At 52.2% G+C, this 144179-nt stretch overlaps 2 protein-coding genes, 1 long non-coding RNA gene and 1 other non-coding gene across 5 annotated transcripts in view; 3 read left to right on the forward strand and 1 right to left on the reverse strand.

Moving 5' to 3' along the window:
- LOC140398860 (gelsolin-like) overlaps window positions 1-2345 on the forward strand; it is a 62089-nt gene extending 59744 nt beyond the window's left edge. The window contains 1 exon segment of the mRNA XM_072487801.1: window positions 2175-2345. Within this exon segment, the coding sequence (XP_072343902.1) occupies window positions 2175-2345 (171 nt within the window).
- Window positions 2346-13297: 10952 nt separating this feature from the next.
- On the reverse strand, window positions 13298-16507 carry LOC140399208 (uncharacterized). The gene is made up of 2 exons (XR_011937665.1): window positions 15983-16507; window positions 13298-13826 (listed from the first exon to the last, which is right to left on the reverse strand). It is a non-coding gene; the product is annotated as an uncharacterized lncRNA (long non-coding RNA).
- Window positions 16508-16543: 36 nt separating this feature from the next.
- On the forward strand, window positions 16544-95989 carry LOC140399207 (gelsolin-like). Of its 2 annotated transcripts, XM_072488570.1 has the most exons (18): window positions 16544-16670; window positions 37990-38191; window positions 42675-42829; window positions 43312-43473; window positions 47926-48075; window positions 49239-49328; window positions 54159-54294; window positions 54953-55041; window positions 55523-55738; window positions 57219-57352; window positions 63809-63899; window positions 66650-66679; window positions 81973-82143; window positions 89267-89441; window positions 90099-90220; window positions 92031-92108; window positions 93517-93577; window positions 95604-95989. In XM_072488570.1, exons 2-18 carry the CDS (start codon window positions 37999-38001, stop codon window positions 95774-95776), a joined length of 2226 nt encoding a protein of 741 aa, XP_072344671.1. In that variant the 5' UTR covers window positions 16544-16670; window positions 37990-37998; the 3' UTR covers window positions 95777-95989. The 2 variants fall into 2 exon arrangements, with proteins under 2 accessions (XP_072344671.1, XP_072344672.1); XM_072488571.1 differs by lacking the exon at window positions 66650-66679.
- LOC140399508 (U6 spliceosomal RNA) lies at window positions 21036-21142 on the forward strand. Its single transcript, XR_011937708.1, has one exon. It is a non-coding gene; the product is annotated as a U6 spliceosomal RNA (small nuclear RNA).
- Window positions 95990-144179: the final 48190 nt, after the last annotated feature.

A 144179-nucleotide genomic window follows, 5' to 3' on the forward strand; every position in this document is an offset into this window, starting at 1 on the left:
ATTTATTTTGTCTCCCGAGGCGGGTTTGAACAGGTCGTAGACATTCATCAGTCTTTGCACTGACAGAGGATCTGAGCAGAAGATGGTGACATTGTCCATTGCAGGGACACTTTGTCCTGCGTGCCTCTTCTACTTGGCATTGTCACCCATCTTGTGCCTTTCTGATGGACTTATAAAAAAGTTTGATGCAACACAGGACAGGACAGGGGAGAGAGGACAGACCTGCCTCACTCCATATTTGATCAGAAAGCTTTCTGATTCCCACCATTGACTGAAACTGCACTACTAAGGCTTGTGCAGAATAATTGGATTTGATTGTCGATTCACTTCCAAAACTCCATTTGATGGAGAGCACATCCATCAAATAGGGGTGCAACCCTCTGTCCAAAGCCTGCGCATGGTCAAGGCCGATGAGGCAGGTATCTACCCCCCTGTCTTACACATAGGCAATCATATCCCTGAATAGCACAAGGCTCTCAGAGATTGTCCTGCCGACTGCAGCACAGGTCTTGTCAGAGTGAATCACCAACTCCAGAGCAGATTTAACTCGATTGACAATGACCCTGGACAGAACTTTACAGTCCACCTTAAGCAGTGACATCTGAAACCAATTTCTGATCTCCTCCCTTTCCCTTGTAGATGAGGGTGGTGCTGCCTTTCCTCATGAATTCAGACATGTTGCCGCCCAGAACCATAATCTCGTACTCTCTCCGGAGGTCTGGACCAATCCAGAGTTGAATACAAATGGGATCTTCCGAGTCAGTTGTAACCATTCACTGAGCCATTACGTTCATGAGATTGGTTTTAGTTAGACTGTCCTAAGTAAGGGATTGCTGAGCAAATAATTGAAGCAGTTTCACAATTCCTGTTTATTGTGACTATTGAAAAGGTTGAACTTAGACCTATTTGTTCTATTTTCTTCAACGGTAAGAATTACACTGAGAGAGACATGCATTAGACCTCTTTTTGAGTAAGGTTATTGAATAATAAAAGCAAGGGGACTATGGGAACCACTATTCATAATCATGTCTCCCTTCCAAAAGAGATGAAATAATGAACACATATTCTCAATACTCTAATCTTTTGTTAAATCAGTTTGTAAATCATGGAAAGATATTAAATGTTCTTATCATCTTCTTCCTTTAAAACACATATTGTGGAAACAGTTTGTCTACGTAAGGCTCAGGCATTTTTAGGAGTGTCTTTTTGAAAGGTTTACAGTCAATAAAAGCGTCCTGGTTCCATGTAAACAGCCAGAAGTCTCAATGGCGCCTGTGTTGTGTGTGTGGGCCAGGGTGGGGATTAGTGCAGGGGAAACCAGCTTGTGCAGTGGGGATTTCACCTCAAGGAGTTTGGTCGGAATCCAACCAGGAATATTAGGAGGTGAATGTTCCTTCTTTCTGTTACTTTCAAAAATACCCTGTCATTTGTTTTTCAGCCTGTTGAATAGCTTCGAGTGGGCAATTACTTTTATTATAAAACTGCCTGTAACTTAATAGTAAATTGGCAATCTCACTCAGGGAATCATAGAATCCCTACAGTAAAGAAGGAGGCCATTCGGCCCATCGAGTCAGCTCTGACCCTCCAAAAGAGCACTCTACCTAGGATCACTCCTCTGGCCTATTCCCGCAATCCAACCTAGGCATCTTTGGATACTAAGGGCAAATTAGTGTGGCCAATCCACCCAACCTTCACATCTTTGGACTGCGGGAGGAAACCGGAGCACCCGGAAGAAACCCACGCAGATACGGGGAGAATATGCAGACTCCACACAGACAGTCACCTAAGGCCGAAATTGAACCCGGGTCCCTGGCGCTGTGAGGCAGCAGTGCCCAAGATTTTATTGGATTCAAATTTCACCATCTGCCGCGGTGGGATTCAAACCGGGGTTCCAGAGCATTACCCCTTGTCTCGGGATTACTAGTCCAGTGACAATACCAATACGCCACCTCCTTCCCCAGAGAGATCGCAAATTTTGATGATGTGGGATTGGAAAAATATTGTACTGGCGTGATAGAGCATATACACATCAACTCAGCCATCATCAACCTCGAGATTTCTTCATCAAATAACTTAATCACGTTAATCAAACACCATTTACCGTCGTGCTGGCTTTCACATAGTGACTCTTTTTTTCCAATTGTTAACAAATTTTATCCCAAATTATTTGGTAGGATTTTCCGGACCTTCTCACCTGCGGGATCTTTCGGTCCCGCCTAAGGCAACCTTCCCCAGTGGGTTCCACGGTGGCAGAACGGGCGAGCTACGCAAAACAGCATGGCCATTGGCGGAAGATCCTGCCCATCGTTTCTAACGCTTTCCCCATCACAGGCTCTAAGCTTTAAGGGTCGGAGTTGTTGGATTTATCCCTCATCCTTTTTCATCTATTTCACCCTATCCAGTTATCAATTTCTCTACTATTTCCTCTCTTACCGTGACAATGGCCGCCTCCAGACGCAGAGCATTTATTTGGCAGTCGTGCCCTCTGTCTCCACAAGATTTCCTTTTGGGATCCTAATGCCTCCCCCACCCCCCATTTCTTAGCTTGCAACGTGGAAATATATTGTTAATCCTTTAATGTCACTTAGTCAAAATCCTGGAAATCCCGACCGAGCAGTTTGAGAAGGATCGGAATTACCCCCTCAAGAGCAACTCGCGATGGGTAATGAATGGTATCATTGTTAGAAACACCCACATCTCGAGAATATAAGAAACACAAGAAAGCTTTCTGGTCATGAAGCTCTATTGACCTCAACATGAATGGACAAGAGTCCCTGAACTATAACCATGCTTTACTTTCGAAACTCTTTGAAAATAATACTTCCCATTAGCTTGATTGCATTACACAACAAAGTGATAATGTTTTCTTCATTGATGCCTTATAGATGCATTCAAAGGGAAATGAGATAAATACATAAGGGAGAAAGGAATAGAAGGCTATGCTGCCAGGCTCGATGAAGTAGAGTGGGAGACAGTTCATGTAGAGTAGCATAGACCAGTTGGGCCGAATGGCCTGTTTCTGTGCTGTACAATCTATGTCATTCTTTACTCCATGATAATGACACCAAACTGAAACCAGAGTTGCAATGAACCTCCAAATATCTGCAAGAATGGAATCAAGGGGCAAATGCATCCAGCAACTTACTCACATGTGCTAAAGCACCAAACTCAAAGCACCCAATTTGGCAATATTATTTGACACACTAGCTAAAAGCAACCATTTGATCTGCGAGACCACTTGCAGTATTAGTATTGGAAATGTCCTTCCTCCTTCCAAGAACTTGATTAATCCTGGACTAAATAAAGCTGATACAGACTGGGATCTGAAACAGACAAACCATAACAATTTATCTATTTATCCAGAAAAGAGTTCATGAATTTCACTGACAATTACATTGTTACAAGTGTTACAAATTGATGTAACCTCAGTTAGATGCTTCTTCTGAAGAAATTGAATTTCAGTTGAATTGATAATGCACTTTAATATACATATTATTTCTATATAAAGGGGGAGACGGTGGCATATTGGTAATGTCACTGGACTAGTCAGCTAGTTATCCTGATGTAATGTTCTGGGGACACAGATTCAAACCTGAATTTCAAAGCTAATCTCAGTAATGACGACTACGAAACCATCATTGATTGTTGTAAAAACCCATCTTGTTCACTACTGGCACTTTAGGGAAAGAAATTCTGCCATCCTTACCATACCGACGCACAGCAATCTGGTTGACTCTTAGCTGCGCTCTGGAATGGCCGAGCAAGCCACTCAGTTCAAGGACGATTGGGGACGGTAATGAATGTTGGCCCTGCCAGCAAGGCCCACATACCAGGAAAGAATGTTATTTAAAACGTGGGTTTTTGCAATTCATCCTTCGACCACAAATAACCACCTAGTCACTTTTGTAACATTGGATTCATTCTGAAAAACAACATATAATTTTCTCCAGACAGATTGATGATTAACAAATGAGAGAGTAAATTTGTGTTATAAAAGCTGTGTTGGGAAGTGTGGATGTGATCTATCCCCAAGAATATTCCAGTATCTGTGTCAGCAATTCTGTTTGCTGCTTTACTGTATTTCTTTTTCCTGATTTCCCTGTCCAAGAATTATGACTCTATGCATTAGTGCTTTCACTATCAGTGCCAGGGAATATACTGTGCACTTCCCAGAGAGCCAGACTGAGTCAGCAGTGCTCGTAAAAATAGTCCATGCAATGGATCATGAGAGACATAAATCTTCAGAAATACACCACTGCCGAAACTGTGGAGCGAATATCTTGTGTAAACTCTCCTAGACTCACATAGGAAAAATGGCCACGTGTATGAGAGAATTGAGGGATGCTAATGGAATTATGCCCAGCATTAGTCAATGCCAGCAAGAGAGGAATGCACAAATTGGGGAACGGGGAATATAAATCAATAATCCTTGGGTAATGTTATGGATTTTTAAAAATGGGTAACTACAATCAGTTAGCTTGTAACAATGCCAATGTCTATCGTTACTGATCTCCAACACCAGAAATGTACATGAAATACAATCAGATAATTACTTCCACTTAAGAAGCTCGACCAAACATTCACTCCCTCCACCACCGATGCACAGTGCAGGCAGTGTGCACCATTTACAAGATGCACAGTGCAAGCAGTGTGCACCATTTACAAGATGCACAGTGCAAGCAGTGTGCACCATATACAAGATACACAGTGCAAGCAGTGTGCACCATTTACAAGATGCACAGTGCAAGCAGTGTGCACCATATACAAGATACACAGTGCAAGCAGTGTGCACCATATACAAGATACACAGTGCAAGCAGTGTGCACCATTTACAAGATGCACAGTGCAAGCAGTGTGCACCATATACAAGATACACAGTGCAAGCAGTGTGTACCATATACAAGATGCACTGTGCAAGCAGTGTGCACCATATACAAGATGCACAGTGCAAGCAGTGGGCACCATATACAAGATGCAGGTACAAGCAGTGTGCACCATATACAAGATGCACAGGGCAAGCAGTGTGTACCATATACAAGATGCACTGTGCAAGCAGTGTGCACCATATACAAGATGCACAGTGCAAGCAGTGGGCACCATATACAAGATGCAGGTACAAGCAGTGTGCACCATATACAAGATGCACAGTGCAAGCAGTGGGCACCATATACAAGATACACAGTGCAAGCAGTGTGCACCATATACAAGATGCACTGTGCAAGCAGTGTGTACCATATACAAGATACACAGTGCAGGCAGTGTGCACCATATACAAGATGCACTGTGCAAGCAGTGTGTACCATATACAAGATACACAGTGCAAGCAGTGTGCACCATATACAAGATACACAGTGCAAGCAGTGGGCACCATATACAAGATGCACAGTGCAAGCAGTGTGCACCATATACAAGATGCACAGTGCAAGCAGTGTGCACCATATACAAGATACACAGTGCAAGCAGTGTGCACCATATACAAGATGCACTGTGCAAGCAGTGGGCACCATATACAAGATGCACAGTGCAAGCAGTGTGTACCATATACAAGATGCACAGTGCAAGCAGTGTGTAGCATATACAAGATGCACATTTAAATATGCTTCAAATATTCATTTAAATATGCTCTGCCAGTTTTAAGCTGGATTCTCCCAGCTCCCGGGATTTTCCAACCCTCAGGGGCACTAGGACCTCAGCGAGAATCACTTCTGGTTTCCAAAAATGGAAAGCAGTCAGTTTGGCACTACCAGGGTGGGTGCCAGGATGGCTCTGGCAGGAGGCAGGGCCTGAACATAGAACATAGAACATAGAAAATACAGCACAGAACAGGCCCTTCGGCCCACGATGTTGTGCCGAACCTTTGTCCTAGATTAATCATAGATTATCATTGAATTTACAGTGCAGAAGGAGGCCATTCGGCCCCTTGAGTCTGCACCAGCTCTTGGAAAGAGCACCCTACCCAAACTCAACACCTCCACCCAACACCAAGGGCAATTTGGACATTAAGGGCAATTTATCATTGGCCAATTCACCTAACCTGCACATCTTTGGACTGTGGGAGGAAACCGGAGCACCCGGAGGAAACCCACGCAGACACGGGGAGGACGTGCAGACTCCGCACAGACAATGACCCAAGCTGGAATCGAACCTGGGACCATGGATCTGTGAAGCAATTGTGCTATCCACAATGCTACCGTGCTGCCCTTAAGAACAAATAAATCTACACTATATCATTTTCCCGTAATCCATGTACCTATCCAACAGTTGCTTGAAGGTCCCTAATGTTTCCGACTCAACTACTTCCACAGGCAGTGCATTCCATGCCCCCACTACTCTCTGGGTAAAGAACCTACCTCTGATATCCCTCCTATATCTTCCACCTTTCACCTTAAATTTATGTCCCCTTGTAATGGTGTGTTCCACCTGGGGAAAAAGTCTCTGACTGTCTACTTTATCTATTCCCCTGATCATCTTATAAACCTCTATCAAGTCGCCCCTCATCCTTCTCCGCTCTAATGAGAAAAGGCCTAGCACCCTCAACCTTTCCTCGTAAGACCTACTCTCCATTCCAGGCAACATCCTGGTAAATCTTCTTTGCACCTTTTCCAGAGCTTCCACATCCTTCCTAAAATGAGGCGACCAGAACTGTACACAGTACTCCAAATGTGGCCTTACCAAGGTTTTGTACAGCTGCATCATTACCTCATGGCTCTTAAATTCAATCCCTCTGTTAATGAACGCGAGCACACCATAGGCCTTCTTCACAGCTCTATCCACTTGAGTGGCAACTTTCATAGATGTATGAACATAGACCCCAAGGTCTCTCTGCTCCTCCACAATGCCAAGAACTCTACCGTTAACCCTGTATTCCGCATTCATATTTGTCCTTCCAAAATGGACAACCTCACACTTTTCAGGGTTAAACTCCATCTGCCACTTCTCAGCCCAGCTCTGCATCCTATCTATGTCTCTTTGCAGCCGACAACAGCCCTCCTTACTATCCACAACTCCACCAATCTTCGTATCGTCTGCAAATTTACTGACCCACCCTTCAACTCCCTCATCCAAGTCATTAATGAAAATCACAAACAGCAGAGGACCCAGAACTGATCCCTGCGGTACACCACTGGTAACTGGGATCCAGGCTGAATATTTGCCATCCACCACCACTCTCTGACTTCTATCGGTTAGCCAGTTCGTTATCCAACTGGCCAAATTTCCCACTATCCCATGCCTCCTTACTTTGTGCAGAAGCCTACCATGGGGAACTTTATCAAATGCCTTACTAAAATCCATGTACACTACATCCACTGCTTTACCTTCATCCACATGCTTGGTCACCTCCTCAAAGAATTCAATAAGATTTGTAAGGCAAGACCTACCCCTCACAAATCCGTGCTGACTATCCCTAATCAAGCAGTGTCTTTCCAGATGCTCAGAAATCCTATCCTTCAGTACCCTTTCCATTACTTTGCCTACCACCGAAGTAAGACTAACTGGCCTGTAATTCCCAGGGTTATCCCTAGTTCCTTTTTTGAACAGGGGCACGACATTCGCCACTCTCCAATCCCCTGGTACCACCCCTGTTGACAGTGAGGACGAAAAGATAATTGCCAACGGCTCTGCAATTTCATCTCTTGCTTCCCATAGAATCCTTGGATATATCCCGTCAGGCCCGGGGGACTTGTCTATCCTCAAGTTTTTCAAAATGCCCAACACATCTTCCTTCCTAACAAGTATTTGAAGGGGGTCCCTGAAAGGGGCAGAGCCATTGACCAGGAACTGGATCAGCCATATAAATACTGTGGCTACAAGGGGTCAGAGGCTGGGAATTCCCAAAGTCTGTCCACCAAGTCAGGACTGCGATGCAGCTTCAATAATGCTCAAGACGCTCCATCCAGGACAAAGTATTTTGCTTGATTGGCATCCCAACCACTACCTTAAACATTCTCTCTCTCCACCAGCGTCAGGTTGAGACTCGGGGCACAGCCATTTCCCTGTCTCTGCCTCTCCTGATTTCTCTCTCTTTCCCCAGCCATTTATTTTACTATTTCATCTTGTAATAAATTTCTAAAAAGACACCAATTTGGTATTTTCATTGGGGGTTGGGGGAGGTGTCGGTGGAGGGGTTTCCTTTAGGCAGGGGTTCCCTGTGGAGGGTCACGCTATTACAGGGGGTCCCTGGGGTGGTCACCCTATTACAGGGGTCCCTGGGGATTGTCCCCCATAGGGGACCCTGTGAGGGGGGGGTGCGTCTCGTAGAGGAGGCGTGGGCAAGCAGTGCATTGTTGGGAGGGGTTTGGCCCTCAGATGGACACGGAGAGTCTCTAGCAATGTGACCCTGGAGTAGTGGCCTTCACAATAGGCCAAGGGGGCAACCATTGCCCCCTTGGTCCACCACGGGGTACACCACGTCAGGCTCGCGATTGCTGAGACACAATGTGATTCCGGACCGGAGAATCACAGGAGGCCGGAGCACAGAGCGCCGGGCTTGCTAAAGAGATGCAAGTTTAAGACCCATTTGCATTTATTTACATCCCCTCCACCCCGGTGCCGAGCATCATGGACCTCGTTCGTGCAGCCAGAGCACCATGCTCGCGCCGGCGACCGGCACCAATCCCGAATTTCCACAACGCCCCATTCTCTGTCCCATGGGGGGAGCACATTCCGGGCGTCCCAGGAGGGAGAATCCAGCCCAAGTACTCTGCCCCCCCCCCCAGCTCTCTGCATCAAGGAGTCCCAAAGACTCACAACCCTCTGAGGGAAGAAATTCCTCCTCATCTCAGTCTGAAATTGGCACCCCTGTTGGTAATCCCTCGACCACTGGTGTTTAGAACATAGAACATAGAACAATACAGCGCAGTACAGGCCCTTCGGCCCACGATGTTGCACCGAAACAAAAGCCATCTAACCTACACTATACCATTATCATCCATATGTTTATCCAATAAACTTTTAAATGCCCTCAATGTTGGCGAGTTCACTACTGTTGCAGGTAGGGCATTCCACGGCCTCACTACTCTTTGCATAAAGAACCTACCTCTGACCTCTGTCCTATATCTATTACCCCTCAGTTTAAAGTTATGTCCCCTCGTGCCAGCCATTTCCATCCGCGGGAGAAGGCTCTCACTGTCCACCCTATCCAACCCCCTAATCATTTTGTATGCCTCTATTAAGTCTCCTCTTAACCTTCTTCTCTCCAACGAAAACAACCTCAAGTCCATCAGCCTTTCCTCATAAGATTGTCCCTCCATACCAGGCAACATCCTGGTAAATCTCCTCTGCACCCACTCCAAAGCCTCCACGTCCTTCCTATAATGCGGTGACCAGAACTGTACGCAATACTCCAAATGCGGCCGTACCAGAGTTCTGTACAGCTGCAACATGACCTCCTGACTCCGGAACTCAATCCCTCTACCAATAAAGGCCAACACTCCATAGGCCTTCTTCACCACCCTATCAACCTGGGTGGCAACTTTCAGGGATCTATGTACATGGACACCTAGATCCCTCTGCTCATCCACACTTTCAAGAACTTTTCCATTAGCCAAATATTCCACATTCCTGTTATTCCTTCCAAAGTGAATCACCTCACACTTCTCTACATTAAACTCCATTTGCCACCTCTCAGCCCAGCACTGCAGCTTATCTATATCCCTCTGTAACCTGCTACTTCCTTCCACACTATCGACAACACCACCGACTTTAGTATCGTCTGCAAATTTACTCACCCACCCTTCTGCGCCTTCCTCTAGGTCATTGATAAAAATGACAAACAGCAACGGCCCCAGAACAGATCCTTGTGGTACTCCACTTGTGACTGAACTCCATTCTGAACATTTCCCATCAACCACCACCCTCTGTCTTCTTTCAGCTAGCCAATTTCTGATCCACATCTCTAAATCACCCTCAATCCCCAGCCTCCGTATTTTCTGCAATAGCCTACCGTGGGGAACCTTATCAAACGCTTTGCTGAAATCCATATACACCACATCAACTGCTCTACCCTCGTCTACCTGTTCAGTCACCTTCTCAAAGAACTCAATAAGGTTTGTGAGGCATGACCTACCCTTCACAAAGCCATGCTGACTATCCCTGATCATATTATTCCTATCTAGATGATTATAAATCTTGTCTCTTATAATCCCCTCCAAGACTTTACCCACTACAGACGTGAGGCTCACCGGTCTATAGTTGCCGGGGTTGTCTCTGCTCCCCTTTTTGAACAAAGGGACCACATTTGCTATCCTCCAGTCCTCTGGCACTATTCCTGTAGCCAATGATGACATAAAAATCAAAGCCAATGGTCCAGCAATCTCTTCCCTGGCCTACAGAGAATCCTAGGATAAATCCCATCTGGTCCCGGGGACTTATCTATTTTCAGCCTGTCCAGAATTGCCAACACCTCTTCCCTACGTACCTCAATGCCATCTAATCTATTTACCTGGAGCTCAGCATTCTCCTCCACAACATTATCTTTTTCCTGAGTGTTTGATAGTGTTACTGTGAAACACCTCGCACCTTTTTTGCTGCATTAAAATTGCTCCATAAATGCAAGTTTGGCGCAACATCGAGGGCCGAAGGGCCTGTACTGCGCTGTAATGTTCTATGTTCTAAGTTATTGCTGAGATTCAAGCAGAACTCATGTCACTGTCCCCTTTATGGATGAATATGTATAGCCCCTAGATGGCGCTATGATAGGATGTAAGGTTTGAATGTCCTCCTGCTTCAGGGACCAAACCCTGAGGGCATTGAATAAAGTAAATACTTTAAAATTAGCCTATACATGACTTTATCTTCTGGTATTTGACCATTGACTGTACCAAAATGTACAATTATTTATAATATATATAATAATAGCCAGGAGTGGTCTATTAGCAGGGGGTTATATTTATTTTGTGATAAAGAACAATCTTCTTGCCTGTTGCTTATCACAAAATAATAAATATAAACTTCACTCAAACATCTATGGTTTTAATACAGTTAGGGAATGGGGGGAATCCTGCTGAAGGGAGCTGCAATGTTGTTACATATTTCCAAGGCTTGGGCCTAGAATGTGATTTTCTTTTGCAAAGCCTGAACTCCAATTAGCTGTATTCGCCAGTGTTTTACTTGTAAAGAAATTACACATAGGAGGTGATTCTCCAGAACCGCGACTAAGTGCTCCTGCCAGCGAGAAAAACAAAATGATTCCCACTAGCACTTGGAGCGACCCCGACATGTGGGGGTCAGGAGGGTTTGTGCTGGATTGGAGGGGCTCAGTTTGGAGGGATGGGGCTCATTTGGCTGCTGTCCCCGTCTGCAACCTTTAAACCCGTCAAACCGTCGGTCATTGTGTAAAAATTTAAGTTTGCTCATAATAAAGTGAAAGCGGCATGGTGGCACAGTGGTTAGCACTGCTGCCTCACAGCTCCAGGGACCTGGGTTCCATTCCGGCCTCGGGCGACTGTCTGTGTGGAGTTTGCACTTTCTCCCCGTATCTGCGTGGTTTTCCTCCGGGTGCTCTGGTTTCCTCCCACAGTCCAAAAATGTGCAGGTTAGGTGGATTGGCCATGTTACATTGCCCTTAGTGTCCAAAAAGATTGGGTAGGGTATCTAGGTTATGGGGATAGTGTGGAGGTGTGGGCTAAAGTAGGGTGCTCTTTCAAGGGCTGGTGTAGACTCGATGTGCCAAATGGTCCCCTTCTGCACTGTAAATTCTACTGTTCTACGATCTGTACCCCCAATACCTTTAAAAAGACTGTGAGTGTGCCACGTTAAAAGGTCTGTGAGATTAATGAAAAAGTAATCAATGTAAAGTGGTCAAAACCATTGAAATGGTTTCCACAGATTCAATTTTATTGTCCTTTAAAGTATATGAGTCTATGTGTATGCCTAGAAGGCTGAAAGCTTTGACCTGCAGAGTGTGCATTCAATTTCATGCCCATTGCCTGCTATTAGCTTTCTGATTGAGAGGTTGTGGCAGTTTCAAAGGGAAGATTCAGATTGTTTATTTATATAGCTCTTCAGGGATCCATTAATTCGGGGTAGCAGGTGTTTTCCTAACCACAGTTTTTTTAATGAGTCTGCCTCTTTGTTCTCAAGCACTTCCTAGAAAGTAGAGGGACCGCCAACACAGCTGCACATAAAACTTGGCATATTACATAGATTACATAGAACATACAGTGCAGAAGGAGGCCATTCGGCCCATCGAGTCTGCACCGACCCACATTAATCCCTCACTTCCACCCTATCCCCGCAACCCAATAACCCCTCCCAACCCTTATGGACACTACGGGCAATTTTTAGCATGGCCAATCCACCTAACCTGCACGTCTTTGGACTGTGGGAGGAAACCGGAGCACCCGGAGGAAACCCACGCAGACACGGGGAGAACGTGCAGACTCCGCACAGACAGTGACCCAGCGGGGAATCGAACCTGGGACCCTGGCGCTGTGAAGCCACAGTGCTATCCACTTGTGCTACCGTGCTGCCCACTAATTGGCAGGCTTTGTAGAGGGTATAGGGGTACAGATGAGAACACTGTCACTTTATTATGAGTAACGTGTATGTCTGAGATACTGAGTGACTGTTTAAATGGTAGAGGGGTACAGATGAGAACACTGTCACTTTATTATGGGAAATCGGTATTTTTTACATATTGACTGACTGTTTAAAGGGTTTAAAGGCTGCAGATGGGGAGAGAAGCAAAACGAGCCCCATCCCATGAAGGACACCCGGTCCGAGCCTCTCCAGCCCAGGACAAGCCTCCCTGACCCCCATCTCCCATGAATGAATCCCCCTCGGCACCCTGGAGACAATCGTTGGGAGGGTACATACCCCCTTGCCACCCCTCAGACTACAGGCCGCGAGGTCCACGTTCCTCAATACTTGAACCAAATCGCATCCACATGACTCCCGACTTGGTTGGCGGGGGGGTGGGGGGGGGGGGGGGGGGGGGGGGGTGGTCGGAGGGGGGGGGTCGGAGGGCAGTGCATCACAGGGAGGAGGGGGGGTCGGAGGGCAGTGCATCACAGGGAGGGAGGTGGGGGAGAGGTGAATTGGGCTTCCAGCCCATTAATCACATTTAAAGAATGCTTAGTAGTGCTTTGCATGTTCCCGCTGGCATGGAGCTGGAATCCCATTATGGCTGGCAGGGCGGGTCTGGGGACTCGCGGCGGGTCTGACACCCAGCGCGAATCTCGATTATGGCACTGCCACTGATCGTGAATCCTGCTTCTGCTGGGGCGAGGACCCCGGCCATAGTGCATCCTACATCTTAAGAACATTGTAATTATAAGTATTTACTCTGAAGTATTCCTTTATTGGAGATAACTGTAATATAATAATCTTTATTGTCACAAGTAAGCTTACATTAACACTGCAATGAGGTTACTGTGAAAAGCCCCTAGTCACCACATTCCAGCACTTGTTCGGGTACACAGCGGGAGAATTCAGAATGTCCTCGTCTTCCGACATCTAGAATCTTCTCAATGTTTTACAGAAAGCATGAACTGTCCGGAGTTAAGGATCAAAGAAGGAAAATGGACATTCGCAGGGAATTGGACAGAATGTGAAAGCACAAATAAAACACATCTTTTGTGAGACTAAAAATAGAAAATTGATGTTCCTGGGCCTGACACAAGATGTCAGCCATGGCTCAGTTGACAGCACCTGATTCTCAGTCAAATGGTCGTAGGTTCAAGTCCAACTCCAGGATTCCAGCACAAAATTTGAGGCTGATAGTTGTGTCCGTTTCTGAGGGAGTGCTGCAACATTGGAAGCGTTGTCTTTCAGATGAATTATTAAATCAAGCCTCATCCAGGTGCACTGAGGTTATCACAAAATACCTGAAAGAAATATGACAAAACATTTCAAATTGTCATATCAGGAAAGTGCAATGATAACCACATTCTCTATTAAGAGAAATTAAGACACATTCTAAGGTGCCTCAGTACTGTAATGAGGACATTACAAATATTCATTGAAGAGTACAATGCTGTTCTAATTATATACATCGGTCATATCACACTCAGAGTTAGAATTACTCTGTGGGGGGTCGGTTTAGCTCAGGTGGATAGACAGCTGGTTCATGATGCAGAAAAAGGCCAGGTTATTCATGGAGGCCCCGCCTTCTCAACCTTGCCCCTCGCCTGAGGTGTGGTGATCCCCAGGTTCAATCACCACCATCAGCTCTCTCCCTCAAAGGGGAAAGCAGCCAATGGTTATCTGGGGCTATGGCACCTTCACTTACGATGTACAGTCAGGATTAAGCTTGCAGTTCAAGGGGTTTTACCTGGTCACAGCTCCCTGGCGTACATTGGCAGAAAAACCTTACATCGTGATCTTTCCCCATTGCACCTTGGCAGCAGCTGCCCCAATCTTGAGTGCGCCCCAGAAGATCCCATGAAGAGCAGGGGCATTAATTTTTTTAACATATTCATTCACAGGATGTGAGCGTCGCTACCTCAGCCACTATTTTGGCAGCACGGTAGCACAGTGGTTCGCACTGTTGCTTCACAGCGCCAGGCACCTGGGTTCAATTCCCAGCTTGGGTCACTGTCAGTGCAGAGTCTGCATGTTCTCCCCGTATCTGCGTGGGTTTCCTCCCACAAGTCCCGAAAGACGTGCTTGCTGGGTGAATTGGACATTCTGAATTCTCCCTCCGTGTACTCGAACAGGCGCCGGAATGTGGCGACTAGGGAATTTTCACAGTAACTTCATTGCAGTGTTAATGTAGGTCTACCTTTGACAATAATAAAGATTATTATTATTTATCATCCTTGAGAAGGTGGTGATAGTCAATAGAATTGATAGCCGATTGTAGGGAGAGAAAAGAGCTAACGTTTCGAGCCCAGGTGACCCTTTGTCAAAGCTATAATACAGAGAGAGTATTCCACAGTGTAACTATTTCCCACTTTCTCTGTAGTATAGCTTTGACAAAGGGTCATCTGGACTCAAAACGTTAGCTCTTTTCTCTCCCTACCTGCCAGACCTGCTGAGATTTTCCAGCATTTTCTCTTTGGTTTCAGATTCCAGTATCCGCAGTAATTTACTTTTATGATAGCCAATTGTCTCATTCCCGTTTGAGATCCAGATCAAAGGGCCATCGTTATCCCAGATCCCAAAGCCGCAGCAGGGTTTGTCGTGTTCTAGGAAGACAAGTCGGTCCCTCGCTCCAATGAGGTCCAAGTCTGGATCTCCATTTCGAAGGGCTCATTCCTCTTCAGGAGAGCCCAAGTCCTTGAGAAGGCGATTGAAAATGGAAAGACTTTGTCAATAGCAAATGGTGCCCTCGTCATCTGATTACCCTTTAACTAACCTAGACACCTGAGTGACCTTTTTACATGCATGCATATTATATAATAAAATCTTATAATAATCTTATAATCTTTATTATTGTCACAAGTAGGTTTACATTAACACTGCAATGAAGTTCTGTGAAATGCCCCTAGTCGCCACACTCCGGCGCCTGTTCAGGTACACAGAGGGAGAATTCAGAATGTCCAATTCACCTAACAGCACGTGCTTCGAAACTTGTGGGAGGAAACCGGAGAGCCGGGAGGAAACCCACGCAGACACGGGGAGAACGTGCCGCACAAACAGTGACCCAAGCCGGGAATCGAACCTGGGACCTGGCGCTATCTACAGCACTTAGCACAAAGAAATGTTATTAATTGAATGTTGTGAAACAAACTGTACAGCTTGTCCTGTGGAACCGTCTCATTAGCTGGCAGGGTTCAGTAAAAATGCCTGCGTTTTATTTGTATTAAATTTTACGCGTTTATAACACTTAAAGAAAATAAAATCAAAAAGACTGGCAGCGTTACAACTGGTCTATGTGTTGATCAGACGGCCCAATCCGTTTTGGAGGACTAGGCACATCACCCATGGGGTGGTCACTGCTCCTTCCACCGACCCAATCACCAGCTTCTCATTCGGTCTGCCTACAATTGGAGCAATTTCACTTTGCAAGGCCGTTGGTTTTATTTTTTTACTAAATTACCAGTATGGCTTGCCGATGAGAGATGTCCTGACTGATGTTTGGGAATTGACAGGTCTTGTTCTGGAGGTCGAATAGATTCCGCTTCAAATTGATGATGGCTAACTTAAATTGATTCCCAGGATGACATTCAGCTTCAAGACTGTACTAAACTGCACTTACAATAGGGGTGTCTGAGAAATCCTAGCACCAAAGGGCATCAATCGTTTCATTGTTACAGTATACTCAACGTTTCCAAAGTGCAATCGTAAATATTCATTCAAGCTGATACTGACTACGGAAATTGCAACATTTTTCACGCGTTCTCGCAAATTAGTATAAAACGTCCCATTGCTTCTCCTCGTCTAAATCTTTTACATTTTGCCCCAATTTGTAAATCCAATGGACATTGATTCGTTGCGACCAAGTCACATGAAACGACGAACGCATTTTAACGGATAGGAACATCTTTCTGGGTGTTTGGAGTGAGAAGGTTTTGCCTGAAATCTGACCAGGCTGCGGATGTCGTTGCATTTGCTCCCTGGCGCCGCCTGTTGGATCGATTTATTTATTTATTTCCCTCTTTCTATGACTCTGCAGGGATTTGAGTTGTGGAATTAAAAGGGCGGAACCCTCCCTCCCCCTGTCTAGCCAAATTCGACCGGCACATCTCAGCTCGTTCAGTTGTTTCTGCGCGTCGTGAGACAGTGAGGTAAGGAACACTATTTGGGTTCAGCTTTTGCCTACCCCGGAGTGTAGATTATTTTGAGTGATTTAGGCACCAATGAGGGAGTTATGGTCCCAGCAGTATGAGCATTTAATCATCTTTTCCTCCCCTCAATTTGCGGAATAGGTTTTTTTTTTAAGGGGTTCTCCTGTCACTTTATGGTGTGGGTGAAGTAATTAATAATCCCCCTGTTTAAAGTATGTGGACAGTTTCTGTAGAATTGCTCGCTACTATTTGTGGGAAACTGGAATCTTTTAACCAAATATGGGCGTGTTTGGTTCTCCAGAATCCAGCAGGTCTGTGTTCAGACCTGGCTGGAGTTTATTTTCTGGACGTCTGTCCATGTTTATATATTTGCTGTGTTAATTCCGTAGCCCCGGGTATTCATTCCAGATGAATGATGGTGGGCGTTAACCTGGGCTCACTATTCATTCAAGTCTTTTTTTCCCCCTTTTTTCTTTACATCTTTCCCCTCGAACTGTGGCAATGGCTTTTTAAAAGTGGACATTTCAAATGTTTACGTTGTGCAGTTTAACGAGATGTAGAAGTATTTCGTTTTAAAACTGCTGATTGCTTGCGTGCAAACTTTAGGAAGTTGAGAGGGTTGTTTAATGGTCTGTAGAGAGAATGAGTCATTAGGAGGAATTGTTGATGACTAACCTTCTGATATACAAGGTCATTTTTTTTTCGCCAGGAAAAAAAATCTTCTCGTTTATCTTTTTGTGTTAAATCCCAGAATTTCGCCATCTTTTTGAGGTGTGCCTCTACTTGTGTGGAATTTTAACCTCGCCATTTTTAAAAGCCCTCAATTAGACTGGGAGTTGTTTAGAACTAGGTAACTTTTGGGGTGAGAAATCTTAACGTTAACTTGCAAGAGCGATTCGGCTCTAACTTTTTGAAGATGGTAACCAGATTAGTATTTTTGTAGCTGCGGTAACAAAAGTAACGAGAGGGGGAATAAAGTTGCTGCCACGTCTGAGATGGATTATATTTCACCAATGGCTTCCCAGGTTGATTTGTGAAATTTGGCTGGACGATTATCCCATTGAAAACAATGAAACTTTTTTTTTAGCAAAACCACCTTTTTTGAAGTTTGATAACAGCAGCCACCGATGTAAATGGGTGGGCGAGGATAGTGGTGGAAGTTATTTTGCAAAATTTTCCAAAGTTTAAAAAAAAATACTCCCCTTTCAAAGGTTGCACTGGCATTCACTTTCCGAAGTACCGCGTCTTCCCTGTGCCTTTTCCCAATTGGTCATTCATTCCTGTCCCATCTAGACAGTGTTGGGCTATTCAGCTACAGGTGCTTCACATTGAAAAGTTGTGCTGGCCGTGTGTGTGTGTGTGATTATTTAAAAATAAACTAAAAGCGCCCAGATAATCGCGTTTTGTGTACCCTTCCTCGAGTCTGAAGTCAGTAACCGGCTGCAGTGTCCACTCTAGCAAAAAAAAAAGTTTAACAAAGACCAGAGTTCAGATGTGGAAGGAACATTCCTTATTTGTGACTCCTTGTCACCCAGAATTGTTAGGGGTACTGCCCGATTTTTACATAAGAATGGATGCTGCTGCTTTTGTTGAATTCTGCCCAGTTAGGCATTTGTTTGGTCCTTGATGAGCATTGAGCATGGAAAAATTGGGAAGAGGCAAAATCAGTCATGATGCCCCCCCCCCCCCCCCCCGAGCTGGCATCACGGCGGTGCATCTGGGAGGCCAAAAGCAACATAGTTTGCATGTTTGTAGATGTGGTAACTCTGCAGATTAAGAGGAGATGGAGAGAGGGGAATAGGTGTCCACCAGTAGTCAAGGACTGGGCAGGTAGTACAGAAGTCCCACATCCCAATCAGGTAGTACAGAAGTCCCACATTCCAACCAGTATTCCGTCCTGAGTAACTGTTCATCCGGGGAGTGTAGTCAGTGATAGGGGTGATATGTTACAGGGATCATCAAATGAGGCTAAGGAGCAAAAGAGGGACAGTTTCCACAACTGGAATGCAGTACAGACTCCTGAACAGTCAGGGGTAGATGGAAGTTGCAAATATATCAGCAAATTTGTGAATTTCAGAAACAGAGCGGTAATGGGGTGGGAGTTAATTATTTCAATATTAACTGGGATAGTTTGATTGTGAAGGGAATTAGGATATCCAAATTCTTGCCTTCTGGAATGATCAATATGTAAGCAAGTCCAATAAGAAACTGTGCAGTTCTGGACTTAATTTTAGGAAATTAAGTTGAAATTAAGAAGGGGTGATAGAGAATGTTTTTAGTGGTCATTATCATGTCTCAGTCAGTTTTAATGTAATTATGGAAAAGGACAAAGAACAGAAGTGAGTTCTAAATTGGGGCAAGGACCATTTTACTAAGTTGAGAATTGCGTAGCAAGTGGACTGAAATTAGCTGCTTGAAGGTAAATTGGTGTCCGAGCAGTGGGAGGTATTCAAGAGGCTCAGAAAAATGGGTTCCCACAAAGAAAGAGGCTGGGGTGGCCAATTCTAAGCACCCCCCCCCCCTCCCCTCCCCTCCCCCCCTCCCCCTTGGATGTTGAGAAAGCTTGTGTTAGATATCCAGAACTCTACTACAGCAAGGCAAAAGGATTATAGATAGAGGGGTGAAATCAAAACTGAAATTAGGAAAGCAATGGAAGAATATTGGCAAACAAAAGTGTAGGTCCCATAAAAGACAAAGTAGCCTACATGTACAGGCAGAAGATGTTGCTATTAATGAATATTTCTGTTTGTCTTCTCAAAAAGAGGGGGATGATGTAGATACTGTAGTTGAGGGGTGTAGTATTGGATGTGATAAACATGGGGCAAGAGATGAGTCAATGGGTTTAGCATCCTTGAAAACCGATAATAACCAGGGTCCAATTAAATGTACCCAGGTTAAAAGAAGCCAGGGAGGAAGTAAGAAGTCTTACAACATCAGGTTAAAGTCCAACAGGTTTGTTTCAAACCACTAGCTTTCGGTGCACTGCTCCTTCCTCAGGTGAAGCAGTGGACCTGCTTGCTCACCTGAGGAAGGAGCAGTGCTCCGAAAGCTAGTGTTTGAAACAAACCTGTTGGACTTTAACCTGGTGTTGTAAGACTTCTTACTGTGCTCACCCCAGTCCAACGCTGGCATCTCCACATCAGGGAGGAAGTAGCAGAAAGTCTGACCATTTTCCAAACCTCACTGGATAGAGGTGTGGTAGTGAGGGATTGGAGGTAGGCTAATGTTGTTTGGGGCTGGACCAAGTAGTTACAGGCCAGTCAGTCTAATCTTGGTAATAAGCTAATTATTGGAACTACTTCTGAAATGCAGGATCAGCTGTCACGGACTCTGATTAGTTAGTATAGATTTGTTATGGGAAGGTATGTTGGAATAATTTGTTTACGTAATGAAGACGTTTGAGGGCAGTGGAATTGACATGGGGTACATGGTCGTACCGGGCGGACCATTTAAAAAAAAAAAAAAATGAAACCTATGGAATCCAGGGGAATGTAGCAAGCTGGATCCAAATCTGCTCCGTTTGCAGTACGCAAGTGTTTTCCAAACTTTTTTCACCAGGACCCACTTTATCAACTGGCCGACTTTGCAACCCACGCTGGTCGACCTTGGGCACATCAGGCGCAGGCTTCAGCTAGTTCCTTTTGTGCTCTCTTCATTTTTGTGAAAATGGAAAATCCAACCTCACACATGTAACACTTTTGTCCTGCCCTAGACTCTCCTGCGCAGCTGTCTCCAGCTGATCCTGTCCAGTAGGTACACTACCTATTTGTGTTTCTGGGCATCTCTTGTTCGAAAACAATCCACCTTCATAGTCCTCTTTGCCTTGCTTGCCAGCAGCTGGACAATGGAAGTAACTCTCCTCCGTGATTTGGCACAAAAAGCATGTACATTTGACATCTGGGGCAGGATTCTCCAATCCCGTGGCAGAGTGTCCACGCCGTCGTAAACGCCGTTGCGTTTTACGACGGCGTGAACGGGCCGCTCCCAGTACTAATTCTGGTCCCTACAGGGGGCCAGCACGGCGCTGGAGTGGTTCGCGCTGATCCCAGCGTGAAGTGTGCGCCGCGGGACCTGGGCATGCGCAGTTGCGCCGGCGCCAATGTGCGCATGCGCAGTGGCCTTCTTCAACGCGCCGGCCCGACGCAACGTGGCGTAGGACGACAGGGGCCAGCACGTAAGTCTACGTAGGAAAGGAGGCCTCCAGCCACAGAGGCCGGCCTGCCGATTGGTGGGCCCCTATTGCGGGCTAGGCCACATTGGAGGCCCCCCCCCCCCCTGGGGTCGGACTGCTCCCCCACAGGCCGCCACCCGACTCTTCCACGGTGAGGTCCCGCCGCCCAAGAGCAGGTTAGAACCGAGTCGGTGGTGCTCGCTTCGGCAACACGTATACTAAAATGAGAACGATACAGAGAAGATTAGCATGGCCCCTGCGCAAGGATGACATGCAAATTCGTGAAGCGTTGCATATTAAAAAAAAATGTAAAAAAAATTTTTTTTTAAAGAATGCCGTCGGTGGGACTCGCCTCTTTTTTTACGGCTACTCGGCCCATACGGGCCGGAGAAACGGTGGGTGGGCCGCGTAAAGCAGCCCGCGACCGGCGCCATGCCAACCACACAGCGCTGATTTTCTGCTCTGCGGAGAATCGTGGGGCGACGTGGTCTATTCGCGGGGATTCTCCGGCCCGGCCCAGGGCTGGGCGAATCCCGCCCCAAGTACCCTCTATGTGCAGGGCACATGACCTCATTGCTGCTGCTTCTGGCTGGAAGACTGCGCACAGCCTCATTTCTCTTCATTTAAAAGGAGGAAGCAGCTGATCGTTCTCAATGGCCACTTCTCCCGTAATTGGGACCAACGCAGGAATGACCTGACCGATCACACTGTGGCCCTCCCGACACCTGTCCATGACCGACCCACTGGCCATGACCCACAAATTGGAAAAACTGCAGTAGACAAAGCATAATTGTTACCGTGAGTTTTTGCAAATGGATGGCTATTTCCAGCGGAGTTTCCCAGGGCTCAGTGGTAGGTCCCCTTCATTTTGTGGGATAAACTATTTCAGTTTGTCAGTGGGGAGGCAGTAGTGTACTGCCACTGGACTAGCAACCCAGAAACCCAGGATAATGCTCTCGGGACCTGGGTCTGGAATCCCGCCATGGCTGGTGGTGACATTTGAATTCAATAAAGTCTAATTGTCATTTAAAAACTCATCTGGTTCACTCGGGAAGGCACTCTGTTGTACTTGTCTGGTCAGGCCTGCGTGACTGCAGATTCACAGCAATGTGGTTGATTCTTTAGTACCCTCTGGGATAGACAATAAATGCTGGTCCAGCCAGCAATACCCAAACCCCATGGACAAATAGACAACAGAAAATAGCCACGTGGTTGGTGTAAGACTGCAGAAAGTCTATCAATGGACTGGTCAGGTGGTCAGAAAAGTAGCAAATGGAATTCCCCTGAAAAGTGAGATGTGCTGGGAGGTTAAACAAGGGAAAGGCATAGCCAATTGGAGTGAATGCCCACAGATCCCAGAAGGTAGCAGGATTGGTTGATAAGGTGCTTAAGAAGAGAGTCCAGGAGGTTCCACAGGAACTGTATGTGGATCTCGACTTGAGTACTAAGTGCTGTTCTGATCCCCGCATTACAGAAAGGATGTAATTTCACTAGGGAGAGGTCAGAGGAGATATGAGGATGTTGCCCGGATTGGAAAAGTGCAGCTCTGAGGAATACATATGTAGAAGATAGGAGCAGGAGGAGGCCTTTTGGCCCTTCAAGCCAGCTCCGCCATTTACCACAAACATGTCTCAGCATGATTAGATTGGATAGGCTGGAATGATTGGATAGGCTGTAGTTGTTCTTCTTGAAACACGGGAAGCTGAGGGGAGATTTGATGCAAAATTGTGTGGCCTGAAATACAGTGAATGAATGGGAAGGTCCTAGCAGAGAGGTCAGTGACTAGAGAGCATAGTGATTGGCAGAAAGATTCGAGGAGATGATAAATTGTTTTCACCCTGGAGTGCTCTGGGGGAGTGGGCCTCACTGCCTGATAGGGCGGAGGCTGAAGTTCTCAATGACTTTAAAGATACTGGATGTGAACCTCCAGTGTCGTAATTTGCAGGGCTATGGACCAAAAGTGGGATTAGGCTGGGTGGTTTATTTCTTGGTCCGAGTGGCCTCTTTCTGTGCTGTAACATAGAACATAGAACATTACAGCGCAGTACAGGCCCTTCGGCCCTTGCTGTTGCGCCGACCTGTGAAACCACCAAAGCCCATCTACACTATTCCCTTATCATCCATATGTCTATCCAACGACCATTTGAATTCCCTTAGTGTTGGCGAGTCCACTGCTGTTGCAGGCAGGGCATTCCACGCCCTTACTACTCTGAGTAAAGAACCTACCTCTGGCATCTGTCCTATATCTATCTCCCCTCAATTTAAAGCTATGTCCCCTCGTGCTAGACATCACCATCCGAGGAAAAAGGCTCTCGCTGTCCACCCTATCCAATCCTCTGATCATCTTGTATGCCTCAATTAAGTCAACTCTTAACCTTCTCTCTAACGAAAACAGCCTCCAGTCCCTCAGCCTTTCCTCATAAGATCTTCCCTTCATACCAGGCAACATTCTAGTAAATCTCCTCTGCACCCTTTCCAATGCTTCCACATCCTTCCTATAATGCGCCGACCAGAATTGCATGCAATACTCCAAATGCGGCCGCGCCAGAGTTTTGTACAGCTGCAACATGACCTCATGGCTCCGAAGCTCAATCCCTCTACCAATAAAAACTAACACACTGTATGCCTTCTTAACAACCCTCTCAACCTGGGTGGGCAACTTTCAGGGATCTATGGACACCGAGATCTCTCTGCTCATCCACACTGCCAAGAATCTTACCATAAGCCCAGTACTCTGTCTTCCTGTTATTCCTTCCAAAATGAATCACCTCACACTTTTCTGCATTAAACTCCATTTGCCACCTCTCAGCCCAGCGCTGCAGCTTATCTATGTCCCTCTGTAACTTGTAACATCCTTCCGCACTGTCCACAACGCCACTGGCTTTAGTGTCGTCTGCAAATTTACCCACTCATCCATCTACGCCCCCCTCCAGATCATTTATAGAAATGACAAACAGCAGTGACCCCAAAACAGATCCTTGTGGTACACCACTAGTAACTGGACTCCAGTCTGAACGTTTCCCATCAACCACCACCCTTTGTCTTCTTCCAGCTAGCCAATTTCTGATCCAAACTGCTAAATCACCCTGAACCCCATTTTCTGCAGTAGCCTACCGTGGGGAACCTTATCAAACTCTTTACTGAAATCCATATACACCACATCAACTGCTTTACCCTCATCCACCTGTTTGGTCACCTTCTCAAAGAACTCAGTGGGGTTTGTGAGGCACGACCTACCCTTCACAAAACTGTGTTGACTATCTCTAATCAAATTATTCCTTTCCAGATGATTATACATCCTATCTCTTATAAATCGTTGCAAGATTTTGCCCACAACAGAAGTAAGGCTCACTGGTCTATAGTTACCGGGGTTGTCTCTACTCCCCTTCTTGAACAAGGGGACAACATTTGCTATCCTCCAGTCTTCTGGCACGATTCCTGTAGACAAAGATGACTTAAAGATCAAAGCCAAAGGCTCAGCAATCTCCTCCCTAGCTTCCCAGAGAATCCTAGGATAGGATAAACCTTTCTATGTACTCGAAAGCAAGATTTTCCAGATTCCAGAAAGACCCAACTGTGGCTAATTCTTCCTCCTCCTCCTCTTCCCTGTACGAGAAGCTCTTGAGGCAGATTGCATTCCCAGTTACACCTTGCAGACCAGATCGCCAGCACAGTCAGTCTTTCAAACCGAGTTCTTTGCATTTTCTACAGCAGGTATTCCCTGGATAGGTTTGCCGGATCACTGGAAGCAAATCGCTCATAGTTTGCCAACACTAACTTATATTTTTTCCTTTCTTCCAGCTGTTAGTGATGGACGTATAATTAATTATTTTGGATCAGTGATCCACATTGCAGAATGATCTGGATGTGATGGAAGATGATATCTCGCACTCTCTAACAGTTTTATGGTTTAACATTAAACCTTGTTTTAATTTCTACACTGGGACATTTTTCAGCTGTTCAGCTGTGAATTTACCTGTGTGGCAATTTTACTGACGTAATCATTGCTTCCTCAGTGTTAATTAGTTCCTTTATTCAATTCCTCCTTCACAGAGCTTGATAAATGTTTCAAAACTAAAAAATTAGTCTGTAACTTTACAGCAATGCTTCAAATTGTTTCAAGGTAATTTAATCTTCAATTGATTTATAAAAAGTGGGTTTTTTTAAGAAGCAGGTAGAATGATCATGATAAATGTTTCAAAACTAAAAAATTAGTCTGTAACTTTACAGCAATGCTTCAAATTGTTTCAAGGTAATTTAATCTTCAATTGATTTATAAAAAGTGGGTTTTTTTAAGAAGCAGGTAGAATGATCATGATAAATGTTTCAAAACTAAAAAATTAGTCTAACTTTACATCTCTACTTCAAATTGTTTCAAGGTAATTAAAATTTCAATTGATTATTAAAAAGTGTTTTTTTTTTTTTAAGAGGCAGGTAGACTGGTGCAGTGTTTAAGTTTATTTATTATTTACCACAGCTGATTAAGATTGATAAATCTGGTAATTTAATAGCCCAGGACTCTTGATGTTGTTTGCCAATTTTTAACTTTTTTGGGGAATAAAATCCAAAATCATTTGGGCAGTTAGTAATTCTTTCCTATAAGTAATATCTTCAATCATTGTTACCCAAGACTATTAGGACTTCTAGACTAAATACATCTGACAAGAGTGTATTGTATTTCTGTGGCCACTGAGCTAAGTATTTGTTCTTGTGTGGTATATCAGGTAGTGAATTTAACAAATCGGAGAGGAAGTTGAAAGGGAAATTCATCAAATACTGAGGAAGCAGAGTTGTTCCTTTGGTAAGTTGGTTGCGGACATCTGTTCCATACTGAGGGAACATGTAGGGAAGTTCAACCCACAGCAATGTGGTGCCATTGCAATACAATCCAGAAGGTGATTTCAAAGCACGTAACTATATTTCTTGAATTATTAAATCCAGTTGATCTGAAAGTCTTTTTTGTTATGATGCACGGCTTAACATTGAATAGTTTCAAAGTAGGCTTGAGTAAAGTAAATGTGCTTTTTAAAAAATAAAAAAAAAAATAGAATTCTTCGTCCCCAACTGCAGCTGTTTACTTCACTAAATAATCTTTGCCACAAGTAGGCTTACATTAACACTGCAATGACGTTACTGTGAAAAGCCCCTAGTTTCTACACTCTGGCGCCTGTTCGGGTACATAGCGGGAGAATTCGGAATGTCAAATCACCTAACAAACACGTCCTCCGGGACTTATGGGAGGAAACTGGAGCACCCGGAGGAAACCCACGCAGACACTGGGAGACCGTGCAGACTCCGCACAGACAGTGACCCAAGCCGGGGATGGAACCTGGGACCCTGGTGCTGTCAAGTAACAGTGCTAACCACTGTGCTAAACCTCGGCTGTTGACTGCTCTGTTTTAATTTTCCAAGACACATTGAAGGCTAAATGCTACTTAATCTCGTAGTGTGAACGTCAGTTCAACTGTTTTTTTTTCTTCTGTTGATTGCAAAAGCAATATAATTTTCAATTTACGTTCCTCAAAAGATTTCACACCAACTGAACCTATTTATGGTACATTCAGGGGGGGGGGGGAAATACATATTACAAAATTTATTTTTGAAAAATTATCCCAATCCACCACTTTGCAATAAAATTACTAGCTGCAAATGGAGGGAGGGAAATCGACTCAAAATGAAGAACCAGCAATTTAAAAAAATTTGAATCTGGCTGTATGCCGCTGAACAGGGAAATGTGTTTATCTAAATTTCCACTTCATCTTGAAATGATGGAAATGCATTTCTCCGTACACTAGTCTCAGCTTTTCCGCACCTTGTGTGTTGTCCATGTCCATGTTGAAGCTTCTAGTTTTAAATGGAAAAGGACACTTTGGGGAATTGCTGTACACTGCACTTCCAATGAGTTACATTTATATTACTGAAGGGGGATATAACACACGTCATTGCTTGCAGACTGGCTCAAGCTAATTTTTTGAAAGGCTATCGCACACTTGTGTACAAGTATCTGCATAACCTTTTGGGGCTTTTACAACAAAGGGTTTGGAGTGGAAGAGTGTGGCGAGCATTGGTGAGACCACACGTGGAGTGCTGCCCACTGTTTCGGTCTCCCTTTATAAGAAAATGCAACCTTGCCTCAGATTGCAACAAAGGTTCACCAGGTGCGGGCATTGTCCTGAGAGATTGAATAGACTCTGCCTGTATTCTCTAGAATTTAGGTGATCTCACTGAAACGTAGAAAGAAATTCCAAAGATACTTGACGGGGTAGACACTGGGAGGATGTTACCGCTGTCAGGGACTGGGGAGGGTGTATTCAACCAAAAACACAAAGGAATGAAACCGGACGGATCACCCGGCATGACCAAGGCACTGGAAACGACGACAAATCCAGCCCTGTTGACCCTGCAAAGTCTTCCTTACTAACTGAGCACCACACAGTCCTTGTGGAGGTGTCTTCTCATTGAAGACATCATGTTTGTGACACTACCACCATGCTAAATGGGCTAGACTATGATGCACGATCAATGACCACTAAAGCGAGGTTGTAGTCCAACTCAAGGCTTTAATAAGCTAGACATTTCCCCAGCAGCTCGGATACAGAATGAAGGCTGCTGGGGCGGAACAGGCTCTTATACCCCACTTAACAGGGTGGAACTACCATACAGCTTGACCAATAGGAAACATACAATATCTACCAATGGTGTTCCAGCATTACCAGGTACCATAATACCTCTACACAGACTACCACATTCGCCCCCTGTTAAAAAGATGTCCGACGGGGGTGGTGGCCTGATACTACAAACATGGTGACGTGGTAGAATTAGTTATGGAGGTACTGTAATACCTCCGTACAGCGTTTTGTAACTATTTACAATTCTATTAACGATTTACAATTTAAAATGAAGCAATCAGTCGATCAGGGGCCCTGGTCATCCTCTGTGATCGTTGGAGCTTCGGTGGTGACTCCGGTGGAGGCTCGGGAGTCTGTGAGTCTGGGAGCGTGGCCTCTGTCTCTGTGGCAGCTTCGACACCCCTCGACGGCGCTGGTGGGGAAAATGGTTGACCTGGGAAGGGAGCACCTGCGGGGTGCGTCGGTGGGTGGGGGGGCCTAGATGGGGCAGGTGGAAGGACTGATCCTCCTGTAAGGTGGGACTGGTAGCTGGGGTGTGCGTGGGGCTCCGGCGGGGGCCAGGACACTTAGGGAGACCGTATCTTGTCGGCTGTCAGGGTACGCCACGTAGGCGTACTTGGGATTAGCGTGGAGAAGATGGACCCTCTCGACCAATGGGTCCGACTTGTGTGCCCGCATGTGTTTTTGGAGCAGGATGGGTCCGGGAGCTGCCAGCCAGGTCGGGAGCGAGGTCCCAGCGGAGGACTTTCTGGGGAAGACGAGGAGACTGGTGTCTGGTTCATTGTGGTACAAAGCAGTGAGGGAATGGGTGATGGCTCGGGGTCGGCTGCGGAGGGGTTCCACGCTGCCCAAGGGGCTGCCGTGCGGTCGGGAACGTAAGCGTGGGCGTTTCAGGAGGCCACATCCAGGGAGCCTGCAAGGGCCCGTGCCTCCTTGAGACCTAGTGTCTTTTACCAGCAATCGCTGGCGGATTTGGGAGGACAGCATACCTGCCACGAAAGCGTCCCGGACCAAGTGTTCTGTGTGTTTGCTCGCCGAAACTTGCGGGCAGCTGCAGTTTCTCCCCAACACCAGGAGTGCATGGTAGAATTCTTCCAACTATTTCCCCAGGGATTTGTCGCCTCGTTGCTAGCAGATGTCGGGCGCAGACCTGGTTTACCAGGCGAATATAATGTCTTTTTAGCAGCTCTATTGCTGCATCAAAGTCTTCCGCTTCCTCGATGAGAGTGTAAATTTCCGGGCTCACCCTCGAGTGCAGGACTTGCATTTTCTGTTCTCCCGTGGGTGAGTTTTCGGCCGTCCCGAGATATCCTTTAAAACACGGCCAGCCAGTGCTTGAAGATTGCCACTGAGTTCGCTGCGTGGGGGCTGAGTTGCAGACACTCCGGCTTGATTCGGAGCTCCATCCTTTTAAATCTAGCTTATTAAATTGATGCACGATCAATGACCACGAAAGCGAGGTTGTAGTCCAACTGAAGGCTTTAATAAGCTAGATGTTTCCCCCAGCAGCTCAGGTACAGAATGAGGGCTGCTGGGGCGGCATGGGCTCTTATACCCCACCTAGCAGGGCGGAACTACCATACAGCTTGACCAATAGGAAGCATACAATACCTACCAATGGTGTTCCAGCATTACTAGGTACTATAATACCTCGACACAGACTACCACAGACTGCAAACAGATCGAGCAACTTGGACTGAGCATCCACAAGGTCCTGTGGGTCATAAACAGTTGAATTTCATGGAACATTTATTACAAAAGTTATTTCATAGAATTTACAGTGCAGAAGGAGGCCATTCTGCCCATCGAGTCTGCACCGGCTCTTGGAAAGAGCACCCTACCCAAGGTCAACACCACCACCCTATGCCCGTAACCCCACCCAACACTTAAGGGCAAGCTTGGACACTCAGGGCAATTTAGCATGGCCAATCCACCTAACCTGCACATCTTTGGACTGTGGGAGGAAACCGGAGCACCCGGAGGAAACCCACGCACACACGGGTAGAATGTGCAGACTCCGCACAGCCAGTGACCCAAGCCGGAATCGAACCTGGGACCCTGGAGCTGTGAAGCAATTGTGCTATCCACAATGCTACCGTGTTGCCCAATTGTACTCTACCACAATCGGTAACCTCTTGGCCCAGCTTAACTCCCTCTCTACCATTACCATCAAGCCAGGGGACTTACCATGGCTCAATGAAGAGTAAAGGAGGGCAAGACTGATGCAACACCAGGCATATCTAAAAATATGTCTGCATGGGTTTCCTCCGGGTGCTCCTGTTTCCTCCCACAATTCCTGAAGGCCGTGCTTGTTAGGTGATTTGGACATTCTGAAGCGTGTACCCGAACAGGCGCCGGAATGTGGCGACTAGGAGATTTTCACAGTAACGTCATTGCAGTGTTAATGCAAGCTTATTTGTGACAATGAAGACTATTATGATGAGGTGTTAACATGGTGAAGCTACAACACAGGATTACTTGCATGTCATGCAGCAGAAGCAGCAAGTAATAGACCGAGCAAAGCAATTTCAGATCTAAACTCTGCAGTCCTGCCACATCCAGCTGTGATGGTAGACAATTAAATACATCACCTGGAGCAAGAGTCTCCACAAATATTCCCAGCCTCCCACTACCAGTGCAAAATGCAAGGCTGAAGCATTCACAACAATCTTCAGCCAGAAGTGCCAATTTAATTTGGCCCAAGTCACATCAAGAAATGGCTGAAGGCACAGACCATTGGCATCTGCCATGTGGATGATTGCCCAGGTATGTCCTGTACACGAGGAACAGATCCAACCTGGTCAATTACCGCCCCGTCAGTCTACTTCCTATCATCGGTAAAATGATGGAAGAGGTCATCAACCATTCTATCAAGGGGCACATTCTTAGCAATAACCTGCTCCCTGACGCTCAGTTTAGGTTCTGCCCGGGTCACTCTGCTCCTGACCTCGTTACAGCCTTGGTTCAAATGTGGACAATAGAGCTAAATGCCAGAGGTGGGGTAAGAGTGACTGCCCTTGACATCAAGGCAGCATTTGACCCAGTATGGCATCTTGGAGCTCTATAGCAAAATTGAGTCCATGGGAATTGGGGAAAACTCTCCACTGATTGATTGATTGGAGTTATACTTGGCACAAAGGAGGATGGTGATGGCTAGAGGTCAGTCATTTCCGTTCCAGGCCAGAATTTTTCCCTGTGACCCACTCCAGTCAACCTTTTGTGACCCACTATTTTCGTTATCTTTAATGGGACAGGTGAGCCTGCTTGGTCCTTATGATCTCACTTGCTTTGTCATTCAATGATACATCTCTGCAAAGGACTTCAGCTGAAAACTCCTTCGCTGCATCCTTTGAATGAGGTTTGTCCTCTAACTTGCCGTGCTTAGTCTTCAGGGGTTTTAAACTATACTTTACCAGTACTTCCCTGCATAGAAGACACATAGGCCATATCTCAATCTTTTCTACTGCTTTCCTTCTGCTTTCAGTTTCTTAATGGATTGTTCACTAAAGGCCCTGGAGCTCACACCAACACTGCTTTACCCTGCCATGGACTCTCCTGAGCAGCTCTCTCCAGCACTGCTTTACCTTGACATGGACTCTCCTGAGCAACTCTCTCCAGTAGATTTTAGTTGTGAGATCCTGGCCTGTTTGTGTCTCTGGCCCTCTCTTTCTTATTACAAAACAATCCATTTTTTTTTGAGTACCCAATCCATTTTTTTCAATTAAGGGGCAATTTAGCGTGGCCAATCCACCTACCCTGCACATCTTTGGTTTGTGGGGGCAAAACCCACGCAAACACTGGGAGAATGTGCAAACTCTTCACAGACGTTGACCCAGAGCTGGGATTTAATCTGGGACCTCGGTGCCGTGAGGCAACAGTGCATTTTCAATTTTTCACAGTCCTGCTTGCTGGCAGCTGCAAAATAGAGGAATTTCTTCTCTGGTGATGTTTGTGCTTAAAGCACAGACGTACAGGGCACACAGTGTCAGTATACATGCCAGGCGCATGACCGCTCTGCCACTGCTTCTGGAGGGGTGACTCCCATTGTTGATTTTAAAAGAATTTTGGCCCTGGGTCAGCATGATGACGTTAGAAGTGGACGATACTGGGACAGCGGGCTGACATCAGGAGGAGGCAGTCTGCTCTGCTGAGCTCCGATCCACCCACAGTTCACGACTGTGACTTTGAAAAATCCTGCCTTAGGCCCAACCATCTTCAGCTGCTTCATCAATGACCTTCTCTCCATCATGAGGTCTGAAGCAAATTCAGCGCCATTCACTGAGATATGGAAACAGACGCTGTCCAAATGCAGCAAGACCTGGGCAACACTCAGCCTGGGGGTGATGTGCAAAGTAACATTTGTACCTGCAAGTGTCAAACAATGCCCATCTCCAACAAGAGGATCTAGCCATAGCCCTGTCCCATTCAATGGCCCATTGCTGAATCCCCACTATGGACACCCTGGGGGTTACCATTGACCAGAAACTGAATTGCACCAGCTGTTAGAAATATTTGTGGTTACAAGAGCAGGTGACAGGCTAGGAATCCTGTGGTGAGTAATTTGCCTCTTGGGGTGGCGCAGTGGCTAGCACTGATGGCTCATGGCGCCAAGGACCCGGATTTGATCCAGGCCCCGGGTCACTGTCCGTGTGGAATTTGCACATTCTCCCCACGGTTGCGGGGGTGGGCCCTCTCGACCCAAAAAGATGTGCAGGGTAGGTGGATTGACCGTGCTAAATTGCACTTTTTAATTGGAAAAAAATAATTGGGTACTCTTAAATTATTTTTTTTAAAAAGCCCTGCCCTGCCCTGCAAACTAAATCCTGTCCACGTTCTACAATGGAATGTAGTGTAATGGAATACTCCTCCACTTGCCTGGATGAGTGCAGCTCCAACAACACTGAAGCTCAAAACCATCCTGTGCAAAGCAGCCGCTTGATTGCTACCCATTCCACAAACATTCAAACCCTCCACCACCGAAGGACGACAGCATTTTGTACCATCTACAAGATGCACTGCAGGAACTCACCGAGGTTCCTTAGGCAGCACCTTCCAACCCACGATCACTAGACTGTCCAGAAGGACAGGAGCAGCCGATACCTGGAAACCCCACCACCCGGCAAGTCACTCCGCATCCTGACTTGGAAATACATCCCCGTTCCTTCACTGGGTCAAAATCCTCTGGAACTCTCTCTTCCTAACAGCACTGGTTGTACCTACACCACGGGGACTGCCATTGGCTCAAGAAGGCAGCTCACCACCACCTTCTCGTGTGCAATTAAGGATGGGCAACAGATGCCGGCCTAGCCAGCTGCACCCACATCCCGTGAATGACTCGAGAAATCTTGCTGCCCTCGCCCTGTGACTTCACCAATACCACAGGGAGTTGCCAGCAGCTGAACAGTTGGTGAAATCTTTTAACAATGACCATAAATGGGCATCTGAAAAGAGTTGGGAAATGCTACAATAGCCTAGTTTTCCTGTTTGGGGGATAATCTGTGGTGGTGTTCGCTGCTTTTTCCTGCTGCTTAAGATTACGTCAGTCTTTGCAGAAGGAAGCTGAACAGCTGGTTCAGTTATTCACTTATCTGTTGATTCACTCAAAAAATATTTTCATGTCACACTAATTTTTAGCTGGGTTGAGAATCAAAGTATAAATGTTGAACTATGATGCAGGATTGAATTGGTCTCCATTCCTATCTGTATTTATAAAAAATTAAGTACCCAATTCATTGTTTTCCAAGGGGCAAGTTTGCAATGCAAGAGGGGAGTGCCAGTCACCCTGTGTACGTACTTGTACCCTGTCCGGGCAGGGAGAGAATGTGATGAGACAACGTTTGTGAAATTTACATTGGAATTGTGAGCAGTAGGATTGAGAATAAACACTTGTCCTATGGATTATGCACAGTCCCTGAATAGTAGCCCAGGCAAACACTCCCTTCCATTTGTGCTAACAGTGTTGTTTTTATTGCTGGTCTATTGGGAATGGACCACAGGCTTTGATGCTATTGCCCCATTGGTATGTGAATCCTAAATTGATACATGAAAATGAACAGAAACATGGATTTAAATATTAGATGTGGTTTTGAATGCTCCATCCACAAAAGATCCAAGCAGTTGGATAGCCGTGAATTAGCCCTATAGTGGTGAAACCTGATGACACAATACAGTTGCACTGAGTTTATGCCATACCAGTAACTAGGGAGATCTCACACACACAGCTGTGTGATGGATTTCTTCTGCAGGATTGAACTGAAGACATCTTGTCATTTTTTTAACTCATTGTGCCATCTACTAAACCAAATGTCAGGGATCATTAAGAGTGGTTTGGGGGAAGGTGGGAGTATTCCTACACGCCTGCTCTTTCCCCATGGCCTTGCAATTTTGTCCCTACAAATATATTAGCATTCATTGAATTTCCTTCCACCAGCTTTGAAGCTGTAACTTCACTGGATAAGGGGGGGGGGGGGGGGGGGGGGGAAGAGAAAGAGAAATCATGCCTTTCGTTGATCCATTTTCTCTCTATATCAAAGTCCTTCTAATGGGCCATAAAATACTGGCCTAGTCAGCAGCACCCACATTCTGCAAATGCGTAATAGAAACCTCTATCTCCAATATGTCTGTCTGGATCTGTAAATCCGCTGTTCATTCCTCTTGATGGCAGCAAGTTTTTGCACAGCTTTTTGTGTTGGCTGAGAATCAGTTGGGAGCTCTCTTACCTCCTGAGTCACCAAGGTTCTGGGTTCAAGTCCCCCTCCCAGGAGTTGAGCATGAAAAGAATCGAGGCTAATGTTCCATATAATACTGAGTATTGGCAGTAACATTTCCCAAGTGCGCGTTTAAACAGAGATCCCGTATACTCTCAGATCAATGTAAAGATGCAATAGCACTCATGTCCTGGCCAACATTTATCCTTCAATCAACATTCCCAAAAAAAGATGCTCTGGTCATTATCAAATCAGACATGGCAAATATTATTTCCCCCCCCCCCCCCCCCCCCCCACACACACACACACAACAGCAACTTGGCTGCTGTGTAAACACAAGTTTATTTTATAAGTCAGAAACCTGGCGCTGTATAAATATGTAAATTTATGTTGTCCGTGATGTAACATCAAATAACAGGATGATGTGTTGAGTGTTCTATGGAGAGCCTCGTGCTAAACCTGTACTGTACATGGTTAGTAGAATGTTCAATAAAATATTTAAGTTTAGCAACAGACATGCCTCAGCAGTATCTGTAAATGCAAACCATGGATGGTGCTATATAAATGCAAGTCTTTATTTTGCCTGTTTTTAAACCGAGCCATCCCAGTCCTATCTTGACTCGTCACTGCACAAAACTGAAGCTCCTCACCCTGGTACTATTCTAATAAATCTCCTCTTATCTTTTCCTGAGGCCATGAGCACTTTGATTAATGAAATTGACATCCTTTGACGAATTGCTACTTTTTAAATGGACGTCCCATTATTCAGATCCCCTCTTGAGTTCATATGTGCAGAGCAGTGTTTTACAGCATGTTTAACCAAGTATACAGCAACTAACTTTAGTGTAAAAACTAGTCCCCGCTGTTTTTAATTGTCCCAGTTGTTACGGATTTTGTGGTCAGTGGCAAATGAATAGCACCAGCTGCTCATTGCATTTTAGACATTTCCCCACGGACTTTCCGCGGGTTTTTGCATCCGCTCTTGTGGCTATTAGGAAGATTAAACAGCCCAGCATCCTCCCACGGGGGTCATGGACCCACCGATCAAACAGATTGAATGGATAAGCCCTGACTCCTTCTGCCCTGTTCGGGGCAGCCGGCTACAATGTGCCACCATTTGTTCCCTTCCGTGTGTTTCAATGCTTTGCATTAAGCTTCTGGAGGAGCAGGGGAACTCGGAACAAATCATGCTTTCCCATTTAGCCATACCTGTGCAGTGACTGGATATTGCTGTCTACTTTACTCTGATAACCTCTCCATATTCTACCTCCAAACCCAGACCATTATTTTTTTAATATAAATTTAGAGTATCCAATTCATTTTGTCCAAGGGGCAATTTAGTGTGGCCAATCCACCTACCCTGCACATCTTTAGGTTGTGGGGGTGAACCCACGCAAACACAGGGAGAAAGTGCAAACTCCACACGAACAATGACCCAGAGCCGGGATCGAACCCGGGACCTCGGCACCGTGAGGCTGCAGTGCTAACCACAGTGCCACCATGTAGCAGGCAAAAGCCAAAATGGCTGAGAGTGAAAGGAGGAGCAGTATTGCGATTACAATGTTTAAAGTTTACTGTGTGAACTATATCGAGTGTATATAACATCCTAATTCGAAGGACGGGAGCACCTAGAAAGATTAAATAGAATTTATCACAGCTGAGCTAACATCGACCGTGAGGGAGAAAAGCAGCTTGTTTCAGTTAAACAGCCGATATTAAACTATCCCTTGAGTTACGCTGTTTAAAATTCCAATAGGTATGTGTGAATAATCTTTAATGGTAGATCAGTAATGTTGGGCGCGGCACAGTGGTTAGCACTGCTGCCTCACGGCGCCGAGGACCCGGGTTCGATCCAATCCCAGGTCACTGTCCGTGTGGAATTTGCACGTTCTCCCCGTGTCTGCGTGGGACTCACCCCCGGCAACCCAAAGATGTGCAGAGTAGGTGGATTGGCCGTGCCAAATTGCTCTTTAATTGGAAAAATAAATAATGTAGGGAATTGGCTGAGGACCATATAGAGGAACTGTGGAACGTGTGCAAGACTGGTGCACCCTTGCGATGCCTGTATTTTCAAACGTGGTAAATTAAGCAGAAATGTGACCGGGTATAACCTTCCAGCTCTGTACAATAATCAGCTTAAGCTTATTTGGCTAATAAACTAATTTGATTCAATCTTGGAGATGGTTTTCTGTTAACCTGAAAATGGCAATATTTGCACTCCGCTGATTACGGTGAGGATGGACTAAAAAAAAAATTGAAAACACTCGAAATAGCAACCTGGAGAGCTTGCAAAGCATTGAATGAAAGTCAGCCCTCTTAACCTCGATCATACATTGGCTGGCAATGAAGCTTCTTTCAGAGAACAGCACTGCGGCAGAGTTGGAAAGGCCTCCCCTCCTGGCTACAAAGCAGCCTTCAGTGCGCAAGTTAACAAATGATCTGTACCTTGCCCATTGTTGAGCCAGAATTGAATCCTAAATTGGTGATCATTGATTATGATTGAAGGCAAAATGCCTTCAGGGTCAAGACAATTGGGAAGGCAATCCAATCTTGTTGCCACCTCGATACCTATTGTTCTTGTCTGTCGACCATGAGTTTTTGAGTTCACAGTCAAACAATAAGCTACAGTGCATCCACCTCCCATTAGAATAGACCGGGGTTAACCACTTCTCCACCACTCTGCATTCAGCTGTAACTGCACAAGGAGAAGTTTCTCTCTGTCCTAAAACTGAAGTATAACCGCAAATGTAATTCTCATTGCTACTCCACAGGAGAGGAATCCTCTTAATTAGGACTATCAAATTATATATGTTTTTCTCTCTCTGGTAATCGACTCCTTGGGAAATATTATTTCACAATTAAGTCCTGCCCTTTTAAGAGCAGAAACTAGCTGGTCACCAGGGACTGGTTACTGATGCCTGAACTCTCGTTGTAGGAAGACTACACTCATTAAAGGATTGGACACACACTTTATGTAGGACACACCTGTTTGCATTGCTAATTAACGAAGAACCCGTCCGGAGGCGGACTGTTTCCTGCTCTGTGGAATGTAGCTGGTTGAAGTCTAGTTTGTGTAACTTCTGAAATTCAAATCTTAATATCCATCCACTCATAGTAGGTGTTGGTAATTAATGGTATGAGCAGAATGTTGGTAATTAATGGTGTGGGCAGAAGTTTTAAGTAGTTAAACAGAGGAATCCATGTCATTGAGCTTTTAAGTTCCCTTTGTTTGCCAATGGCAAGTTGCCCAATGAATCAGGAGATATTTGGGAATATTTGTAATTTTGACTCTGTGGAATGTTCCATTGTCTCCGTGGGCAGAATTGTATGCTCCCTACCGCACGGTAAACTTGGCCCACTTTTCCCTACTAAGGTCCCTAAGTTGGCCACTTGAGCTCCTTTTTCCCGCCCAGCCTCCATTTTGGCTGGCAGGCGAGGGTCAGAGCAGGGTGGGAAACAGAAAAAGAGGCAGTTCTCCACAAGGTCCACAGATTACCAATATGAAGGCAAAATATGTAGAGAGCAGCAATTAAAACATGTGTTTTGTGTGATATTATTAATAATCATCATCATCAGCCCAACACTGCCATCAATCCAAAACTCTGAATAGGGACAAGGCCAATTTATGTGACCTGACCAACAAAAGCCCTTACTGACCAGTTTTTCTTTAAAATTGCTTATTGAGACTGATCCCTTTCATTGCTTTAAAAGGCCTACTTCGTTTGTGAAATTGAGAAAGTGCCCTGATTCAGATGATTAGTTTTAACTCTGATCGGTTTTTTAAATACTTGCTGACTGACTCCCTTTTCCAGGTTCCCACAATGGTTTACCATCCGGAGTTTGAGAAAGCGGGAAAGCAGCCTGGTCTGCAGATCTGGAGGGTGGAAAAGTTGGATCTTGTCGCTGTTCCTAAAAACGTTTACGGAGACTTCTTCACAGGCGATGCCTATCTTGTAATGCGCACCATTAAACAGCGGTCTGGAAGCTTGCAGTATGATCTGCACTTCTGGCTGGGTAAGTGCTTACTTTTGAAGCTTTCACTGTTCAAGTTCTGTGGCTATATTTATACTATAGTCAACACTTCACTCTTCAGCAATGTCATTCAATGAGGTTGCCAAATAAAAGCCTGCTGTGTGGGATTTATTTTAGGCAACACAGCTGGTGAAATTCCAGTAAAGACTAATCAAGAAATTAAACCAGTTGCAGGATTTTGTAAATCCAAAAATCTGAGTTCGACTCTTGAAGTAACTGCATCAACTGAGTTGCTGGCAATTCATGGGCACTATCCCAGCTGCACTATTTTTAGCACACTGATTAATGCATTGCATCAAAATCTGATTTGAGAAAGTCAAATCATTTTTAAGTGCAGCTTTTGTCAATTTAACTTGCACAAACATTTGAAGTAAATGTATGAATTGGGTGTATCATGGAAATCTCAACATGTTAATAGTATTTCTGACACTATAGTGCTTGCTGTACAGAAATCTCTTCTGACTCCTCTGAGAACAGAGAAGCATTGAGGGGTCGATTAATTTATGTTCTAGAGCGCATCTTGGGCGGGATGCTGTGATCCGGAGGCTAAGTGTTGATGCCGTCGGCAACGGCGTCAACACAGTCTCAGGATCAGCAATTCTGGCCCCTACAATGGGCCAGCACGGCACTGGAGCGGTTCACGCTGCTCCAGCTGCAGATCCTTGCGTCAAATGGGCGCCGTGGGATGCGCAGTGGCGCCAATGCGCACATGCACAGTGGCTTCCTTCAACGTGCCGGCCCCGACGCAACATTGCGCAGGACTACAGGTGCCTGCGCGGAAGAAGCGAGGCCCCCAGCCAGCAAGGCTGGCCTGCTGATCAGTGCGGCCCGATCGCGGGACAGGCCACATTCGGAGCCCCCCCCCCCCCCCCCCCCCCTCCCGACCCTTCCACGCCGAGTTCCCGTCGGCTGAGAGCAGGTGTGGCCGGTGCTGGCGGGACTCGCCGTTCTTATGACGGCCGCCCGGGCCAAGAATCTGCGGGCCGGCCGCATTGTGGCCCCTGACCGGCGCCGTGCCAAGCACGCCGGTGCCAATGGCGCCGATTCTCCACTCTGCGGAGAATCGCGCGCCGGCGTCTGAGCGGCGTGGCACGATTCGCGACGGTCGCGGGGATTGCCCGGCCCTGGGTTAGGAATCCCGCCCCTTATACTCCATACCCTCCAATGACCAGCAGCTGGAAATTAGCAAATGATCCATCAACATTTGGAAGAGGCAGATGGGCTGGGGAACAAATATCTTGATGAAAGATCCCGTCTGAACAATATTTCCCAAAAGTGCAGTATTTGCATTTTCACTCAAATCTGATCCATCAAAATGTGTGGAAGCAGTTGATCCAATTCACTGCTTGTTGCAGTGCGGGCCGTCACAAACCCTGAACATGAATGTTCCAGAGGCCAGACACCGTTTGGTTAGTTGTCATTTGGACAATTTGTTTTTATTTCTGTGCAATGGATGTCATATTGGACTAATCCTGATGTGCTTCTAAGTATTCAAAGCTTCCCCATCTGCAGCTGGTTGTGTGATTACTCTTCCCCAAATATGATGGGGAGAAAAGCAACTGTCATGAATGTCAAGTCAGCTGTCCTTGTGCAAGGCCTCCAAAGCAGGAATAATATCCTCCGCATGTCCTCTTGAGAATCATGGGCAGGCTTGAATTTTTCTTCCCAATGTCATTCTCCAAGTAGGTTGGATTTGATACTCAATGGCTCTATTAAATCATTGGGAGTGTTTGGTGTCTTTGGCTTTCAATAGGCTTACGTTTATGGGCACCTTATTGCAGGGATTCGAGCAGTGTGGCCTATTTTCATAATGGCCACAGCCAACTTGCTAAGATTAACAATCCCACACTAAATGGAGTATTCCAAATGATGGACCTACGTCAGGTTTCCCCCCCAACCCCCCTTTTCTTTCTTTTTTTCAAATTAAGGGTCAATTTAGCGTGGCCAATCCACCTATCCTGCACATTTTTGGGTTCTGGGGGCGAGACCCACGCAGACACTGGGAGAAAGAGCAAACTCCACACTGACAGTGACCTGGGGCCGGGATCGAACCTGGGTCATCGGTGCCGTGCTAACCACTGCCACCGTGCCGCCCCTGAGATTGCAGGTACTTCAAGTGGGGACAGTGATGCTATTCTGATGTGGGTGAACAATGGTTGTATACTTGCTTGGTGAAGAGCTTTGTGAATAGGGATTTCATGTCACTACACTTTGCGGTTATGGCTGTAACTATTACGTGTGACGAACCTAACCATGAACCCGTTGTCGTAAAAACCCATCTGATTCGCTAATATCCTTCAGGGAAGCAAATCTTCCACCCTTGTCTGGTCTTCATGTGACTTCAGACCCAGTGCTGTGGTAGACTCTTACTTTGAAGTAGCCTAGAAAACCACTCTGTGGCAAATGGGCAAGAAATGCTGGCCTTGCCAGGGATGCCCACATCCCATAAAGGAACAAATAAAAGTGTAGAATATTGAATACTGTGGAACTTGCACTAATGAAGCGATGTGTTGCTCCCATCCTCTTTTAACACGTGTGGCATGTCAAGTTCTCGTTCTCCCCACCCTCCTCTCCACTTTTTTCCCTGCTCCTAGAATTGTTCCTGATATTCCTCCTACATTTTATACATGGTGTTGCCTCTGCCACATATCAGCCGAAACTTGTCTTTTGGCACCTCCCAGCCAGGCAGCTGCACAGTAGCTTGCTTTTATTTTGTAACTGGCATTCGCTGCTGTTATGGAGTGGTTACTTTATGTCCCAGTTTTGTGTTTCAAAACCTGCCGACTAGACCAATGGAAACTGCTTCCAGCAATAATTCTGTCTCCGCCTCTCAAATGTGGAATGTGTCTTTTAATTTCCTTGCGATTTCCATTCCTAATATCTTTCTAGCTGCATTCTTAACATACCTTCCTTGAAATAGTTTTTTTTACAGCTGCTATTTGATGGTAATGTATGTACATTGCTTTTTTTTTGTGTCACACCATGTTGTTGTCCGTATCTATTTCCTTTTTAATTACTGGTTGGATGATGGTGCTCGCTATTTTTTATTGTTGCAATGTGATCCCATGGTTACCTGTCTCAGTTGCATACTTGGGACCATCCAGCCCTAGCAAAAACATTTTCCAAGGCCCCAGGACTGATAGTGTTATACGCATGCCATCAGGGGACATTTTGGTCAATGTCTGTGCCTGCGAACAATCCCTTTAGTCCCACTCCCCTCTCTGCTTGACACTTTAAAATGTACCTGGTTCCCTTTTGAAAGTTCCAATGGAATCTGCTTTCCACCAGCCATCCAAGCAGTCCATCATGGATTAATTTTTCTTTCAACCATTGAAGTGATGTGGGCGCCTCTGGCGAGGCCAGTATTTATTGCCCTTGAGAAGGTGGTGGTGAGCTGTTGCCTTGAACTGCTGCAGTCCATGTGGTTCAGGTATACCCACAGTGCTGTTGTAGAGAGAGTTCCAGGGATTTGACCCAGCGACAGTGCAGGGACGGTTGGGGGTCCCATGCTGCCCCTGTCCTTCTAGTGGTCGTAGATTCGGAGGGTGCCGTGACTTGTCAGTTTTAAAGTATTGATGTGTTAAGTAAGTTGGTTCAACGTTGACCAACAGGATGCAGTGAAACTAGAAACTGGCTTCTGACACAAGAGATGGTCCAACACTGTTTTATTGAATGTCCTCATTGCTGTACATAGTCTGCTGTGAGTTGACACTCTATCAATCTAACTGATAACCTCCTACTGGCTTGACCAGACTAACTCTCTACCGTATGGTGATAGTGCTCACTGGCTTGTGCACTCTTACTATCTCAGTAGCTGTGTCCTGTAGAGAGAGAGTCTTAATGCCCTGTGTGCTTTATAGTGGTGGTGTCCTGTCTGGTGATTGGTTATCCTGTGTGTCAATCACTGCCTGTCTGCATCGCATTATATACATGAGTGGATATTATGACCAGTATAACGTTCAAAGAGCTTGAAAGGAACATTTATTATTAACATTGGCTATTTTTCATTCTTGTTGCAACCTCAGTAATATTTCAACAATGCGAGTCCTGAAAACTTGTTCATTGATTTCACCAGCATGGTGGCAGAGTGGTAAGCATTGCTGCCTCAGTGCCAGGAACCCGGGTTCAATTCTGGTGTGGGTGACTGTCTGTGCGGAGTCTGCACGTTCTCCCTGTGTCTGCATGGGTTTCCTTCGGGAACACTCCAAAGATGTGCCGGTTAGGTGGGGTTACTGGAATAGGGTGGGGGAGTGGGCCGAGGTCGGGTGCTCTTCTAAGGGTCGGTGCAGACTCGATGGGCCAAATTGCCGCCTCCTGCACTGTAAGAATTCCATGGAAACAACCGTAAGTTACATGAAAAAAAAAATGGGAGTGTGTGTGTGTGTTCCTTGGTGCTGCTTGTGGGAGCATTTTGTTAGTTGTATATTTTCAATCCTAATAATTTTGTTTCCCTACTGATGCACAGGTGATGCCTGTTCACAGGATGAGAAGGGAGCTGCTGCCATATTCACAGTGCAGTTGGATGATTATCTTGATGGAATGCCTGTCCAATACAGAGAGGTTCAGGGCCATGAGTCCAATGCCTTTCTCGGCAACTTCAAGTCTGGCATCAAATACAAGGTAAAAATAAAATGTCAGTAAACGAAGGGACGATCACTTGATTCAACACTTGCCCCGGGTATTCTGTATTTTTTGGTTTTGGTATCTGGCAAGGCTTCAGATATGATCTTGTGTAATCTCCTGAAACGGTTAACCACTTTTGCTCAACTTTTGATGCAAGTGAATCGTTTAGCCTGCCCTTGCCCAAATTGAGACTCTTAACCCAGCCTTAATTGTCAGGCTTATGGGAAGGGGAGGGTTGGCCTTGTGTGGAGGAAGCCTGAAAATCAACCAGGTTAGATGTTGGGTGGCAGAGGGGAGGCCCCTCTCCTGGCCCCTCACCCCCACCTTCAACAAGCTCTGATGGCGCAATCGCACACTCTCTCGAATTGGGCAATGGGTTCGCAAATGTTAAAAGCAATGGCTTCATATGATATTTAATTGTCAATGTATAGTTTGATGGCTTGAATGATTTAGTGTTTTTACAAACTGTTTCCCTGCAGGCTGGAGGGGTGGCATCGGGCTTCTCTCATGTGGTACCTAATGAGGTCGCAGTGCAACGTTTACTCCATCTGAAGGGTCGTAGAGTGGTGCGAGCGTTGGAGGTCCCCTTGTCTTGGGACAGCTTCAACATGGGGGACTGTTTCATCATTGACCTGGGAAATGTGAGTTCTGATTTTTGAAAGGTTTCATTTTAAATCCCCAATGTGTGTTGGTTACCAAGCCAGACATTGCATTTTTTTGTTACTATCAAGGTGCATTTTTTTTTCTTGTGTTAATAACAAGGTGACTTGACGGTTACAAATGTTCTACAACTGGAATGTGAATACCAACCATTTGTGTGATGTTTAACAAATGCTAATTTAAAAAGTACATTGTGGTATTTCCTAGGGAGAGAAGGTGGGTAGTGCTGGACTAGTAATCCGGAGACCCAGGCTGATGCTCTGGGGGACACCGGTTCAAATCCCACCAGAGCAAATGCAATGAATTAATCAAAAAACACCTGCAATGAACATAATAGTGGCCATCTACATAATTGCCAATTAAAACCTATCTGCTTTGCTAATGTCCTTTTAGGGAAGGGAATCTGCCATCCTTGCCCTGTCTGGCCTACAGCAATGTGGTTGACTCATAAACTGCCCTCAAAGGGTAGGGCAGCACCGTGGCACAGTGGTTAGCACTGCTGCCTCACGGCGTCGAGGTCCCAAGTTCTATCCCGGCTCCGGGTCACTGTCCGTGTGGAGTTTGCACATTCTCCCCGTGTTTGTGTGGATTTCGCCCCCACAACCCAAAGATGTGCAGGCTAGGTGGATTGGCCACGCTACAGTTGCCCCTTAATTAGAAAAAATGAATTGGGTACTCTAAATTTATTTTAAAATTCCCTCAAAAGGCTAATAGGGCTGGGGAACATATGCTGCCTCTGTCAGCAATGTCCAGATTCCATTTTAAAATAGAAGAATATCAAATGTATGCAGACTGTGCGGTTTCTGTAGCCTATTCCTCCTTTGTTTAAACAGCTGGTCAGATATGCGATCAGGGCGCAAGAGTTTTTTTTCTCTTTGTATCTTTGTCTCTGCTCACAATGCCAAAGTCAGCTGTTCCATTGAGTATCCTGTCATATGATCATTGTGGCAGTTTTCATACTTTAATAGAATGAAGTCCCAGGCCGACACTTTCAATCAGGAGACACTATTACCCTCCAGTCTCCCCTTCGAAACACACCAAACTAATAGAAACAAAAGGACAGTTAGGGCCCAGACCCTGTTGGTAAATGGTGACTGGTGCTGGCTGGTATCTCTCTGCTGGTGATGCATTCAGTATTATTTGTTTTGGAGGCCGGCTCCATCCCGTTCATCAGATGAAGCGGGTCAAGGGTCATCTTGCATTCAGATTCATTTATTTCCACTGCGTTGAACAAAGCCCTTGATGCCAAGCCTCATTGTTACAACAGCTCATGGGCACACCTTAAACACACACTACTTCCACCTCTGTTCATTTCCAATTGGACCTATTTCTCCCCTGCAGTGACTACAGAGCTAAGTTGTCCATTTGAATAGTTTCTCTGATATTTAAAAATTGCAGTGTCTGTCTGCCACTGCCCCGTTCATGAGGACAATCGGTAACATTTATCCTGAGTTGCGTTTCCTTCTTGCTGTATTTTACACTAAGGGGGGGGGAAAGAGAGGGAGGAGTTCGGGACAGGAGGAGGAAAAGGGCATCCTAGCTATTCTCTAAAGTCAATTGCATCACCCATTGATCCATGTTCACGTTGTGTGTTTGCTGATGGCCATTACGCAATGATCATTGAGGTTACATTTTGCACCTCAAATGTGATTGTTTTAGTTTTATTCACTCATGGAATGTGGGCGTTGCTGACTCAACCAGCATTTATTGCCCATCCCTAATTGCCCTCTTAAGGTGGTGGTGAGCTGCCGCCTTGAGCTATTGCAGTCCCTGAGGTGTTGCTACACCCTTAGAGCTGTTGGGGGAGTTCCAGGATTTTGCCCCAGTGACAGTGAGGGAACGGCGATTATAGTTCCCAAGTCGGGATGATGTGTGACTTGGAGGAAACCCCTCCGTGTTCCATATGTCTGCTGCCCTTTCCCTTCCGGATGGGTTTGGAACGTGTTGTCCGAGGAGCCTTTGGTGAGTTCCTGCAGTGCCCCTTTTGGATGGTGTACACCACTGCTGCTACGGTGTGTCGGTTGTGGAGGGAGTGAATGTTTTTTGGATTGGGTGCAGTCAAGTGGGCTGCTTCCTGGATGGTGTTGAGCTTCTCGAGTGCTGTTGGAGCTGCACTCATCCAGGCAAGCGGAGAGTATTTCATCACACTCCTGACTTGTGCCTTGTAGATTGTGGACAGGCTTTGGGGGTGGGGGGTGGGGGGTGGGGGGGGGGGGGGGGGGGTGGTCGAGGGTCATGAGGGGAGTTATTCACCTCACGATTCCCAGCCTCCGAGCTGCTGACTGTTTTTGGTCAATGGAAATGACCAGGATGATGGACTCCCTCATTTAACCTTTGATCAGACCACCTGAGCACATCTGCTTACATTGTTCTCCTATTGTTTTGAATGAACTGTCATGTTGGGTGCTCTGCTACACAGAAGAACCAACACGGTTGCAGATGGTACAACTCCGTTTTATTACTTACAATATTTACAATGGTAAACTGGCTACTGTGGTTCGTTCATTACCCTTGAATCTGTAGACCTATCCCTAACACTATCTTGGAGTGGCACTCAGCACATGGTGGATGTCTGAGTGGCTTGCTGTAAGCTCTTGTGCCCTGAGCTGTCTCCTGCTGGAATGAGCCGGAAGTGTCATGTTCCCTGTTTTATAGTGTGTATGCTCTTGCCTGTGATTGGCTGTGGTGTTGTGTGTGTATTGATTGGTCCGTTGGTCTGTCCATCAGTATGTATGTATGTTTGCACCATGATGCTTACCTGAATATCATGACATGAACCACACACACCAGCTTGAGAGGGGTCTGGCAGTGATTACAGCTGGGCTGACTGGCCATCGTGAGGAGCCGCTCTCTAACACGCTCTGTTTTTTCAGCTGAAATTGATCATCGTGCCTTTAGCTGACAAGGCCCTGAATTCTGGGATCATCTGACCCTCTCTCCTTTGAGACACCCCTTAAAAGCTGCCTTTTGACCAAGATATTAGTCCCCTACCTATCCTAATTGCCTGTGTGGCTCGATGACCCATTTTGTTCAACACTCTTCTGTGAAGCAGCTCCTGTCCTGTAATGAGAAGTTGTTGACCCTGTTTTGCGGGCGTGGTACTGAACGGTGACCAGGTGCAGTAGCCCAGGGCACTGAGGCTATTTGTAATCCCCCAATCACAGCAGTGGGGATCTTTTTTTAAAAAACTTTTTTCTGAGTTACCAAGCCAGGGCTCTGTGTGGTCCGGGGCGAACCCCTAATCCAGCTCCTTGCCTGCTCCAAAAACCAATTCAAATTGAATCCAATTCATGGTCCCCCACAAGAGGGACATAACCAGATCTGAGCTACACTTGATCTTGGCCAAAAGGCCGAGAAGCGATTAGCAGGGGAGACCTTGCGAGCCGGGGTGAAACCTGAAATCTCCCTGATCTGTGGCTGAAAACCACATTCGTTCTTTGAGCAATTTCTGCAAATCCGCTCAAAACAGGCTCCCAATGGAAATTGAAAGAATAGCAAAATGTTGAAATGCTGGAATTAGAAACACAGAAAATAGGAGCAGGAGCAGGCCATTCGGCCCTTCGAGCCTGCTCCGCCATTCATTATGATCATGGCTAATCATCCAACTCAGTAACCTGTTCCCGCTTTTCCCCTCAATTCCCCTTTAGCCCCAAGAGCTATATCTAACTCCTTGAAATACAATTCTTGGCATCAACTGCTTTCTATGGTAGCGAATTCCTGATGCCCACCACTGTCTGGGTGATGAGTTTTCTCCTCCATCCTAAATGGTCTACCTTTCCTCCGACTGTGACCCGTGGTCTGAACTCTCTGCCATGTGTTGCGTTCTTCCTCTGCTCAGGGGACCCGAAACTGCACACAATATTCCATGTTTGGCCTCACCAAAGCCCCTGTATAAATGCAGCAAAATCCTGCCCCTGTACTCCAATCCTCCCGTTATGAAGGCCAACATACCATTTACCACCTTTAGCGCCTGTGGTGGCATAGTACAGTGGTTAGCACTGATGCTTCACGGCACCAGGTTCGATTCCCGCTTGGGTCACTGTCTGCGGAGTCTCTACCTTCTCCCCATGTCTGCCTGGGGTGCTGGTGCTGTGAAGCAGCAGTGCTAATCACTGTGCCACCCGTATTCGTACTTTGTTTCCTGTCTGCCAACCAGTTGGGAGTATGGTGTTCTGGGCAAGTTTTGCTTTTGTCTTCCCTGACGGGCTCTCATTGACACCATTTTGTCTGTCCTCCGAAACCAATCAAGAGCTTGAAATTTTCTTGAAGCCATTCATGCTTCAGGACATCCCACAATTTATTTTCTCAGTGAACGAAGTGCCAGCCGAGGTGTAATGAGATTACAGTGAGGTGTGTCCTGTATTGATCATGATGGTTTTTTTAAACTTCAGCCATGCTTGTGATCATACATATTCCCGTGTCTTCTGTTTCAGGAAATCTTTCAGTGGTGTGGCTCAAAGTGCAATCTATTTGAGCGGCTAAAGGCCACAAACGTCTCCAAGGGTATCCGTGACAACGAGAGGAGTGGCCGTGCCAGTCTGCGTGTCGTGGAGGAAGGAAGGGAGCCAGAAAAGCTGCTGGAGGTGAGGCAGGGGCAGCTCAAGCCCATTATATTAAAAAAAAAAAAAAAATTTTTTTTTTTTTTTTTTTTTTTGACGTTACCATTTCCGCAAGTTAATTATTAGAAATGGTGAAGATCACATTTGTATTTCTTCGAGCAATTTGGATGCAGTTTGTTCACTGGCCAAAAGGTGGTGTCATAGGGTCGGGAGTTTGGACATTTGATCCAGTGAATCCCAATGATCGAGATACTGCTGCCACCAGGGGGGGGAAATTGGGATGTGGCCGTCTATGGTTCATCTTAATTCTGAGGTTGATGGACGCCAAGATGCAAGTTACCCATTCGTATAACCCTCCTCGTTACTGGGACTGAGAACTCCAGAACATTGGGTTGGCTGTATGCAGTCAGCTCAATGAGCAAGTCGGTCCATTGTGTTTGTATCTGACTACAGTGTTGCCTCCTGGGTGAATGGCATGACTTATCGCTGAAGGGTCACATCTTGCTTCCGAGAACATGCAGTCCATTATGTCTCTTTCCCCCTTGCCTCACCGGCCTCCTTGGTTGGGCTCCATTGAACACTACTACTTTAGCTGTGAGCAGCAACAAAATGTATTGGTGCACAATGCTTGGTGCCTATTTTGTTACTCTATACATCAGTTGGTGAGCCAGCAAAATGCCCTCCCAAGACCAAGAACATTCACCTTCCAAGGAAGCGATCGTACACCGAGGCCTTTAGGAACTACTTTCCATGACTGCCGGAGGAATTCATTTGTGAGGGATGAGGAAATAATCGTAGAATCCCTCATACAGAAGAGACCATTTGGCCCATCGAGTGTTTAGAAGAGATCTCCGCCTAGGGCTCCATCACCCCAGTAACCCGATCTAACTTATTTTATGCACTAGGGGGCAGTTTAGCATGGCCAATCCACTTAATCTGCACATCTTTGGAGTGGGAAAGGAAATTTGGAGCAGCCAGAGGAAGCCCACGCAGACACTGGGAGAACGTGCAAACTCCACACAGACAGTCACCTGAGGCCGGAAATGAGCCCGGGTCCCTGACACTGTGAGGCAGGGCAGGAGTGCTAATCTTTCAACTAGAGCAGAGTTTACATCAGCCAAATCAGTTGAAGTGTTTTTGTGGGGGTTTGCAGCTGGTTACTAACTATGTTGCTACTTCCTTTTCAGGTCCTTGGACCAAAGCCGGATTTGCCAGAAGGAACAGCTGATGATTTCAGAGCTGATGCATCCAACAGGAAACTGGCTAAATTGTACAAGGTGCCCATGACGACTTTTCCAAGGACATAGGTTTTTAGATGCGGGACATGAATTTTGATCAAGCCTGGTTGTTCACCCTCCTCTTGAGAAGCATGTTGGCTTTATACTGTAATGGGGACTGGAGTACAGGTATAAAGATGTCTTACTGCAATTGTACAGGGCTTCCTTTGGTGAGGCCTAGCCTGGAATGCCGTGCTCAAGTTTTCATCTCCACTTTTGAGGAAGAATATACTTGCATTGGAGGTGGTGCAGTGAGGTTCACCACTAAATGGTCAGGATCCTGGGATTATATTCATTGGAGTTTAGGAGGTTGAGGGGAGATCTGATAGAAACTTACAAGATAATGAATGGCTTAGATAGGGTGGACGTAGGGAAGTTGTTTCCATTAGCAGGGTAGACTAGGACCCGGGGGCACAGCCTTAGAATAAAAGGGAGTCACTTTAGAACAGAGATGAGGAGAAATTTCTTCTGCCAGAGAGTGGTGGGTCTGTGGAATTCATTGCCGTGGAGGCCGGGACGTTGAGTGTCTTTAAGACAGAAGTTGATAAATTCTTGATTTCTCGAGGAATTAAGGGCTATGGAGAGAGAGCGGGTAAATGGAGTTGAAATCAGCCATGATTGAATGGTGGAGTGGACTCGATGGGCCAAATGGCCTTACTTCCACTCCTATGTCTTATGGTCTTATGTCTAAATGGGTCCCTGGGGTGAGAAGGTTGTTCTATGATAGGCTGATAAACTGGGCCAATACTCTGGCATGTAGAAGAATGAGAGCACAGGTGATCTAAATGAAACTTAGAAGATTATGGAATGACCTGACTGGGTAGACACGGCAGTTGTTTTCCCTGACTGGGGAACAAGAGCACTTGGGTACATGGTATCCGGATCTGATCATTTAGGACTGAGGTGAGGAGAAATTTCTGCACTTGAGGTTTGTGAACCTTTGGAATTCTCTGCCCCAATGAGGTTGTCAATGCTCCCTCGTTGACCATATTTAAAGGAAAGATGGACGTGGACGTAGTTCTGTGTCTCGGGGGGGGGGGGGGGTGGGCCAAAGCTGAAGATCAGCCATGTTTGTATTGTATGGTGCAACAGGCCTGGTGGATATTCTACTGCTATCGCTCCTCTTTGTCACCTAATCTGTTAACTGAGGCCTGCAACTTGGGGCCCACCTGCACCACCAGACTGCAGGGACCTGTTCAGCTGGAGGGGTTTCTTGGGTAGTAGAGGGGGTCTGTATTTTCCCAGTTTCAGACCAGGGTAAGGCAGTGATATTGTCACTGGACTAATAATCCAGTGACCCAGGGTAATGATCTGGGGACCTGGGTTCAAATCCCACCAGGCAGATGGTGATATTTGAATTGAATAAAATTTTGTAATTAGAAGTCTAATGACCATTTGATCAATTCTCCATTGTTGTAAGCCCATCGTTATAATGTCCCTTTTTTTAGGGAAGGAAATTGGCTGTCCTCACCTGGTCTGGCCTACATGTAGGTGCCACACAGCAATGTGGTTGACTTTCTAATGTTCTCCGCAATGGCCAAGCCAATCAGTTTTCGGGGATGGGCAACAAGTACTGGCTCAGCAACATTCACGTCCCGGAGGTGGTTAGAACATAGAACATAGAACATAGAACATAGAACAATACAGCGCAGTACAGGCCCTTCGGCCCACGATGTTGCACCGAAACAAAAAACATCTAACCTACACTATGCCATTATCATCCATATGTTTATCCAATAAACTTTTAAATGCCCTCAATGTTGGCGAGTTCACTACTGTTGCAGGTAGGGCATTCCACGGCCTCACCACTCTTTGCGTAAAGAACCTACCTCTGACCTCTGTCCTATAGCTATTACCCCTCAGTTTAAAGTTATGTCCCCTCGTGCCAGCCATTTCCATCCGCGGGAGAAGGCTCTCACTGTCCACCCTATCCAACCCCCTGATCATTTTGTATGCCTCTATTAAGTCTCCTCTTAACCTTCTTCTCTCCAATGAAAACAACCTCCAGTCCATCAGCCTTTCCTCCTAAGATTTTCCCTCCATACCAGGCAACATCCTGGTAAATCTCCTCTGCACCCGCTCCAAAGCCTCCACGTCCTTCCTATAATGCGGTGACCAGAACTGTACGCAATACTCCAAATGCGGCCGTACCAGAGTTCTGTACAGCTGCAACATGACCTCCCGACTCCGGAACTCAATCCCTCTACCAATAAAGGCCAACACTCCATAGGCCTTCTTCACAACCCTATCAACCTGGGTGGCAACTTTCAGGGATCTATGTACATGGACACCTAGATCCCTCTGCTCATCCACATTTTCAAGAACTTTACCATTAGCCAAATATTCCGCATTCCTGTTATTCCTTCCAAAGTGAATCACCTCACACTTCTCTACATTAAACTCCATTTGCCACCTCTCAGCCCAGCTCTGCAGCTTATCTATATCCCTCTGTAACCTGCTACATCCTTCCACACTATCGACAACACCACCGACTTTAGTATCGTCTGCAAATTTACTCACCCACCCTTCTGCGCCTTCCTCTAGGTCGTTGATAAAAATGACAAACAGCAACGGCCCCAGAACAGATCCTTGTGGTACTCCACTTGTGACTGTACTCCATTCTGAACATTTCCCATCAACCACCACCCTCTGTCTTCTTTCAGCTAGCCAATTTCTGATCCACATCTCTAAATCACCCTCAATCCCCAGCCTCCGTATTTTCTGCAATAGCCTACCGTGGGGAACCTTATCAAACGCTTTGCTGAAATCCATATACACCACATCAACTGCTCTACCCTCATCTACCTGTTCAGTCACCTTCTCAAAGAACTCAATAAGGTTTGTGAGGCATGACCTACCCTTCACAAAGCCATACTGACTATCCCTGATCATATTATTCCTATCTAGATGATTATAAATCTTGTCTCTTATAATCCCCTCCAAGACTTTACCCACTACAGACGTGAGGCTCACCGGTCTATAGTTGCCGGGGTTGTCTCTGCTCCCCTTTTTGAACAAAGGGACCACATTTGCTGTCCTCCAGTCCTCTGGCACTATTCCTGTAGCCAATGATGACATAAAAATCAAAGCCAAAGGTCCAGCAATCTCTTCCCTGGCCTCCCAGAGAATCCTAGGATAAATCCCATCAGGTCCCGGGGACTTATCTATTTTCAGCCTGTCCAGAATTGCCAACACCTCTTCCCTACGTACCTCAATGCCATCTATTCTAAATAGTGTCGCTATGAGATAGGAGCTCCTAGCTACAAGTCCATTCCAGCTTGTGAATGTTGTTAGTGTTGCTTCTGTTGGGGTACAGAAGAGCCAATGGGATGTGGGTCCTGACCACTGAGCAAGGTGGATAATCGCATTTTGAGTGGTCCAGCCCAAGGGATCTGCTTCCTAGGCTAGCACGATGACCGCCTCCAGGACTGACGTGCAAGAAAACGGCTGTGGTTTTTGCGCACTCCCTCCCTTTCTGGTGACCAGATCAGGACTTTAATGTGGGAGGGACAAAGAAGCTTCACCCACTCTTTATATCACAGGGAACGCAACCTCACGTTGGTGGTTTTCCAGCTCCCACTCAGCTGGGGCAACATGCAGCTCGGGGGGAGGGGGGGGTTGCTAACTTTTGGTTGGCTCTTAATTCGTAATTTGCTCTGTTTGTTTAACCTTTGCTCTAGAGTCGCCAGGTATCTTTATGATACCGCCACGAGGTTCAAGTTCAAGTAATGATCAATAACTCAACACACCAATTAGTAAGATTCAAATCAAAACACATTTATTATACACAGTAAATCACTACTTATGCATAAACTCTACTTTCTAGGCTATTCCTATCACTAAAAGGCCTATATTTGGCTTCGGAATGGCCCACCAGCTCGGGGGAACAAATGGCCTTTCATTCAGGTCCCGAGTCTGCAGGATTCACAAGCTGGAATGGACTTGTAGCTAGGAGCTCCTATCTCATAGCGAGCGTTGACTGGAGACTTACTTGGTTGATGCGGCAGCGAGGCAGGTCACTGTCAAGGGTTGGCTCGAGCTGCTGAGTGACCCTGCCAAAGAAGGACGATTTGAACTTGGAGTCTTTACTTTATAGTCCCCAGGGGCTTCCCGCCCTTTGGGGCGGACCCCGTACCTGGTTCCAAGTGATTGGACTGCGTTCCGATCACTTGGATCGATTTCTCCAATACTGGAGTTGTTCCCTGATCGCTGGACGGTCCCTAAATGTCTGTTGGCCTTCCTTTGTCTTGGCTCCTGCTGGCGCCGAGGGGTCTGGCTTGGCTTTATTCACCTTAACTGTTGCAATTGTGCCTTGGAATTGCTCATTACTATGCAAATGGCTGCTGGTTTCAGTGCTGTCTGGTTTCTTACAGGTTTCAATACACATTTCTGTATTTGCTACTCTTTGCCTGTGTTGGCTGAATTTCCCTTCAGCCTTTGCGGTTCTCCATTTTAAGTCGGGAAGTGACCAACCCAGGTGGCTACAGGGGTTTCTGGCACTTGAGCCCCGTCCACTTCTACAGATCAGCAACTGTTTCTTCCTCTAATATTGACTACCTTTACCATCAGGGTGGTAGATGTGTACTTCAAATAGGCTGTTAGATCACTTGTAACAAAGGGGATCCTCAATTGTCCTGAGCTATTACCGCACAAAGCCAGAGAGGGAACTACTTTATCTTCGATAACCATACACAATTTGGGGGAACCATGGAATCAATTTTGAATATCGGCGGGGAGATTAAAGGTCCAGTTTTTGTGTGGGAAGCAGCACCAGGCTGGTGAATCTCTGATTTTGATTTTCTTGTTGTCTGTCTCTCTCTCTTCCCCCAGGTTTCGAACGCTGCTGGTGGTGAAGTCCAGATAAGCCTGGTGTCTGCCGAGAATCCATTTAAACAGAGCATGCTGGAGTCTGAAGACAGCTTCATCCTGGACAATGGATCCAACGGACAGATCTTTGTGTGGAAAGGTTAGAAAGGTCAAACTGGCTAGTTTGTCAGGAAGGTTTAGGGCGGGTTTAAAGGATGTGGTCAATTTTGCCCGGGATAATATTTGGTGAATGGACATCAAGCTCGCCTTTTTGTGTCCCATTGTTCTCCACTCCCTTTCACCCCAAGTCAGCAAATGAAAACCCAATCTTTTAGATTATATTGGAATATGCTTTGAGAGCGGTCAGTGAGGGCTCAGTGATCCACATTTATCCATGGTACGAGTGGGCAAACTCTTTTGAACCAGCTCCGTGGGTTCGCAAGACGAAGGATGGAAATAATTGGTGCGGGTTTGGAAATTCCAGGTAAACATCCATCTTCGAAGGTGCAGGTTGCACCAGTTGGACTAATTTTGGTAGTGCTATTGACTGCGAGGGACTCTGTTTGTGGAGCCAATTTGCACCATTGTGGTACCAAAGGAGTTTTTGAAATGCGTAAAGCATCGATTTCACACGAGAATTTTTGTTTCAACCAAAGCCCTTTTACTCTTTTTTTTTTTTTTTTTTTTTTTTTTTTTTTTTTTTTTTTTTTTTTTATTCCAGTTGAGTGTGACCCTTGAGTGTTGTTAAATTATTGCTGACGTTCCGAGAATGGGGTAGAAAGGCCATTCTCTAATCTCCTGCTATTTTTTTGTGAAAGGTAAGAAAGCTAACCCAGACGAACGAAAAGCTGCTCTCAAAGCTGCTGAGGACTTTATCACGAAAATGGACTATCCCAAACACACCCAGGTAAGATGCGCTGTGGAGTGTTTCTGTTTTTGTATCGAAATGAGGGCAGCAGCTTACTCTGCTCTTCAAACCTTTCCCCCGCCCTTCAATCTGTTAGTGAGAACAACTGGGGGAACATCTGGGGCAGTGAGAACAACTGGGGGAACATCTGGGGCAGCTGGGGAAAGGTCGCGACTGATGATGCTCACTGCAAAGGAATGATTTGGAATTCACTCCGAGACAGACACGTTCACATTCCATGTTGAAGGGCTCACTGCACAATATTTGATATCACCTGTCTATTAGGAATCCAATATTAAATGCGATGTCTCGCTGTTTTTTTTTTTTTTTTTTTGTTGCAACAATTACATTTTCATCTTGGCAATTATATACTCGGAGGAAAACCGATTTAGCAGTTTTCAGTGTGTGGTTAAAATTTATATTTCCAGCAGGGCGGAACGAGGGACTTTGTGATTAAAGCTCCCAATATTATGTCTCTTAGGTTCAGATTCTGCCAGAGACCGGGGAGACTCCTCTGTTCAAGCAGTTCTTCAAGAATTGGGTTGACCTGTACCAGACCGAGGGAATGGGATCCTGCCACATCTCTGGGCAGATTGCCAAAATTGAAAAAGTGCCTTTTGATGCTGCAACGTTGCACGAGTCTCCCGCCATGGCTGCCCAACACGGGATGGTGGACGATGGGTCTGGAGAGAAAACGGTACAAACACTAACGCATCACTTCACGGTGCCCTGGAGAGTTGCACAGCCAGCTTGCAGGAAGCAGTACAGAAACCTAATCTAATCTACATCGAGCTCTAGATTCTAAACATTTACCCAGCTGTGTAACGGAGACCTGTCATTTAATTTACATGGCTGAATGATCCAGATCACTTCCAAATATGCCTTCAACAACCATTTGCATTTGTATACCACCTTTGATGTAATGCCCCATAATACTGAACAAGAGTGTGCCCCCCCCACCCACCCTGTCCAAGGGGTGTACAGCTAGACTCCTAAATCCATCATCTGGTCTGGCTGACTGGGACTGCGTATTCTCTGCTGAAACCACTCCTGGATGATCTTGGGGTGGCGTTGTGGCCCACTCTTTGGCCCCCTGCCCTCTCTCCTCCCAGTAACCTGTAGAAGGAGCTCCATGGATACTTTACTCAATAAGATTGAGTGTCTGTCTGTTCACGCGCCTCTGCTTTCCACGCAACCCTCCCCTCCTATTTTCAACCTATCCACTCGATCGCCTTGTTCTAACAAGGCAACCCCTCCTTCCTGCCCAGCCCTAAACCCACAACTTTCTCAACACTCTTGTTACTGCAGCAAGGCCAATATTGCATTCTCATTGAATTTGGGAGTCTTCCAGGCCTCTCTATCTTTGAGTGTACACCACTTTATTCCTTCAAGTTAACTGTGTCCCAGTGTAAAAGCGAATAGATTTTATAATGGGAGGTCTAGGTGGTGTGAACCTACAATATCTTATCTTTTTTGGGGGTGCGGGTGTAAGCAGTGTAGACTGTAAGACATTATAGACTTTGTTTTACTTGAATGAAATACATTTGCACATGGTGGACCCGATTGAATAAGAACCGGGAAGGGGTTGGTGACATGGCAACACTGAGTGATGGGATGTGCCTTTGTCTTGCTCAGTTTCTTCTGAATAGCTATCGTCATAGAAACAAAAATAATCAAGAGTGCTCCCTGACAGGGGTCTGCCTCCTCCTAGCAGCACATGCTTTGGAGTGGGTTACCAGTCTATACTCTGGGCAGGCAATGAAGAAATCCGATAGACAAGTGGAACTGGGAGTAGTATTGGGCTAATGCTGTTGGCCTGACGCAGTACTGGTTCCACAGACAAGGGATGTACAGTGATTGGTTTGTGCTCCAGTAGTTGATCTCAGCTGGGATGGTGCTGAGGGATTTGCCCATGTGTTTCTTGGCCAGGGAGGGAGGCAGACGGCCACAATTGTACTGCTATCCTGTATGTGTGCCCCCTCGCTCAGCTGCCTGGGGAGGACTGAATTTAGCTGCACGTTGTACACTTACATGAAAAATGACCAGTTGATTGGTGCGCTGGAAGAAGACCTCGTCTGTTTCCACCCATGTGTGACTGCCTCTGGGAAGGTGGGCGGGGAAATGAAATAAAATGCTAGCTTGACACTACCAACAATAAATCAAATTGGAACTTTCAGATCTGGCGCATTGAAGGCAGTGACAAAGTTGTTGTTGAGCCGAGCACCCACGGACAGTTCTACGGCGGAGACTGCTACATTATCCTGTACAATTACACCTTTTCTGGACGACAGGGTCAGATCATCTATTACTGGTAAGCTGCTGAAAAGCTTTAAAATATTTTATTTGTACTTGGTTTTTAAAGAAGCCTTCCGTGCATCAGTGGGTACGTGCCCACGGGGACGGACGCGCACGCACACACACGCACACGCGCACACACACACACACACACACACACACACACACACACACACCCACCCACCCACCCACGGAGTTTCCCAGCTGAACTCCGGATCTGTGCTGTGGTCAGAGGTTTAAGCCACAGTGCTCTCTGCTAATAAGATTGCGTGAGAAGTATTGGATAGTTCATCCATCAACGAACGCCATCGAAAAGGTGAACCGAACATTCCTTTCACATTCGTGTGATCTTGCTGCGTTTGCCAACATGGCTATGAAACCATTTGAAAAGTGATTCAGTGGCTGGGAATAGCTTTGGTGCATCTTAAGGGGGTGGACGCTGTTATACTCCTGATGCTGGCTGGTGAAGGAAGGATCCCACAAAGAACAAAGAAATGTACAGCACAGGAACAGGCCCTTCGGCCCTCCAAGCCCGTGCCGACCATGCTGCCCGACTAAACTACAATCTTCTACACTTCCTGGGTCCGTATCCCTCGATTCCCATCCTATTCATGTATTTGTCAAGATGCCCCTTAAATGTCCCTATGGTCCCTGCTTCCACCACCTCCTCCAGCAGCGAGTTCCAGGCACCCACTACCCTCTGCGTAAAAAAACTTGCCTCTTACATCTACTCTAAACCTAGCCCCTCTCACCTTAAACCTATGCCCCCTAGTAATTGACCCCTCTACCCTGGGGAAAAGCCTCTGACTATCCATTCTGTCTATGCCCCTCATAATTTTGTAGACCTCTATCAGGTCGCCCCTCAACCTCCTTCGTTCCAGTGAGAACAAACCGAGTTTATTCAACCGCTCCTCATAGCTAATGCCCTCCATACCAGGCAACATTCTGGTAAATCTCTTCTGCACCCTCTCTAAAGCCTCCACATCCTTCTGGTAGTGTGGCGACCAGAATTGAGCACTATACTCCAAGTGTGGCCTAACTAAGGTTCTATACAGCTGCAACATGACTTGCCAATTCTTATACTCAATGCCCCGGCCAATGAAGGCAAGCATGCCGTATGCCTTCTTGACTACCTTCTCCACCTGTGTTGCCCCTTTCAATGACCTGTGGACCTGTACTCCTAGATCTCTTTGACTTTCAATACTCTTGAGGGTTCTACCATTCACTGTATATTCCCTACCTGCATTAGACCTTCCAAAATGCATTACCTCACATTTGTCCGGATTAAACTCCATCTGCCATCTCTCCGCCCAAGTCTCCAACAAATCTAAATCCTGCTGTATCCTCCGACAGTCCTCATCGCTATCCGCAATTCCACCAACCTTTGTGTCGTCTGCAAACTTACTAATCAGACCAGGTACATTTTCCTCCAAATCATTTATATATACTACAAAGAGCAAAGGTCCCAGCACTGATCCCTGTGGAACACCACTGGTCATAGCCCTCCAATTAGAAAAGCATCCTTCCAGTATTTTATTCATTAGTGAAACATTTACAATTATATATTGACTATATTAGAACTGCAGGTCCCTTTAAAGAGTAAACCAGGTCTTGCTCCACCTGCCGCCTCCCCCGCTTCCCTGAAAATAAATTATTTTTTGAACCACTGCAGTCCATGGAATGAAGGTGGTGCCATGATGATGTTGGGGTAGAGAATTGAAAGAATCTTGACCCAATTGGGGTAGAATGTGGTGTACAGTGGTTAGCACAGTTGCTTCATAGCTCCAGGGTCCCAAGTTCGATTCCCGGCTTGGGTCACTGTCTGTGCGGAGTCTGCACGTTCTCCCCGTGTCTGCGTGGGTTTCCTCCGGGTGCTCCGGTTTCCTCCCACAGTCCAAAGATGTGCAGGTTAGGTGGATTGGCCATGTTAAATTGCTCTTAGTGTCCAAAAAAGGTTGGGTGGAGTTACGGGGATAGGGTGGAGGCTTGAGTGGGGTGCTCTTTCCAAGAGCAGGCGCAATGGGCCGAATGGCCTCCTTCTGCAGTGTAAATTCTATGATTCTAATTCTATGAATCATTTCAGCCCAATGCTAAATTATCCGCTGGCACAATTTGCCCAGGCTCACTTGTGAAGAATTATCACTTGTCTGACTTTACATTGGTGGAAATATGGGACTGTCTCTGAGCACAAATCATTGCTCCCAGAACAGGAGGAGTGTGGGGAAGCAACTACTTGTTGGTGTAGTGCGGGTTGAGCTTACTATTCCTACCCTACTGCTGAGCATCAAAAGATAGTAAGTGTGGAGTCTCATTCCATCAGGAGGTGTTGCAGAATATTGGAGCAATTATTTTTACTTCTCTACATCCCAATCTTGATTTTGCTCCCTGTATAATTGCATTGGATTCTACAATCCGGTTGCTTGAAGAATCTCTGCTGCTTGTTACTTTAACAAGTTATCAGAGGAGTTTGCACGTTCTCCCCGTGTCACTCCCACATCCCAAAACGTTATGCAGGGTCGGCGAATTGACTGCACTAAATTGCCCCTTAATTGGGAAAAAAAGGAATTGGGTACTCTAAATCTATATTTAAATAAAAACAAATCCTCAAGAGATCTGCTGAGGAGGGCACAGAATTTAAACACTGGTTTTCTTTGCAAAAATATGCTTTATTCAAAAAATATCTTCAGAAACATTTCAAATGATCATAACAGCAAAGTGCAATGATATTCACATTCTCTGCAGAGATCAAGATGCAGTCTGAGGTGCTTCAATACATAATGAGAACATCGCATTATTTTTGTTACAGTTCTGTTCAAAGTATGTACATTGGTCATGTTGCACTCCGCAGTGCTTAATACAGTTATGTAGAGTTAGGATTCAGCACACTGTCTGTGGGGTTTTACATGGTTTCCAGCCCCTCAGTGGACATTACGTGCCGACCACTACTTGATGTATTTGTGGCCAAAGGTCTTTTTCTGAACCAACTTTTTCCACGAGGGACTGGTGATACAGCACAGTCCAACTACTCTGGGGGTTCCACAGTAACGTGTCCAAACCCAGCCTTCACAACACTGGGGACAGGCAGAACTCCGTATGTATCGACACTCAAATCTACACACTGCTTGATACAGCCATGAACACAAGTGGCCATCAGGATGAGGGTGACGTTTGGTATATTTCTCCCTCCCTTATCCAGAGATTTGTACATGGTGTCCCTTCGGACATGTTATGTATCTGGGAATATTCCCTCTGACTATGCATCAAGTGATGTTTAATGACGCCAGCAGAGTGTTTGCGCTGTTCACGATTCAGGGTGTTGTATTGAGCAATACCCTGAATTAACCCCTCATTCGGGTTTTACAAGAATCTAAGAGTGTGGGCATATCTTTTCTCTTTGCAGCAACGAAGACCTAGGACACCAGCCAACTTTTAAGATGAAGTAGAAGATGGCTTGGGTGACTGCTGCAGTGCAGGATTGGGGGTATGGGCCAGACTTCTGTCATGTACAGCAACTGTGCTCCTCCCATTTGATGACCAGGTTCTTACCCATGAGGAGAGGAAGTGTCGCTCCCACAAGCCCATTTTTTTGCCTTGCCTTGGCAATAAGCTTCTCCCAGTTTTTTAATGCATGTCTCAGCCAGCCCGAATATGTCACCTTCGGGTAATCTGACCTGATGGTGAAGGGGACAAAGGATCGGTCAGCGCACTCCCCAAAGGACTATCCTTCTTCTTGCCACTGTGATGCACAATCAATTACTCTCGAGACAAGGTGAGTCATAACTAATAGGCTTTAATCAGCTAGAACTGTACCCAGCAGCTACGATACAGAAAGTGAAGGCTGCTGGGACGGCATTGGTTCTTGGCTCCGCCCTGAGAGGCGGGGTATATGTACATTAGCCAATGGTAGACTCCTAGGTCTAGCCAATGGTCATCCACCTCTCGGGTACTGCAATACCTGGTATTACCCCACACTGTTTACCTTGTTCAAACTGTTCGCAGATGTTCATGAACCTGCGCACCAACATGCCTGAGCAGAAGATGGCGCCGTTGTCCATGGACAGTGGGGCTTTGACCTGACTGCCTCCACTGCCTGGGATCGTCACTCTTGTGTCCGAATCCTTCCTGATGGACCTGGCAAAAAGGTTCCATGCAACAGACTAAAACAGGACAGGAGAGAGGACAGCTCTGCCCCTGGTCCTGTCTGATGAGGTAGGGGTCCACCCTCCTGTCCTGCACATAGTCCTGCCCTACTCAGGGATATTTTTTTTTGTTAGATACGATCATCTATCTGAGATCTTCCCAGTCTGACTCTAGAGCAGACTTGACCCAGTTGACGCTGACCATAGCTAGAATTTATAATCCACATTCAACAATGAAATGAATCACTAATCTCCTCCCTTCCCCTTCCGCTTGTAGATGAGGGTGATAATGCCTTTCCTCGTGGATTCTGACATGCTGCCGTCCAGAATCATAGAACCCCTACAGTGTAGGAGGAGGCCATTTGGCCCATTGAGTGTGGACCGACCCTCCGAAACACCACCCTACCTAGGCTCAATCCTCCACTTTATCCTTGTACTTTTGGACACTTGGGGGCAATTTAGCGCGGCCAATCCACCTAACCTGCACATCTTTGGACTGTGGGAGGAAACCGGAGCACCCGGAGGAAACCCACGAGAACGTGCAAACTCCACACAGACAATCACCCGTGGCCGGAACTGAACCTGGGTCGCTGGCTCTGTGAGGCCGTAGTGCTAACCACTGTACCACTGCAGAAGCCGCATCGTACACTTTCGACAGATCTGGGCTGCTCCGCTCCCACCCAGCCGAATACAACTCTGCCGGTAAGCCGTCACCTCCGTGTGTTTTGCTTATCCCGCGCCATTTGTCAGTGAGTTGGTGGATTTTCCAGGCTCTCCCACTTGCTGTCTAAGGCATCCCGTTACAGACGACAGGAAGGATTGGGAGGCCCCGCGATCTGATGGCATCAGGTCATACAATCCGGCAGAAAAGGATTTGTTGGTCCTCCCATGTCGGACTGCGGTGACTTTACCAACGCGCCGTCTTCCTTCAGGCTGCAGATCACGAGTTCTCCCTGTACCTTTTTTTTTTTTTGGAAGAAGACACCCGAGCACGTTTCACCCCTGCTCCACCGAACGGGCTCTGGACCGGAAGATTACTTTCGGGTCTCCGAAGCAAAGAGCAAGGCTTGCTGTCTCTTCACCAGCTTGGAGCTCCCTCTTGACATCGAACCCCATCGACTGCAGCTGGAGCGGATTCTGCCTCTTTTCTGGAGTTGGGACATATTTTTGAGGATGGAAAAACCTTGTGTTGGCCTGTATTGCTTCCCCGGAGCGGGAGACTAATTCAAACTCTGCTGTTCCGATAGCTAAGGAAGCGAGTGCGAGGTGAATGGCGCAAGCAATGTTCGGACCGTCGTCCCTTAATCTCCCTATTGATAATGTTTTAAGATTTGTTTTCAACGTATGTTCCCTTTTACTGTGGCACCTTTATTTTTCTGTAGTTCTGTTCATTTCCTTCATTATATGTTAAATTAGATTGGAGGGTTCTTGGGGACCTTTGCCTCTACCCTGCTAGTGCCTCTGAAGGTGTCCTCCACTTGGATATGGAAAAGATGATCTATTTCCTTGTTGGGATTCGGGAATGGAGCTCCTTTTGTTTCTGGTGAAGGGACAGTTCTCACACCGTCTTGTAAACCTTGTTCCATGCTGCCACCTAGTGGTGTGTGTGTGTGGCACCTGCACCTATTTGGTGTTTGAGGAAAGAGCAGATGTGATGTTTGTTCAACACTGAGCATGTTCATTGCACTTGTACTGAGAGGTGGATGTTCTAACATCTGGATGGAGAACGTCATACACTCCTGTCATTTACCACGGCAACAGATTGCTGATTCGGATACTGCACTGTGGTTTACAATTTTCCTTTTGTAAGATCCTTTGGCCTTAATGTCATCTCATCTCTCCTGAAGACTGTTTTTGCTACAGTGATGTCTCTCATGCACTCTCTCTCGCTCTCTCTCTCCTCCCACTGCCCTGTGCGCGCGCGCGCACGCGCGCTCTCTCTCTCTCTTCTTCTCCTGCCCCTCCCTCCAATCTTTTGGCCAGCATTGCCTAACAAATACAAACGGAGATTGCCAGGCTGAGGGGTGCTATAAGTAGTATTAATAGTAAGTTAGTGCTTTAATTATATGCAGTTGGAGGGCATTAACTCTGCTTGTATTTGAGCACCTATAACGTGGTGCTTAACTGTAGTATGGTTCAGTTAGGAGGTGCGTGCTTGTAATGTTTCACTCGGTAAATAAATTGAGTAAAGACTGGCTCTCGTGTCATCCTTCACTGCCCCAGCCCCCCAAAAAATTGGTCTTCAGTAATAGAACAATTAACCGCTGCAGCATCATTGGATCGAACTCTCGTTTAGTCTACTGGTTAATGTGTTGGTTGTATTTGTTTTGCAGGTTAGGAGGTGATGCGTCCCAAGATGAAATAGGTGCTGCTGCCATCCTGACTGCTCAGCTAGACGAGGAGCTGAGAGGTGGCCCAGTCCAGGTAAAAAAAACACACGCACAATTCTCAAGCAAAAGAGTCCAAGCACATTGTGCGGTTACCAAATTACTGCCACTGATATCGACAAATGAATAAGTTTGAATGCAGCTGCCCCGTCAGTTTATATAAAACAAGTGACAAAAATAAGTGCCTGAGTGGGATTAATTTGGGGTTTCTGTTGCACAACGCCCTCCAGAATAAAGATCTGACTGAAACAATTGTGCAAAATGGTGCGTTTTGGTCCCGTGATCGGGCTCCGTGGGAGAGTGCAAAATGGTGCGTTTTGGTCCCGTGATCGGGCTCCGTGGGAGAGTGCAGCAAGTCGGTCAGTGGAGCTGCTTTGATTGTGTTTGCCAGCCAGCCTCACTGGGGCATCAATTAGTTTCATTGTTTGTCCACGTCGAGCACCGCAGTAATCAACTATTTAATTCCATGGGTTTTCGCAATGAGAAGAGCATCCTGGATGACCTGATACTAGGGTTTTGAAGACGGTTCGTTCGATACCTGTAAAGACACTTGACATAATTGGTGCAGGTGAACCAATTTAACGTTTCAACTTTTCACACCACCTCTGCTGCAGTGAATTCTACATGAAGACTTTACTATGGTTCCTCTTGTAGTCTGAGGATCTCTTCATTGCAAAGCACCAGCTGTGCGTCCCCCCTCGTGTTGCCACATCGCCTCGAGAGCGATGTGACACCTCCAGCAATACTGCTTCCCCTTCAAAGTCTTTTATAAAATCTGTTTCAGAAACGAAGGGGAAGGGCTTTAAGTGAGGAAATAAGACCAGGAATCAATTATTGGTGCTTCTTTTTTTAAAACGGTAATTTCCTGACCGTTGAATTGACTGGAGAATATGTAAAACTTTTTGCTAATTTCTCCACCCTTTCATTCTGCAACCAACTGTGCAGAGATTTCACTAAAGCCACGTTCGAGATTTGTCATCTGACTATTGTGAAAATGTTTTTCACCACATGCTATACAAATGACCAGTCGCCTTGGCCTGTATCGGGTACCGGCCACCTGCCCCTCTGTGAATGAGCAGGGTCGCTTTGATGACAGAAGCAATTTGAAAGCAAGGCCCTTTAATGGGGTTAGTTAAAATGAACCAGTTTGGAATCCTATAGCGGGGCAGTCAGCATCTGAAAGAACACATGCGATTTAACGGAAATGGAAGAGTTTCGTGTCGAGGGTGTTTCCCAGTGCTGGCAGCACAGAACGACCCCGCTATTGCTGGCAGCATGGTAGCACAGTTGCTTCACAGCTCCAGGGCCCCGGGTTCGATTCCCGGCTTGGGTCACTGTGCGGAGTCTGCACGTTCTTCCAGTGTCTGCGTGGGTTTCTTCCGGGTGCTCGGGTTTCCTCCCACAGTCCAAAGATGTACAGGTTAAGTGGATTGGCCATGATCAATTGCCCTAAGTGTCCAAAAAAGGTTGGGTGGGGTTCCGGGGACAGGGTGGAGGCGTGGGCTTAAGTAGGTTGCTCTTTCCAAGGGCAGTGCAAACTCAATGGACCGAATGGTCTCCTTCTGCATAGAATTTACAATGGTTAAAACTGGACTCTGCTTCATTACTGGGCCTCTGCAAGGAATGCCCTTCCCCGGCTGCACTTAACTTAGTCCCAGTTCCTGCACTAACGAGCTCTGCTCGATCTCCACCGCCCAATGTCCTCAACGAATAAGGGGGCCCACCCGCATTCCAACTCGGCAGGGCACCCCCAGGCCCAATTCCTGGTATGGGCAAGATGCCACCTGGGCACCTTGGCAGTGCCAGGGTACTGCCCACAGCCCAACCACACAGAGGCCCCAGATCGCCTGGGAGATGAGGCCCCCCCCCCCCCCCCCCCCCCCCCCCACAAAGTGCCAGTATTCCACGTTTGTGCAAACCAGTGCTAAATGGCGCCTGCTTGGGTTCTCTGCGGTGAGGCCATTCGATCCCAGGCCCAGGGTAGATCCGGTGTGGACATATTATCCAAATGGGTCTTGATATCAATGGCTGGGATCCAGATCGCGACACTTTGTGAGCTCTCGTTGGATCTCACGAGGAGTGATGAGGCTGGTAAATCTCGCGAGAGACCTCTCCGGGATTTACCGGCCTTGCCATGTCCCGAATCGGGAGCGACAAGGCCCATGGATCGCACCCAACTAGCCAAGGTGCAGGATATCGGGTACCTGAGGCTTTGGAATTCATCCCCTTCGCCTCGGAGACCTCGGGCGAGCGCCATTCAGGACTGGTCCCCACAAAGTGGGACCAGACGGAACGACACTTGGGGGCCTCCCAGGGCATCAGAGGCCCCCAGCTGCAGGCTCCTTGGGCAGGATGGTTCCCTGGCACTGGTGCTACCTGGATGGTTCCCTGGCACTGGTGCTGCCTGGACACTTTGGCAGTGCTGCCCAGCATTGCCAAGGTACCCAGGTGGCATGGGCTCTGCCAGGGTGCCAGGTTGGCACTGCAAAGGTACAATGCTGGCATTATTTGCATGCGATTTGGCTGGGGGCACTGTGTATATGAGCAGGCAAGTTCTTGCACTTACTGGACAGTGGCTTAATTCAAAGTTCCTCACACTCAGCACTACGCAGAATCAAAAGTGACCCGATCGATTGTGATGTTTAAAGTAAGTGCAATAAGAAGGATTTGTTTACAGTGTGGTGTTGAATATTGCTGGTTATGATCAAACCGATGTCAACAATATAACTTGTGTTCATGAAGCGGGATTTAATTGGTGACTTCCTCTGAATTCCTAATTCTTTGCAGGGAGCTGACGGTTCCCGAATCATTAACCAGGTATCGGCACCTGCTCGCTGTAGATTGTGGCTTTTAGTGACCCCCCACACTTGTAGCAAAATGAGGAAGTATTTGTGTCTCTAACCTCAAACCCAGCAAGCATGACACCGTTCTGCATGATCCAAGTTGTCCGAATGTTGCTGCTTTTGTAGATTTGTGTCCAGCGTGCTGCTCATGGCGTTTACAGCTGGAAATGTGTAGACTTAGCAGCTGTGGATGGAATGTTGCATTTATTAACAGCATCCGAGTGTCCTCTGGAGGGTGAAATATGTAGCTGATTCCCCCCCCCCCCCCCCCCCCCCCCCCTCATATCTGTGTACTTTGGTAATTTATGCTTGTGCACAATTCTCCTCCAATGATCAACATGCTTTGGAATATATGAAGGAAGAGGCAAGAACTCCGTGCTGGGGAACTTAAACCCTTTTCTAATTTTGGCAACCGGTGTTTTTCCCTGGGAGCTTCCAGTTTAAAAATCCAGCAGTGGATGGGTGCCAAGTGAAACTGCCTGGGATCTGCCCCCATCCCAATTGGAGAAGGCAACATGAACTCCTTCCGGTTCTCTCTCTCTCTCTCTCTCTCTCTGCTTTTTCAAGTGTCTATCAAAGGATCAAATTCACTGAGTGGGCATGTTGCTCATGAACTGTTTGTTGCTAAGCTAGTAAGGACACTATCCCATTTGTCTTAAATGCTAATGCCACTGTTGCAGTGCCAGAGGAATTTTGCACCCGTGCACTGATAACTTCTGCTTTATGCCAGTCACCATAACCCATCAATCTGAAACCAGGGTCTTCAATCTAAATGAGTACATTGGGCAACTACATCATATGGGAACTACATTATATCGGTGTGATATGTGGTTTAGTACAAATGTTACCAAAACCCAACAGTAAGAAAATATTCAATTGTGACCAATGGCAGAAGTTAAAGGTTGCATTGAATCGTAGAATTAACAGTGCAGATGGAGGCCATTCGGCCCATTGGGTCTGCACCTGCCCTTAGAAAGAGCACCCTATGCCTCCACCCTATCCCAGTAACCCCACCTCCCCTTTTTGGAAACTAAGGGGCAATTTAGCATGGCCAACCCACCTAACCACATCTTTGGACTGTGGGAGGAAACCAGAGCACCCGGAGGAAACGCTTGCAGACACTGGGAGAAAGTGCAAACTCCCACACAGTCACCCGAGGCCGGAATTGAACCTGGGATCCTGGAGCTGTGAGGCAGTAGCGCCAACCACTGTGCCGGCCCTCAAAGGAAGAGGCTTAGAAAGTTGCTCAGAACAAAGTAGTAAACATGAGGATTAGGAGGCATTTTGGAATTCAGCAAAGGAGGATCAGGAAAATGATGAAGAAAGAGAAAATAGAATATATGCACACGTGCATATAGTGTTCAATTCTGGTCGCCACACTACCAGAAGGATGTGGAGGCTTTAGAGCGGGTGCAGACGAGATTTACCAGAATGTTGCCTGGTATGGAGGGCATTAGCTATGAGGAGCGGTTGAATAAACTCGGTTTGTTCTCACTGGAACAAAGGAGGTTGAGGGGAGACCTGATAGAGGTCTACAAAATTATGAGGGGCATAGACAGAGTGGATAGTCAGAGGCTTTTCCCCAGGGTAGAGGGGTCAATTACTAGGGGGCATAGGTTTAAGGTGAGAGGGGCTAGGTTTAGAGTAGATGTACGAGGCAAGTTTTTTTACGCAGAGGGTAGTGGGTGCCTGGAACTCGCTACCGGAGGAGGTGGTGGAAGCAGGGACGATAGTGACATTTAAGGGGCATCTTGACAAATGCATGAATAGGATGGGAATAGAGGGATACGGACCCAGGAAGTGTAGAAGATTAGTCGGGCAGCATGGTCGGCACGGGCTTGGAGGGCCGAAGGGCCTGTTCCTGTGCTGTACATTTCTTTGTTCTTTGTTTGTTGCGTTAGGAGTAGGTCACCTCTGTTATGAGTTACGAGAAGGATGCAAATGGACTTGTGTTTGAGCAAAACCATGGCAAATTCAATCTAATGTGAAGTTATCCACTTTGAAAGTTAAGTAGAAATGCAGAGCACTACTAAAATGGTGAGAAAGGGGCCAGGGTGCCCTTGTTCACGAGTCACTGAAAGCTGGCATTCAGGTGCAGCAAGCAATTAGGAAGGCAGATGGTACCGTGGCCTTTATGCCAAGAGGATCTGGGTACAGGGATAAAGATGTCTTGCTGCAATTGTATAGAGTCTTGTCAGACCATACTAGGGGGGGGGGAGGTAGGTCATCTAAGGAAGGAGATGCTTGCCATGCGGGAGTGAAACAAACGTTCACCAGGCTGATGCCTAGGATGGTGGGGTTATCCTTCTGAGGCGGTATTTAGCAGACTAGGCCCGTAGAGTTTATCAGGAAAGAGATGATCGAAGTGAAGCATCCAAGGTTCTTGTGATGCAGGGAGCATGTTTCCCCTGATTGGGGCATCTGGATCCAGGGAACTTTGTCCCCAGTTAAGAGGCCGTTTCAGACACAAGAGACTTTCTGCCTCGAGGGCTGTGGAGGGAAAGTTGCCAACGTTTTTCTGGAGGTTTTGTCACGTAACCTGCCCCCATGCTCCAGCCATTCGTCAGCCAGGCGTCCATGCTTGTGACGCACTGCCTTCCTCCACCAATTGGAAAGCAAAAGGACTAGTCTGATGAAAATGGTGTTGACATAGATCAGCCATGATCTAATTGTATGGTGAAGCAGGTTTGAGGGGCTGAATGGCTGGCTGTTCTTTCCCGTGTTTCCTGATGGCCAATACAGACCGAATACCTTAATCAGGGCTGGCATCTCTTCCCATGGATGAGGGAGAATTCCAGCCCACTGTTACTCCTAGCTTTTGAGCTAATGGCCTGTAATTTTCACAGTAACTTCATTTGAAGCCTACTTGTGACAATAAGCGATTTTCATTTCATTTTATTCATCTGCTTTATATCAAGCAATCCTTATTTGGGCACCATCAGTGTTGTGGGCATAATTGTAGCTACATACTCTTTCCACTAGATGGAGCTTCAGCCTCCAGTTTCCCCAGCCTTTACCGACAGCCACAATCGCACTAAATTCTTTTCCTCTCTTTTCGCGCGCTCTCTCCTCCTTTTCGCGCGCGCTCTCTCCTCCTTTTCGCGCGCGCTCTCTCCTCCTTTTCGCGCGCGCTCTCTCCTCCTTTTCGCGCGCGCTCTCTCCTCCTTTTCGCGCGCGCGCTCTCCTCCTTTTCGCGCGCGCGCTCTCCTCCTTTTCGCGCGCGCGCTCTCCTCCTTTTCGCGCGCGCGCTCTCCTCCTTTTCGCGCGCGCGCTCTCCTCCTTTTCGCGCGCGCGCTCTCCTCCTTTTCGCGCGCGCGCTCTCCTCCTTTTCGCGCGCGCGCTCTCCTCCTTTTCGCGCGCGCGCTCTCCTCCTTTTCGCGCGCGCGCTCTCCTCCTTTTCGCGCGCGCGCTCTCCTCCTTTTCGCGCGCGCGCTCTCCTCCTTTTCGCGCGCGCGCTCTCCTCCTTTTCGCGCGCGCGCTCTCCTCCTTTTCGCGCGCGCGCTCTCCTCCTTTTCGCGCGCGCGCTCTCCTCCTTTTCGCGCGCGCGCTCTCCTCCTTTTCGCGCGCGCGCTCTCCTCCTTTTCGCGCGCGCGCTCTCCTCCTTTTCGCGCGCGCCTCTCCTTTCGCGCGCGCCTCCTCCTTTTCGCGCGCGCCGGCGCTCTCCTCCTTTTCGCGCGCGCGCGCTCTCCTCCTTTTCGCGCGCGCGCGCTCTCCTCCTTTTCGCGCGCGCGCGCTCTCCTCCTTTTCGCGCGCGCGCGCTCTCCTCCTTTTCGCGAGCGCGCTCCTCGAGCAGCGGCGCTCTCCTCCTTTTCGCAGCGCGCGCGCTCTCCTCCTTTTCGCGCGCGCGACGCTCTCCTCCTTTTCGCGCGCGCGCGCTCTCCTCCTTTTCGCGCGCGCGCGCTCTCCTCCTTTTCGCGCGCGCGCGCTCTCCTCCTTTTCGCGCGCGCGCGCTCTCCTCCTTTTCGCGCGCGCGCGCTCTCCTCCTTTTCGCGCGCGCGCGCTCTCCTCCTTTTCGCGCGCAGCGCGCTCTCCTCCTTTTCGCGCGCGCGCGCTCTCCTCCTTTTCGCGCGCGCGCGCTCTCCTCCTTTTCGCGCGCGCGCGCTCTCCTCCTTTTCGCGCGAGCGCCTCTCCTCCTTTTCGCGCGCGCGCGCTCTCCTCCTTTTCGCGCGCGCGCGCTCTCCTCCTTTTCGCGCGCGCGCGCTCTCCTCCTTTTCGCGCGCGCGCGCTCTCCTCCTTTTCGCGCGCGCGCGCTCTCCTCCTTTTCGCGCGCAGCGCGCTCTCCTCCTTTCGCGCGCGCGCGCTCTCCTCCTTTTCGCGCGCGCGCGCTCTCCTCCTTTTCGGCGCGCGCGCTCTCCTCCTTTTCGCGCGCGCGCGCTCTCCTCCTTTTCGCGCGGCGCGCGCTCTCCTCCTTTTCGCGCGCGCGCGCTCTCCTCCTTTTCGCGCGCGCGCGCTCTCCTCCTTTTCGCGCGCGCGCGCTCCCTCCTTTTCGCGCGCGGCGCGCTCTCCTCCTTTTCGCGCGCGCGCGCTCTCCTCCTTTTCGCGCGCGCGCGCTCTCCTCCTTTTCGCCGCGCGCGCGCTCTCCTCCTTTTCGCGCGCGCGCGCTCTCCTCCTTTTCGCGCGCGCGCGCTCTCCTCCTTTTCGCGCGCGCGCGCTCTCCTCCTTTTCGCGCGCGCGCGCTCTCCTCCTTTTCGCGCGCGCGCGCTCTCCTCCTTTTCGCGCGCGCCGCGCTCTCCTCCTTTTCGCGCGCGCGCGCTCTCCTCCTTTTCGCGCGCGCGCGCTCTCCTCCTTTTCGCGCGCGCGCGCTCTCCTCCTTTTCGCGCGCGCGCGCTCTCCTCCTTTTCGCGCGCGCGCGCTCTCCTCCTTTTCGCGCGCGCGCGCTCTCCTCCTTTTCGCGCGCGCGCGCTCTCCTCCTTTTCGCGCGCGCGCGCGCTCTCCTCCTTTTCGCGCGCGTCGCGCGCTCTCCTCCTTTTCGCGCGCGCGCGCTCTCCTCCTTTTCGCGCGCGCGCGCTCTCCTCCTTTTCGCGCGCGCGCGCTCTCCTCCTTTTCGCGCGCGCGCGCTCTCCTCCTTTTCGCGCGCGCGCGCTCTCCTCCTTTTCGCGCGCGCGCGCTCTCCTCCTTTTCGCGCGCGCGCGCTCTCCTCCTTTTCGCGCGCGCGCGCTCTCCTCCTTTTCGCGCGCGCGCGCTCTCCTCCTTTTCGCGCGCGCGCGCTCTCCTCCTTTTCGCGCGCGCGCGCTCTCCTCCTTTTCGCGCGCGCGCGCTCTCCTCCTTTTCGCGCGCGCGCGCTCTCCTCCTTTTCGCGCGCGCGCGCTCTCCTCCTTTTCGCGCGCGCGCGCTCTCCTCCTTTTCGCGCGCGCGCGCTCTTCCTCCTTTTCGCGCGCGCGCGCTCTCCTCCTTTTCGCGCGCGCGCGCTTCTCCTCCTTTTCGCGCGCGCGCGCTCTCCTCCTTTTCGCGCGCAGCGCGCTCTCCTCCTTTTCGCGCTGCGCGCGCTCTCCTCCTTTTCGCGCGCGCGCGCTCTCCTCCTTTTCGCGCGCGCGCGCTCTCCTCCTTTTCGCGCGCGCGCGCTCTCCTCCTTTTCGCGCGCGCGCTGCTCTCCTCCTTTTCGCGCGCGCGCGCTCTCCTCCTTTTCGCGCGCGCGCGCTCTCCTCCTTTTCGCGCGCGCGCGCTCTCCTCCTTTTCGCGCGCGCGCAGCTCTCTCCTTTCGCGGCGCGCGCGCTCTCCTCCTTTTCGCGCGCGCTGCGCTCTCCTCCTTTTCGCGCGCGCGCGCTCTCCTCCTTTTCGCGCGCGCGCGCTCTCCTCCTTTTCGCGCGCGCGCGCTCTCCTCCTTTTCGCGCGCGCGCGCTCTCCTCCTTTTCGCGCGGCGCGCGCTCTCCTCCTTTTCGCGCGCGCGCGCTCTCCTCCTTTTCGCGCGCGCGCGCTCTCCTCCTTTTCGCGCGCGCGCGCTCTCCTCCTTTTCGCTGCGCGGCGCGCTCTCCTCCTTTTCGCGCGCGCGCGCTCTCCTCCTTTTCGCGCGCGCGCGCTCTCCTCCTTTTCGCGCGCGCGCGCTCTCCTCCTTTTCGCGCGCGCGCGCTCTCCTCCTTTTCGCGCGCAGCGCGCTCTCCTCCTTTTCGCGCGCGCGCGCTCTCCTCCTTTTCGCGCGCGCGCGCTACTCCTCCTTTCCGCGCGCGCTCGCGCTCTCCTCCTTTTCGCGCGCGCGCGCTCTCCTCCTTTTCGCGCGCGCGCGCTCTCCTCCTTTTCGCGCGCGCGCGCTCTCCTCCTTTTCGCGCGCGCGCGCTCTCCTCCTTTTCGCGCGCGCGCGCTCTCCTCCTTTTCGCGCGCGCGCGCTCTCCTCCTTTTCGCGCGCGCGCGCGCTCTCCTCCTTTTCGCGCGCGCGCGCTCTCCTCCTTTTCGCGCGCGCGCGCTCTCCTCCTTTTCGCGCGCGCGCGCTCTCTCCTCCTTTTCGCGCTGCGCGCGCTCTCCTCCTTTTCGCGCGCGCGCGCTCTCCTCCTTTTCGCGCGCGCGCGCTCTCCTCCTTTTCGCGCGCGCGCGCGCTCTCCTCCTTTTCGCGCGCGCGCGCTCTCCTCCTTTTCGCGCGCGCGCGCTCTCCTCCTTTTCGCGCGCGGCGCGCTCTCCTCCTTTTCGCGCGCGCGCGCTCTCCTCCTTTTCGCGCGCGCGCGCTCTCCTCCTTTTCGCGCGCGCGCTCTCCTCCCTTTTCGCGCGCAGCGCGCTCTCCTCCTTTTCGCGCGCGCGCGCTCTCCTCCTTTTCGCGCGCGCGCGCTCTCCTCCTTTTCGCGCGCGCTCGCGCTCTCCTCCTTTTCGCGCGCGCGCGCTCTCCTCCTTTTCGCGCAGCGCGCGCTCTCCTCCTTTTCGCGCGCGCGCGCTCTCCTCCTTTTCGCGCGCGCGCGCGCTCTCCTCCTTTTCGCGCGCGCGCGCTCTCCTCCTTTTCGCGCGCGCGCTCTCCTCCTTTTCGCGCGCGCGCTCTCCTCCTTTTCGCGCGCGCGCTCCTCCTCCTTTTCGCGCCCTCTCTCCCCTTTTCGCGCCCTCTCTCCCCCTTTCGCGCCCCTCTCTCTCCCCCTTTTCGCGCCCTCTCTCCCCCTTTTCGCGCCCTCTCTCCCCCTTTTCGCGCCCTCTCTCCCCCTTTCGGCCCCTCTCTCCCCCTTTTCGCGCCCTCTCTCCCCCTTTTCTGCGCCCTCTCTCCCCCTTTTCGCGCCCTCTCTCCTCCCTTTTCGCGCCCTCTCTCCCCTTTTCGCGCCCTCTCTCCCCCTTTTCGCGCCCTCTCTCCCCTTTTCGCGCCCTCTCTCCTCCCCCCTTTTCGCGCCCTCTCTCCTCCCCCCTTTTCGCGCCCATCTCTCCTCCCCCCTTTTCGCGCCCTCTCTCCTCCCCCCTTTTCGCGCCCTCTCTCCTCCCCCCTTTTCGCGCCCTCTCTCCTCCCCCCTTTTCGCGCCCTCTCTCCTCCCCCCTTTTCGCGCCCTCTCTCCTCCCCCTTTTCGCGCCCTCTCTCCTCCCCCCTTTTCGCGCCCTCTCTCCTCCCCCCTTTTCGCGCCCTCTCTCCTCCCCCCTTTTCGCGCCCTCTCTCCTCCCCCTTTTCGCGCCCTCTCTCCTCCCCCTTTTCGCGCCCTCTCTCCTCCCCCCTTTTCGCGCCCTCTCTCCTCCCCCCTTTTCGCGCCCTCTCTCCTCCCCCCTTTTCGCGCCCTCTCTCCTCCCCCCTTTTCGCGCCCTCTCTCCTCCCCCCCTTTTCGCGCCCTCTCTCCTCCCCCCTTTTCGCGCCTCTCTCCTCCCCCCTTTTCGCGCCCTCTCTCTCCTCCCCCCTTTTCGCGCCCTCTCTCCTCCCCCCTTTTCGCGCCCTCTCTCCTCCCCCCTTTTCGCGCCCTCTCTCCTCCCCCCTTTTCGCGCCCTCTCTCCTCCCCCTTTTCGCGCCCTCTCTCCTCCCCCCTTTTCGCGCCCTCTCTCCTCCCCCCTCCCCCCTTTTCGCGCCCTCTCTCCTCCCCCCTTTCGCGCCCTCTCTCCTCCCCCCTCCCCCCTTTTCGCGCCCTCTCTCCTCCCCCCTCCCCCCTTTTCGCGCCCTCTCTCTCCCCCCTCCCCCCTTTTCGCGCCCTCTCTCCTCCCCCCTCCCCCCTTTTCGCGCCCTCTCTCCTCCCCCCTCCCCCCTTTTCGCGCCCTCTCTCCTCCCCCCTCCCCCCTTTTCGCGCCTCTCTCCTCCCCCCTCCCCCCTTTTCGCGCCCTCTCTCCTCCCCCCTCCCCCCTTTTCGCGCCCTCTCTCCTCCCCCCTCCCCCCTTTTCGCGCCCTCTCTCCTCCCCCTCCCCCCTTTTCGCGCCCTCTCCCCTCCCCCCTTTTCGCGCCCTCTCTCCTCCCCCCTCCCCCCTTTTCGCGCCCTCTCTCCTCCCCCCTCCCCCCTTTTTCGCGCCCTCTCTCCTCCCCCTCCCCCCTTTTCAGCGCCCCTCTCCTCCCCCTCCCCCCTTTTCGCGCCCTCTCTCCTCCCCCCTCCCCCCTTTTCGCGCCCTCTCTCCTCCCCTCCCCCTTTTCGCGCCCTCTCCCCTCCCCCCTTTTCGCGCCCTCTCTCCTCCCCCCTTTTCGCGCCCTCTCCCTCCGTCTCCCCCTTTTCGCGCCCTCTCTCCTCCCCCCTTTTCGCGCCCTCTCTCCTCCCCCCTTTTCGCGCCCTCTCTCCTCCCCCCTTTTCGCGCCCTCTCTCCTCCCCCCTTTTCGCGCCCTCTCTCCTCCCCCCTTTTCGCGCCCTCTCTCCTCCCCCCTTTTCGCGCCCTCTCTCCTCCCCCCTTTTCGCGCCCTCTCTCCTCCCCCCTTTTCGCGCCCTCTCTCCTCCCCCCTTTTCGCGCCCTCTCTCCTCCCCCCTTTTCGCGCCCTCTCTCCTCCCCCCTTTTCGCGCCCTCTCTCCTCCCCCCTTTTCGCGCCCTCTCTCCTCCCCCCTTTTCGCGCCTCTCTCCTCCCCCCTTTTCGCGCCCTCTCTCCTCCCCCTTTTCGCGCCCTCTCTCCTCCCCCCTTTTCGCGCCCTCTCTCCTCCCCCCTTTTCGCGCCCTCTCTCCTCCCCCCCTTTTCGCGCCCTCTCTCCTCCCCCCTTTTCGCGCCCTCTCTCCTCCCCCCTTTTCGCGCCCTCTCTCCTCCCCCCTTTTCGCGCCTCTCTCCTCCCCCCTTTCGCGCCCTCTCTCCTCCCCCCTTTTCGCGCCCTCTCTCCTCCCCCCTTTTCGCGCCCTCTCTCCTCCCCCCTTTTCGCGCCCTCTCTCCTCCCCCCTTTTCGCGCCCTCTCTCCTCCCCCCTTTTCGCGCCCTCTCTCCTCCCCCCCTTTTCGCGCCCTCTCTCCTCCCCCCTTTTCGCGCCCTCTCTCCTCCCCCCTTTTCGCGCCCTCTCTCCTCCCCCCTTTTCGCGCCCTCTCTCCTCCCCCTTTTCGCGCCCTCTCTCCTCCCCCCTTTTCGCGCCCTCTCTCCTCCCCCCTTTTCGCGCCCTCTCTCCTCCCCCCTTTTCGCGCCCTCTCTCCTCCCCCCTTTTCGCGCCCTCTCTCCTCCCCCTTTTCGCGCCCTCTCTCCTCCCCCCTTTTCGCGCCCTCTCTCCTCCCCCCTTTTCGCGCCCTCTCTCCTCCCCCCTTTTCGCGCCCTCTCTCCTCCCCCTTTTCGCGCGCCTCTCTCCTCCCCCCTTTTCGCGCCCTCTCTCCTCCCCCCTTTTCGCGCCCTCTCTCCTCCCCCCTTTTCGCGCCCTCTCTCCTCCCCCTTTTCGCGCCCTCTCTCCTCCCCCCTTTTCGCGCCCTCTCTCCTCCCCCTTTTCGCGCCCTCTCTCCTCCTCCTCCCCCCTTTTCGCGCCCTCTCTCCTCCTCCTCCCCCTTTTCGCGCCCTCTCTCCTCCTCCTCCCCCCTTTTCGCGCCCTCTCTCCTCCTCCTCCCCCCTTTTCGCGCCCTCTCTCCTCCTCCTCCCCTTTCGCGCCCTCTCTCCTCCCTCTCCTCCTCCTCCCTTTTCTCGCGCTCGCTCTCTCTTCTCGGCATAAATATTTAATAAAACCACCATTCTATGCTTCTGTCTTTAAAATGGGCACATTTATTAACATTTCATCCGTGTTTCGATTTGAGTTTTGTTTTTCTTTCTATTGGATTGGTTGATGGGGTAGAAAGCTGTGCGTCATTCTGTTGAAGTCTATAAAACCTGTTTCTACCACCTCCTGAAGCGTACAAGTGGCCATTGTGACAGATGTGTGTGTTTTGGGAGGGAGGGAACATTTCTACCGAGTGATGTAGATCAAAGGGCAACCTCTGATTGTGCTGGAAGAGAGACCGATCCACCTAGGACCAGGAGGAGTCATTCAGCCCTTGAGCCTCTGCAGATATCCTGGCGTATCTGTACCTTGGACTCGAACAGGGGACACAGGAGCTGAACATTTAACCCCGGAACAAGAATCCATGATAACTCTTTCTCACTGCCTGCGAGTTGGGGAAATGGAAACCAATATATTTGAACGCAGCAGCGAGCATGTTGCTGGACCCATCAGGATTCCGACTTTTGATCTGGTGATCGGGATTTCTGGATTAAAGTGAAGCACTTGCTATATTCCAGGAAATCCTATTTTCTGCCATGGATTTGAACAACTTAAACGCTTTCTGATTTTTGTTGTGGTTGCTCATTTCTGAAGTTGACTAAGAATTTGGATGAAATCAGCTGTTTGCAAATCGGTGCTCTTTAAAATCAAAAGTGGAACACTTGCCCAAGTGGTTTTGTACCCACTTGGTGCCTGGACCCTTGCCCAAGTGGTTTTGTACCCTCTTGGTCCCTGTATCCTTGCCCAAGGGATTTAGTACCCGCTTGGTGCCTGTACCCTTTGTTGTTGATTTATCTCTACTACTTGGTCTTTTCTTTGGCTCTGTTCCAATTAGGGCAATCAGTGAATTTACCTTCTTTCTATATTGTCTATGTCCGAATGCTTAGAGTCGCCAGGTATCGAATGATACCACCACCAGTTTCGACCGGCTATCGATCAAAAAGCCAAACACCAGTTAGTTAGTTCAAGGTCAAGGGTATTTACATACAATCAGTCATGCAACATACACACTACTAGTGAATTCCACCTATTACTAAGACAACCTGTGCACCCGGCTTGGGTCCGGAAACAGTGGCCGTTGTTCAATTCTGGATCTCTTGGGTTCGAAGGGGTAACTGGTGCTCAGCTGGGCTCATCCGTCTGGTAGCGGGCGTTGAACTTGGACTCGCTTCTGGTGTTGCTGCAGTTGGCAATGGCCGTGACCGGGGTACCAAGGCCAAAAGAGAGCGAACATATGGCGAACTCTTCCTTTATACTCGAGGGTTTTCACGCTCTTTTGGGCGGTCCTTCGATTTGGGCCTTACTAATTGGGTGATTCCTGATCACTCCGTTCGATTCCTAAGCCAATAAGTGGGCGGGGATCTGGATGACTGGGCGTGTCTCAAGCAGTCATTGACCCGGTTGTTTGCGTTTCCCTTGGACAGGGAGTGGCGCCGAAATGTCTGGGACTGTCCCGGTTGCTGGGGTATCAGTCCTTTGTGTTGGGGAGATGGGCCATCACCTGCTAATCTGCCTGATTAACATGCTAATGGGACGGAGTTTTGATACCGTCTGGACTTTGCTGACAAATATGCATTTCCGGTTCAGAGCCTGCCTGACTCTTGGCTTGTCCATTTTACCCATCAGTCTTTGCGAGTTACTCTGTACCTGGTTGGAAGTGGCCATCCCAGATGGCTACATCTTACCAAGGGGTTTTGTACCCTCTTGGTGCCTGTATCCTTGCCCAAGGTGTTTTGTACCTGCTTGGTGCCTGTACCCGACAGTTGCCCAAAGGTGTGGTCGGTTTGATATTTAGCACAGGGAATCTGATGGGGAGTGACAACTGACAGCAGCCCACCATTGTAAACATTTCCCATTGACTTTAACCCCATGATTTCTCTCCTGGGGAGCTAATTTGAAGCTAACACGACTGGGATTATCCCACACATTTCTTTGTGTTGTGGGGGTGAGACCCACACAAACAAGTGACTGTCAAACCCCCCCCAAGCCAAGCAAACTGCAGAGGGAGGCCCAACCATCTCCACAATCAGGAGCCTTGCATTAGACTTCAATTCCCTAATCGTGCAACATATGCAACCCAGGTGTGATCAGGCCTCCAGTGATGTCCAGCAGATGTTCCCGAAGATTGTTGCGTCATCAGCCTTTGAAAATCTGTCTGTCCTTGCGTGTGACATTCCATTTGTAGTGCTTTTGGGTCACTTGTACTGACTGCTGAACGTCAACAGGGGCAGCATGGTAGCATTGTGGTTAGCACAATTGCTTCACAGCTCCAGGGTCCCAGGTTCGATTCCTGGCTTGGGTCACTGTCTGTGCGGAGTCTGCACATCCTCCCCGTGTGCGCGTGGGTTTCCTTCGGGTGCTTCGGTTTCCTCCCACAGTCCAAAGATGTGCAGGTTAAGTGGATTGGCCATGATAAATTGCCCTTAGTGTCCAAAATTGCCCTTAGTGTTGGGTGGGGTTACTGGGTTATGGGGATGGGGTGGCGGGTGGGGTTACTGGGTTATGGGGATGGGGTGGCGGTGTTGACCTTGGGTAGGGTGCTCTTTCCAAGAGCCGGTGCAGACTCGATGGGCTGAATGGCCTCCTTCTGCACTGTAAATTCTATGATTTTTTAAAAAACACCATTCCAAACATTGTTGTCTTGCGTAAAAGCAAAATATGGCGGATGCAGCAAATCTGACATAAAGACATAATGCTGGAAATACTCAACAGGCCCTACAGTGTGTGTGTGTGTTTGGGGGGGGGGGGGGAGAGCGAGAATGCAATTCTTTAACTCTGACATTCTGGGTGGCACGGTGCGGTGGGTTAGCACTGCTGCCTCACGGAACCGAGCTCCCAGATTCGATCCTGGCCCCGGGTCACTGTCCGTGTGGAGTTTGCACATTCTCCCCGTGTCTGCGTGGGTTTCGCCCCCACAACCCAAAGATTGCAGGGTAGGTGGATTGGCCGCGCTAAAATTGTCCCTTAATTGAGGGGAGGGGGAGGGGAGGGGGGGGGGGGGGGGGAGAATTGGGTACTCTAAATATTTTTTAAAACTCTGCCGTCCTCTCCTGCACTGTCTGTTTGCAGTTCTGTGGATGCCCCACTTCTGCCTGGTGCCCGTCAATCCCAGGAAAATTCCTGGACTCTGAAGACGTGGGACTTGCTCCACATAACGTAGTGGTGTGGGAGGTCTGCTTACTGTCAATAGAAAAGTGCCTAGTGGCTGGTTAGAAGTGTGTGAATGTTGTGTGCACTTGCACCAGTTGCACGAGTTTATGGTCACTGTGTCTCTGCTGCTTTTTCACTTTGTGTTCACCAGTCCTGTTTTCAGAATTTGCGACCTCGATGACTAACCCCACACAGTTGTATCCTATCTTTACAAGCAATGTTGAAATTCTAATTGTTCCTATTAGTTCACTTTACTCCTGCACTGCCCATGTTTTTTCCTCTTTTTCAATACCACAGCCTATAGATACTCCAGACTATCATGAGCTAGTTTCTTTTTTGTTACAACTTGCTCTGTGATCCTTCTCCCCCCTCCTGCATTTCATGGTTGGCCACCAGTAAAATCAAGTTGCCAAAGTCCCAGATGATCATAGGCTGCTGTTTCCTGACCTCCCGCTTTGAGGGGGAGAGCTGACTGGTGGTGATTTAACCTGAGGATCACACAAGATTGAGAAGGAGGTACCTTCATGAATAATCTCAGCCGGTACGGGAATTGAACCCTGTGCTGTTGGCCTCACTCTGCATCACCAACCAGCTGTCCAGCCAACTGAGCTGAACTGACCACCAGTGGACTGTCTGTTCCTAATATGCCTCCTGTGCAGACTGTTGACAGGAGGTGTAGGAAGTGGTTTGTGTGGTGAACTCTCATCTCCATCTGGGGAGGTTCAGCACAGGTTATGCCTCTGCCTCTGATGTTGTGGCATCACTGCTGTGACATGGACTCAATCCATTAGCCAATCCATCCCTACAATCCACCAACTAAATGACAGCCGCTTGGGAGGCAAAGGCAGTGGTAATGTTGAATTAAAGCCTTTTACTCATTTGCTTATCAAGAATCCATCTCGCCCTACCTCAAATCTTTTTTTTTTTAATTTGCTCATGGCGAGTGGGTGTTGCAGGCTCTGCCACTGTTTATTACCTGTCCCTAATTGCCCTGGAGGGCGCAGTTGAGAGTCAAACACATTGCTGTGGGTCTAGAGTAACATGTAGGCCAGACCAGGCGAGGATGGCAGATTTCCTTAAAATTAGTGAACCAGATGGGGTTTTCCTGACTATTGACAATGGTTTCATGGTCCTCATTAGACTATTTTAAATAAATTTTAAGAGTACCCAATTAAGGGGCAATTTTAGTGTGGCCAACCTACCCTGCACATCTTTTGGGTTATGGGGGCGAAACCCACGCAAACACTGGGAGAATGTACAAACTCCACACGGACAGTGACCCAGAGCCGGGATCGAACCCAGGTCCTCAGCGCCATGAGGCAGGGGCAGCAGCGCTAACCACTGTGCCACCGTACTGCCCCTCATTAGACTTTTTAATTCCAGATCTTTTTATTGAGTTTAAATTCCATCACCGGCCGTGGCGGGATTCAAACCCAGGTCCCCAGATCATTATCCTGGGTCTCTGGATTACAAGTCCAGCGATAATACCGCTACATGCCATCGCCTGCCCAACTTCTGAGGAAGAGAGTTCTTAAGAGGAAAAATATTTCTTCTCATCTGTTTTAACTGGGTGACCCCTAGTGTTCTAGATTCTTCCACCAGAGGAAATGTGCGCTACTTTGCACTTGCAGTTGACAACAAGAAGCTACCTGGGCAGGTGTGGGCTTGACCTTTTGTGCAAGGAGCACGGCGCTAAAATGAGCAGTAAGGGACGACGCTTTTCCATGTTACTAATTGCTCCCAAGCCCACCATGTGGAAAAAACATTAGTCACATGACAGTGAGGTTTGATCTATCCTCATCTCATCCCATCTTGTTGCCCAGTACAAGGAGAAATAGGGATAGTGGAAAATCTTACTGTGGTGTGGTCTTCATCCTTCAACTTTGCCAATTCTAAAGATCATAATGGCCTAGATATTCTGTTCAGTGTTGATGCTTCGTATTACAGTGCACTCGGGGGTTGCACAGATTGGGTTTCCTAGTGTGTGTTAGATTATGTTAGTAACTGGTGTCAGGTGAGTTTGGATTCACGATTTATTATGATGTGCTTTTTATCCAGTGCCATGTCTGTTTGACAGTAACCGCTGCCCTTTTTCCTCACCTGGACAGGTGCGTGTGATCCAGGGCAAGGAGCCGGCCCATTTGATGAGCATGTTTGGAGGACAGCCAATGGTTATTTACCAAGGTGGGACTGCCAGGGAAGGTGGCCAGACTGCGCCTGCAGACAATCGTTTGTTCCAAGTGCGGGCCAGCACCTCTGGGTCCACCCGAGCGGTGGAGGTGAGTTGGGTTGATACCAGTTTTCTGTTTTCCCTCCCATCTTCAACCAGAACCGCACCTAATCCTTTTTTGAAAATTAAGAATGAGTAGGTCCCATTAAAAGGTGAGGAGATCTGGGTGTGGTTGGTTGTATCCCACAACCAAAATTGCAAAGATTGGTCAGATTTTGCCATGAATGATGAGCATTTGGAACGCTTCTCGCAGGAATAGTGTATCGCCAGCAGATGTCACTGGTACACCCATTTACCAGGCGGACTGGAGACTGGGTGACACTGAACCAACTCCAGTCCCTCACGTGGACAATACCTTCCTTCTCTCGTGTTCGCTCCAGCTTGGAATGTGCTGATCGGTACCTCATCAGGGTGTACACGCGGGTTAACCAATTCCTGCTGCTTTCACCACTTGGCCCCCTCTTGCCTACAATTTCTCAGCCCCCAGCCATCTCCTAATGACGCCATTGCCACAGCTTGACCACCTCAAGGTTATAAACCTCCGACTGGCCAAGAGGGGAGACTTGCCAGGAATCTGTCAAAAGGGGAGGATCTCAGTACAAGCGTATGGCCCCCATCCCGACAGACTCAGGTTTTTTTTTTTTTTTTGTGGTTTTTTTTTGATTGCTGTTGCTGAGACTGTGGGGCCCCCTCACTCAGTGTGTCCCAAACACACAACACATCTTCTCTCCCCCTCTTTGTGTTGTTAATATTGCACAAATCATTGGAATCTTCTCCCCCCCCGCACCCCCCCCCCCCCCAAAAAAACCTCCTACTTAATGGGCTTTCATACATCGGGAAATTCATCAATTAAACATCCCGCTTTGCTGGGTTATTTTGCAAAACCCATGGAACCTCCTAGATTAGCTTTTCGCCAATCCTTCAAATTTTAAACCCACGGGAGCAAAGTGGGGAAATCTCCTGGCCACTGACTGTGCGAGCAGTGAAAGGAGAACTTCTGATCTCCCATCTTGCTGGGATTGGAAGGGACCTGTGGCTTCCTGGAGCTGGAAGGGGCCTTTGGCTGTACTGTTGCTGGGGTGGGCCTGGACCTGTGGCTGAAAGGGGCCTGGGCCTGGCCTGTTAAGGGGGCTGGAAGGTGCATGGGGCTGCCCTGTTGATGGAGCGGGCCTGGGGCTGGAAGGGGCCTGGGCCTGGGGCAGTCTTGCTGGGGTGGGCCTGGGGCTGGAAGGGGCCTGGGCCTGGGGCTATGGCTGGCCTGTTAAGGTGGCTGGAAGGGGCCTGGGGCTGTCCTGTTGCTGGGGCTACGGCTATACTAGACATTTCAAAGCACTTCAGAGACAATTAAGTACTTTTGACGTGTAGCCCCTGTTATAATGGCAGCCAATTTGCGCACAGCAACAGGACTCTTTTTTGTTTACCAGAAGATCGTTGTAGTGGTGATGGAGGATGAATATTGGCCAAGGCATGGGGAATACCCCCTGCTCGGGGGCAGCTTTAGCACAGGGCTAAATTGCTGGCTTTGAAGGCAGGCCAGCAGCACGGTTCAATTCCCGTACCAGCCTCCCCGAACAGGTGCCGGAATGTGGCGACTAGGGGCTTTTCACAGTAACTTCATTTGAAGCCTACTTGTGACGAGCGATTTTCATTTCAATTCTTCTTGGAAGTAATGCCAGGAGACCTTTTTACATCATCTGAGTAAGCAGATGTGCCTCCATTTAGGCACATGTGAAAGATGGCACCTGACACCTCTGACAGTGCAGCATTCCCTCACCATTGCACCAGAGTATCGGCCTTTGATTTTTGTGCTACAACCTCTGGGCAGGGCTTGAACCCGGGGCTTCAGAGGAAAGAGAGCCACCAATTGAGCCACGGCTGCCGTACACCTGGTGGACTGGGGAAAGAGCGGTAAGGAGTGAAGGTGGGCATTTTGGGCAATTGATTAGCAGACGTCTGGTGATGGGAAGGTCACATTATGAAACTTACCCATCAGGGATGTGCCCAACCCGAGTCGGCTGCCTTGTGGGGTGTCCATGTACATAGATCCCTGAAAGTTGCCCACCCAGGTTGAGAGGGTTGTTAAGAAGGCATACGGTGTGTTAGCTTTTATTGGTAGAGGGATTGAGTTTCGGAGCCATGAGGTCATGTTGCAGCTGTACAAAACTGCGGCCGCATTTGGAGTATTGCGTGCAGTTCTGGTCGCCGCATTATAGGAAGGATGTGGAAGCATTGGAAAGGGTGCAGAGGAGATTTACCAGAATGTTGCCTGGTATGGAGAGAAGATCTTATGAGGAAAGGCTGAGGGACTTGAGGCTGTTTTCGTTAGAGAGAAGAAGGTTAAGAGGTGACTTAATAGAGGCATACAAGATGATCAGAGGATTGGATAGGGTGGACAGTGAGAGCCTTTTTCCTCGGATGGTGATGTCTAGCACGAGGGGACATAGCTTTAAATTGAGGGGAGATAGATATAGGACAGATGTCAGAGGTAGGTTCTTTACTTAGAGAGTAGTACGGGTGTGGAATGCCCTGCCTGCAACAGTAGTGGACTCGCCAACACTAGCAGCATTCAAATGGTCATTGGATAGACATATGAACGATAAGGGAATAGTGTAGATGGGCTTTATAGAGTGGTTTCACAGGTCGGCGCAACATCGAGGGCTGAAGGGCCTGTACTGCGCTGTAATGTTCTATGTTCTATTGTTGTTAGTGAGATCTAGCCAGTGTCTGGGAACCTCTTTCATGAAAAATTAATTGGATGAAAAGGTTTTGGTTTTCTTTGTCCTCTGTCAATGTTTCCAGCACTCTGCGTGCCAATCGTACTCTGCGTGCCAATCGTACTCTGCGTGCCAATCATTTCCAACATATTGCAAATTAATCGAGCTGCTCATTTGGTCAACGGGCTGCAGTTTTTCACATGGCAAAGCGGCTGGTGTGGCTGCCATTATCAGACACAGTTAAGCTGACGGATACTTTGGTGTGAAAGGACGGGGTGTACAGAAGGCGAGGACAGTTAGAAGCTTGCTTAGTGTTTCCTGACATGAAGGCCTTGTCCCATGGGCCAGTTACAGACCAGGATTACAAACTGTGTCTCTGTGGTTTCTGATAAGCTGTCTGAAAGCTAACCCTGAAGGATGTTCTCTGCAATTCATTCTCTCTCTCTCTCTCTCTCTCTCTCTCTCTCTCTCTCTCTCTCTCTCGCTCTCTTTCCCCCCCCCCCCCCCCCCAAAGTATTGTGAGTTAGTGTCTTCTTGTTCCTAATGCTGTTTAAGGTGAACAGCAAATCATACAAGACTCCAACTGTGGTTCAATCTTTAATCCCAACTCCTTGCGACTCTGTGGAAAACACACTCCTCTTCCCGGTTCAAGTCCCACTCCAGGACATTAGCACCAAAACCTACGCTGATACCCTGATGCCGAGCACTGGGGGAGTACACTTCTGTTGGAAGTGCTGTCTTTCAAAAAAATGAGACCTCTTCTGCCTACTTGGGTGGATATGAAAGATCTGAGGTCAATGCTTCACCGTCAACCAACATCTGGTCACTCTGCCATGCTGTTTGTGGCAGCTTGCTGTGCAGATGTTGACTGCCTCATTTGCTACATTACAACAGTCATCAAACTTCAGAAGGCATTTAAATTTGCTGTAAAGTGCTTTGTCCAGTGGTTGTACAAAGTGCTATATAAATGTGAGTCTTTCTAAACCAATTCTATCTGGCCTGAGGTTTTAAGTCTTAAAATACGAGATGGGAATGTTAAAATATTTATGAATTAATTTGGAGAGGGTAATATTACTTGGCCCTGAATTTTCAGCTGTGGCTGGCGTTATGAAATGTGTTGTCTACTGTGAAGCTCCAATGTGTGGGGGGGGACAGAGTTACAGCTGTACCCAACAAAGAACAGTACAGCCCAGGAACAGGCCCTTCGGCCCTCCCAGCCTGCCCTGACCATGACTCCTGTCTAAACTAAAACTTTCTGCACTTCTAGCGTCTGTGTCCCCCTCTATTCCCATCCTATTCATGTATTCGGCAAGATGCCTCTTAAAACATCGCTATCGTATCTGCTTCTACCGTCTCCCCCGGCACCATGGGCGCGATTCTCCACTCCCACGCCGGTTGGGAGAATCGCCTGGGCCGCCAACATTTTCTGGGACGCCGGTCCGACGCCCTCCCGCGATTCTCCCGAGCGACGGGAACGGCCTGGTCGGGCTTCGCAGGCCGGAGAATCGCCGGAGACACCGAAAATGGTGATTCTCCGGCACCCCCGCGATTCTGAGGCCCGGATGGGCCGAGCGGCCAGGCCAAAACGGCGGGTTCCCCCCGGCACCGTCCACACCTGGTCGCTGCAGTCGTGAGCGGTGTGTGAACGCTGGGGGGGGGGGGGGGGGGGGGGGAGGATCCTACACCGGGGGGTACCTCCGATGTGGGGTGGCCCGCGATCGGTGTCTACCGATCGTCGGGCCGTCCTCTCTGAAGGAGGACCGCCTTCCTTCCGCAGCCCCGCAAGATCCGTCCGCCATCTTCTTGCGGGGCAGACTCAGAGGACGGCAACCACGCATGCGCAGATGACGCCCGTTATGCGGCGCCGGCCGCGTCATCTATGCGGCGCCGGCCGCGTCATCTATGCGGCGCCGCTTTTACACGGGCGACAAGGCCTGGCGCGTGTAGATGACGCGGCCCCGATCCTGGCCCATTGTCGGGGCCTGAATCGGTCGGGACCGGGGCCGTTTTGCGCCGTCATGAACCTCGACGGCGTTCACGACGGCGCGGCCACTTCGGCGTGGGGGTGGAGAATCCCGCCCCATGTTCCAGGCACTCACCACTCTCTCTCTGTTTTTTAAAAACCCTGTCTCCCACATCTCTTCTAAACTTTCTCCCTCACCTATGCCCCCTATTAATTGACTTATCCATCCTGGGGGGGAAAGCGTCTGACTATCCACTCTGTCCAGGCCTCTCATAATTTTGGAAACCTCTTAATCAGGTCGCACCTCCCTCAACCTCTTGTCGTTCCAGTGAGCAGAAACCAAGGTTATCTAACCTCTCCTCATAGCTAATACCTTCCAGACCAGGCAACAGCCTGGCAAACCTCTTCTCCAAAGCTGCCTTCTGGTAGTGGCGACCAGAATTGTACGCAATACTCCAAAAATGTGGCCTAACTAAAGGTTCTTTACAGCTTCAGCATGACTTGCCAATTTTTATACTCCCATGCCCTGACCGCTGAAGGTAAGCATGCCGTATGCTGCCTTGACTACCTTATTCACCTGTGTTGCCACTTTTTCAGTGAACTGTGGACCTGTACGACCAGATCCCTCTGCCGGTCAATAATCCTAAGGGCCTGCTATTTTTGTGTATAATTCTCAAGTATATTAGACCTTCCAAAGCACACTTCCTCACATTTTTCCACATTGAACTCTATCTGCCATTCTCCTCCCGTCTCCGATCTGTATCCTCTGATAATTCTCTTATTGCATCCCCATTAATCTTGTGTCATCCGCAAACTTGCTAATAAGACCAGCTATATTTCCTCCAAATCATTTATGTATACTACAAAACAGCAAAGGTCCCAGCACTGATCCCTGCAGAACACACTATTCACAGCCCTCTATTCAGAAAAGCATCCTTCCACTGCTGGTAGGGAATATACAGTGAATGGTAGAACCCTCAAGAGTATTGAAAGTCAAAGAGATCTAGGAGTACAGGTCCACAGGTCATTGAAAGGGGCAACACAGGTGGAGAAGGTAGTCAAGAAGGCATACGGCATGCTTGCTTTCATTGGCCGGGGCATTGAGTATAAGAATTGGCAAGTCATGTTGCAGCTGTATAGAACCTTAGTTAGGCCACACTTGGAGTATAGTGTTCAATTCTGGTCGCCACACTACCAGAAGGATGTGGAGGCTTTAGCGAGGGTGCAGAAGAGATTTACCAGAATGTTGCCTGGTATGGAGGGCATTAGCTATGAGGAGCGGTTGAATAAACTCGGTTTGTTCTCACTGGAACGAAGGAGGTTGAGGGGCGACCTGATAGAGGTCTACAAAATTATGAGGGGCATAGACAGAGTGGATAGTCAGAGGCTTTTCCCCAGGGTAGAGGGGTCAATTACTAGGGGGCATAGGTTTAAGGTGAGAGGGGCTAGGTTTAGAGTAGATGTACGAGGCAAGTTTTTTTTACGCAGAGGGTAGTGGGTGCCTGGAATTCGCTACCGGAGGAGGTAGTGGAAGTAGGGACGATAGGGACATTTAAGGGGCATCTTGACAAATACATGAATAGGATGGGAATAGAAGGATACGGACCCAGGAAGTGTAGAAGATTGTAGTTTAGTCGGGCAGCTTGGTCGGCACGGGCTTGGAGGGCCGAAGGGCCTGTTCCTGTGCTGTACATTTCTTTGTTCTTTGCTACCCTGTCCTCTATGACCGAGCCAGTTTTGTATTCATCTTGCCAGCTCACCTCTGATCCCATGTGACTTGACTTTCTGTACTCTGCCCCCATGAGGGACCTTGCCAAAAGCTTTACTGAAGTCCATGTACACAACATACACTGCCCTACCTTCATCAATCATCTTCGTCACATCCTCTCTAAACTCGATCAAGTTAGATACATGACCTCCCCTTCACAAAACCATGCTGCCTATCGATATTGCTACTAAGTCCATTTGTTTCCAAATGTGAGTAAATCCTGTCCCTAAGACGCTCATTAATTTCCCTACCACTGACATAAACCTCATCGGCCTATAATTTCCTGGATTATCCCTGCTACCCTTCTTGAACAAATAAAATAACATTGGTTGTTCTCCAGTCCTCTGGGACCTCACCTCTGAGCCAACGAGGATCCAAAGATTTCTGCTAAGCCCCCAGCAATTTCCTCGCTCGTCTCCCCCAGTATTCTGGGGTAGATCCCATCAGGCCCTGAGGACATAGCTACCTTAATGCTAAGACACAATGCACCACTCCTTTTTGATACCAACATGACCCCGATCATTTACTCCTCATCCACCGAGTCCTTCTCTTTGGTGAATACTGATGCAAAGTACTCATTCAGTACCTTGCCCATTTCCTCTGGCATAGATTTTACTCCTCTGTCCATGAGTGCGCCAATCCTTTCCCTGGCTACCCTCTTGCTCTTTAGATACGTATAAAATACTTTACCCACCAATGCTGTTTCTTCTCTCTCCCCTCCCTGCAGGTCGAAGCTGCTGCCTCCAACCTGAATTCAAATGACGCCTTTGTTCTGAAGACTCCCGGATCTTCCTTTGTCTGGGTTGGCCAGGGAGCAAGTGACCCAGAGAAGCAGGGGGCCCAGCAACTCCTCGACATTCTGGGAGTCAGTGCCTCTGAAATAGCTGAGGGCAGTGAACCAGGTAGGTTATGTGCGTGCAACAGTGGAGCAGGCCATTTGGCCCCTCAAGCCTGCTCCTCCATTTAATAAGATCATGGTAACCTCACCTGCATCCTGCCTACCCGATCACCCCACAGAGATCCAGCTCCCTGACTGATGGTGACGTTGAGTATTTATTATTATTATTATTAATAATGTCAATTCATCATTTGTACTTTTCCTGCAATATTCGTGGCAACGAGGCGGAATTGTGAATCGAGGATTCACCCAGCTCTGCCTTTAAAACTATTCGAAGACTTTGCTTCCACTGCCTTCTGAGGAAAGAGGTCCAGAGACTCACGACCCTCTGAGGGAATCCTCATCTCCATCTTAAATAGGCGACTCCTTATTTTTAAATGGTGACCCGCTAGCTCTAGATTCTTCCGCAAGACGCAACATCCTCTCTGCGTCCAGCCTGTCAGTACCCCACAGGACCTTTTTAAAAAAAGTTTTGATAAATTTGCTCTTGCTGGTTACAAACTTAATCTTTCCAGCCTTTTCTTGTGGCTTATTACAGTCTTCACAAGAATGGATATGTAGCTTAGAACCTGGCACACAATCATTGCGCATGCGCAGTCTGTCTGTCTCTTCCAGAGTGTCTAATCATTTCTCTCTTCCACACTTGCTCTTTTGATGATAGACGACTTCTGGGATATCTTGGGTGGAAAGGCAGATTATCGGACATCTCCAAGGCTCAAGGACAAAATGGACGCCCACCCTCCCCGCCTCTTTGCATGCTCCAACAAGACTGGAAACTTCATTGTGAGTTTATCAATGTTTGCTACACCTTTTCCCTTTGGCGGGAAATGTTGGCCGCGCCGCGGTGCAACGGTAAATAATGCCGTAAGGTGGCAGACGATCTAGTTTCAGTGCTCAGCGGGGTTCCGTCTCCTGGCCTTGATTGGGGTCTCCGCTTTCCAAATATACAACTTGAAGGCAGAACAATTGGATGCTGAGTGGATGTGCGGCAGGATCTCTCCTGAGTGCATTAAGATCAGTCAAGAGGCTTTGTTTACCCATAATTAATTTGTGAAGTCGCCATGCCCGACATGATACAACCGAGTCCCCCTCCTGACCAGGAAAGCCGACGGGAGGAGTTTCTGAAAGGGGGAAGTGGGGGGGAAAACTTTTTTTTTTTTTTTTTTTTTTTTTTTTTTTTTTTTTTTTTGGGAGAACAATTCTAAAGCATAAAAGGAGGCAGGCTCAATGCACACAGGAATGTGTGATGGAAGATTTCAGCCACGTGCCGTGTGTTGATGAAACATGCTGATCGGGATCAGTGAGTTGAGCAAAACCAGTCCAACTGGAAATGAAGAATGTACTGTGAAAGAGATCAGAAATTCCAACACTAGAAAGGGAAACTGTGGCGCAATTTAATCCTAAAGTACATTCTGTCCACGGTGCATGTCTGCCACAGCACCACTAGAGGGCAGCATCAGAGACGGGTATAAAGGGTCCAGCCCAAGGTAGGATCCGCCTCTTTCAGAAGCACAGAGCTAGTGAGCAGCAGCACACAGACAGCTCAGCATAGGCAGCTTACCTTAGCTTCACTGGTCAGACCTCTTGACTATCATATCTAGTTAAGCTCTGGAAACAGAACAAACCCACTGAATAAAGTATTTGTGTTAACTGGACGTCTACAATCTTTATTCAGACTTCGAGAATAACATATGCTTGGCTCATCCAGGTCGTGTGACTCCCTTGAAGCTGTTGCCGTTTCTTATTTCTTAGAGCAGTGTGAATTTATTATTTGACAACTGTGACATAACTGGGTGTGTCACATCCTAGTGGAGGACGTTTGTTACCAAACGTTTTCAAAAATAACATCGGGCAATATTGCAAGGTTCTCCCATCTTGTAGAACGGCCGCCCGGGCTCAACACCCCTTCTAAGCAGCTCTTAGTTAACCCCAATTTTAAAATTGCTCATCCATTGGTGGCATGGCGAGGCGCCCCTTGTCTTAAGATGCTCTACACATCTGTAAGTCATAAAAGTCCGAAAGAGGGCAGCGCGGTGGCGCAGTGGTTAGCTCTGCAGTCTCACGGCACCGAGGTCCCAGGTTCGATCCCGGCTCTGGACCACTGTCTGCACATTCTCCCCTGTTTGCATGGGTTTCGCCCCCACAACCCAAAGATATGCAGGGTAGGTGGATTGGCCATGCTAAATTGCCCCTTAATTGGAAAAAAATGAATTGGGTACTCTAAATTTAGTTCGAAAGGAAACTGCCTTGAACACTTGCAGCAAAACTGGCTCACATTTGTCATTAATTGGTACCTTTCCTTCGCTAGGCCCTGGGTTGGCCTGTTTGCAAATGAGGCAAACGTCCCGATTGTTTCAGTAAGGGGGAAGAGATTTGGGGTGCATCTAGCTGGTGAACATGTAACCTGGGGATTGTCCAGTTATTTTCTGGTTTCTGATTCCAGCATCCGCAGTAATTTGCTTTTATAACCTGGGGATCTTTTGTGTCCCAAGGAAATTCTGAAGCTTTCCAACATCCTTCACCTTTTTAGTGTGTGTCGGCATGCTCTCCACCGATAATCTGACTGAACTGGGTTTCCTATTCTCTCTGACAGATCGAAGAAGTTCCTGGTGAGCAGATCCAGGAAGATCTCGCCATTGACGATGTCATGATTCTTGATACCTGGAACCAGGTGAGGTTACTGGCTCATGTCATTTAGAATGAGGCTGCAGCTTTTAAAATTCTTTTGTGGGTAGTGGTTGGCAAGACCAGTGCCCATCCGTATTCACCCTTGAAGGTGATCGTGAGCTGATGCCTTGAACTGCCGCAGTCCCCGTGATGTAGTTACACCCACAGTGCTGTTAGGGAGGGCGTCCCGAGATAACGAGGGATGGTGTGTGGCTTGGAGGGGGACTTGATTTCATGAGCCTCTGCTGCACTGCTCCTCCAAGGTGGCAGCGATCATGGATTTGGAAGGTGCTGACGAAGGAGCTACAGTGCATCTTGTAGCTGGTGCACACTGCGGCCACTGTGTGCCAGTGGTGGAGGGAGGGAGTGAATGTTCAAGGTGGCGGATGGCATGCCAATCGAGTGGGCTGCTTTTATCCTGAATGTTGTCACGAGTTTGAGTTGCACTCCACCCGGCAAGTGGGAGAGATTCCATCACGCGTCTGACTTGTGTCCTGTAAATGGGGGGGCAGACTGTGCGGAGCCTGTGATATTGTTTTTGAAATTTCACTGACCTAGTGTACCTGCAAAAAAGTCTCTCATCACTCCTCTTTTTCATTTTTATATAGGAAAACAAATGAATATTAGGTTGAATTTTAATATTCCTTATTGTCACAATATGCTCACATTAACACTGCAATGAGGTTACAGGGACAATCCCCAAGTCGCCACATTCCGGCGCCTGTTTGAGCACAAGAGGGAGAATTCGGAATGTCCAAATTTCCTAACAGCACGTTTTTCGGGACTTGTGGGAGGAAACCGGAGCCCCCAGAGGAAACCCACACAGACAGTGACCCAAGCCGGGAATCGAACCTGGGACCCTGGAGCGGTGAAGCAACAGTGCTAACCACTGTGCTACCGTGCTGCCCACCATTTTGACTTCAGGCATAGAATAAAATGAGGGGTATCCAATCAGGTGTACATTTCCTATTTTAGTTTCTATTGATTGGAGGACTAAAAACTTGGTGAAATGTATCACCAGGGGCATTGTCCACTCTTGCCGGTTTGACTGCCACCTAAAGCCAAAATATCCCCATTGTACTTGAGAAGCTATGTTCCTGGCGCAGTCACAGGGTTCTAGGCCAATGATGGGGCCAGAGTTTCCCAAGTCATTGTCCGTACTGAGAAATGAGCAGGTGCTATAAAATACCATGAGTGATTTCTCAGTTTATTCATGTTGTGAAGAGCAATTTGAGGAGATTAAATGGACGTGCTTCTCTCTGCACGGAGTTTCGAAGTTGAGATTTATTTGAAGTCTGAGTGAATGTGATTCTGTCTCCAGAATGGGTCAATGGCCCAGATTGGTTGCAAAATTCCAAGCTGCTGCCTGTTCTTTGACGACAGCTGATGGATTTTGGTCTTCTCTGTTCCAGGTGTTTGTCTGGATAGGTAAAGAAGCACAAGTGGAAGAAAAAGCAGAGGCCCCAAAATCTGGTAAGAACACAACACCCGGCTTGTCAATCTCTTATCTTTTTATTCTCTTTCTTACCCACTCTCTCTCTACCCCACCCCCCCAACACCGTTTTTTGCCTCGCCAATGACCGTGGGATGGTGGCGAGAGGAGAATCGCTTTTACAGAATCGCTTTACAATCCAGACGGAGGCTATTCGGCCCATCAGTTATCTTCCAGCTTGCTGTTGCCTTTCTGCTTTCTTGTGGTCAGACATTGGCTGTGCCGGTGGCAACTTGTGTTCATCTGGGCTGATGGAGGAATTTGTTCCCCTCTTGTTTTCCCTGTTGCAAATTTTGGAGGGGCAGAGGTGTATTAAGTGGGGAGGGAGGGAAATCAAAGCAGACCTGAACTGCAGAAACTTCCTGAATTTTCTGACGTACAGCCAGTCCCAGCAGTGATTTATAAAAATTTAAAAAATTAAAAAATAATTTTTTTTTTTTTTTTAAATTCCGATTTGAATAGACAGTTGTACGCCACTATTTGTGATTACCGACTTGGATCATCTGATATTTGATCGAATCACTCAAATGTTTGCTTGTGCATGCGGTGGTTGCTGGTGACTCCCTCCATGAGCATTCTGATGTCGTTAACTGAAAGTTGGTATGGCTTGTAAATCTTTGTTTTTGATTTGGGTTCGAGGAAACCGGAGCACCCGGAGGAAACCCACGCAGACGCGGGGAGAATGTGCAGACTCCGCACTGACAGTCGCCCAAGCTGGGAGTCTAACCTGGGACCCTGATGCTGTGAAGCCACAGTGCTAACCACTGTGCTGTGTGCTGCCATGCTAGTGGGATTGTTTGAGGGTGTTTTTTAAAAAGTGCTGATTTTGAAACTTTTGGCTAGGACAACAATGATGTCTGTGGGCCAACTAATGTTGAAAGTGGTGTATTTCTCGACATGTTTTAAACCAGCGTTCTCCTGAGGGAATATTCTGGTGCCATTTGTGAACCACCAGCACACGAAGCACTGTGTGCATCACTGATACCCTGGAAGCAAATGTGTCTCTGTTCTAAAATGCAAAATTGTGCCGTCTCCCTCTGACTCGGCAAATAAATCCAGTACGTGCAGTGTACAGAGTCACAACATTTTGGAAAGTGTCCAGCAGCAGCCCTGGTCACGAAAGATGGCTGTCCTGGGAGTTGCATTGAGCTTACAAAGGGGAAGTGAGTGGGGGTTTCAAATCCTGGTTGCAGTCCAGTCAACCACTTTGTGGGAAATGTGTGTGTACACTGCATAGGATTGGGATATTTGCCTGTACCTCCCAGCCGGTCTGAGATGCACAGATCGGAGAAGTGAAGCCGTGTTAGAATTGCCACGTTTCCCCCTAAATCTGATTGATAGAGCAACACTGTGCGAGCCAGTGGCATAGTGGTTAGCACTACTGCCTCTCAGCAGCAGTCCCTGGCCTTGGGTGACCGTCTATATGGAGTTTGCACTTTCTCGCCATATCTGCATTTTCTCTCTCTCTCTCTCTCTCTCTCTCTCCATATCTGCGTTCTCTCTCTCTCTCACTCACACTCACACTCACACTCACACTCTCACACTCTCACACACTCACACACTCACACACTCACACTCACACACTCACACACTCACACACTCACACACTCACACACTCACACACTCACACACTCACACACTCACACACTCACACACTCACACACTCACACACTCACACACTCACACACACTCACACACACACACACACACGTTTCCTTCCACAGTCCAAAGATGTGCAGGTTAGGTGGATTGACTATCCACGCTAAATTGCCCTTCAGTGTCCAAAGATGTGGAGTTACAGGAATAGGGTGGGGGATTGGGCCTAGGCAGGGTGCTCTTTTTTTTTTTTGGATGAGCAGTACAGACTTGATGGGCGGGTCCTTCTGCACTGTCTGGGTTCTGTGGAGGTCCAGGTGCCACTATCATTTAATCCGCTTTAATAGGAAAGCTATCCAGGAATGCAAAGTTTTAGATTAACATTTGTTTCCTTTTTTGTCTTCAATCTAGCTAAAGAGTACATTGAGACTGATCCTTCCAACAGGGATAAAAGGACGCCGATAGTGATCATCAAACAAGAATTCGAGCCGCCCTCCTTCACTGGCTGGTTCCTGGGCTGGGATTACGATTACTGGAGTGTTGACCCCTTCCAACGGGCCATGGAAGGACTTAACGTGTCTTAAACCCCTGGGCGCATTTCCCACCGACACCTGTGCTTTTGATCTCCCTTTCTAAGGAGCTTTGAAGATATAAATGTTAAGTTCTGCCAACGATGAGCACTGCCGCTTCACCTCTGCAATATTTCCGTGCAATATTTGGGTTCTGTGTTGGCATCTGCAATAAAATGCCCTGTGCTTCCAAAGCTTTCTCTAATAAAGATTGACATTTTGAGAGCAGCATCTTGTATTTTGTTTTGGGAAATGTAACTCTATCTATATTTGGGCTTGCATTCATTTCCTCATTCCTATCACGTGGCTCCTCCTGCTCTCTAAAAGAAATGAATGAACTTGCATTTGATTTGGGACTTTTTAAATACTGTTTCTGGGCATTCAGTGTTGTAATGTCGTAAATGCAGCTGCCGGTTCCCACTAATGTGATAATGATTCGATCATCTCTCTTTAAGTGATGTCAATCGAAGGATAAATAGTGGCCAGGATGCAGGCGAGACCTCCTGATCTTTCAACACCACCCTGGGTCCATTGCCCTTGAGGGCAGATGGGACATTGGCTTAATGTGTCATCTGGGGCTAATGCCAACTCTTGACAGTGCAGCAGTCCCTTGGGGCTACAGAAGCTGAGTGCACACTTCATAGAATCATAGAATTTACAGTGCAGAAGGAGGCCATTCGGCCCATTGAGTCTGCACTGGCTCCTGGAAAGAGCCACCCCACTTAAAGCCCACACCTCCACCCTATCCCTGTAACCCCACCTAACCCAAGGGTAATTTATCATGACCAATCCACCTGACTGTAGGAGGAAACCGGAGCACCCGGAGGAAACTCATGCAGGCACCGGGAGCACGTGCTGACTCAGCAAAGACCTGGGACCCTGGAGCTGTGAATCAACTGTGCTAACCACTTGTGTTACCATCCTGCCCCACTTTCAGCTGCCACTGCACCACCCTCTATGGTGAAGTGGTTCTGCTGGTGCTGGGTTGTGGTGGGGGCGAGGAGGGAGGGGAAAACATATGAAATAGGAGACCTCTTATTGACAAGGAGGTCTGTGAATTATGTAGTGGTTTCAATTGCCACAACACTTTGTGAACCCTTTGTGGAAGGGACACAGAATCCGACCCCCACTTAATCGAACATGGAGCCAGGCAGGAGGAGCATTCATCCTTTGAAGACTGACCATGTCTCCCCAGGACTCTCTCTTACACCCCGCCCCCCCCAGTAGGCACAAAATGGACCCGGAAAGTCAAAAAAGGAAAGGATTTAGCCAGGTAATAATGAAGTTACAGATCTTTTTTTATGACGGCTGTAGCCTCTGAAATTCTGCCAAATGAATTGTGTTGCATCTTTCCTCTGTGGACTTCCTGTGGTAGAAGATTGGTCGAAAAGTGCCAATTAGACAATCCGTTGGCCCCACAAGGTAAATCGACACCAGCCATTTTCAGTTTGGGACGAGCCTGGCTCTAAAACTCTGCTCATTTAGCTGATGTGAGCCAAGATTGAGTGTTATACTTGGTCACCGCATCGACAGCAATGTCCCAGTGCCGTCAGGACGGGGTATTTTTTGGCTCCAAGTTTTAATTGGTGGTTGGGGGGGGGGGATGGATTGCCTGAATAAAGTTACCCTTGTGGCCAGCAGATTGACCACTAAGGGGCCTGGAATATTTTCTTGGCGCCCAGGAGTGATTCTCCCTTTCCCAGAAGTTCAAACAAAAATAAATTACTTTCTCTTTGACCATTTTAACAGCAAGCTTTGGTAACACCCTTTGAGAGCCACTGATTGGGCCATTCGCCATCTATTGCAGCTCGGCGGCGCAAGACTTCTTCCCCAGCATCTCGCAAACACATGGGGCGGGACTCTCCATTAGCCGACACCGAAATTGGGAAAGGCGATTGCGCGGAGAATCTGTTCCAATGCCAAATCACACTGCTCCAGCACCTCGACAGCGGCGTCACTGCGCACTGGGGCTCCAGCACCTGGACAGCGGCGTCACTGCACACTGGGGCTCCAGCACCTCGACAGAGGCGTCACTGCGCACTGGGGCTCCAGCACCTCGACAGAGGCGTCACTGCGCACTGGGGCTCCAGCACCTGGACAGCGGCGTCACTGCACACTGGGGCTCCAGCACCACGACAGCGGCGTCACTGCGCACTGGGGCTCCAGCACCTCGACAGCAGCGTCACTGCGCACTGGGTCTCGAGCACCTGGACAGCGGCGTCACTGCGCACTGGGGCTCCAGCACCTCGACAGCAGCGTCACTGCGCACTGGGGCCCCAGCACCTGGACAGCGGCGTGACTGCGCACTGGGGCTCCAGCACCTCGACAGCAGCGTCACTGCGCACTGGGGCCCCAGCACCTGGACAGCGGCGTCACTGCGCACTGGGGCTCCAGCACCACGACAGCGGCGTCACTGCCCACTGGGGCTCCAGCACCTCGACAGCAGCGTCACTGCGCACTGGGTCTCCAGCACCTGGACAGCGGCGTCACTGCGCACTGGGGCTCCAGCACCTCGACAGCGGCGTCACTGCGCACTGGGTCTCCAGCACCTGGACAGCGGCGTCACTGCGCACTGGGTCTCCAGCACCTCGACAGCGGCGTCACTGCGCACTGGGTCTCCAGCACCTGGACAGCGGCGTCACTGCGCACTGGGGCTCCAGCACCTCGACAGCGGCGTCACTGCGCACTGGGGCTGCAGCACCTCGACAGCGGCGTCACTGCGCACTGGGGCTCCAGCACCTGGACAGCGGCGTCACTGCGCACTGGGGCTCCAGCACCTGGACAGCGGCGTCACTGCGCACTGGGTCTCCAGCACCTCGACAGCAGCATCACTGCGCACTGGGTCTCCAGCACCTCGACAGCGGCGTCACTGCGCACTGGGGCTCCAGCACCTCGACAGCGGCGTCACTGCGCACTGGGGCTGCAGCACCTGGACAGCGGCATCACTGCGCACTGGGGCTCCAGCACCTGGACAGCGGCGTCACTGCGCACTGGGGCTGCAGCACCTGGACAGCGGCATCACTGCGCACTGGGGCTGCAGCACCTGGACAGCGGCATCACTGCGCACTGGGCTCCAGCACCTGGACAGCGGCATCACTGCGCACTGGGGCTCCAGCACCTCGACAGCGGCGTCACTGCGCACTGGGGCTCCAGCACCTCGACAGCGGCGTCACTGCGCACTGGGGCTGCAGCACCTCGACAGCAGCATCACTGCGCACTGGGGCTCCAGCACCTCGTCAGCAGCGTCACTGCGCACTGGGGCTCCAGCACCTGGACAGCGGCGTCACTGCGCACTGGGTCTCCAGCACCTGGACAGCGGCGTCACTGCGCACTGGGGCTCCAGCACCTCGACAGCAGCGTCACTGCGCACTGGGGCTCCAGCACCTGGACAGCGGCGTCACTGCGCACTGGGGCTCCAGCACCTCGTCAGCAGCGTCACTGCGCACTGGGGCTCCAGCACCTGGACAGCGGCGTCACTGCGCACTGGGTCTCCAGCACCTCGACAGCGGCGTCACTGCGCACTGGGTCTCCAGCACCTCGACAGCGGCGTCACTGCGCACTGGGGCTGCAGCACCTCGACAGCAGCATCACTGCGCACTGGGGCTCCAGCACCTGGACAGCGGCGTCACTGCGCACTGGGGCTGCAGCACCTCGACAGCAGCATCACTGCGCACTGGGTCTCCAGCGCCTGGACAGCGGCGTCACTGCGCACTGGGGCTCCAGCACCTCGACAGCGGCATCACTGCGCACTGGGGCTCCAGCACCTCGACAGCAGCATCACTGCGCACTGGGTCTCCAGCACCTCGACAGCGGCGTCACTGCGCACTGGGTCTCCAGCACCTGGACAGCGGCGTCACTGCGCACTGGGGCTGCAGCACCTGGACAGCGGCGTCACTGCGCACTGGGGCTCCAGCACCTCGACAGCAGCGTCACTGCGCACTGGGTCTCCAGCACCTGGACAGCGGCGTCACTGAGCACTGGGGCTCCAGCACCTCGACAACAGCGTCACTGCGCACTGGGGCTGCAGCACCTGGACAGCGGCGTCACTGCGCACTGGGGCTCCAGCACCTCGACAGCAGCATCACTGCGCACTGGGTCTCCAGCACCTCGACAGCAGCGTCACTGCGCACTGGGGCTGCAGCACCTGGACAGCGGCGTCACTGCGCACTGGGGCTCCAGCACCTCGACAGCGGCGTCACTGCGCACTGGGGCTGCAGCACCTCGACAGCAGCATCACTGCGCACTGGGTCTCCAGCACCTGGACAGCGGCGTCACTGCGCACTGGGGCTCCAGCACCTCGACAGCGGCGTCACTGCGCACTGGGGCTCCAGCACCTCGACAGCGGCATCACTGCGCACTGGAGCTCCAGCACCTCGACAGCGGCGTCACTGCGCACTGGGGCTCCAGCACCTGGACAGCGGCGTCACTGCGCACTGGGGCTCCAGCAACTCGACAGCGGCATCACTGCGCACTGGGGCTCCAGCACCTCGACAGCGGCATCACTGCGCACTGGGGCTCCAGCACCTCGACAGCGGCGTCACTGCGCACTGGGGCTCCAGCACCTGGACAGCGGCGTCACTGCGCACTGGGGCTCCAGCACCTCGACAGCGGCGTCACTGCGCACTGGGGCTCCAGCACCTCGACAGCGGCGTCACTGCACACTGGGGCTCCAGCACCTCGACAGCGGCATCACTGCGCACTGGGGCTCCAGCACCTCGACAGCGGCGTCACTGCGCACTGGGGCTCCAGCACCTGGACAGCGGCGTCACTGCGCACTGGGGCTCCAGCACCTGGACAGCGGCGTCACTGCGCACTGGGGCTCCAGCACCTCGACAGCGGCGTCACTGCACACTGGGTCTCCAGCACCTCGACAGCGGCGTCACTGCGCACTGGGTCTCCAGCACCTCGACAGCGGCGTCACTGCGCACTGGGGCTGCAGCACCTCAACAGCGGCGTCACTGCGCACTGGGGCTCCAGCACCTCGACAGCAGCGTCACTGCGCACTGGGGCTCCAGCACCTGGACAGCGGCGTCACTGCGCACTGGGGCTGCAGCACCTCGACAGCGGCGTCACTGCGCACTGGGGCTGCAGCACCTCGACAGCAGCGTCACTGCGCACTGGTGCTCCAGCACCTCGACAGCAGCGTCACTGCGCACTGGGGCTCCAGCACCTGGACAGCGGCGTCACTGCGCACTGGGTCTCCAGCACCTGGACAGCGGCGTCACTGCGCACTGGGGCTGCAGCACCTCGACAGCGGCGTCACTGCGCACTGGGGCTGCAGCACCTGGACAGCGGCGTCACTGCGCACTGGGTCTCCAGCACCTGGACAGCGGCGTCACTGCGCACTGGGGCTGCAGCACCTCGACAGCGGCGTCACTGCGCACTGGGGCTGCAGCACCTGGACAGCGGCGTCACTGCGCACTGGGTCTCCAGCACCTGGACAGCAGCGTCACTGCGCACTGGGGCTCCAGCACCTGGACAGCGGCGTCACTGCGCACTGGGTCTCCAGCACCTGGACAGCAGCGTCACTGCGCACTGGGGCTCCAGCACCTGGACAGCGGCGTCACTGCGCACTGGGGCTGCAGCACCTGGACAGCGGCGTCACTGCGCACTGGGGCTCCAGCACCTCGACAGCAGCGTCACTGCGCACTGGTGCTCCAGCACCTCGACAGCGGCGTCACTGCGCACTGGGGCTCCAGCACCTCGACAGCGGCGTCACTGCGCACTGGGGCTGCAGCACCTCGACAGCGGCGTCACTGCGCACTGGGGCTGCAGCACCTCGACAGCGGCGTCACTGCGCACTGGGTCTCCAGCACCTCGACAGCGGCGTCACTGCGCACTGGGGCTCCAGCACCTGGACAGCGGCGTCACTGCGCACTGGGGCTCCAGCACTTCGACAGCGGCGTCACTGCGCACTGGGGCTCCAGCACCTGGACAGCGGCGTCACTGCGCACTGGGTCTCCAGCACCTCGACAGCGGCATCACTGCGCACTGGGGCTCCAGCACCTCGACAGCGGCGTCACTGCGCACTGGGGCTCCAGCACCTGGACAGCGGCGTCACTGCGCACTGGGTCTCCAGCACCTGGACAGCGGCGTCACTGCGCACTGGGGCTCCAGCACCTCGACAGCGGCGTCACTGCGCACTGGGTCTCCAGCACCTGGACAGCGGCGTCACTGCGCACTGGGTCTCCAGCACCTGGACAGCGGCGTCACTGCGCACTGGGTCTCCAGCACCTCGACAGCGGCATCACTGCGCACTGGGGCTCCAGCACCTCGACAGCGGCGTCACTGCGCACTGGGTCTCCAGCACCTGGACAGCGGCGTCACTGCGCACTGGGGCTCCAGCACCTCGACAGCGGCGTCACTGCGCACTGGGGCTCCAGCACCTCGACAGCGGCGTCACTGCGCACTGGGGCTCCAGCACCTCGACAGCGGCATCACTGCGCACTGGGGCTCCAGCACCTGGACAGCAGCATCACTGCGCACTGGGGCTCCAGCACCTGGACAGCGGCGTCACTGCGCACTGGGGCTCCAGCACCTGGACAGCGGCATCACTGCGCACTGGGGCTCCAGCACCTGGACAGCAGCATCACTGCGCACTGGGGCTCCAGCACCTGGACAGCGGCGTCACTGCGCACTGGGGCTCCAGCACCTGGACAGCGGCGTCACTGCGCACTGGGGCTCCAGCACCTCGACAGCGGCGTCACTGCGCACTGGGGCTCCAGCACCTCGACAGCGGCGTCACTGCGCACTGGGGCTCCAGCACCTCGACAGCGGCGTCACTGCGCACTGGGGCTCCAGCACCTCGACAGCAGCGTCACTGCGCACTGGGTCTCCAGCACCTCGACAGCGGCGTCACTGCGCACTGGGGCTCCAGCACCTGGACAGCGGCGTCACTGCGCACTGGGGCTCCAGCACCTCGACAGCGGCGTCACTGCGCACTGGGGCTCCAGCACCTCGACAGCGGCGTCACTGCGCACTGGGGCTGCAGCACCTCGACAGCAGCATCACTGCGCACTGGGGCTCCAGCACCTGGACAGCGGCGTCACTGCGCACTGGGTCTCCAGCACCTCGACAGCGGCGTCACTGCGCACTGGGGCTCCAGCACCTCGACAGCGGCGTCACTGCGCACTGGGGCTCCAGCACCTGGACAGCGGCGTCACTGCGCACTGGGTCTCCAGCACCTCGACAGCGGCGTCACTGCGCACTGGGGCTCCAGCACCTCGACAGCGGCGTCACTGCGCACTGGGGCTCCAGCACCTGGCAGCGGCGTCACTGCGCACTGGGTCTCCAGCACCTCGACAGCGGCGTCACTGCGCACTGGGTCTCCAGCACCTGGACAGCGGCGTCACTGCGCACTGGGTCTCCAGCACCTCGACAGCAGCGTCACTGCGCACTGGGTCTCCAGCACCTGGACAGCGGCGTCACTGCGCACTGGGGCACCAGCACCTCGACAGCGGCGTCACTGCGCACTGGGTCTCCAGCACCTCGACAGCGGCGTCACTGCGCACTGGGGCTCCAGCACCTCGACAGCAGCGTCACTGCGCACTGGGGCTCCAGCACCTGGACAGCGGCGTCACTGCGCACTGGGGCTCCAGCACCTCGACAGCAGCGTCACTGCGCACTGGGGCTCCAGCACCTCGACAGCGGCGTCACTGCGCACTGGGTCTCCAGCACCTCGACAGCAGCGTCACTGCGCACTGGGGCTCCAGCACCTCGACAGCGGCGTCACTGCGCACTGGGGCTCCAGCACCTGGACAGCGGCGTCACTGCGCACTGGGGCTCCAGCACCTCGACAGCGGCGTCACTGCGCACTGGGGCTCCAGCACCTCGACAGCGGCGTCACTGCGCACTGGGGCTGCAGCACCTCGACAGCAGCATCACTGCGCACTGGGGCTCCAGCACCTGGACAGCGGCGTCACTGCGCACTGGGTCTCCAGCACCTCGACAGCGGCGTCACTGCGCACTGGGGCTCCAGCACCTCGACAGCGGCGTCACTGCGCACTGGGGCTCCAGCACCTGGACAGCGGCGTCACTGCGCACTGGGGCTCCAGCACCTCGACAGCGGCGTCACTGCGCACTGGGGCTCCAGCACCTCGACAGCGGCGTCACTGCGCACTGGGGCTCCAGCACCTGGCAGCGGCGTCACTGCGCACTGGGTATCCAGCACCTCGACAGCGGCGTCACTGCGCACTGGGTCTCCAGCACCTCGACAGCAGCGTCACTGCGCACTGGGTCTCCAGCACCTGGACAGCGGCGTCACTGCGCACTGGGGCACCAGCACCTCGACAGCGGCGTCACTGCGCACTGGGTCTCCAGCACCTCGACAGCGGCGTCACTGCGCACTGGGGCTCCAGCACCTCGACAGCAGCGTCACTGCGCACTGGGGCTCCAGCACCTGGACAGCGGCGTCACTGCGCACTGGGGCTCCAGCACCTCGACAGCAGCGTCACTGCGCACTGGGGCTCCAGCACCTCGACAGCGGCGTCACTGCGCACTGGGTCTCCAGCACCTCGACAGCAGCGTCACTGCGCACTGGGGCTCCAGCACCTCGACAGCGGCGTCACTGCGCACTGGGTCTCCAGCACCTGGACAGCGGCGTCACTGCGCACTGGGGCTCCAGCACCTCGACAGCAGCGTCACTGCGCACTGGGGCTCCAGCACCTCGACAGCGGCGTCACTGCGCACTGGGGCTGCAGCACCTCGACAGCGGCGTCACTGCGCACTGGGGCTGCAGCACCTCGACAGCAGCATCACTGCGCACTGGGGCTCCAGCACCTCGACAGCGGCGTCACTGCGCACTGGGGCTCCAGCACCTCGACAGCAGCATCACTGCGCACTGGGTCTCCAGCACCTGGACAGCGGCGTCACTGCGCACTGGGGCTCAAGCACCTCGACAGCAGCGTCACTGCGCACTGGGGCTCCAGCACCTCGACAGCGGCGTCACTGCGCACTGGGGCTGCAGCACCTCGACAGCGGCGTCACTGCGCACTGGGGCTGCAGCACCTCGACAGCAGCATCACTGCGCACTGGGGCTCCAGCACCTCGACAGCGGCGTCACTGCGCACTGGGGCTCCAGCACCTCGACAGCGGCGTCACTGCGCACTGGGGCTCCAGCACCTCGACAGCGGCGTCACTGCGCACTGGGGCTGCAGCACCTCGACAGCAGCATCACTGCGCACTGGGGCTCCAGCACCTCGACAGCGGCGTCACTGCGCACTGGGGCTCCAGCACCTCGACAGCGGCGTCACTGCGCACTGGGGCTCCAGCACCTGGACAGCGGCGTCACTGCGCACTGGGTCTCCAGCACCTCGACAGCGGCGTCACTGCGCACTGGGGCTCCAGCACCTGGACAGCGGCGTCACTGCGCACTGGGGCTGCAGCACCTCGACAGCGGCGTCACTGCGCACTGGGTCTCCAGCACCTCGACAGCGGCGTCACTGCGCACTGGGTCTCCAGCACCTCGACAGCGGCGTCACTGCGCACTGGGGCTCCAGCACCTCGACAGCGGCGTCACTGCGCACTGGGGCTCCAGCACCTCGACAGCGGCGTCACTGCGCACTGGGGCTCCAGCACCTGGACAGCGGCGTCACTGCGCACTGGGGCTCCAGCACCTGGACAGCGGCGTCACTGCCCACTGGGGCTCCAGCACCTGGACAGCGGCGTCACTGCGCACTGGGGCTGCAGCACCTCGACAGCAGCATCACTGCGCACTGGGTCTCCAGCACCTCGACAGCGGCGTCACTGCGCACTGGGGCTCCAGCACCTCGACAGCGGCGTCACTGCGCACTGGGGCTCCAGCACCTCGACAGCGGCGTCACTGCGCACTGGGTCTCCAGCACCTGGACAGCGGCGTCACTGCGCACTGGGGCTCCAGCACCTCGACAGCGGCGTCACTGCGCACTGGGGCTCCAGCACCTCGACAGCGGCGTCACTGCGCACTGGGTCTCCAGCACCTGGACAGCGGCGTCACTGCGCACTGGGGCTGCAGCACCTGGACAGCGGCGTCACTGCGCACTGGGGCTCCAGCACCTCGACAGCGGCGTCACTGCGCACTGGGGCTCCAGCACCTCGACAGCGGCGTCACTGCGCACTGGGGTTCCAGCACCTCGACAACGGCGTCACTGCGCACTGGGGCTCCAGCACCTCGACAGCGGCGTCACTGCGCACTGGGGCTCCAGCACCTCGACAGCAGCGTCACTGCGCACTGGGTCTCCAGCACCTCGACAGCGGCGTCACTGCGCACTGGGGCTCCAGCACCTCGACAGCGGCGTCACTGCACACTGGGGCTCCAGCACCTCGACAGCAGCGTCACTGCGCACTGGGGCTCCAGCACCTCGACAACGGCGTCACTGCGCACTGGGGCTCCAGCACCTCGACAGCAGCGTCACTGCGCACTGGGGCTGCAGCACCTCGACAGCGGCGTCACTGCGCACTGGGTCTCCAGCACCTGGACAGCGGCGTCACTGCGCACTGGGGCTCCAGCACCTCGACAGCGGCGTCACTGCGCACTGGGGCTCCAGCACCTGGACAGCGGCGTCACTGCGCACTGGGGCTGCAGCACCTGGACAGCGGCGTCACTGCGCACTGGGGCTGCAGCACCTGGACAGCGGCGTCACTGCGCACTGGGGCTCCAGCACCTCGACAGCGGCGTCACTGCGCACTGGGGCTGCAGCACCTCGACAGCGGCGTCACTGCGCACTGGGGCTGCAGCACCTGGACAGCGGCGTCACTGCGCACTGGGGCTCCAGCACCTCGACAGCAGCGTCACTGCGCACTGGGTCTCCAGCACCTGGACAGCGGCGTCACTGCGCACTGGGGCTGCAGCACCTGGACAGCGGCGTCACTGCGCACTGGGGCTCCAGCACCTGGACAGCGGCGTCACTGCGCACTGGGGCTCCAGCACCTCGACAGCGGCGTCACTGCGCACTGGGTCTCCAGCACCTCGACAGCGGCGTCACTGCGCACTGGGTCTCCAGCACCTCGACAGCAGCGTCACTGCGCACTGGGGCTCAAGCACCTCGACAGCGGCGTCACTGCGCACTGGGTCTCCAGCACCTCGACAGCAGCATCACTGCGCACTGGGGCTCCAGCACCTGGACAGCGGCGTCACTGCGCACTGGGGCTCCAGCACCTCGACAGCAGCGTCACTGCGCACTGGGTCTCCAGCACCTCGACAGCGGCATCACTGCGCACTGGGGCTCCAGCACCTCGACAGCGGCGTCACTGCGCACTGGGTCTCCAGCACCTCGACAGCGGCGTCACTGCGCACTGGGTCTCCAGCACCTCGACAGTGGCGTCACTGCGCACTGGGGCTCCAGCACCTCGACAGCGGCGTCACTGCGCACTGGGGCTGCAGCACCTGGACAGCGGCGTCACTGCGCACTGGGGCTCCAGCACCTGGACAGCGGCGTCACTGCGCACTGGGGCTGCAGCACCTCGACAGCAGCGTCACTGCGCACTGGGGCTCCAGCACCTCGACAGCGGCGTCACTGCGCACTGGGTCTCCAGCACCTCGACAGCGGCGTCACTGCGCACTGGGGCTCCAGCACCTGGACAGCGGCGTCACTGCGCACTGGGGCTCCAGCACCTCGACAGCGGCGTCACTGCGCACTGGGGCTCCAGCACCTCGACAGCAGCGTCACTGCGCACTGGGGCTGCAGCACCTCGACAGCGGCGTCACTGCGCACTGGGTCTCCAGCACCTGGACAGCGGCGTCACTGCGCACTGGGGCTCCAGCACCTCGACAGCGGCGTCACTGCGCACTGGGGCTCCAGCACCTGGACAGCGGCGTCACTGCGCACTGGGGCTGCAGCACCTGGACAGCGGCGTCACTGCGCACTGGGGCTGCAGCACCTGGACAGCGGCGTCACTGCGCACTGGGGCTCCAGCACCTCGACAGCGGCGTCACTGCGCACTGGGGCTGCAGCACCTCGACAGCGGCGTCACTGCGCACTGGGGCTGCAGCACCTGGACAGCGGCGTCACTGCGCACTGGGGCTCCAGCACCTCGACAGCAGCGTCACTGCGCACTGGGTCTCCAGCACCTGGACAGCGGCGTCACTGCGCACTGGGGCTGCAGCACCTGGACAGCGGCGTCACTGCGCACTGGGGCTCCAGCACCTGGACAGCGGCGTCACTGCGCACTGGGGCTCCAGCACCTCGACAGCGGCGTCACTGCGCACTGGGTCTCCAGCACCTCGACAGCGGCGTCACTGCGCACTGGGTCTCCAGCACCTCGACAGCAGCGTCACTGCGCACTGGGGCTCAAGCACCTCGACAGCGGCGTCACTGCGCACTGGGTCTCCAGCACCTCGACAGCAGCATCACTGCGCACTGGGGCTCCAGCACCTGGACAGCGGCGTCACTGCGCACTGGGGCTCCAGCACCTCGACAGCAGCGTCACTGCGCACTGGGTCTCCAGCACCTCGACAGCGGCATCACTGCGCACTGGGGCTCCAGCACCTCGACAGCGGCGTCACTGCGCACTGGGTCTCCAGCACCTCGACAGCGGCGTCACTGCGCACTGGGTCTCCAGCACCTCGACAGTGGCGTCACTGCGCACTGGGGCTCCAGCACCTCGACAGCGGCGTCACTGCGCACTGGGGCTGCAGCACCTGGACAGCGGCGTCACTGCGCACTGGGGCTCCAGCACCTGGACAGCGGCGTCACTGCGCACTGGGGCTGCAGCACCTCGACAGCAGCGTCACTGCGCACTGGGGCTCCAGCACCTCGACAGCGGCGTCACTGCGCACTGGGTCTCCAGCACCTCGACAGCGGCGTCACTGCGCACTGGGGCTCCAGCACCTGGACAGCGGCGTCACTGCGCACTGGGGCTCCAGCACCTCGACAGCGGCGTCACTGCGCACTGGGGCTCCAGCACCTCGACAGCGGCGTCACTGCGCACTGGGGCTCCAGCACCTCGACAGCGGCGTCACTGCGCACTGGGGCTCCAGCACCTGGACAGCGGCGTCACTGCGCACTGGGTCTCCAGCACCTCGACAGCGGCATCACTGCGCACTGGGGCTCCAGCACCTCGACAGCGGCGTCACTGCGCACTGGGGCTCCAGCACCTCGACAGCGGCGTCACTGCGCACTGGGGCTCCAGCACCTCGACAGCGGCGTCACTGCGCACTGGGGCTCCAGCACCTGGACAGCGGCGTCACTGCGCACTGGGGCTCCAGCACCTCGACAGCGGCGTCACTGCGCACTGGGTCTCCAGCACCTGGACAGCGGCGCCACTGCGCACTGTGGCTCCAGCACCTGGACAGCGGCGTCACTGCGCACTGGGGCCCCAGCACCTCGACAGCGGCGTCACTGCGCACTGGGTCTCCAGCACCTCGACAGCGGCGTCACTGCGCACTGGGTCTCCAGCACCTCGACAGCGGCGTCACTGCGCACTGGGTCTCCAGCACCTCGACAGCGGCGTCACTGCACACTGGGGCTCCAGCACCTGGACAGCGGCGTCACTGCGCACTGGGGCTCCAGCACCTGGACAGCGGCGTCACTGCGCACTGGGTCTCCAGCACCTCGACAGCGGCGTCACTGCGCACTGGGGCTCCAGCACCTCGACAGCGGCGTCACTGCGCACTGGGGCTCCAGCACCTGGACAGCGGCGTCACTGCGCACTGGGTCTCCAGCACCTCGACAGCGGCGTCACTGCGCACTGGGGCTCCAGCACCTGGACAGCGGCGTCACTGCGCACTGGGTCTCCAGCACCTCGACAGCGGCGTCACTGCGCACTGGGGCTCCAGCACCTCGACAGCGGCGTCACTGCGCACTGGGGCTCCAGCACCTGGACAGCGGCGTCACTGCGCACTGGGTCTCCAGCACCTCGACAGCGGCGTCACTGCGCACTGGGGCTCCAGCACCTGGACAGCGGCGTCACTGCGCACTGGGTCTCCAGCACCTCGACAGCAGCGTCACTGCGCACTGGGTCTCCAGCACCTCGACAGCGGCGTCACTGCGCACTGGGTCTCCAGCACCTCGACAGCAGCGTCACTGCGCACTGGGGCTCCAGCACCTGGACAGCAGCGTCACTGCGCACTGGGGCTGCAGCACCCCGACAGCGGCGTCACTGCGCACTGGGTCTCCAGCACCTCGACAGCAGCGTCACTGCGCACTGGGTCTCCAGTACCTGGACAGCAGCGTCACTGCGCACTGGGGCTCCAGCACCTGGACAGCAGCGTCACTGCGCACTGGGGCTGCAGCACCCCGACAGCGGCGTCACTGCGCACTGGGTCTCCAGCACCTCGACAGCAGCGTCACTGCGCACTGGGTCTCCAGTACCTGGACAGCGGCGTCACTGCGCACTGGGGCTGCAGCACCCCGACAGCGGCGTCACTGCGCACTGGGGCTCCAGCACCTGGACAGCGGCGTCACTGCGCACTGGGTCTCCAGCACCTCGACAGCGGCGTCACTGCGCACTGGGGCTGCAGCACCTCGACAGCGGCGTCACTGCGCACTGGGGCTCCAGCACCTTGACAGCGGCGTCACTGCTCACTGGGGCTCCAGCACCTCGACAGCGGCGTCACTGCGCACTGGGTCTCCAGCACCTCGACAGCGGCGTCACTGCGCACTGGGTCTCCAGCACCTGGACAGCGGCGTCACTGCGCACTGGGTCTCCAGCACCTCGACAGCAGCGTCACTGCGCACTGGGGCTCCAGCACCTGGACAGCGGCGTCACTGCGCACAGGGTCTCCAGCACCTCGACAGCAGCGTCACTGCGCACTGGGGCTGCAGCACCTCGACAGCGGCGTCACTGCGCACTGGGTCTCCAGCACCTCGACAGCAGCGTCACTGCGCACTGGGGCTCCAGCACCTCGACAGCGGCGTCACTGCGCACTGGGTCTCCAGCACCTGGACAGCGGCGTCACTGCGCACTGGGTCTCCAGCACCTCGACAGCGGCGTCACTGCGCACTGGGGCTCCAGCACCTCGACAGCGGCGTCACTGCGCACTGGGGCTCCAGCACCTCGACAGCGGCGTCACTGCGCACTGGGGCTCCAGCACCTCGACAGCGGCGTCACTGCACACTGGGGCTCCAGCACCTCGACAGCGGCGTCACTGCGCACTGGGGCTGCAGCACCTCGACAGCGGCGTCACTGCGCACTGGGTCTCCAGCACCTCGACAGCAGCGTCACTGCGCACTGGGTCTCCAGCACCTGGACAGCGGCGTCACTGCGCACTGGGTCTCCAGCACCTCGACAGCAGCGTCACTGCGCACTGGGGCTCCAGCACCTCGACAGCGGCGTCACTGCACACTGGGGCTCCAGCACCTCGACAGCGGCGTCACTGCGCACTGGGGCTGCAGCACCTCGACAGCGGCGTCACTGCGCACTGGGTCTCCAGCACCTCGACAGCAGCGTCACTGCGCACTGGGTCTCCAGCACCTGGACAGCGGCGTCACTGCGCACTGGGGCTCCAGCACCTCGACAGCGGCGTCACTGCGCACTGGGGCTCCAGCACCTCGACAGCGGCGTCACTGCGCACTGGGGCTCCAGCACCTCGACAGCGGCGTCACTGCACACTGGGGCTCCAGCACCTCGACAGCGGCGTCACTGCGCACTGGGGCTCCAGCACCTCGACAGCGGCGTCACTGCACACTGGGGCTCCAGCACCTGGACAGCGGCGTCACTGCGCACTGGGGCTGCAGCACCTCGACAGCGGCGTCACTGCGCACTGGGTCTCCAGCACCTGGACAGCGGCGTCACTGCGCACTGGGGCTCCAGCACCTGGACAGCGGCGTCACTGCGCACTGGGTCTCCAGCACCTCGACAGCGGCGTCACTGCGCACTGGGGCTCCAGCACCTCGACAGCGGCATCACTGCGCACTGGGGCTCCAGCACCTCGACAGCGGCATCACTGCGCACTGGGGCTCCAGCACCTGGACAGCGGCGTCACTGCGCACTGGGGCTCCAGCACCTGGACATCGGCGTCACTGCGCACTGGGGCTCCAGCACCTGGACAGCGGCGTCACTGCGCACTGGGGCTCCAGCACCTGGACAGCGGCGTCACTGCGCACTGGGGCTCCAGCACCTGGACAGCGGCGTCACTGCGCACTGGGTCTCCAGCACCTCGACAGCGGCGTCACTGCGCACTGGGGCTGCAGCACCTCGACAGCGGCGTCACTGCGCACTGGGGCTCCAGCACCTGGACAGCGGCGTCACTGCGCACTGGGTCTCCAGCACCTCGACAGCGGCGTCACTGCGCACTGGGGCTCCAGCACCTGGACAGCGGCGTCACTGCGCACTGGCTCTCCAGCACCTGGACAGCAGCGTCACTGCGCACTGGGTCTCCAGCACCTCGACAGCGGCGTCACTGCGCACTGGGGCTGCAGCACCTCGACAGCGGCGTCACTGCGCACTGGGGCTCCAGCACCTCGACAGCGGCGTCACTGCGCACTGGGTCTCCAGCACCTCGACAGCGGCGTCACTGCGCACTGGGTCTCCAGCACCTCGACAGCAGCGTCACTGCGCACTGGGTCTCCAGCACCTCGACAGCGGCGTCACTGCGCACTGGGTCTCCAGCACCTCGACAGCAGCGTCACTGCGCACTGGATCTCCAGCACCTGGACAGCGGCGTCACTGCGCACTGGGTCTCCAGCACCTCGACAGCAGCGTCACTGCGCACTGGGGCTCCAGCACCTCGACAGCGGCGTCACTGCGCACTGGGGCTCCAGCACCTCGACAGCGGCGTCACTGCGCACTGGGGCTCCAGCACCTCGACAGCGGCGTCACTGCACACTGGGGCTCCAGCACCTCGACAGCGGCGTCACTGCGCACTGGGGCTCCAGCACCTCGACAGCGGCGTCACTGCACACTGGGGCTCCAGCACCTGGACAGCGGCGTCACTGCGCACTGGGGCTGCAGCACCTCGACAGCGGCGTCACTGCGCACTGGGTCTCCAGCACCTGGACAGCGGCGTCACTGCGCACTGGGGCTCCAGCACCTGGACAGCGGCGTCACTGCGCACTGGGTCTCCAGCACCTCGACAGCGGCGTCACTGCGCACTGGGGCTCCAGCACCTCGACAGCGGCATCACTGCGCACTGGGGCTCCAGCACCTCGACAGCGGCATCACTGCGCACTGGGGCTCCAGCACCTGGACAGCGGCGTCACTGCGCACTGGGGCTCCAGCACCTGGACATCGGCGTCACTGCGCACTGGGGCTCCAGCACCTGGACAGCGGCGTCACTGCGCACTGGGGCTCCAGCACCTGGACAGCGGCGTCACTGCGCACTGGGGCTCCAGCACCTGGACAGCGGCGTCACTGCGCACTGGGTCTCCAGCACCTCGACAGCGGCGTCACTGCGCACTGGGGCTGCAGCACCTCGACAGCGGCGTCACTGCGCACTGGGGCTCCAGCACCTGGACAGCGGCGTCACTGCGCACTGGGTCTCCAGCACCTCGACAGCGGCGTCACTGCGCACTGGGGCTCCAGCACCTGGACAGCGGCGTCACTGCGCACTGGCTCTCCAGCACCTGGACAGCAGCGTCACTGCGCACTGGGTCTCCAGCACCTCGACAGCGGCGTCACTGCGCACTGGGGCTGCAGCACCTCGACAGCGGCGTCACTGCGCACTGGGGCTCCAGCACCTCGACAGCGGCGTCACTGCGCACTGGGTCTCCAGCACCTCGACAGCGGCGTCACTGCGCACTGGGTCTCCAGCACCTCGACAGCAGCGTCACTGCGCACTGGGTCTCCAGCACCTCGACAGCAGCGTCACTGCGCACTGGGGCTGCAGCACCCCGACAGCGGCGTCACTGCGCACTGGGGCTCCAGCACCTGGACAGCGGCGTCACTGCGCACTGGGTCTCCAGCACCTCGACAGCAGCGTCACTGCGCACTGGGTCTCCAGCACCTCGACAGCGGCGTCACTGCGCACTGGGTCTCCAGCACCTCGACAGCAGCGTCACTGCGCACTGGGGCTCCAGCACCTCGACAGCAGCGTCACTGCGCACTGGGTCTCCAGCACCTCGACAGCAGCGTCACTGCGCACTGGGGCTGCAGCACCTGGACAGCGGCGTCACTGCGCACTGGGGCTCCAGCACCTCCACAGCGGCGTCACTGCGCACTGGGTCTCCAGCACCTCGACAGCGGCGTCACTGCGCACTGGGGCTGCAGCACCTCGACAGCGGCGTCACTGCGCACTGGGGCTCCAGCACCTCGACAGCGGCGTCACTGCGCACTGGGGCTGCAGCACCTCGACAGCAGCGTCACTGCGCACTGGGGCTCCAGCACCTGGACAGCAGCGTCACTGCGCACTGGGGCTCCAGCACCTCGACAGCGGCGTCACTGCGCACTGGGGCTGCAGCTCCTGGACAGCGGCGTCACTGCGCACTGGGGCTCCAGCACCTTGACAGCGGCGTCACTGCTCACTGGGGCTCCAGCACCTCGACAGCGGCGTCACTGCTCACTGGGGCTCCAGCACCTCGACAGCGGCGTCACTGCGCACTGGGGCTCCAGCACCTCGACAGCGGCATCACTGCGCACTGGGGCTCCAGCACCTCGACAGCGGCATCACTGCGCACTGGGGCTCCAGCACCTCGACAGCGGCGTCACTGCGCACTGGGGCTCCAGCACCTCGACAGCGGCGTCACTGCGCACTGGGTCTCCAGCACCTCGACAGCGGCGTCACTGCGCACTGGGGCTCCAGCACCTCGACAGCGGCGTCACTGCGCACTGGGTCTCCAGCACCTCGACAGCGGCGTCACTGCGCACTGGGGCTCCAGCACCTCGACAGCGGCGTCACTGCGCACTGGGGCTCCAGCACCTTGACAGCGGCGTCACTGCTCACTGGGGCTCCAGCACCTCGACAGCGGCATCACTGCGCACTGGGGCTCCAGCACCTCGACAGCGGCGTCACTGCGCACTGGGGCTCCAGCACCTCGACAGCGGCGTCACTGCGCACTGGGTCTCCAGCACCTCGACAGCGGCGTCACTGCGCACTGGGGCTCCAGCACCTCGACAGCGGCGTCACTGCGCACTGGGTCTCCAGCACCTCGACAGCGGCGTCACTGCGCACTGGGGCTCCAGCACCTCGACAGCGGCGTCACTGCGCACTGGGGCTCCAGCACCTTGACAGCGGCGTCACTGCTCACTGGGGCTCCAGCACCTCGACAGCGGCGTCACTGCGCACTGGGTCTCCAGCACCTGGACAGCGGCGTCACTGCGTACTGGGTCTCCAGCACCTCGACAGCAGCGTCACTGCGCACTGGGGCTCCAGCACCTGGACAGCGGCGTCACTGCGCACAGGGTCTCCAGCACCTCGACAGCAGCGTCACTGCGCACTGGGGCTGCAGCACCTCGACAGCGGCGTCACTGCGCACTGGGGCTGCAGCACCTCGACAGCGGCGTCACTGCGCACTGGGTCTCCAGCACCTCGACAGCAGCGTCACTGCGCACTGGGTCTCCAGCACCTGGACAGCGGCGTCACTGCGCACTGGGTCTCCAGCACCTCGACAGCAGCGTCACTGCGCACTGGGGCTCCAGCACCTCGACAGCGGCGTCACTGCGCACTGGGGCTCCAGCACCTCGACAGCGGCGTCACTGCGCACTGGGGCTCCAGCACCTCGACAGCGGCGTCACTGCACACTGGGGCTCCAGCACCTCGACAGCGGCGTCACTGCGCACTGGGGCTCCAGCACCTCGACAGTGGCGTCACTGCACACTGGGGCTCCAGCACCTGGACAGCGGCGTCACTGCGCACTGGGGCTGCAGCACCTCGACAGCGGCGTCACTGCGCACTGGGTCTCCAGCACCTGGACAGCGGCGTCACTGCGCACTGGGGCTCCAGCACCTGGACAGCGGCGTCACTGCGCACTGGGTCTCCAGCACCTCGACAGCGGCGTCACTGCGCACTGGGGCTCCAGCACCTCGACAGCGGCATCACTGCGCACTGGGGCTCCAGCACCTCGACAGCGGCATCACTGCGCACTGGGGCTCCAGCACCTGGACAGCGGCGTCACTGCGCACTGGGGCTCCAGCACCTGGACATCGGCGTCACTGCGCACTGGGGCTCCAGCACCTGGACAGCGGCGTCACTGCGCACTGGGGCTCCAGCACCTGGACAGCGGCGTCACTGCGCACTGGGGCTCCAGCACCTGGACAGCGGCGTCACTGCGCACTGGGTCTCCAGCACCTCGACAGCGGCGTCACTGCGCACTGGGGCTGCAGCACCTCGACAGCGGCGTCACTGCGCACTGGGGCTCCAGCACCTGGACAGCGGCGTCACTGCGCACTGGGTCTCCAGCACCTCGACAGCGGCGTCACTGCGCACTGGGGCTCCAGCACCTGGACAGCGGCGTCACTGCGCACTGGCTCTCCAGCACCTGGACAGCAGCGTCACTGCGCACTGGGTCTCCAGCACCTCGACAGCGGCGTCACTGCGCACTGGGGCTGCAGCAGCTGGACAGCGGCGTCACTGCGCACTGGGGCTCCAGCACCTCGACAGCGGCGTCACTGCGCACTGGGTCTCCAGCACCTCGACAGCAGCGTCACTGCGCACTGGATCTCCAGCACCTGGACAGCGGCGTCACTGCGCACTGGGTCTCCAGCACCTCGACAGCAGCGTCACTGCGCACTGGGGCTCCAGCACCTCGACAGCGGCGTCACTGCGCACTGGGGCTCCAGCACCTCGACAGCAGCGTCACTGCGCACTGGGGCTGCAGCACCTCGACAGCGGCGTCACTGCGCACTGGATCTCCAGCACCTGGACAGCGGCGTCACTGCGCACTGGGGCTGCAGCACCTCGACAGCAGCGTCACTGCGCACTGGGGCTCCAGCACCTCGACAGCGGCGTCACTGCGCACTGGGGCTCCAGCACCTCGACAGCGGCGTCACTGCGCACTGGGGCTCCAGCACCTGGACAGCGGCGTCACTGCGCACTGGGTCTCCAGCACCTCGACAGCGGCGTCACTGCGCACTGGGTCTCCAGCACCTCGACAGCAGCGTCACTGCGCACTGGGGCTGCAGCACCTGGACAGCGGCGTCACTGCGCACTGGGGCTCCAGCACCTGGACAGCGGCGTCACTGCGCACTGGGTCTCCAGCACCTCCACAGCGGCGTCACTGCGCACTGGGGCTCCAGCACCTGGACAGCGGCGTCACTGCGCACTGGGTCTCCAGCACCTCGACAGCGGCGTCACTGCGCACTGGGTCTCCAGCACCTCGACAGCAGCGTCACTGCGCACTGGGGCTCCAGCACCTCGACAGCGGCGTCACTGCGCACTGGGGCTCCAGCACCTCGACAGCGGCGTCACTGCGCACTGGGGCTCCAGCACCTCGACAGCGGCGTCACTGCACACTGGGGCTCCAGCACCTCGACAGCGGCGTCACTGCGCACTGGGGCTCCAGCACCTCGACAGCGGCGTCACTGCACACTGGGGCTCCAGCACCTGGACAGCGGCGTCACTGCGCACTGGGGCTGCAGCACCTCGACAGCGGCGTCACTGCGCACTGGGTCTCCAGCACCTGGACAGCGGCGTCACTGCGCACTGGGGCTCCAGCACCTGGACAGCGGCGTCACTGCGCACTGGGTCTCCAGCACCTCGACAGCGGCGTCACTGCGCACTGGGGCTCCAGCACCTCGACAGCGGCATCACTGCGCACTGGGGCTCCAGCACCTCGACAGCGGCATCACTGCGCACTGGGGCTCCAGCACCTGGACAGCGGCGTCACTGCGCACTGGGGCTCCAGCACCTGGACATCGGCGTCACTGCGCACTGGGGCTCCAGCACCTGGACAGCGGCGTCACTGCGCACTGGGGCTCCAGCACCTGGACAGCGGCGTCACTGCGCACTGGGGCTCCAGCACCTGGACAGCGGCGTCACTGCGCACTGGGTCTCCAGCACCTCGACAGCGGCGTCACTGCGCACTGGGGCTGCAGCACCTCGACAGCGGCGTCACTGCGCACTGGGGCTCCAGCACCTGGACAGCGGCGTCACTGCGCACTGGGTCTCCAGCACCTCGACAGCGGCGTCACTGCGCACTGGGGCTCCAGCACCTGGACAGCGGCGTCACGGCGCACTGGCTCTCCAGCACCTGGACAGCAGCGTCACTGCGCACTGGGTCTCCAGCACCTCGACAGCGGCGTCACTGCGCACTGGGGCTGCAGCACCTCGACAGCGGCGTCACTGCGCACTGGGGCTCCAGCACCTCGACAGCGGCGTCACTGCGCACTGGGTCTCCAGCACCTCGACAGCGGCGTCACTGCGCACTGGGTCTCCAGCACCTCGACAGCAGCGTCACTGCGCACTGGGTCTCCAGCACCTCGACAGCAGCGTCACTGCGCACTGGGGCTGCAGCACCCCGACAGCGGCGTCACTGCGCACTGGGGCTCCAGCACCTGGACAGCGGCGTCACTGCGCACTGGGTCTCCAGCACCTCGACAGCAGCGTCACTGCGCACTGGGTCTCCAGCACCTCGACAGCGGCGTCACTGCGCACTGGGTCTCCAGCACCTCGACAGCAGCGTCACTGCGCACTGGGGCTCCAGCACCTCGACAGCAGCGTCACTGCGCACTGGGTCTCCAGCACCTCGACAGCAGCGTCACTGCGCACTGGGGCTGCAGCACCTGGACAGCGGCGTCACTGCGCACTGGGGCTCCAGCACCTCCACAGCGGCGTCACTGCGCACTGGGTCTCCAGCACCTCGACAGCGGCGTCACTGCGCACTGGGGCTGCAGCACCTCGACAGCGGCGTCACTGCGCACTGGGGCTCCAGCACCTCGACAGCGGCGTCACTGCGCACTGGGGCTGCAGCACCTCGACAGCAGCGTCACTGCGCACTGGGGCTCCAGCACCTGGACAGCAGCGTCACTGCGCACTGGGGCTCCAGCACCTCGACAGCGGCGTCACTGCGCACTGGGGCTGCAGCTCCTGGACAGCGGCGTCACTGCGCACTGGGGCTCCAGCACCTCGACAGCGGCGTCACTGCGCACTGGGGCTCCAGCACCTCGACAGCGGTCTCACTGCGCACTGGGGCTCCAGCACCTCGACAGCGGCGTCACTGCGCACTGGGTCTCCAGCACCTCGACAGCGGCGTCACTGCGCACTGGGTCTCCAGCACCTCAACAGCGGCATCACTGCGCACTGGGTCTCCAGCACCTCGACAGCGGCGTCACTGCGCACTGGGTCTCCAGCACCTGGACAGCGGCGTCACTGCGCACTGGGTCTCTAGCACCTCGACAGCGGCGTCACTGCGCACTGGGGCTCCAGCACCTCGACAGCGGCGTCACGGCGCACTGGGGCTCCAGCACCTCGACAGCGGCGTCACTGCGCACTGGGGCTCCAGCACCTCGACAGCGGCGTCACTGCGCACTGGGGCTGCAGCACCTGGACAGCAGCGTCACTGCGCACTGGGTCTCCAGCACCTCGACAGCAGCGTCACTGCGCACTGGGTCTCTAGCACCTCGACAGCGGCGTCACTGCGCACTGGGGCTCCAGCACCTCGACAGCGGCGTCACTGCGCACTGGGTCTCCAGCACCTGGACAGCGGCGTCACTGCGCACTGGGGCTGCAGCACCTGGACAGCGGCGTCACTGCGCACTGGGGCTCCAGCACCTCGACAGCGGCGTCACTGCGCACTGGGGCTCCAGCACCTGGACAGCGGCGTCACTGCGCACTGGGTCTCCAGCACCTCGACAGCGGCGTCACTGCGCACTGGGGCTCCAGCACCTGGACAGCGGCGTCACTGCGCACTGGGGCTCCAGCACCTCGACAGCGGCGTCACTGCGCACTGGGGCTGCAGCACCTCGACAGCGGCGTCACTGCGCACTGGGGCTCCAGCACCTGGACAGCGGCGTCACTGCGCACTGGGGCTCCAGCACCTCGACAGCAGCGTCACTGCGCACTGGGGCTCCAGCACCTGGACAGCGGCGTCACTGCGCACTGGGGCTCCAGCACCTGGACAGCGGCGTCACTGCGCACTGGGGCTCCAGCACCTGGACAGCGGCGTCACTGCGCACTGGGGCTCCAGCACCTCGACAGCAGCGTCACTGCGCACTGGGGCTCCAGCACCTCGACAGCGGCGTCACTGCGCACTGGGGCTCCAGCACCTGGACAGCGGCGTCACTGCGCACTGGGGCTCCAGCACCTCGACAGCGGCGTCACTGCGCACTGGGGCTCCAGCACCTCGACAGCGGCGTCACTGCGCACTGGGTCTCCAGCACCTGGACAGCGGCGTCACTGCGCACTGGGGCTCCAGCACCTCGACAGCGGCGTCACTGCGCACTGGGTCTCCAGCACCTGGACAGCGGCGTCACTGCGCACTGGGGCTCCAGCACCTCGACAGCGGCGTCACTGCGCACTGGGGCTCCAGCACCTCGACAGCGGCGTCACTGCGCACTGGGTCTCCAGCACCTGGACAGCGGCGTCACTGCGCACTGGGGCTCCAGCCCCTCGACAGCGGCGTCACTGCGCACTGGGGCTGCAGCACCTCGACAGCGGCGTCACTGCGCACTGGGGCTCCAGCACCTCGACAGCGGCATCACTGCGCACTGGGGCTGCAGCACCTCGACAGCGGCGTCACTGCGCACTGGGGCTGCAGCACCTCGACAGCGGTGTCACTGCGCACTGGGTCTCCAGCACCTCGACAGCGGCGTCACTGCGCACTGGGTCTCCAGCACCTGGACAGCGGCGTCACTGCGCACTGGGGCTCCAGCACCTGGACAGCGGCGTCACTGCGCACTGGGTCTCCAGCACCTGGACAGCGGCGTCACTGCGCACTGGGGCTCCAGCACCTGGACAGCGGCGTCACTGCGCACTGGGTCTCCAGCACCTGGACAGCGGCGTCACTGCGCACTGGGGCTCCAGCACCTGGACAGCGGCGTCACTGCGCACTGGGTCTCCAGCACCTCGACAGCGGCGTCACTGCGCACTGGGTCTCCAGCACCTCGACAGCGGCGTCACTGCGCACTGGGGCTCCAGCACCTGGACAGCGGCGTCACTGCGCACTGGGTCTCCAGCACCTCGACAGCGGCGTCACTGCGCACTGGGGCTCCAGCACCTCGACAGCGGCGTCACTGCGCACTGGGTCTCCAGCACCTGGACAGCGGCGTCACTGCGCACTGGGGCTCCAGCACCTGGACAGCGGCGTCACTGCGCACTGGGTCTCCAGCACCTCGACAGCGGCGTCACTGCGCACTGGGTCTCCAGCACCTCGACAGCGGCGTCACTGCGCACTGGGTCTCCAGCACCTCGACAGCGGCGTCACTGCGCACTGGGGCTCCAGCACCTCCACAGCGGCGTCACTGCGCACTGGGTCTCCAGCACCTCGACAGCGGCGTCACTGCGCACTGGGTCTCCAGCACCTCGACAGCGGCGTCACTGCGCACTGGGGCTCCAGCACCTGGACAGCGGCGTCACTGCGCACTGGGTCTCCAGCACCTCGACAGCGGCGTCACTGCGCACTGGGGCTCCAGCACCTCGACAGCGGCGTCACTGCGCACTGGGGCTGCAGCACCTCGACAGTGGCATCACTGCGCACTGGGGCTCCAGCACCTGGACAGCGGCGTCACTGCGCACTGGGTCTCCAGCACCTGGACAGCGGCGTCACTGTCCACTGGGTCACATATACAGTAGACGCCGTTTGCATATCTTTAGCAGGCCCGACCCGGGTATTCTCCGGGGTCTCCACGATTCTCTGCCTCCGATGGACCGAGTTCCCGATAGTGCCATTCACTTGTGCTTTTTAAAATTGTGAAACCGGTGTGGCGGCTGCTTGAGGGGGGGCGCGGGGGCGTGGAAGGTGTCCATATTGCCATGGTTTGCTGACCATTGCGCCGCTGGCTAGGGGGCTTCTACCAGGGCCAGGGGGAAGTAGCGGGGATGGCCAGGAGGTGGGGCGGTAGCGGGTTGGCCAGGAGGTGGGGCGGTAGCGGGGGTGGCCAGGAGGTGGGGCGGTAGCGGGGGTGGCCAGGAGGTGGGGCGGTAGCGGGGGTGGCCGGGAGGTAGCGGGGGTGGCCAGGAGGTGGCCAGGCGGTGGGGTGGTAGCGGGGGTGGCCAGGAGGTGGGGATGTAGCGGGGTGGCCAGGAGGTGGGCTGTGGGGTCGGAGTGGATGGGAATGGAACACTATGTCTTAGTCATGCAGCTGCTCACACCGCTAACAGCCCACTTTGAACCTTGTGCCACGGGTCAAATAGGTATCCCCCCGCCCCCCCCCCAGAGTGCCCTCTGGCCCCAACCAACCAATCAGCTGTGTGGGCGTGCTCCAGCAGAACCAGTGCCATCTTTTTGGGTGGGATAAGTGTATGTGGGGAGTGTAATGTGTATGTGCGGCTGCAGCTTGTCAGCCTTCCGAGTGTCGATCACGGACCCGGCAAATCAAAGAGCAAAGAAAAGTACAGCACAGGAACAGGCCCTTCGGCCCTCCAAGCTTACGCCGAGGTGGGGCGGTAGCGGGGGTGGTCAGGAGGTGGGGAGGTAGCGGGGGTGGCCAGGAGGTGGGGAGGTAGCGGGGGTGGTCAGGAGGTGGGGAGGTAGCGGGGGTGGCCAGGAGGTGGGGAGGTAGCGGGGGTGGCCAGGAGGTGGGGAGGTACGGGGGTGGCCAGGAGGTGGGGCGGTAGCGGGGGTGGCCAGGAGGTGGGGCGGTAGCGGGGGTGGCCAGGAGGTGGGGCGGTAGCGGGGGTGGCCAGGAGGTGGGGCGGTAGCGGGGGTGACCAGGAGGTGGGGAGGTACGGGGGTGGCCAGGAGGTGGGGCGGTAGCGGGGGTGGCCAGGAGGTGGGGCGGTAGCGGGGGTGGCCAGGAGGTGGGGAGGTATGGGGGTGGCCAGGAGGTGGGGCGGTAGCGGGGGTGGCCAGGAGGTGGGGCGGTAGCGGGGATGGTCAGGAGGTGGGGCGGTAGCGGGGATGGTCAGGAGGTTGGGCGGTAGCGGGGGTGGCCAGGAGGTGGGGCCCGTCTAAACTAAAATCTTCTACACTTCCGGGGTCCGTATCCCTCTATTCCCATCCTATTCATGTACTTGTCAAGATGCCCCTTAAACGTCACTATCGTCCCTGCTTCCACCACCACCTCCAGCAGCGGGTTCCAGGCACCCACTACCCTCTGTGTAAAAAAGCTTGCCTCGTACATCTCCTCTAAACCTTGCCCCTCTCACCTTAAACCTATGTCCCCTAGTAATTGACCCCTCTACCATGGGAAAAAGCCTCTGACTATCCATTCTGTCTATGCCCCTCAGAATTTTGTAGACCTCTATCAGGTCACCCCACAACCTCTGTCGTTCCAGTGAGAACAAACCGAGTTTATTCAACCTCTCCTCATAGCGAATGACCTCCATTCCAGGCAACATTCTGGTAAATCTCTTCTGCACCCTCTCCAAAGCCTCCACATCCTTCTGGTAGTGTGGCGACCAGAATTGAACACTATACTCCAAGTGTGGCCTAACTAAGGTTCTATACAGCTGCAACATGACTTGCCAATTTTTATGCTCAATGCCCCGGCCAATGAACGCAAGCATGCCGTATGCCTTCTTGACTACCTTCTCCACCTGTGTTGCCACTTTCTTTTTGTTTTATAAATTTAAGTGTACCCAATTCATTTTTTCCAATTAAGGGGCACTTTAGCGTGGCCATTCCACCTACCCTGCACATCTTTGTGTTGTGGGGGCGAAATCCACGCAAACATGGGGAAAATGTGCAAACTCCACACAGACAGTGACCCAGAGCTGGGATCGAACCTGGGACCTCGGAGCCCACTGCACTATGCTGCCCCTGTGTTGCCACTTTCAGTGACCTGTGGACCTGTACACCCAGATCTCTCTGACTGTCAATACTCTTGAGGGTTCTACCATTCACTGTATATTCCCTACCTGCATTAGACCTTCCAAAATGCATTACCTCACATTTGTCCGGATTAAACTCAATCTGCCATCTCTCCGCCCAAGTCTCCAAACAATCTAAATCCTGCTGTATCCTCTGACAGTCCTCATCGCTATCCGCAATTCCACCAGCCTTTGTGTCGTCTGCAAACCTACTAATCAGAACATTTTCCTCCAAATCATTTACATATACAACGAACAGCAAAGGTCCCAGCACTGATCCCTGCGGAACACAACTAGTCACAGCCCTCCAATCAGAAAAGCACCCTTCTATTGCTACCCTCTGCCTTCTATGACCGAGCCAGTTCTGTATCCATCTTGCCAGCTCACCTCTGATCCCGTGTGACTTCACCTTTTGTACCAGTCTGCCATGAGGGACCTTGTCAAAGGCCTTACTGAAGTCCATATAGACAACATCCACCGCCCTACTTGCATCAATCATCTTTGTGACCTCCTCGAAAAACTCTATCAAGTTAGTGAGACACGACCTCCACTTCACAAAACCATGCTGCCTCTCACTAATACGTCCATTTGCTTCCAAATGGGAGTAGATCCTGTCTCGAAGAATTCCCTCCAGTAATTTCTCTACCATTGATGTAAGGTAGTTCCCAGGATTATCCTTACTACCCTTCTTAAACAAAGGAACATTGGCTATTCTCCAGTCCTCCGGCTTCGTCTGTACCCAGCCTTCTCGCCCTGACAAATGCCTCCTTTTTCTTTTTGCCGAGGTCTACAATATCTCTTGTTATCCAAGGTTCCCGAAATTTGCCATATTTGTCCTTCTTCCTCACAGCAACATGCCGGTCCTGAATTCCTTTCAACTGACACTTGAAAGCCTCCCACATGTCAGATGTTTTTTGTTTTTAAAAAAATAATTTTTATTAAATACAAAACAACCCAGTGCCCCCCTCCCCCTATACATACATAATAAATTCACACCCGCCGAAACACATAGCAAACATAGCAAATATATACACCCCCTCAGATCCCCCAGTATAGGCAAACAAAAATAAAATAGAACCCACCCGCCCCCCGGGTTGCTGCTGCTGCTGACCATTGTCTACCGTTCTGCCAGGAAGTCACAGAACAGTTGCCACCGCCTGAAAAACCCTTGCACCGATCCCCTAAAGGCAAATTTCACCCTCTCCAATTTAATAAACCCCCCCATATCATTGATCCTGGATTTCACGCTTGGGGCCTCGCATTCTTCCACTGAAGAAGAATCCTTCGCCGGGCTACCAGCGATGCAAAGGCCAGAATACCGCCACATGTCAGATGTTGATTTACCCTCAAACATCCGCCCCCAATCTAGGTTCTTCAGTTCCCGCCTAATATTGTTATAATTATCCTTCCCCCAATTTAGCACATTTACCCTAGGACCACACTTATCCTTGTCCACCAGCACTTTAAAACTTACTGAATTGTGGTCACTGTTCCCGAAGTGCTCCCCTAGTGAAACTTCTACCACCTGGCCAGGCTCATTCCCCAATACCAGGTCCAGTACAGCCCCTTCCCTAGTTGGACTATCTACATATTGTTTTAAGAAGCCCTCCTGAATGCTCCTTGCATACTCTGCCCCGTCCAAGCTCCTAGCACTAAGTGAGTCCCAGTCAATATTGGGGAAGTTAAAGTCTCCCATCACAACAACCCTGTTCCTTTTGGTCCTTTCCAAAATCTGTCTACCTATCTGCTCCTCTATCTCCCGCTGGCTGTTGGGAGGCCTGTCGTAAACCCCCAACATTGTGACTGCACCCTTCTTATTCCTGATCTCTACCCATATAGCCTCGCTGCCCTCTGAGGTGTCCTTCCGCAGTACAGCTGTGATATTCTCCCTAACCAGTAGTGCAACTCCTCCACCCCTTTTACATCCCCCTCTATCCCGCCTGAAACATCTAAATCCTGGAACGTTTAGCTGCCAATCCTGCCCTTCCCTCAACCAGGTCTCTGTAATGGCAACAACATCATAGTTCCAAGTACTAATCCAAGCTCTAAGTTCTTCTGCCTTACCTCCTATACTTCCTGCATTAAAACATATGCACTTCAGGCCACCAGTCCCGCTGTTTTCAGCAATATCGTCCTCTCTGAGGAAGACCTCAGAGCCAAATGACACTATTCCCCAGTTGTCCCTCAATTTTTCCGACCTATTGCTCCGGTACCCACCCTGCCATACTAGTTTAAACCCTCCCGTGTGACACTAGCAAACTTCGCGGCCAGGATATTTATGCCTCACCAGTTTAGATGCAACCCGTCCTTCTTATGCAGGTCACACCTGCCCAGGAAGAGCTCCCAGTGGTCCAGATAACTGAAACCCGCCCTCCTACACCAGCAGAATCCGGCACCATTTTTAATTGGAATGGATTGTGTTCCAGGCGGCAGCGGTGCTCGCCCCTCAACGATACCGGAATCAGTCCAGGTACGCTGCCAATTTTTCTGTCGCAAAAGTCCCACCGATTCTGCGTCGGCATCAACACTTGGTCTCAGAAACGGAGAATCCCGCCCCTGATCTCTACCACCTAGTGGAATAAGGGCAACCTTATGAAGATGCCGCCACCATCTGCAAGCTCCCCTCCAAGTTATTCACTATCTCAGAATTGTCAAGGTGCGAATAAAAGGGCCATTCGGCCCATCTGCACCGGCTCTCCAAAGGAGTTGGTGGCATTCCCCTACCTCTTCCCTGTACGCCTGCACATTGTTTCTGTTTACTCATCTGAAGCCCACTTGAATGCCTAGATTGGACCTGCCTCCACCACACGTCCGAGCAGTGCATTCCAGACCCGAACCACCCACTCGCTAGTTCGACTTGTATGACCATTCCTGCAGATTAACCTGCAGATTAAAATCCTGAAAATCTTGCACCACATGGAACGTGGCGGTTCAAGAGATTGGCTCACCTGAACCTTTTGTTTTAAAATTTAGAGTACCCAATTATTTTTTTTCCAATTAAGGGGCAATTTACCGTGGCCAATCCACCTAACCTGCACATCTTTGGGTTGTGGGGGCGAAACCCACGCAGACACGGGGAGGATGTGCAAACGCCGCACGGACAGTGACCCAGGACCCGGGACCTCAGCGCCGCAGTCCCAGTGCTAACCACTGTGCCACATTCCGCCCCTGCTCAACTGTACCTTTAGAGAAATTAGGGATGGGCAATAAATACCCGCCTCGCCAGCAATGCCCATACTCCTCAATGAATTAGAGCAAACACTGCTGGCTTGTACTGTGAGCTTGCAATCTGGATCCCATATGGATCACGACTCCAATTTGCATTTGTCAGCCTGATTCTGGCAGAAGGCGAGATTGAACTGCCCATCTCGCGAGCTTACATCAGAAGCCCTTGGTCAGAGTGGCTGCATAAATGAAATGTGAAGTGCCCAGGTTCATTTTGGTGTCCATTTATATGACGGGAAGAGGAAGTTACAATTGGCCCTACCACGTTTGGAAGATGAGAGGCGTGTGGGTGGGAAAACGGTATTAAAATTGCAGCAATGGGTGTGAAGTTGGAGCTTGGGGCAATTGTGCCTAATTCAATTTTTTTTAAATCTAGAGCATCTAATTATTTTTTCCCCAATTAAGGGGCAATTTAGCGCGGCCAATCCACCTGCCCTGCACATCTTTTTGGGTTGTGGGGGCGAGACCCACACAGACACAGGGAGAATGTGCAAACTCCACACGGACAGTGACCAGGGGCCAGGATCGAACCTGGGACCTCGGCGCTGTGAGGCAGCAGTGCTAAACACTGCGCCGCCCCAATTCTAATTCTGATGCATTACGTTAATTGCTGGTACCTGGCCCTGGGATCAGATTGCAAAAATACCATTATGTTCCGAGTCTTGTCAACATGTACACAGATGATGGAAAAGTACTGAGCGCCTATTGATCCAGTTTTATTAGGTTTCCTTTGTCATGCGGAAATTGCGAAGTGTTGCACATGTTCCTGTGCTTTCACTATGTTCTCGGTGGACTCTTATTATGGAAAATAATTGCTAGAGTTGTAACGCAATCTGAACACACCCATCTTGCTCAATTTCACAAGTAAGTTCAGGGTCAGCAGCTGTTAGGTGGCACCAAGAGGTAGAGTTTCTTTTCCAAAAATGGTTATTTAGGTTATTTGTTAAAGTGCATTACATAACAGAACACATTCGACTACATAAAATGCAATATGCTTCAATTTGTTTCAGTACAGTGCACTTCACTCTGAGCTACCTCACTGACCTTGCAGTTGGAGGTATATTCATACTGTAATATTCACTGGTGTGTGTAGCTCGATGGTGTTACACTGAGAGGTTGCAAGGGAGCTGCAGGAACACCACCTGGTACTTGACTGAAAATAATCTTTATTGTCACAAGTAGGCTTACATTAACACTGCAATGATGTTACTGTGAAAAGCCCCTAGTCGCCACATTCCGGCGCCTTTTCGGGTACACAGAGGGAGAATTCAGAATGTCCAAATTACCTAACAGCACGTCTTTCGGGACTTGTGGGAGGAAACCGGAGCACCCGAAGGAAACGCATGCGGACACGGGGAGAACGTGCAGACTCCGCACAGACAGTGACCCAAGCCGGGAATTGAACCTGGGATCCTGGAGCTGTGAGGCAACAGTGCTAACCTCTGTGCTACTGTGCTGCCCACTCCATCTGAATCCATCTGAGGTAGACCCCACACCGCAGACACGCGTCTATCAATTCACTATCAAACCTCCTGTTTATACTTGATGGGGTTACGTCTGAACCAATTGACTTTGCCCCAAACTCAACGGTATGGTGTTCTGTACAAAACAAAAAGGGGATTTGTTGTTAATTGATTCTTTGCTGTGAAGGGAATCATTTCTCTTCTTAATTCAAACTTTCCTGGACCTGAATTTAAATTTAAATCAGAATTCCATGTTATCCCTGCGGAGGGAGGGGGAATAGGAAGAGAATGATTAAACCCATCCCTGTCTCTTTGAAGCTTCTAAGAGGATTTTCTTATTTCATTGCCAAAAGTGCTTTCCCATCCGCACACAAACCTTGTGTAATCTAATCTTCACAATCAATTCTGTTCTTGTGCATTGAATTAGCCTATAGTACTTTGGTCTCTGCATTTAATTTCTATGTTTCTAGGGGGTAACCCTGGCTAAAATGTATTTTAAACTTTTCAAAGCGTGAGAACCTGTGCCTTGTAATGGAATTCACCTCCCCTGTGCGATGGGGAGTGGTGGCTGGTTACCTCCCCTAACATATCAGGGCAGTAGACTGGTCAGAATTTGTACACTATAGGACATATCCTTCTCTCTTTAATGGCAACAATCTCTCCTTCAATGTTAGCAAAACTAAAGAGCTGGTCATTTTCTTTAGGAAGCAAAGTACCATATACACCCCTGTCTGCATCAACGAGGCCGAGGTGGAGATGGTTGACAGCTTCAAATTCCTAGGTGTGCATATCACCAACAAGCTGTCCTGGCCCACCCACGTCGACATTACAGACAAGAAAGCACAACAGCGCCTATACTTCCTCAGGAAACTAAGGAAATTCAGCAGGTCCACATTAACTCTTACCAACTTTTACAGGTGCACCATAGAAAGCATCCTATCAGGCTGCATCACAGCCTGGTATGGAAACTGCTCGGCCCAAGACCATATGAAATTACAGAGAGTCGTGAACACCGCCCAGTCCATCACACGAACCCGCCTCCCATCTATTGACTCCGTTTACAGCTCCTGCTGCCTTGGGAAAGTGGGCAGCACAATCAAAGACCCCTCACACCCGGCTGACTCACTCTTCCAACTTTTTCCATCGGGCAGGAGATACAAAAGTCTGAGAACACGCACTTGCAGAGTCAAACAGCTTCTTCCCTGCTGTTACCAGATTCCTAAACGGCCCTCTTATGGACTAATCTGACCTCTTCACACATCTTCTCTACACTCCTGTATGCTTCACCCCATGCCTGTGTCTATGCATTTACATTGTGTATTTTATGTTTGCCCAATAATGTATTTTCTTTTCATGTATGGATGATCTGGGTTTTGGGATCATTCTTTGTATTACATGTTAATGACCTGGACTTGGGCAAATAGGGCTTCATTTCACAGCTTGTGGGTGGTGTGGAACAGGCAGAGGCAGGAACAGAGAGGACCTCTATGGAGAGGGGGTGGGGCACAGATCTCTGAAGATGGCAGAATTAGTTGAGAAGTCTATTGAAAGTCATTCGGGAACCTGGAGGCATAGAGTACGAAAGCAAGGAAGCTGTTCTAAACCCTCATAAAACACTGGCTAGGCCCCCAGCTGCAGCATTGTGGCCAATTCTGGCACCACACTTCAGGAAGAGTTTGTGAATGTGCAGAGAAGACTTACTGGAAAGGCAAGAGGAATGAAAGACTTCAGTTATGTGGAGAGACATGATACACTGGGACTCATCTCCTGAGAACCGGGACGTTAAGTAGTGATTTTTTTTTGGAGGTGTTCAAAATCACAAAGGGCTTTGTTAATAGGGTTAGGATTAGGGTGAAAGTGTTTGCAGTGGCAATAGGCCTTACAAGAGGAGACCGACTTAAGGTGATGGAATAAGAACCAGACGCAACTTGAGGGCAAATTGGAGATGATGGGAAAGAGAAATAGAATAGGGGTGTGGTAAACCACTGTTGCACCTGTATTAGGTGATGTACGGAATGACCTGTACTACAGGTTCGCCGGTAGTCCCTGCCTGCTGGCTCCGCCCAGGAGGCGGGGTATAAATATGCGTGTCCTCCAGCCAGCAGCCATTTCGCCAGCTGCTGTGGGAGGCCACACATCTGACAGCAATAAAGCCTCAGTTGGATTCAACTATCGTCTTTGTCCAATTGATCGTGCTATCAGTTTCTAAGGATGGACCTCTGTATCAAACCGGATCGCCTGCAGCTGGATCCGCACTCAAGCGACGCCAGAAAGGACTTCCAGCACTGGCCAACTTGCTTTGAAGCGTATATCAACGCGGCACCAACCCCTGTTCCGGAGGCTCAGAAGATACAGATTATATTCCAGGTTGAGCTCCAAAGTCTTTCCGTTAATCCAGGACGCGCCGAACTACGCCAAAGCCATGATCTGCTCTAGGACAACTACGCACAGAAAACGAACACGCTCTTCACCAGGCACGCACTCGCCACTCTCTCAACACCCTGGTGAGTCCATAGAAGACTTCTGGCGGGCCCTAGTCCCACTAGTCCGGGACTGTGACTGTCAGGCCGTTACGGCCACGGAACACTCAAACCTCCTTATGCGGGACGCTTTTGTGATTGGAATTGGGTCAGATCTCATACGCCAGCGACTCCTAGAAGGGGCCACGCACGACTGCGCAGAGACTAAAACACTAGCGCTCTCCATGGCGGCCGCCCTGTGCAATGTCCAGTCCTACACCCCCAGCCGCGCGGCCCACCCCTCCTACGCTTCGTGGACCCCACAGACAGCCGCCCCAGCGGGGGCGCTGCCCACCCAATACGCCTGCGCTGCACGCCAGCCAGCGAACCCCGGGGGCCCCGATGCTATTTTTGCGGCCAACAGAAGCACCCCCGCCAACGCTGCCCGGGCCGCACTGCCCTTTGTAAAGCCTGCGGGAAGAAGGGCAACTTCGCCACGTGTGCCAGGCCCGCTCAGTAGCCGCTATCGCCCCCACCCCCCTCGGTCACGGACAATGGGTGCCGCCATCCCCCCCCCTCAGACCACGTGCGGCCAGTGGGCGCCGCCATCTTCCCCTCCGCGCAACACGTGCGTTCCATGGGCGCCGCCATCTTGTTCCACCCCCGCAATGTGCGTTCCATGGGCGTCGCCATTTTGTAACCCTCAAGATCTTCGGGCGCCGCCATCATGTCTCCCCCTCAGCACATGGGCACCACCAGCGTTCCAGGACCCGGGCTCACCAGCCGCCCCATTATCCGATGACCAACCAAGATTCGCCTCCATGTCAATCGACCAGTCTCGTCTGCATAACCTGACCAACGCATCCACCAGCGTGAAAGTCGACGGACATGTAACCTCCTGCCTGCTGGACTCCGGGAGCACCGAAAGCTTCATACACCCGGATACGGTAAGGCGCTGCTCCCTCATGATACACCCCGCCAACCAAAAAATCTCCCTGGCCTCCGGATCCCATTGCATAGCGATCCGGGGGTACTGTACGGTCACGCTCACGGTCCAGGGCGTAGAATTCAGCGGCTTCCGCCTCTACGTCCTCCCTAACCTCTGCGCTGCACTAATTCTCGGCCTGGACTTCCAGTGCAACCTCCAGAGCCTAACTCTGAACTTCGGCAGGCCCTTACCACCCCTTACTGTGTGCGGCCTCGCGACCCTAAAGGCCAACCCACCTTCCCTCTTTGCCAATCTAACTCCAGATTGCAAACCCGTCGCCACCAGGAGCAGACGGTACAGCACCCAGGACAAGACCTTCATCAGGTCCGAAGTCCAGCGGCTGCTTCGGGAAGGCATCATCAAGGCCAGCAACAGCCCCTGGAGAGCTCAAGTGGTAGTGGTGAAAACTGGGGCGAAACACCGAATGGTCGTGGACTACAGCCAGACCATCAACTGGTACACGCAGCTCGACGCGTACCCCCTCCCACGCATATCTGACATGGTTAACCAGATTGCGCAGTACCGGGTCTTCTCAACGGTAGACCTGAAATCCGCCTACCACCAGCTCCCCATCCGTAAATCGGACCGTCCATACACCGCCTTCGAGGCAGACGGCCGCCTATACCACTTCCTTAGGGTCCCCTTCGGCGTCACAAACGGGGTCTCGGTCTTCCAAAGGGAGATGGACCGAATGATCGACCGGTACGGGTTGCGGGCCACCTTTCCGTACCTAGACAACGTCACCATCTGCGGCCATGATCAGCAGGACCACGACGCCAACCTTGCTAAATTTCTCCAGACCGCTACTCTCCTCAACCTCACCTACAACAAGGAGAAGTGCGTGTTCCCCACGAACCGCTCAGCCATCCTCGGCTATGTGGTCCAGAACGGAGTTCTGGGGCCCGATCCCGACCACATGCGCCCCCTCATGAAGCTCCCCCTCCCCTACTGCCCCAAGGCCCTCAAACGCTGCCTGGGGTTCTTTTCATACTACACTCAGTGGGACCCAATCTATGCGGACAAGGCCCGCCCACTTATACAGTCCACCCAGTTTCCCCTGACGGCCGAGGCCCAACAGGCCTTCGCCCGGATCAGAGCTGATATTGCCAAGGCCACAATGCACGCTGTAGATGAGACACTGCCCTTCCAAGTAGAAAGCGACGCATCAGACGTCGCCCTTGCCACCACCCTCAACCAGGCAGGCAGGCCCGTGGCATTCTTTTCCCGCACCCTTCATGCCTCAGAAATTCGACACTCATCCGTCGAAAAGGAGGCCCAAGCTATCGTTGAAGCTGTGCGGCATTGGAGGCATTACCTGGCCGGCAGGAGATTCACTCTCCTCACTGACCAACGGTCGGTAGCCTTCATGTTCAATAACACACAGCGGGGTAAGATTAAAAATGATAAAATATTGAGGTGGAGGATCGAGCTCTCCACCTACAATTACGAGATTTTGTATCGGCCCGGCAAGCTCAACGAGCCCCCAGACGCCCTATCACGAGGTACATGTGCCAGCGCACAAGTAGACCGACTCCGGGCCCTGCACGACAGCCTTTGTCACCCTGGAGTCACACGGTTGTACCATTTCATTAAGACACAAAATCTGCCCTACTCAGTCGAGGAAGTAAGGACAATCACCAGGGACTGCCAGGTCTGTGCGGAGTGCAAGCCGCACTTCTACCGGCCAGACCGCGCGCGCCTGGTGAAGGCCTCCCGCCCCTTTGAACGCCTCAGTATGGACTTCAATGGCCCCCTCCCCTCCACCGACCGTCACACATATTTCCTCAGTGTGATCGACAAATACTCCAGATTCCCCTTTGCCATCCCATACCCCGACATGACGTCTGCCACCGTCATCAAAGCCCTCAACACAATCTTCGCTCTGTTTGGTTTCCCCACCTACATCCACAGTGACAGGGGATCCTCATTCATGAGTGATGAGCTGCGTCAGTTCCTGCTCAGCAGGGGTATCGCCTCCAGCAGATCAACAAGCTATAACCCCCGGGGAAACGGACAGGAAGAAAGGGAGATTGGGACGGTATGGAGGGCCGTCCAGCTTGCCCTATGGTCCAGGAACCTCCCGGCCTCCCGCTGGCAGAAGGTCCTCCCTGATGCACTCCACTCCATTCGCTCATTACTCTGCACTGCCACTAACAATACACCCCATGAACGTCTTTTTGCCTTCCCCAGGAAGTCCACATCCGGGGTGTCATCCCGACTTGGCTCGCAGCTCCGGGAACAGTGCTTCTCCGTAAGCACGTCCGACTTCACTAGGCGAACCCGTTGGTGGAGAGGGTGCATTTGCTCCACGCAAACCCCCGGTACGCCTACGCGGTGTTCTCCGACGGCCGCCAGGCTACTGTCTCCCTCAGGGACCTGGCACCAGCAGGTTCCACCCCCACACCCCCTCCGCCCCCGGCGCCACCCTCCCCTGCCCCGTCGCTCCCAACAGCACCCCCGCCAGGACCATCCGTCCTCCCCCTGCCCACGCCTGACGATGAAGAGGATTTTGGCACGCTCCTGGAGTCACCATCGACCAGATCAGCACCAACATCGCCGACACCACTGCGTTGCTCCCAGAGGAACATCAAGGCCCCTGACCTGCTAAACCTCTGACCAGTCCACTGGACATCAAAGGACATTTGTTTGCTCAAATCTTGTAAATATTAACTCATTGTTGTATATAGTTATCCATCACCCCCGCCGGACTCATTTTCAACAGGGGGTGAATGTGGTAAACCACTGTTGTACCTGTATTAGGTGATGTACGGAATGACCTGTACTACAGGTTCGCCAGTAGTCCCTGCCTGCTGGCTCCGCCCAGGAGGCGGGGTATAAATATGTGTGTCCTCCAGCCAGCAGCCATTTCACCAGCTGCTGTGGGAGGCCACACATCTGATAGCAATAAAGCCTCAGTTGGATTCAACTATTGTCTTTGTCCAATTGATCGTGCCTCAAGGGGTTGTGGTCAAATCTACCATGTTGAACAGATGTGTCTTCTGAATCCTTCTCATCAGGTGGGTTTTGTGGTAGTCACCACTGATGTATATATTAGGTGCTTTATGGTAAGGCCATGGACTACAGGTACGGGGGTAGTTCCCTGCTGCTAGCTCCGCCCAGTAGGCAGAGTATAAATATGTGTGCTCCTCGTACATTTCGCTAGCTGCTGTAGGAGGCCACACATCAGATGCTGAGTATATGATCATACAGTCCCTATGGTGCAGGAGGCCATTTGACCCATCGAATCTCCACTGACCCTTCAAAAGAGCACTCTACCCATGTCCCCTCCTTCGTCCACCTATCTCTGTAACCAAACCTGCACATCCCTGGACTCTAAGGGGCAATTTAGCTTGGCCAATCCACCTAACCCGCACATCTTTGGACTGTGGGAGGAAACCGGAGCACCCGGAGGAAACCCACTCAGACGCAGGGAGAAAGTCCAACCTCCACATAGTGACCCAAGGCTGGGATTGTACCCGGGTCTCTGGTGCTGTGAGTGTTAACCAGTGTGCCACTGTGCGCCTCACTGCTCAGTGTCATCCCTGGCTCAGCTAATGGCATTCCCACTCCTGTGTCAGAAGGCTCTGGGTTCAAATCACACTCCAGGATTTGAAAACAAAAATAAAATCAAGGCTGACACTCCAGTCTTTTTTGATTTGATTTGATTTATTATTGTCACATGTATTAGTATACAGTGAAAAGTATTGTTTCTTGCATGCTATACAAACATTGCATACCGTACATGGGGAAGGAAGGAGAGACTGCAGAATATAATGTTACAGTTATAGCAAGGTGTAGAGAAAAGATCAATTTAGTACGAGGTAGGTCCATTCAAAAGTCTGATGGCAGTAGGGAAGAAGCTGTTCTTGAGTCGGTTGGTACGTGACCTCAAACTTTGGTATCTTTTTCCTGACGGAAGAAGGTGGAAGAGAGTATGTCCGGGGTACGTGGGTCCTTAATTATGCTGGCTGCCTTTCTGAGGCATCGGGAATTATAGACAGAGTCAATGGATGGGAGGCTGGTTTACGTGATGGACTGGGCTGCATTCATGACCTTTTGTTGTTTCCTGTGGTCTTGGGCAGAGCAGGCTCCATACCAAGCTGTGATACAACCAGAAAGGATGCTTTCTATGGTGCATCTGTAGATGTTGGTGAGGGTCGTAGCTGACATGCCAAATTTCCTTAGTCTTCTGAGAAAGTGGAGTCGTTGGTGGCAAATAATCCTGTGGTTGTATAGAATTCTGCTGCTGATGGCCCACAGCGCCTCATAGATGCCAATTATGAGTTACTAGATCTGTTCGGAATCTATCCCATTTAGCACAGTGGTAGTGCCACGCCACATGCTGGGGGGTATCCTCGGGTATCCTCAATGTAAACAGGATCTTGTCTCCACAAGTATTGTACAGTGGCCATTCCTACCGATACTGTCATGGATAGATGCATCTGCGCCTGGCAGGATGGGCAAGTATGAGGTCAAGAAGGTTCTTCCCTCTTGCTGGTTCTCTCACCAACCAACAAAGGCCCAGTCTTGCAGCTATGTCCTTCAGGACTCACCCAGCTCTGTGTCTGTGATGGCATAGCTGAGCCAGTCATGGTGATGAACATTGAAGTCCCACCCAGAGTACATTCTGTGCCCTTGCCACCTTCAATGCTTCCTCCAAGTGGTGTTCAACATGGAGGAGTACTGACTCATCAGCTGAGGGGGGACGGTACGTGGTAATCAGCAGGGGAATTCCTTGCCCATGTTTGACCTGATACCACGAGACTTCATGGAGTCCAGAACTGATGTTGATGACTCAGAACGTAACTCTGAGTTCCCTACTGCCATCAGACTTTTGAATGGACCTACCTCGTATTAAGTTGATCTTTTCTCTACACCTTGCCATAACTGTAACATTATATTCTGCACTGTCTCCTTCCTTCCCTATGTACGATATGCATTGTTTGTACAGCATGCAAGAAATAACACTTTCCACTGTATACTAAAAATGTGACAATAATAAATCAAATCAAATCAAAAAAGACTGGAGTGTCAGCCTTGATTTTATTTTTGTTTTCAAATCCTGGAGTGTGATTTGAACCCAGAGCCTTCTGACACAGGAGTGGGAATGCCATTAACTGAGCCAGGGATGACACTCTCGACTACATGCCACTCTGCTGGCTTGGTCCTAACGATAGGACAACACATACCCAGGGATGGTGATAGAGGTTGGGACATTATCAATCAGTGGGACAGCTCCCCTAATTTTGGCACAAGCCTCCAGACATCAGTAAGGAGGACTTTGCAAGGTCAACAGGGGGCTGAGTTTGTCTGTGTTTGGTGCCAGTTTCATTTCCTGTAAACTTTTTTTTGGTAGTTTGATACAGTTTCAGAGTCAACCACACTGAAACATATAGGCCAAGCCAACCCAGCTAAGGATGAGATTTCCTTCCCCCAAGGGGGACATTAGTGAAGCAGTTTTTCAACAACAGCTTTCATGGTCACCATTAAACCAGCAGCTTTTAATTCCCGATTTATTTTAAATTGAATTTAAATTCCTGCTTTGATGGGATTTGAACCCACAAACCTCTGGATTGCTAGTGTCTTGAACAGTGACATTACCACTGTGCCGCTGCCTTCCCCTTAAATGGAGATGGCTTTGGAGAGGGGAAAGGAATCATCCTTTGGACATTTTTGGTGCACCTTTCAGTGACTGATCAAGTTTCTGCTGGATTCCTGGGGAGTATGAACCACTGACCATCTCAGCTGACAGATAGTCCAGGGTCGCACTTAGAAAACTGGCAGCAAAAGGGCAGCAGGGTAGCATTGTGAATAGCACAATTGCTTCACAGCTCCAGGGTCCCAGGTTCGATTCCAGTTTGGGTCACTGTCTGTGCGGAGTCTGCACATCCTCTCCGTGTGTGCATGGGTTTCCTCCGGGTGCTCCGGTTTCCTCCCACAATCCAAAGATGTGCAGGTTAGGTGGACTGGCCATGATAAATTGCCCTTAGTGTCCAAAATTGCCCTTAGTGTTGGGTGGGGTTACTGGGTTATGGAGATAGGGTGGAGGTGTTGACCTTGGGTAGGGTGCTCTTTCCAAGAGCCGGTGCAGACGCTTGCCGGTGCAGACTCTTCCAGGTGGGCCGAATGGCCTCCTTCTGCCCTGTAAATTCTATGATAAACATCACCATTTTTGAAGCGTGCAGTCACCAATTCAGTGGGCATATTTATCAAAGGTTTCCTTTGATTTGTTTTTGCACTCATGTTGACAGCGCCAGTTTTGAGGTGTCTCAGTCCTTGATAACCAGAGGGACATTTTTGTTTCTACAGGTCAGATGGTGGTGCTTGTGCTCCAAGTATCTGCATGCTGCTAACGTGTAAATCTGATGAATGAGGTGCGACGCCAGCAACAGGTACTCACTTAATTAAAATGGGTTTCATTCAGGTTATCACACGTTGCTTACAATACTCTGCCCTGAGTCTCCCTGTGCCGTTTGCTGTGCTTCCACATCATCCAACGGCAGGGACTTAATCCATTCTGAAGCGACAGGCTCGATCGGCAGCTTCTGTATTTTGTGAGATTCTGGACAATCGTCTGCAGGGCACTTTGAGGCTTTACAGGTTCTGCTGGGGTTTTGCTAAAGGACTGTGCACAAAATTGTGGCTGATTGTGTTTGCGTCAAGATTTGGCTGGTGTTCAGGTGGGTGGGGGGGGGGGGGGTTTGGGGGGATGGTGCAGGGTGTGGAGCAGCAGTATAAAGGGAACATGGGCAGACATTATTATCCCCTGGCCCACTGAAGTAATTGATACATGTACGCCAATGAATTGAACACATGGAAGTGACGCAGAATGAAAGTGGGTCACAAGCCATTCAAGGTATTTCGCAGGCATTCATAGCATTCTGCTCTGGGCATCTCACCGCGCCTACTTGCTATGAGTGCTGTTCTGATATTAACTCAGAATGGCGGGCAGCACGACGGCGCAACGGTTAGCACTGCTGCCTACGGCGCCGAGGTCCCAGGTTCGATCCCGGCCCGGGGTCACTGTCCATGTGGAGTTTGCACATTCTCCCCATGTCTGCCCCACATTCCAAAGATGTGCAGGTTAGGTGGATTCACCACGCTAAATTGCCCCTTAATTGGAAAAAAATAAAATAATTGGGTACTCTGAATTGAAATTAAATGAAATAACTGTGAATGGCAGGGGTTCTCCCTCACAGCATCGGGAACCAGGGTGCAATCCCAGCCTTGGGTGACTGTGTGGAGCTTGCATGTTCTCCCCTTGTCTGCGTGGATTTCCTCCGGGTGCTCTGGTTTCCTCCCACAGTCCATAGGTGAGCAGGTTAGGTGGATTGGCCGTGCTAAATTGCCCCCTTAGCATCCAAAGATGTGTAGGTTAGATGAGGTTACGGAGAAGGGGAGGGGGTGGACTTAGGGAGAGTGCCTTCAGAGGGTTGGTGCAGTTTCGATGGGCCGAATGGCCTCCTTCTGCACTGTTGGGTCTCTATGGATTCTTCTCTCTCAGGGTGTACACGTACACATGCCGTGAGACTGTTTCAGAGCAGGGGCCGGACCGTGGTCAATGCTCCACCGACAGATTATCTTATGGCTGTTTGTCGGATCTTGCTGTGTACAAATTAGCTGCTGCAATTCCTCATCTTAGAACAGCGACCTCACTTCCAAAAAATACTTAATCGATGGTGAAGTGGTCGTTGTGAGATCAGGAAAGGTGCTACGTAAATGCAAGTGCTTCCTATCTATTGGGGGAGGTGGGGGGGAGAGGAGGTAGGAACTCTTATTTAACCTGAATATCCAAAGCAGAATGAGCCAACTTGGACAGCGTCCCCAGAAGGAGTACACGATAGAGGCAGCAGCACAGCTAAATACCACAACCGTGTTTCAGATCCACATATTGATCATTCCAAACTAGAGGCACCAAAAAACCAAACCTCACATGATTATTCGCTTGTAATAATCTACAGAGAGTCGGATAAGAAGCTAATGTTGGGTTTTCCGTGTAGTTTGCCCGCCTGAAATGCTGTAGGTTCCTAATGACGATCGAGTCCATTTTAGTGCCCGGAAGATTGTTTTGCCATCTGTGGAAAGGGACAGTTCGATTCCTGTTGTCTATTTTGAACCTGGAGAGGTGGGAGCACAATATTAATGTTTGTAACCATGCTGTTGGAAGGCTGGATTTAATCTCTTCCCGTTTTCTTTTCATAATGCAGGGAAGTAATCCAGAAGAAGAGAGGTCTTGTGGCTCAGAGGGTAGTGTCCCTGACTGTCAGCCCGAAGCTCAAGGTTTAAATTCGACCTCAGGACTTGATGGACAAGGAAGGTGTGTCCATAACGTGGTCAAACAGGTTGACCGCCAACCCGCAAATCCTTCCAAACATGTCAAGGCCTTACCAAGGTTCTATACAACTGTAGCATGAATTGCCAGTTTTTATACTCGATGCCCTGTCCAATGAAGGCAAGCATCCCATATGCGTTCTTGACTATCTTGTCCACTTGTGTTGCCACCTTCAAAGAACTGTGGACCTGCACGCCCAGATCTCTCTGACTTTCTATATTCCTAAGAGCTTTGCCATTCACGGTAAATTTCCCCTCTATGTTAGACCTACCAAAATGCATTGCCTCACGTTTGTCTGGATTAAACTCCATTTGCCATTTCTCTGCCCAAGTCTCCAACCTATCCATGTCCTGCTGTATCTTCTGACAATCCTCAACACTATCTGCTACTACACCAACCTTGGTGTCATCCGCAAACTTACTAATCAGACCAGCTACATTTTCATCCAAATCGTTTATCTACACTACAAACAACAGAGGCCCCAGCATAGATCCCTGTGGAACACCATGAGTAACAACCTTCCATTCAGAAAAACACCCTTCTGCTGCTACCCTTTGCCTTCTGTGAGCGAGCCAGTTCTGTATCCATCTTACCATCTCACCTCTGATCCCGTGACTTCACCTTTTGTTGTACCAGTCTGCTACGAGGCACCTTGTCAAAGGCTTTACCGAAATCCATGTAAACAACATCCACCGCCCACCCCATACCAATCATCTTTGTCACATCCTCAAAAAACTCAATCAAGTTCGTGAGGCATGACCTTCCCTTCACAAAACAATGCTGTCTATCGCTAATGAGTCCATTTGTTTCCAAATGGATATATATCCTGTCCCTGAGAATTCTCTCCAATAATTTACCTATTACCGACGTGAGGCTCACCGGCCTATAGTTTCCTGGGTTATCCCTGCTGTCTTTCTTAAACAGCGGTACCACATTAGCTATTCTCCAGTCCTCCGGGATCTCACCTGTAGCCAATGAGGATACAAAGATGTCAATTAAGGCCCCCGCAATTTCTTCCCTTTCTTCCCTCAGTATTCTGGGGTAAATCTCATCCGGCCCAGGATATTTAGCTACCTTAATGTATTTTAAAAGACCCAATACCTTCTCCTTTTCTATGTCAACATGACCCAGACTATCCACACACCGTACCCAAGAATCACCTGCCACAAAGTCCTTTTCTTTGGTGAAAAGGACTTTGATGCAAAGTACTCATTTAGTACCTCGCCCATTTCCTCTGGCTCAACACATAGATTCCCCCCACTGTCCTTAAGTGGTCCAATCTTTTCCCTGGCCACCGTCTTGTTGTACATACGAATAAAAAGCTTTGGGATTCACCTTAGTCCTACTGGTCAAAGACTTTTCATGACCCTTCCTAGCCCTCCTAATTTCCCGCTTAAGTACTTTCCTACTTTCTTTGTACTCCTCAAGGGGTTTGACTGTCTCCACCCTTCTAGACCGTACAAAAGCCTCCTTTTTCTTTTTGAAAAATTCTCAGTTTAGATACATGTGGACTTAAGGACTTTAAGTTCTCCGAAATTCTGAATTCACAATTTGCCAATGATAGTTTGGTTGCTTGTTTGTTAGGCAATGGGGACGTATTATTAGAACTCGTCCCATATTAAACTTGGGTTCTCCAAACAGATAGTCCTTCAGTTCATCAAAGAAATCAGATGACATGTAGAGATAATCACCAGGGAGATTAGGTGACACTGACATATTACTGCATAACTAATCCACCAGGGAAATGGAGGTATCGCCCATATGTACACGAGACCACCAGAGAAATGAAATGATAAGGAAAATAGTAATAAATTTTATTACTATCGGCAAATATCGGCAAACACTTTCCAAAGATGATGTTCCACAGAATTACTAATATTTATAATACATTTGACAGATTCCTGGGTACATGTGACATAGAGAATATTGAGGGGAGGGGAGGTGCGAGGAATAATTGACATTCACATCAAGATTAAGCAATGGAAAAATTAGCTGAGTTAATCTGCTTACTGAACCAAAATAATTTGTTTTCCTTTCTTGACAGTGCCTTTGGGAACACGACTTAATGTCACAGTTTCTGACATACAAACATCTAAACGATCCGCGTAACTGTGCATATCAATGTGCTGCACATACAGAGGAACCTGAACATCTAAGTTAAAGCCTACAGTCGTATTATGAATGAAAATGTCTTTCATGGTGACAATTATGAAAATCGCTTATTGTCACAAGTAGGCTTCAAATGAAGTTACTGTAAAAAGCCCCTAGTCGCCACATTCCGGCGCCTGTTTGGGGAGGCTGGTACGGGAATTGAACCGTGCTGCTGGCCTGCCTTGGTCTGCTTTCAAAGCCAGCGATTTAGCCCCATAATCAATAAGATCTAGGAGCAGAAGTAGGCCATTCGGTCCATCGAGCCTGCTCTGCTCTTCAATGAGATTGTGACTGATCTGCTATGATAACTCTCAACTCCCCTTTCCCACCTTATCTCCGTAACCCTTGAATCCCTCACTGATTAAAAATCTGTCTATCTCAACCTTGAACATATTTAGCGGCCCAGCCTCTGCAGCCCTCAGCAGTAAAGAATTCCACAGATTCACTACCCTCTGAGAGAAGTAAATCCTCATCATCTCTGTCTTAAATGAGCGATCCCTTACTCTGGGATTATTATTCTAAGCAATATGGGATATAGACGGCATGCCAATGGGCTCATTTAAACTGTTTTTTGAGGTGCAGGATGGACAAGAGTTAACGCAATAGTACAACTATCACAATGGCGAACAACAGAATCTTACACTCTGAAAAGGTTTGGAATCTGATTGCCCACCTCACCTGTACAGGACATACCCTCACAAGTGCACAATGCCTCCAAATTAGAAGCAGGTTTTAAAAATAAATTTAGAATACCCAATTCCTTTTTTTCCAATTAAGGGCCAATCCACATACCCTACACATCTTTGGGTTGTGAGGGTGAGTCCCACGCAGACACGGGGAGAATATGCAAACTCCACACAGACAGCGACCCGGGGCTGGGATCGAATCCGGGTGTCGGCGCCGTGAGGCACCAGTGCTAACCACTGCGCCACCGCACTGCCCGAGAAGCAGGTTTTAATAATGTTATAAAGCGAATTCAATGCAGATTCTAACCTACAGCCTCTGTCAAAATGGCTTGCTATGGTGGAATAGAGACTGCTATTATATCAACAAAAGAGAATGAAGGACATTCACAATAAACTGTTGCAAATCAGGAGGTTTCAAGATTTATTCGCGAGTATAACGAACTGACCAGAGGCATGAAGAAGCGGCAACTGTAAATGTTTTCTAGTTGCATATTCCAGGCATTCATTAGGAAGATTAGAATGCCATTGTTAAATGGATGGGACATATTGGTGACTGATATACTGATGTAGAGGGCTAGTGTGTTCATTTTTACAAATCTATGAAGAAGTTGTTGGATACGAGTTGTTGAAAAGATTTTGTGCTATCGCCAGCCTCAACCAGTGTTCAGAGTGTTGTAGGTATTTAGAAACTGATACCATCACGGGCAGCATTGTGGCTTCACAGCGCCAGGGTCCCAGGTTCGATTCCTGGCTTGGGCACTGTCTGTGCGGACTCTGCACGTTCTCCCCATGTCCGCGTGGGTGTCCTCCGGGCGCTCTGGTTTCCTCCCACTAGTCCTGAAAGACGTGCTGTTAGGTAATTTGAACATTCTGAATTCTCCCTCTGTGTACCCGAATAGGCGCCGGAATGTGGCGACTAGGGGCTTTTCACAGTAACTTCATTGCATTGTAAGCCTACTTGTGACAATAAAGATTATTATCATCGCCTCCCCCTCCCCACACAATATCACGGTGTCAATGTCAACAAGCCAATGACCATTGGAGGTTTGCAAAACTCCGTAGCTGCTTACCTCATCTCTTCGAGGAGAGGCAAGCTCCAATTCAGCCCTCAACCAACACGTAGGCAAGTTCTTGACGCCCAGGACAGGAATCGAGACAGGCAATCCCCGCCCAATCGTCCCCTTACTAAATTCAAGGTCAGAGAGGCCAATTGTTGCATCAGCTGCTGCAACTTGACTCAGATGAACTGACTCAATATAGAGTGACAATTGAGCCTCATTGATCCATATAGTTAAACGTGACTCACTGTCACATTCTGTCAGATTACATATCAGTCCCCATTACTGTTTTTTTCCCT

This window comes from Scyliorhinus torazame, chromosome 22 (genome assembly GCF_047496885.1).
Source record: "Scyliorhinus torazame isolate Kashiwa2021f chromosome 22, sScyTor2.1, whole genome shotgun sequence".
NCBI classification, from domain to species: Eukaryota; Metazoa; Chordata; class Chondrichthyes; order Carcharhiniformes; family Scyliorhinidae; genus Scyliorhinus; species Scyliorhinus torazame.

What these genes read in the sequence shown, in the direction of transcription:
- LOC140399207 (XM_072488570.1), top strand. Translation starts at nt 37,999, where the DNA reads ATGGTTTACCATCCGGAGTTTGAGAAAGCGGGAAAGCAGCCTGGTCTG. An exon ending in ACAGATCTTTGTGTGGAAAG is followed by an intron (nt 54,295 to 54,952) that starts GTTAGAAAGGTC and finishes TTTTTGTGAAAG; the next exon opens with GTAAGAAAGCTAACCCAGAC. An exon ending in GTTCCCGAATCATTAACCAG is followed by an intron (nt 66,680 to 81,972) that starts GTATCGGCACCT and finishes TCACCTGGACAG; the next exon opens with GTGCGTGTGATCCAGGGCAA.